The sequence below is a fragment of the Podarcis cretensis genome (genome assembly GCF_951804945.1).
Source record: "Podarcis cretensis genome assembly, chromosome: Z".
In the NCBI taxonomy this organism is placed as follows: Eukaryota; Metazoa; Chordata; class Lepidosauria; order Squamata; family Lacertidae; genus Podarcis; species Podarcis cretensis.
The window spans coordinates 43,286,635-43,430,813 of NC_137184.1; the positions used below are offsets into that span (position 1 = coordinate 43,286,635).

At 43.2% G+C, this 144,179-nt stretch overlaps 2 protein-coding genes and 1 long non-coding RNA gene across 6 annotated transcripts; 1 reads left to right on the forward strand and 2 right to left on the reverse strand.

Annotated features, from left to right (window-relative positions):
- Nucleotides 1-10,308: 10,308 nt before the first annotated feature.
- FMR1NB (FMR1 neighbor) lies at nt 10,309-28,029 on the reverse strand. The gene is made up of 7 exons (XM_079962951.1): nt 28,000-28,029; nt 27,475-27,523; nt 25,949-26,026; nt 23,051-23,164; nt 19,542-19,682; nt 13,485-13,578; nt 10,309-10,481 (listed from the first exon to the last, which is right to left on the reverse strand). Exons 3-7 carry the CDS (start codon nt 26,013-26,015, stop codon nt 10,328-10,330), a joined length of 570 nt encoding a protein of 189 aa, XP_079819077.1. The 5' UTR covers nt 26,016-26,026; nt 27,475-27,523; nt 28,000-28,029; the 3' UTR covers nt 10,309-10,327.
- A 4,980-nt stretch (nt 28,030-33,009) lies between these two features.
- FMR1 (fragile X messenger ribonucleoprotein 1) lies at nt 33,010-60,898 on the reverse strand. 4 transcript variants are annotated; one of them, XM_079962805.1, is made up of 16 exons: nt 60,279-60,898; nt 57,231-57,283; nt 53,348-53,441; nt 51,273-51,344; nt 50,472-50,620; nt 49,749-49,842; nt 49,538-49,654; nt 48,536-48,706; nt 48,334-48,412; nt 44,420-44,529; nt 41,785-41,847; nt 38,839-38,925; nt 37,934-38,129; nt 36,888-37,031; nt 35,881-35,963; nt 33,010-34,966 (listed from the first exon to the last, which is right to left on the reverse strand). In XM_079962805.1, exons 1-16 carry the CDS (start codon nt 60,327-60,329, stop codon nt 34,805-34,807), a joined length of 1,725 nt encoding a protein of 574 aa, XP_079818931.1. In that variant the 5' UTR covers nt 60,330-60,898; the 3' UTR covers nt 33,010-34,804. The 4 variants fall into 4 exon arrangements, with proteins under 4 accessions (XP_079818931.1, XP_079818930.1, XP_079818932.1 ...); XM_079962804.1 differs by having other exon boundaries at nt 36,888-37,067; nt 60,279-60,896; XM_079962807.1 differs by having other exon boundaries at nt 34,924-34,961; nt 36,888-37,067; nt 60,279-60,897.
- Nucleotides 60,899-64,697: 3,799 nt separating this feature from the next.
- LOC307207761 lies at nt 64,698-66,747 on the forward strand. The gene is made up of 2 exons (XR_013834827.1): nt 64,698-64,999; nt 66,653-66,747. It is a non-coding gene; the product is annotated as an uncharacterized lncRNA (long non-coding RNA).
- The last annotated feature ends 77,432 nt before the right edge of the window (nt 66,748-144,179 follow it).

Genomic DNA, 144,179 nt, shown 5'->3' on the forward strand with positions numbered 1-144,179 from the left:
GGGCATGATGAATGGAGCATCATATTTCTTTTATATGAAGAAAATATTATTCAAATTGACGTGCTTGTAAAGATTCTAGGTGCTACCTTGAAAGAGGCATTCTTCCTTCTCTCTCTCTCTCTCTCTCTCTTTCCCTCTCTCTCTCTCTCTCTCTCTCTCTCTCTCTCTCTCTCATTTAAAGGAATAACTCCAAAATGATGCCAGGTAGAATAAATGTATGCATAATCTAACAGGCAAATCATGCCGCTTGCTTTGGAAATACTGTTTTACTTCTGTGCAAATTTCATCAGCTGATAAATCAATCAATTGGCTACCAGGCCCACAATTTATTAAAATCTCTTTAACAGACTACTAATACCATAAAAACCCACATGCAAAGCAACTAGTTGTTAATGAGAATGCCACAACAAAACACTGGATGTGTATTCTTAGAAGATAGTGTATTTTGTTCCCCATCACAACGTCCCCAGGTTCTGTGGCTCCTATTAAAAAATACATAAATCTGCAAAACTCAGGGTCCCCCACCCCAGCTGATACCCCTCTCTTGCATATGGTGATGTCATTCTGGCTACAGAAGAATGTGTAGGATCCTCTGCTGGCTGGAGCCTATTGGGACTGGTGGGGCAGACAGCAGACAGCCCAAGAGTATGTGGAACCAGAGCCAACTAATTCTCTTCCCTGCTGAGTTCTGCAAGGGCAAGACTAAGGTCACATTCACACCATAAATTTAAAACACTTTAATGATGCCACTTTAAATAGCCATAGCTTCCCCCAAAGAATTGTGGGAGCTGTAGTTTGTTAAGAGGACCTGGAGTTGTTATTCCCCTCACAGAGCTGCAATTTACAGAGCAATTTAACAACCAATGTCTCTCGTGCTATTTCTCAAGAAAAAGAGGTGCCAGAACTTACCATGAACACCTCCCTTGCTCTCTTTAAATAAGCAAGGGAGCCCACCTGAGAGGTGCTGGAACTGAGTTCCTGTGAGTTCCTCCTGAAAAATAGCCCTGAATATCTCTCTTCCCAGGGACCTCTGGAAATTGTAGCTCTTGGAGGGGAATAGGGGACTCCTAACAACTCTCAGCACCCTTAACAAACAACAACTCCCATAATTCCTTGGGGGAATCCAAAGTGGCATTGTAGTGCTTTAAATGTATGGTGTGAATGTGGCCTAAGGAAGAGGAAGCTGACAGGCAGTGTGGCCTCCTGAGCCAGTTGTAAATAAGAAGCCAAGCAAGTGGGGGAGGCTGGCAGTGTTTTGTGGGGCAGTGCCCCATTTTCCCGACTGGACCAGCCACCGCTGATGGGATCTGTAATAAGAGTTGTGAAATGGTTTTGTTTCATCCTCTCATGTTTGGGCGGCAGAAAAATGAGAGGACATAAATTCCTTTGATGGTGTTTTTGTCTGGAGGGAGGTTTTTCCTTCATCTTCTCCCTGTTCTCAGTGGGAAAATCCTTTTCCTCGTCTCCCTCTCATTTTCTTTGCTCCATATGCTAGCTATTTCAAGGTAAGGCCTTGAAAAACAACAATCCACAGATTATGAGTTCTTCCAAAGTTCTTTCCTCTCCCCAACCCGCTTGCCATGCTGTTTTCCTTCTACATTCCTGCGGTGCCAACAGATGAAGCTGTAAGCCTGCTCATCTCCCTGCATCTAATCTTGATGTAGCTCAACAGCGGGGAAGGTGGGCAATTGGACGCTAGCAGTTGTTGGCAAAGAATGAACGCTGCAGCAGGATCGAATCTGGATGACACTCGACTTGCATAGAGAAAGCTGCCATTTCAGAAACTCGCCTCCTGGGCTAGGATTTTATTTTGCTTCAGTTGGAGAGAAAAGTGCTTGCTTTAAATGTCATTACTTCTTTGATACTTTTCCGTTTGGTCCTTATTCTTTTGCTTAAGAGTGTGTGTGTGTGTGTGTGTGTGTGTGTGTGTGTGTGTAAAATGATTAATCTACAGTGAACTACACAAATGTTGAATTTATAAGTGTCAGGGGGGTTAATAAACCTCTTCACATTTAGGGCAGATCTACACCATGCATTTAAAAGACATCCCATGCATATTTAAAGCAAATGACTTCCCCCAAAAGAAACTTGGGAACTGTAGTTTCCCCTTCACAGAACTAATGTGTGCTGAATGTGCTATAAATATATGGTGTGGATCTGCCCATGTTCCTTTTAGAGAGGTAGCCATATTTGCTTGAGGGTTCATGAAATAAAGAAGCAGTTTTTGGTCTATGTTTGGACACAATTGGAGGCCATTTTGAATCAAGATGGCAAACAGAATCTTTTAGACTTGGAATCACAGAACTGTGATTTTAACCCAATTTTAAAACTGTGCTGGCTTTAGCGGTTGTTTTAGAATTCCTGAGCAATGACCTGCAAATTTCATTAAGCTCTTATGAAGCTTCCTCTTCTCTTCCCAGGGCTGGCCCTACCATTAGGTAAAGTGACCTTAGGCAACAGATACTGGGACGCAGTCACCACTGAAGCTATGCCATCCATACTTGTCCTTAGTCTCTCTGGGTAGCCAATAGAGTAGAGGGCAATCCTCCTTGGCCTCTAGCCTGTTGGATGCAAGGATCACACCACTGTGTCTCCACAGCCACTGCGAAGCCCCCCCCCCCCACCTCCCAACTCCCAGGAGGTAACTGGAATCCTTGTCGCCTCAGCTGCACCCTCCCCTTTCTCCAGCTCAGCTGCTTCTCTCTCATGCACTATCTCTGTGGGATTGTCAGCCAATAAAATTGGAAGAGGATCATCTGTAGTTGTTTAAGGGCTTTCCCCAGACTTTGGCTGCTTGCCCTCCAGCACGACGACAGTGGCAGATTTCCAACAGTTCACACCTTCTGGCACCTTGCAAATGAATGGAAGTTCATTCCGCACTTGCAAGAAATCAATCCCTTGGTGTGGCAGCACCAGGGCCAACCCCACACGTTTTGGCACCTGAAGTGAACAAGAAAGTGTACCCCCTGCCAGGAAAGGGGTGAGTAAAGATCTGCAGTGGGAACAAGGGTGGAAGGAGATCAGCAGCGCCTCCTGTTTGCCAAGAAGCCACTGTAGAAACCAGCCTCCAAGGACCATGTTGCAGCTGTGGCTGTGGCAGTAGTGGGTAAAGCATTTTTTGGAGGCTGGATCTGCTGCCCCTGCATATCCTGCCACCTGAGGCGATTGCCACACCTCGCCTCCTGGTTGGGCCGGCCCTGGGCAGCACGCACTCTTTGGAGCTCCCTATTTATATTAGGCACGCACCTTTTCTTTGTCTCAGCAAGCCTACCCAGGCAAGCCACTTATGATTTAATAAGTACAACGATATTGAAATCACTGGTTTTATTTTATATTTTAAAGAGGGTTTTTGTTTTTTGAAGGGGATAACTTGGTTATATTGGTGTGTTTTAAATGAACAATTTAGATTGTCTTTTGTGCCAAAGCTGTGTCTGCCCTGTGGCTGTTCCCCCTCCCAACCACAAATACATATCACTACAACCAGGACTTTTTTCCAGCTAGAACTCAATGGAACTGAATTCCGGCACCTCTAAGGTGGGCGCCATTGCCATTACAAGAGAACAAGGGAGGCATTCATTGTGCATTCTGTCATGTCTTTTCCTAGAAAAATAGCAATGAGTACAACATATTTCATAGCTTGCATTTTACAGTAGGTTATTGCTATGATAAGAAAGAATGCTGCTGCAGGTATTTAAAAACAAGGACATAGTGATCATTCTGCAAAAAGAGACCTCACTGACTAATTGTGATACAATTCCTCTGAATGAAGTTGTGAAAGGCGAACAGCCAGATGACAGGCAAACACTATATCCACCTATGACTTATGACTTACATAGCTCTTTTTTAGCTGCTACTAATTGGGTAGTAGGCCCCATCCTTCATTTATCATGTTTGCTTTAGATTGTAAAACATTAGTTGGAATCATTCCTACTTCCTCAATTTCATGAAAGCACCAAGCTAGTTCAAAATGCTCAATTAACTTTCATACTGCAGTTACGAAACAGCTTAAGAATTCTCCCTTTTCAGATTCTTCAACAGGTCACAGTGCCATCCTTACGAACTTTCAGCTCTCCAGCTGGGGTGGAATAAGTTAAAGGTTTGATAAAGCCCTCTTACCAAGTCATAGTGAATAAGAGCAATGGAGAATTTGGACCCAGTTCACATTTAAAGCCAAATTTAATTAAATTTGCACCTTCTTAAACAATTTGAAAACCAAACCATAGCCATCTGTCAAAAATCGCACTTATTTGAATTTTGTAATGCAGTGGTTCAACCAACTAAAATGTGTATATTAGGGGAAAGTGTGCATAAAAATAAACATATTAGTGAAAATGGCATACAAAAATGCCATTATATCAGGGAAAGTTACTAGCAAAAATATATACATTATTCAAAACTGCATACAAAAATGTTTTTATTAGGAGGAATTCCCACTCAAATGCTTACAAAATGTCGTGATGATTTTTAAAAAAAGAAAATTTGCTAATTACTGCAGAAATGTGGAGAACTAAACTTTAGATTGGAAAAATGAGAAACGGAGGCAACAACAGCAACTGGCTGCGTTTTCCCCAACTGAAAATGATATATTCTTCCATCTCTATTAGTAAGCAAGCCCCCCCCCCCCCGTTAGTGAGCAATAAGAAAGTGGGATGCCCTTTTGTTTTCTTTGTTTTATTTCCATTAGAAGATAGGGGGCTGCCTTATACAGAATCAGACCACTGGTCCATCAAGTTCAATATTGTCCACACTGACTGGCAATGGCTGGGGATTGAACCCGGGATCTTCTGCAGGCAAACCTATTGAAGACAAGGTGCCCAGGTTAGTTATGTCCATCAATTTCAATGGGTCAACTCTTGACTACGGCGAACATTGGATGCAACAACCCCTTCACTCTGCCAGTGAGCTATGGTTCCCCAGTCCCTGCATAAGCAAAGAGATTGCTTGAGCCAGCAATGGACAGCACAACAAGAACATGGATGTGGGGCATTCTTGTGTTTCGCACAGCACACCTGCACCTGCACACCTCAAACAAAATATTTCTGCACTTTATGAACTTAGTTCTGCATCGTGTGCTCAACGTGGCTACCCAGGTGCCTGTGGAAAGCCTTCCAGCAGGGCCTGAGTGCAAGAGCACTGTCCCCTCCTGTGGTTTCCACCAGCAGGAACTCGCAAGACATTTTCGTCTTGCGAAGCAAGCCCATAGGGAAATTCGTTTTGCAAAGCACCTCCAAAACGGAAAACTCTTTCGTCTAGCGAGTTTTCCGTCTTGCGAGGGGCACCACTGTATTACTGCCCCTGGCTGTGGAAGGCAGAACATAGCCATTGTAGCCAGAGCTCTTTTCAAGCCATCCAAGTTGGTGGCCATCACTGCTTCCTTTGAGAGTGAGATTCATAGTTTAACTCTGCGGTGCGTCCTTTAATCCATTCTCTGTCCTTTAATCCACCCTGAATCTTCCAACATTCAGCTTCATTGGATTGTCTGTGGGTTCTAGTGTTATGAAAGAGGGAGACAAACTTTTAGCCACCCACTTTCTCCCTAACGTTATAAACTTCTGCCACTTCTTACTCACCTTCCCCCCTCCAAACTAAAAAGTCCCAAATGTTACAGCATCTAACCCTCCTGCCGCTGTAAACTAGACAGGTTTAATGGGGATTGATTTTTGCTTCACAGCAAATGCCTCCTCAACTGAAACAAAAAAAAGGGAACAGGTAGCAGATGATGGTGAGGGGACTTTTGCTAGAAAGAGCTGCTGTCTGTCAGAGTAGGAACTACAGTGGTGCCTCGCAAGACGAAATTAATCCATTCCGTGAGGCTCTTCGTATAGCGGTTTTTTCGTCTTGTGAAGCAAGCCCATTGACAGTTTAGCAGATTAGCGCTATTAGCGGTTTAGCGGCTTTTAGCGGATCAGCTGATAAGCGGCTTATCAGCGGATCAGCTGATAAGCGGCTTAGGGCTTAGGAAAAGGGGGGAGGGAAAAAAACCCCGCAGGAACTCGCAAGACATTTTCGTCTTGCGAAGCAAGCCCATAGGGAAATTCGTTTTGCGAAGCGCCTCCAAAACGGAAAACCCTTTCGTCTAGCGGGTTTTCCGTCTTGCGAGGCGTTCGTCTTGCGGGGCACCACTGTACTGTGTGAGGTGGTCAAATACTATGCCCTAATATAAGGCAGTTTCCTGTGTATTTCCCCCCCCCCCAATTGCATACAAAAAAAAGTGAAATGCATGTATAACATTTCCTCAGTTCATTACAAAATGAACTCTTGACCTAAAACGCAGCTTGCTGAAAGCTCTCCTATGGAGAGAGAGAGACACAGATACAAGAAACCAGACATAAGACAAGAATACTACACAGTTATTAAGTCAAAGAGTTATTCTTGAAGATGCTGCTGTACTAGTAATTGTGGGTCTTACATGCTAAAATTAGCAGTATTCATTGTGGTTGTAGGCCTCAAATTTATGAACTTGAGAAACATATTTAAATAGCAGAGAGCTGTCTTGCTAAATACAGCTGCAATCACAATAACACAGAAGACAACAACAAACCAAAAGCCTGCTCATTGATCTCAGGAACTATCATGGAAAACTTCAAGAAGAAGAGAATGTATGGCTCCAACCCTATCTACCAATTGATCTATTTAGACTCTTTCTTATGTATGTGCAAACCATAAATGGTTATATGCGACTACTTTCAACTCAGAGTAGTTGCACTGAAACTGATCTAAGTTGGTGATGTCCATTGATTCCAATGGGCCCAATCTAGGTATTACTAACATTGTTTATAACCCCTAGTACAGTGATAGCTGGTGCCTACTAGGGTGGAAGGCAGAAGAGGCAACAGTTGGGAGAGCCAGAAACAATGATAGGCAGATCTAACCAATTCTGATTTTGCCCCATTACCCTCCCTGTTGAGTTCTACGGAAGACACTACAATTAAAGAGGGGAGAGCAGGTAGCTGGTGCCAGCACCTGAACTGGATGAGGAGCAGCGTCCCATTTGCCCTACTGGACCACCCTCTACTGCCATAGTCTTTTATGGTTCTCTGCATTTGCTGTTGATATTTACATATCATGAAATACTGTTTTAAAAAATTCAAAACCTTTCCCTTATTCCTTGACTGTTTTAATTTGGGAGCTTGGTTGAGAAAACAAGGACCTTCTCTGACCTCATAGGGAGGGGTCTTGAAATGAAGTGGGTTCCCAAAAGATAAGAGCATTCCAGGAAATGTTCCATTCCACCAGGACATCATGGCCTTGCCCTTCACCATTGAGTATATGTCTTGGGGAAATGCCATAGCTCAGTGGCAGACCATCTGCCTTGCATGTGGAGGTTCCCAAGCTTACTTCCTTGCATCTCCAAGTAGAGCTGGGAGCAAAGCCTGCCCAAAACCCTGGAGAGCCACTGCCAGTCAGCGTAGGCAGTACTGAATTAGATGGTCTGATGCCCTAACACAGTATAAGGCAACTTCCTGTGTTCCTTTGTTCTCAAACCTGAAACCTCATATAGTTTTAAATCACACCAACCATTCTCATCTATCAACCATCTATCAACCTTTCTAGATGGGAAAGCAGGACAAACACACCCTGCACACAAACACACCTCACCCCTGAACTCCTCACTCTTTCTCCCACCATCCCACTCCATTCATAATCACACTATTTCTTGTCTCCACCCACCCGATCTTCATGCTGCAGCTCCCTTGTCTCTCCTCCTCTGCCGCTGTGGCTAGGCCTTGCCCATGGCCTTCTCATGGCCTTTTCTCCCTAGGTGCAGTGGTGTGTCCGCTTCTGGAAGTGTGCTTCTGGGTGTGCTGCACCCACTTCTGGGTGTGCTGCCGCAGAGGCCGTGGCAGCAGTGGTGGAGGCCATGGCGGAGGCAGAGGCAAGGCGGCAGAAACAGGACACTCCGGAATTCAAACAGAAGCATTTGCGGTTTCTGTGAATCCATGATGTCCCGCTCAGTTCGGGACAGTTGAGTGGTATGTTCTCACTATGGCACTGTAAAGAGGTCAGAAAGATGAAGCTCACACTCGGTTAGCTGGTTAACTACATAACCAGCATTGACTGAGCACTCTCCAGGGATTCAAGAAATGCCTCTTGGAATTCAGCAGGGTAGCTTTAAGGACATGTTTTAACTTTTCTGCTGTGTTAAACTGGACTCCATTATGCTCAACATTGGTGGGATAATGCCCCCTTATTTTTAGGGACTTTACATCATCTTCACTTAGTAGTGCACATATTATAATGCAGCCTAGGGACCACTTTAGCAGACAGGCAGTATAGAAATTCTCCAATAAAACCAACCAATAAAATATGCCCTACCTAAGCCACAAATCCAGGCCCATACTTCCATAGTTTCTTAGAATTGTAGAGTTCAAAGGGACCCCTGAGGGTCATCTATTCCAACCCCCTGCAGTGCAGGAATATGCAGCTGTCGCATACAAGGATCAAACCTGGAACCTTGGCATAATCATCACCATGCTCTAGCCATCTGAGCTATCCAAGGAATAATGCTATATAGTAGAGGCAATGAACATGGAGCCTCCCAGGCAGTGCCAGATTTATGTATAAGCTAAACAAGCTATAGCTTTGGGGCCCACTCTCTTGGGGTCCTCAAAAAAATTTAAAGGGGGGGAAAGTGGATGTACATTTCCAAAATATAAGTAAAAAAAAACTAATAAAAAAACCTACATACAGCAACAGTGTTTTGTGTTATGTAGGCTCCTATTTGTTATGTGCAAATGGCTTTCAATACGTATTAGGTCCATAAATTACCATATAGCATACATTCAACACAAAAAGCTGCGACAATTTGTTGTTGACAAAGGACAGCTGGACATATAAAGGGCCCCATTACCTTCAGTAGCTTAGGGCCTCATCAAACCTAAATCCGGCTCTGCTCCCAGGTGTTGTTCGACTACGGCTCCAAAAATGCTGGACCCTCGGCCACCCTGGCTGGGATTGATGGGAGTTTGAGTCCAGAAACATGTGCCCTTGCAAAACTGAGTAAGCATTGCCACCATACCCTCATCTTATACAGAGCCTTTATTACTGAGTGGTTTGAGTGGCTTTGCACCCTAGTATCTGCCTTCTTAGGAAGTGATAAACCATGCTAATTTTAAAAGAATGAAACAAAAACCAGTTCATGTTTCTAAGAAGCTTCTTCATTTTAAATGGGATCGTCACATGCATAGCAACTTCCAGAGGAAAAGGAAAAGCAATGGAAAATTGTTTGCTTATACCACCATCTTGTGGCTGCTTGTTTAAAAGACTGTCTAAGGCATTCTTGTAAAAGGTCCTCATCTCTGATTAAAGTACAAAACACCATCAGAAACACATGCACCTAGGTGACCAGTGTGGGAACAAGATGCTGGAGGCCTCATCCACTAAGGCTCTTCTTACGTTCTTGCTCCTGGGACACCTCAATGTCTGCTGTTGATCATAGGAAGCTGCCTTCAACTAAGTCAGACTATGCCTCCCATCCAATCCAATACTGCCTTCTCTGACTGGCAGTAATCTCTCTGGAATCTTTAGTAATCATCTTTTCCCATCTCCACTGAGATCTTTTGAACTGGCTTGAACTTGGGACCCTTCGGCATGCAGAGTCCATGCTCCCCTGGCCCCTGCTTTGCTCAACTAATACACGGCTTGACAACCAGCATTTGGGTAATTTGACTGTGGCCCTTGGCTGGGGCTGATGGGAGCTGTTTTAGGGGAGGACTGTTTAGAGGGAGCTGCCCTAAAATGGTGTGGGACCAGTTTATCCAAAGGACTGTCTTCTCTCATATGAACTTGCCCATTCACTGAGTCCATCATTACAGGCTTGGCTCCATATATCCTCTCCTATAGGTGGGAGGCTGGTAGTTACATTAAGGTTACCAGATTTTTTTCCATGAATCCGGGGACACTTTTCAACTTCAATGGATTTTGTCCAGGGACTGATTTGTAAATCCAGGAACTGTCCCTGGGAAACAGGGACGTCTGGTAACATTAAGTTACATGAGCAGGGCCTTTTCGACCATGACCCACTCTGGCCCCCAGAATTTGGTTAACTTTACTCCTGTTTCCTTTTAGTTTTCAAGACTCAAACTTATATTTTCTCTTGCACTTGTCCTCCTTGAGGGAGCCTGCCTAATTATTGTTTTGCTTTTTTCTTTACTTTTGGTGCTGGATTGTGTTATAATCTTTTTTAATTCTTTGCGTTATATGTGTGTGTGTGTGTGTGTTGTGATTTTATATAAGCTGCCATGAGCACTGAAAAAATGGAAAGGTTGAGGATATGAATACAAAACACACATACTGTACAAAAGTTGGTCAAATAGTGGTGAGTGGTTTATTTGCCCTTTTCCTTCTTGCTCATTTGTTTCTCAACATCATCTTGGACGGATGATGAAGAATGGCTATCACTGCTTTCATCACTCTCATCATCACTGTCTTCTTCAAAATCATCTCCTTTGGGGCCTCTTCGTAATGCATTAAAACATGGGCTGAAATGCCACCAAAAAAAAACTTCAATGAGAATATTGTGCATTTCCTGGCAGATTCCGGATACACTTAATAGTGGGAAGGGTAGTAAACCAGGGCTGCAGCTATACTGACCTGTTCAATGTTATTTCCCCATATCAGAACGATATTAGATATGTCATTCTAAAATGTCACTCTCTATTTAACATTTTTATCATGCCCCCCTCCCGCCCAGTCAAATGTAAGTAATACCCAGCCACACCATTTTCCAAAATGCTCTTTCTTTCCATGCTGCTGGTCACTGGTTGCTCTGCTACTCCCTCTGGGGGGACATGTGAGCAGTGTTTCACCAGTGTAGCAGCATAATTAAAAATTAAGCTATAAAAAGACAAGGTAATAACGCATTATTAACGTAAAAAGTAGGAAGTCATGTGTCCATTTATGTTATCAAAACCATTCCTTAACTCTTCCTTAACATTAAAAACCATGAGTATAGATCTGCCCCTGGTCTGATACCAGGTAAGACTATTTTCCAGTTTCAGCACTGACTGGCGATAACTGGACAGGGCTCAGGCAGGCATCTTTCCCTCCCCTTCCTATCTGATCTTTTAACAGGGTGATATCAGGGATCAAACCTGGGACGTTATGCATTCATGATAGCAAGTGAAGGGAAGGATCCCTGCCTGAGACCTGAGCTACTGTAGGTCAGAGTAGAAGCACTGAATTTAAGAACCAGTAATCTCACTCAAAAGGGACGCGGGCGGTGCTGTGGGTTAAACCACTGAGCCTAGGACTTGCCGATCAGAAGGTCGGTGGCTCGAATCCCCGCAACGGGGTGAGCTCCCTTTGCTCGGTCCCAGCTCCTGCCCACCTAGCAGTTCGAAAGCACGTCAAAGTGCAAGTAGATAAATAGGTACCTCTCTGGCGGGAAGGTAAACGGTGTTTCCGTGTGCTGCTCTGGTTCGCCAGAAGCAGCTTAGTCATGCTGGCCACATGACCCGGAAGCTGTACGCCAGCTCCCTAGGCCAGTAAAGTGAGATGAGTGCCACAACCCCAGAGTCAGCCACGACTGGACCTAATGGTCAGGGGTCCCTTTACCTTTTTAATCTCACTCAAAGCAAGAGAAATTCAGATGATTGCAACAGTTATAGGAAGGTGTGAGAGAGGGGTTTTGCTGCTTCCTTCCACCCTAGTCTATTTGCTCTGTCCATTTTTCTCCACCCCCAGCTCAGTTCCAGTAAACCAGGAGTGGGTAGCATGTGGACTTCCAGATGTTGTACATCAACACTCCCCATCAGCCCCAGTTAGCATGGCCAATGGTCAGGGATGCTGCAGTCCAACAGCCTCTGGAAGGCTACAAGTCCCTGAACGCTGCAGTATGCCCTATCCCCCTAAATCCTGTCCTTCATATACGAACAAGGAAGGCACGCCAATCCGTCATGTCCAATTTAGCTTTCAAAAGCCAAATGCAGCAGCAACAGGTGAGAAATTCTTTACTTGTGCAATGCACCTGCAGATGAAAGACCCACATACAGCTTTGGTAATTTCCCAGTATATGTTACACTCTTGCAGATGTGTTGAAAGAACTCACTGGAACCCTATGCCAAAAGAGGTGCCATCTTGAAACTAGAAAAGATAATTCTTCCTTACAGTTTTGCTTCTTTTGATGTATTCAAACATGTCAATGAGGGTGTGCTAGAAATTAAAATGGTTCAACATCTAGTTAATTATGGCCTTTTTTGCTTGCTTTCTTCTTCTTTTTTAAAAAGGCCTTTTTAAGCAACATCCAATAATATTCCTAGCAATAGCAACAGTCCATCCACTCCACACAGCCCTTCCTGGGCAAATCACTTCAGCATTGATATGAATCCCATCTCTCACACATTCATTTCCCAGGGCTTATCTTAGCAGACCATTCTTTGCTAATTCTAGTCTCTTGTTTGGAGATGTGCCAGTGGCTCTGCTTGGCTATCTGCAGTTTCAGCATTGGGTGCTGAGAGCAGAGGAAATTGTAAATGCAAAGATTCTATGCGGGAGGTCCATGTGTGGAAAATTTCAACAAATAACCATCTGGCGAGGGGAGAGGAATAATGCCTGAGTGTGTGTGGTTCCATATGCACAGGCAGGGCGATTTATTTTTTCATGGTAAATAATTTGATAGCTGAGCAACTTTGTGCTAAAAGTTTGTGTGGGAACATAGGGAAGCTACGTTACCCCAGATCAGACTGTCGGCCTGTCTAGTTCGGGATTGTCTGCCCTGGACAGTGGCCACACCCATACCATATGTTTAAAGCACATTCAGCAATCATATAAAGCAAATGGTTGCCCACTCCCCCCCCCAAAAAAAAAAATTCTGGAAATTGTATTTCGTTCAGGTTGCTAGGAATTGTAGCTCTGTGAGGAAATTCCACAGGGCAGGGCCTGCCACACTAAAGTGAAGGCCAATCTAATCTCAGGGGCATGGGGAACCTCCAGAAATGCTCCATCAGGAGGTCACAGTGATCAAGGTGGATCTTCTAGATATGGGGTGGAAATGTGTCCTCTCATCTCCTGCTTCCTGGTCCTTTTAAAGGAGATGTCAGAGACTGGACTTTTGGATGTGCTCTGCCGCTGAGTTAGAGTCCCTCCATCTTAGAGACACCAACTTGCAAGTGTGGTGGGGGGCCCAACATCCCACATGTGATGACATTATGTCAGGACATCACGCCAGCTTGGAGGAGCCAGGAATGTGGTGGCTTCAATGGTTGGTGGCTGCTGCTGCTGCTGCTACTGCCACCAGGAGAAGAAGGAGGATGACCCAGCCACTAAGGCCACATTGCCATTGTGTTCCTGGCTCCTCCAAACTGGCATGACCTTTTTTTTTTAACATGGGGGGGTGTCCCTCACAAGCAAATGTTGAGGGGATCCAAAAGGGTTTGGCCCCTAGGAGTCGGCGCCTCTGCTCCCTCCACTCCACTGCATTTTACTGTGAGAGTGCTGAAGTGCCCCATAATGCAGCTGTGCTTTTACACAGAAGTATCTCTTACCTCCTCTCCAGAATAAAACAGCAACATGGAAGACACGCAAGAAGGATCACTCCTCCTATCCCGGCACCAAGCATCCGCAGGATCTGTTGAGGGCCTGTTACAGTTCAATCAACATCAGCTTGGCTTGTAACTGTCCTACAACCTAGTAATGAGTCAGCTTTGCTTCATGGCCACATCTGCAATAAATAATCTCCAAAGCACGTGGATGTCTATAGTACACTAGGAGCTGTGCTCCTGTTTGCTCCACCACCACCCCTGCCATTTCCCCCACATTAACCCCCTGGAGCTTCCACTTCCCACCCCATGCAACTACTTAAGCTCAACCTGATTTCTGAAGCCACTTCCCTTTTCTACTCTGTTGCTCTGCTTTATACCCCTTTGTACATGCCTTCACTCCCATGCCTCCTTTCCCCTCCTTTTGTGCAACCCCTCTTGCACATAAACCACTCCATGGTAACGTCTTGCATCTCCTCCTCCTACATACTGCGACTACTACACACTTTGTTCACCTTCTACCCAAGTTATGAAGCATATCCTGCAAGTGTCCTGGGACACACATACCCCTTTTTTTAAATCACTACAGAATGGTGATGTTTTGGGTGCCATGATCTTTCCCAACTCCTTTCTTGTTGCAGTCAAGTCTCTGCAGCTAGAAAGCTAGCACAGGAGTAAGATAGAATCTCTACCTCTCTGTTTTGTTTTGTTTTTAATGTGGGTTAGATTTAAAACAAATATATGTTCCTTCACAGGCAGTCTGACATGGTAATGTCCACACTCCTGCCTCTGGACTTCTACCACTTCATTCCGCTGCCCCTGTATAGAGGATGTTAAGTTTTGTACTGCAGTTACATGTTTAGTGGGAAAAGTTTATTTTTGGGATGCAACTCTGAGTTCAAACTGCTCTGATGTAAACCAACACTCCTGTGCTATCACAGAAACATAGGAGAACCATTGTGGTGTAACAGCTAAAGTGCTCTTATTCCTATCAGCCCCCAAATGCCTGGCCTGGGGTCAAAACTGATGGGAGTTAGAGCTATTGGAGGGCAGCAGGCCAGGGGAAGCTGTGATAAGGCATTCATTTTAAATTGAGTGTTAGATAGGGAAGTGTTTTGGGGGGAGTATTCCCTATAGGATGGGAATGAACAATTACTTTACAGTTAATATCCCTTTAAAAAATTAGTTTTATTAGAGATTTTTTTGTGTTGCAACACAAGCAAACAAATAATTGGGTGAAAGTACATTCTATTGCACAGCATTCATGCAGGGTATCGTGTCAGCATCATGTGGGTAGGTCTTTTTTTATTAATATGTCCTTTTACGCCAGTATTTTTCATTATTACATTTTTTCAGAGGCGGTCAAGGTGGCATAGGAGCAAACTCCTAGGGGCCGTGGGTGCTCCAGCCCCTGCAATAAAATATTTCAGGGGCTGGTCCACTGGCGGAGGAAGAGGAGTGCGGGGGGAGTGCACTGCACCCGGCAGCGTGATCGCAGTAGGGAGCCATCGCAGCTGCCCGCCCCCCTGCACTGGGTGCCCTGCCCCTGCAGACGGTGTGCCACACCCCCAGGATGCGCACCACGCCCCTTCGGGCAGTGTGCCAGGCCCCCAGGACACATGCCATGCCTCTGTGGATGGTGCGCCATGTCCCCAGGATGGGCAGACCGCCCCTGGAGGTGACGTGCCCCACCCCGTGATGCATGCCAGCCCCGCCCCTGCCTGCTCTCCACCCCCTGGTGCTGGAGCATGAAGCTCTGCCCCTGGGCTGGTCTCCTGCAAAGTTGATGGGCATGGCCATTCAAATGGTGCGTTTGCACCGTGTCATGTGATCGATTATGCAGGGTGGTGCTTACCTGGGCCCCCACAATATTTTATTCAAGTTGGCAGCCCTGCAAGGTGGCATAAACACCCAGTTGGCCCTCATAACTACCCTGTGAGGTATGTTAGGGTACTAGGGTTAGGGTTAGGGTTTAGGGTTAGGGTCAGGGGTCAGGGGTCAGGGGTCAGGGGTCAGGGTTTAGGGTTTAGGGTTTAGGGTTAGGGTTTAGGGTTAGGGTCCGGGTTTAGGGTTAGGGTTTAGGGTTAGGGTTAGCGTCATGGTTTAGGGTTAGGTTTAGGGTTTAGTGTTTAGGGTTAGGGTTAAGGGTTAGGGTCCGGGTTTAGGGTTAGGGGTTAGGGCTAGGGTTTAGGGTTTAGGGTTTAGGGTTAGGGTTTAGGGTTTAGGGTTTAGGGTTTAGGGTTAGGGTTTAGGGTTAGGGTCAGGGTCAGGGTTTAGGTTAAGGGTTAAGGGTTAAGGGTTAAGGGTTAAGGGTTAAGGGTTAAGGGTTAAGGGTTAAGGGTTAAGGGTTAGGGTTAGGGTTAGGGTTAGGGTTAGGGTTAGGGTTAGAGCCTAGCAACATTTTGAGACCACCCAGTTGGGGAAGGTTGCCTTATCACAATATGAATTTGAACATTCTGGGGTGCACTCCTGGCTGAATCTTTGTCATTGGACACACAAGTGACTACAGTGGCTCTGACTGCCTATGGCTGTTAAGGAATATAGGAAGCTGCCTTTGTACTGAACTGGTCCATCTAGCTCAGTATTGTCTGCACTGACTGGCAGAGGCACTCCAGGGAATCTTTCCCAGCCTTACATGGATATCAAACCAGGGACATCCTGCATGCAAAGCAGATGTCCTACACTGAGCTGTAGCCCTTCCTGGCAGCTCTGGATTGGGCTTGTTTAACTGCAGAAGTCCAGGCATCTGTAACCTCCAGAATGTATCACAGCATTGCATTATTTGTGGGGCATTCATTAAAGTTGAGCTGGAGAAGGCTGCTGCCAGGTTGTTGAAGGAGGTACCTCTTTCACAGGGCAAAATATCTGTGCTGAAGGAGTTGCAGAGGCTGCAAATATGATACCGGGCCAAGTTTAAGGTCTTTCTGTGGAACAACTTGAAGACCAGGGTATCTCTGGGAATGCTTTACATTCTGCACCTCTGCTGAGATATTTCAATGCTGTTAGCATTGCCATATGCTCCTGAGGTTCATCTTATGATCACTTTTTATTCCAGCAGGCCTGTTAACAGTCAGATCTGATTTTATAGTTTTAAACTGGTTTTGTATATTTATTGCACTGTTGAGTTTGACGTATGCTACTTAGAGACAATTGTGCTTAAGTGGTATATAATTTGTCTGAGTAAAAATAAATTAAATAGAATAAAGCAAGAGCCTTCTCTTTGGAATGCAATTCCAATAAGCACCCACTGTTTAGACACCTGCTTAACATGCACCTGTTTACTCAGGCTTCCCTTGGGCGATCAAGCTATGTTGATGCATTAATCTGCTCTACTGATTTGCAACGAGTTTGGGACTTGCTTTATGAATGCAATTTTATTTCATACAAAGTATCAGAGTAGTTTGCAACAGTTATAAGTAAAACCGTACAATAAAAACCACATTAAAATTCTGAAATCAGAAATCAGCTAGCTATTATGGAGAGATGCAGCCTTAATTGCCCGCATAAGCCTATTGGAATAGGAAAGTTTTCAGCAGGCATTTAAAACTGGAAACCGAAGGTACCTGCTGAATCTCTGTTGGCAGACTATTCCATAATGCTGGACCAATGACACTCAGGGCTTAGGTCTTGTTGTTGACAAAAAAGCCTTGCCAACTTGGAGAAGCACCACCAACATGCCTGCAGATAATCTCAGTGATTGTCCTGGGATAGAAAGGTTCAGGTGTTCCCTAAGGTCCCTAAAATTTTCAGTGCTTTGTGAATTACCATGTATACTCGAGTATAAGCCAACCCGAATATAAGCCGAGGCACCCAATTTTACCAAAAAAAACCTGGGAAAACTTGAGTCAATAAGTTCACCACACCACAAACCTGGTGGTGGCAGCAGCGGCAAAGGAAGAACAAGCAGCCCAAAAGGGCTGCTTTCGGGCTGCTTGTTCCTTCTCCGCCACCGCCAACAGCGCCAAAGGCGGAGGAGGAGGAAGGAGCAGCCTGAAAGGACCCTCGCTTGAGTATAAGGCGAGGGGGGCTTTTTCAGCATAAAAAATGTGCTGAAAAAGTCAGCTTATCCTTGAGTATATACAGTAAAACTGTATATACTTGAATCTATTTTGGAAGCAGATGGACAGCCAGTGCAGATGCTTTAACAATGGGCTCACATGTTGGCCACATTCTTCCATCAGCAGTCTGGCTGTCACATTCTGCACCGACTGTAGCTCCCTAATCATGCCCAAAGGCAGCCCCACATAGTGTGCACTGCAGTAATCCAGCCTTGAGGTTACCAATGCCTGGACTTACGATGGTAAGGCTATCCCTGTACAGGACAGAGCTGTCATCCTTCCCCTTTTTTGTGGGAAATTCCCTTATTCCAGCGCTGCTTCCCACTGCTTCCCACTGCTATCACGGATTGTTAGATATCCCATAGACTGTCCCCGGGACAGGTGAGGCTGCTGATCTCTTATTTTCGAGGCTTCTGATCCCTTATTTTCAAATCTGAAAGTTGACAGCTATGGTACAGGAATGGCTGTATTGTTGATTTTATGCAGTTCACCGCCATAATATTTTTCCCCTATAATGTTGCTGGCATATAAACATTGCAAATAAGTAAAATAAAAATTCCTCCCTTTTAAGTTACAAAAGCAGTTTGTCATGTGGCATCAGAAGAAGAGAGGCTGCCTGTCTGAGAAAACAAACAAACTCAAAGACTCCAAACATGTGAAACTAGCTGCAGAGGGGTTTTTGTTGGCTCCCGATCTACATTTGTTGTAAATATAACTGTGGTGGAAATCCTGCTGGATCAGCCCTAAGGTCCACCTAGCCTGGCAGCCATCCTTCCAACAGGCCATCCAGAAGCCTCCAGGAGGACCACATGAAAGCAACAGGCCTTGCCTCCCACTGTTCTCAAAACTGGCAGGGGAAAATAGCAAACATGTTCAGTGAAGTGAAGAATCAGACGATTGAACAGGGCAATAAAATTGCCAATTACCCATTGCAGGAGGTAACCCAATAATTTGTGAGATGCTGGAGTCTAAGAGGCCTGTGAAGGGTTTGTGTTTTGTCAACAGATTGTTAGAATGCACACAGCGTGTGCTTTGTGGACTATAAGCACGTGTTGTTTATTGACATATGCTGCACACCCTGAAGCACTCAAGTACCAAAACCGCTCTACAAACAGACAAACTGGATGGAAAATAAACTCTACAGGAGAAGCACATTGAATTTTGAAGAACCATTTTAAGATGCACTCCAAGACACAATGGGAGCCACAATATCTGTGTGCACTGATGTAAAATGAAACAGATCACTACTCTGTGAAGTCAAAGGGTGCAGGACCTGTCGCCTTCTAGTTGTCGTTAGGGAAGATGGAATGAAGGAATTATAGCCCAGCAACAACTGAAGTGGTACAGCACAACCTGGTCTAGTCCAACACTGTTTGCTCTGACTAGTATGACTTATCAGACAGAAATATTTCCCAGATGGGCTGAGATTTTTACTTAGCTGACAAGGAGAGAGATATAACCTGGGACCTACAGTGTGAAAATCCTGTGTTCCGAGCTATGACCCCTCATGCTCATTTGAGAGCTTCCTGGTGCATTATGTAAGTCCTCAACCCAGACCTGCAAGCAGTGGGGGCTAGTCCATTAAGTAGGGCAAGTGGGGAACCGCCCCATGAAGCTGAGCTGTTCTCAGCCATCCCTCACCTGCCTGTCTCCTTGATTACAACCAATCCAGGGGCTGGCAATGCATTGTCATCTTCCTCCCCACGATTTTCAGTGTTATCCCTTGAATGGAGGAAGGTGGGGTGGGGGAATCAGAGCGAGCTGGCTCTGCCTGTCATTGGCTCCGACTTCACCTACTGCTGGCTTCTGCCCCAACTAATCCCAAGGGTCACCAGCAGCCACTACTGCTTACAAACCTGACCCTGTATCTATACTACTCTGCTGTGCCACCTGGGAAAAGCAGCAACAAGGTCTTGGCAGAAGGTGGCAGTGTAGGCATAAGAAACTATGTGTGTCCAGCTTTGCAGAACAAGTGAAAGAGCCCTGGAGGCAGAATGCCACTTACGGTCTTTGAGTGGAGTGTAGCAGTCCAACTGAACATGCTTTTTAGACGAGAAGCAGCACTTGTGTTCCAGACACAATGACTTGTTGCTCTTTTCTCCAGCTTGGCAAGGCACCACTGCCTGATTTGTTTTGGGTCGACACGCTTTGAGAAATGAAGCAGAAATGCAAGATTTCAGTTCCAAGCCCAGTTTAAACATGTACACACTGAGGCACGAGGCAAAGTTATTCCAGACCGCTGCTTCCATTTAGGGTGGCCATGTGTTCCACTTTAAAGAGAACAGTCCTTTAAGTCTCTTCAGTCCAAGTCTGGTTTAAAGAGAAAAGACCCTAATAAGAGAGAGCAAGAGGGTTCTTAGAGTCTCCCGTCAACAGTGAGTGACAACAGCTGGGCAGGTGACTGAGCAGGCATGAAGTTCACCTGGTCACCATCTTCCCCAACTACAGGGTATCCAAGAGCATTCTATACAGAGCAGACCTACTGAAATGAGTGGACCTAAATTAGTCATGTCCATTCATTTCAGTGGGTCCAACATTAGAATTACTATAGCTTGAATCCATGCAGGGCCGTCTTTAGCAGATGTGACACCGTGGTGCAAATATCTGCCCAGCGCCCCCAAATTACCATGGATAGTGTTGGGGTGGCCATAGCTGCTCACTGTCAGCCATCTGGGGGGGGGGAGCTCAACTCTCCCCCATGCTGCTGCAGAAGAGCGATCCCCGCAGAGGCTTGGGAGTGAAGTTGCGCCCCTCCCAAGCCTCCTCGGGAGGAGAATGATCCCCACAGAGGCTTGGGAGGCTAGCTGTGTGCCCACCAGCCATATGATTGGTGGGGCACAGCTTCCATCCTAAGCCTCTGCGGGGATCGTTCTCCTCCCGATGAGACTTGGGGGAGAAGCTGCACATCCGCCAGCCTTATGGTTGGTGGGGCGCAGATGGCAGGTGTGCAGGGAAAGGGGAGGTCACCAGCAAAGCCACACAGCTCCTCCACTTGCTGGGGTCCCCCTGAGAGGCCAGTGGCCTGGTGTGACGCACCACTAAGCCCTATGGGAAAGATGGCTCTGAATCCATGTTTGTATCTATATCAGGAGTGAAGAACCTTTCACACACACACACACCCCAGATGTTGCTGGACTACAACTCTGAGCAGCCTTGACTATGCTGGCTGGGACTAATGGGATATGTAGTTTAGCAACGTCCAGAGGGCCAGAGGTTTCTCAGCCCTGATCTATGCATACAAATTAGCTCAGTGTCCTCTTTCTATGAGACATGTTTCCTTTTTCCGGGGTGGGGGGGGAGGATATGCAAATTGCTGATATTATGTTTTATTGGAAATTTGCTGAGAGTTCCTTCTCACTTATGCATCAACTCCATGCAAGGGAGAACAGTAGCAGAAAAAAAGCACAGAAAGACTCACAGAGGGGTCAAGCATCAACGTGGTGGTTTTGAAAGTATGTTTTTGATTGAGCCCTTTGCTTTGGAGTATCTGAATAAGATTCAGGAGGGCCTTTTTCCTTTGAAGGTTGGAACAAACTGGGCAATCTCCACACACTAATGAGCTGATTATTTCCAAGTGCCACTTTGAAGTCTGCTTCTCCTTTTGGTGGAAACAGCAACACTACCGCCAAAAAGCAAAAGAGCCATGCAGCAAGATCTGTGCAAGGCCCTTCTTTCATTTATTTAAACAATTTATATACCACTTAACTACAATAGTCTCTAAGCGGCTTGCAAAGATACTTAATGGGGTTTTGCAATTGCTTCGTTTGTAAAAAGCAGCCCCTACAACGCACAGCAAACTGATTCTGAAATCCACTAGTGGGAGAAAAAGAGGGAACCGAAAGCAGGGTCGCCCTTCTTCTCCTTCAACTTCTTCAGCATCCAGCCACTGTAGCAAGTGTTGCTGACCTTTCGGGAGTCTGTGGGCACATTTGTAAGCAAAGAGAAATGGTCATGGGCACGACGCACATGCAGCTGCTCTCCTACCCAACCCCCAGCCGTTACTCACTTGAAATTGCCTCCTTGCCACAATTGAACTGAGGGCAGGTGAAAAGCATTCCATTGGCTAAAGAAGGATTGTTGCAAGATTCATTTTAGAGGGGGGATGGGGCCCTGTGGGCACCAGGGAAGTCTGCTGTGGACACCTGCAAGCACATGTGTAGCATGCTGGGGATTCATGCACCACAGCTCAGCAGGAGGAGGAGCAAGGCTTGCCTTTTGCTCCACTGGCCTGTTTGGCCCAACCCCTATGCTCTTGGAGTATGGCAAGAATGACCGCTCCTCGCTTAAAACGGGGGGCACCCTTTGCGTGGACGCGCGCAGCCCCTGGATCTGGAGCGGCTCCATCAGCATAGGCTTGGCTTTGCCTTCCCTCAGGTGGGATACCTGGAGGTCTCTGCCTACCTCAGTCAGTTGTCCAATCCCACCTGGGAGAAGCGTTGCCAAGGAGACCAGGCCAGGTAGGGGAGGGATTACCTGCCCACACAATAGAGGGAGGATCTTACCTGGGAATCCTCACTTGGCTCCAGAGCCAAGAATGGGAGAGAAAGGAAAACCCTGCTTTATTGGCCTGCCCAGCACTGGATTTATGGATTGTATACAAGTCCTACTCAGTGTAAAACCATCAAACATAAAGAGACTAAATCCTTTAATTTCAATGGGTATACTCTGAGCAGGACCACCACTGGATAACTATGTACATGCCCGTGAATATCCACAATGTATCTCTAAGTCCTTTTGGTTGTTCCACTACCCTCAGGTGGCGGCAGCCTAGGAAAGCTTATTCTCTGTGGCAGCCCTTAAGTTGTGGAATCCCCTCCCGCCAAAAGTGTGTCTGGATTCTTCACTTTGAATCTTTTAGTGAATGCTGAGGATGCCCCTTTTTTACCCTGACATTTGACACTTGAGATGTCTATTTTTAAAATGGTCCCCTCTTCTCTCTTTGCAAGTTGAAAACAAACTGTTTTTATATTGTGTTTTCAACTGTTGTAACATTCTCTGGGATCTTAGGGCGAAGGGTGGGTAACAAATAACAACAGCAGCTACTGCTGCCTTGACTTTTTTCTTTTCTGTCAATGCATTGTTGGGTTACTAGATACAGCACTATGCAAACATTTGATACCTACCATTAATTCTGCATTGGGAGCATCTCAACCCATCCAAAGAACTGCTCAAACTAGTCCTGTGCATCAGGAGGGCTTTGAGGGCTTCTCAAATAAGACGACCCTCATGGTCCCTTCCAACTCTACAATTCTATTATTCTAAGATGCTTACAAACCAGTATGGGTGATCCATGTGCAGCTGCAACATGAGAGGAAATGGAGGGTTGATTCCTTTGGACAACCCCTTTTTATTTCCTTTTCCAAACATGAAACGTGGCACTCTGCATAGAACAACACCCCTCAATATAGCTCAACAAAGAGACCTTTCACTGAAGGACCACAGTAACAAACATTTCTAATCCTCTCAAGGACTTGAAGAGGGGGCAATGAAAAATGATGCTACAAAAGCACTTACTCACTGGGTTGAAAAAGGTCACCAGCTGTTCAGATACGATCTGTACTTTCGTCCTTGGCTCAGGGGGAGCAACTTCAGTTTCATTTAAATCATCCATGGTCGGAAATGCAGAACCTGAAAAGCACACAACAAGTCAAACTCCTGCACGGCAACTCAAGGGGGAAACTCATTTAAGTACCATAATACAGTTTTCCCACTTAAACTCCCCCCCCCCGCCCCAATCAAAACACTTTCCCCCTCTCAGCCTCTGATCCCCTCTTCTTCAGATAACTGATGGACTGAGTACTATGCCCTCTGTCTTAGTGGTGGTTGGAGAATATCAGGTCAGTTCAAAATAAAATCTCACTCACCCATGCTTTGTAAGTATATGAAGGAGCCAATCTGGCACATACAGTGGTACCTTGGTTGTCAAACTTAATCCGTTCCGGGAGTCCGGGTTCGACTCCCAGAACTGTTTGAAAACCAAGGTGTGGCTTCCGATTGGCTGCAGGAGCTTCCTGCACTCAAGCGGAAGCTACATCAAATGTTCAGCTTCCAAGAAACGTCTGCAAACCAGAACACTACTTCTGCGTTTGTGGCATTCGGGAGCCGATTTGTTCGGGAGCCAAGCAGTTTGACAACCAAGGTACCACTGTATTGCCAAGTCCTGAATAGGTTAGCTGGGAACAATCAACCTGACCCACCTATGGCTTCCCAGATACTCAGTGCTCCACAAAGGTAGCACTGGTTTTGGGAGGGTAATTGCTGCTATCCCATGAAGATCAGAGACCATCTGGTGCACTCCTAGAGATGTGTGGAAGCTGATGGATTCCTGAATGCTGCAAGAGATTTTCCGGAAGGCAATTCTGCCAAGGTCCTAGTCTCCCTGTGGAATGTTGAGGCATGGCGGGCCATAGACACAACTGCACCCAAATGTCCTCTCTGGTGCTGCAGAAGTTAGGCAACCACCCGATTTACTGAGGAGTTCCAGGCAGCTGGAGACAATTGCAGTACAAGGCGTATAAGTTTTGCTCTGAAGGAGACTGTACACATGGAAGAGCACATAATCGTGCCTGTGTGGTGGTTAACATGGAGAAAACAGCCTACTTGGCAACCCATGTACCACTTAGAAAAGCTATTATGCAATGGAAGTGGCAATCATTTACCCTCATTAACCCAGTCTTGGAACCATCAGATGCCTACCATGGAAAACAACAACAACAACAACAACAACAACAACAATTTATTTATACCCCACCCTCCCCAGCCAAGACCAGGCTCGGGGTGGCTAACAACCAATAATAAAAACGAGTTGAATGAATACAACTTAAAAACAAGATTAAAATACAACATTAAAACAATTAAAATGCAACCTCATCACAGGAGGAGAAAGGAAAAAGAAAGAGGGGGAGGAAATCAAATTGATTCCAAGCCAAAGGCCAGGTGGAACAACTCTGTCTTACAGGCTCTGTGGAAAGAAATCAGATCCTGCAGGGCCCTGGTCTCATGAGACAGAGCATTCCACCAGGCCAGAGCCAGTGTTGAAAAGGCCCTGGATCTGGTTGCAGCTAATCTAACTTCCTTAGGGCCCAGGACCTCTAGGGTGTTGCTATTTATGGACCTTAAGGTCCTCCATGGGGCATACTGGGAGAGGCAGTCCTGTAGGTACAAGGGTCCTAGGCTGTAAAAGAAAATCTGCAAGGACAAAATTATCTGCTTCATATGGACTTGAGTGCTGCTCTTGCTGGCTGTTGAGGGCAAAGTGGTGTGTCTTCAGTGATGTAGCCAGCCCTGGGGAAAAAACCACCCTGGAGCCTGGACCCAGGCGGTGGTGCTTCCGCTCTTGGTTGAAACTGGTTATCTTGATATACTCCAGTTCAGGTTCAGGGCCAGTTTGGGCATAGAATCAGCCTTGATCACTCTGATGGGTGACATTCGGGTGAAAGACAGAAGCACCATCAACCTGTTGACTCCCCTAGATGATTCAGTGGGTTGAGATACCATAGACCACAGTGTATGTCTGCTCTCAGTGAGTTTGTTTTGTGGTGGCTTCACTACTACTTACAGGGTCTGTTCCATTGAAAAGTATTGACTGATGGTGCCTTGGACCCCTAGGAGTTGTTGGGTACCACAATTTTGTTTCCAACACTATTTAATATCTACATAAAGCTGCGGTGGAGGTCATTAGAAGCTTTCTGGCAAGATGTCACTCAGTTCCATTTCTATGTAACATCTCAAAACATCTCAAATCTCACTAAACTGGTGCCTGGGTGCATTTGTGAGCTGGATGACAGCAAATAATCCTGACTATTTGCAAAATTGCATTGGACTAATGGAAGCTAAAATCCAACAACTGCCAGAATGAAACATGCTGGCTACTTTTGAGCTAGCTCAGGACTTGCAGCAGCTGTCTACAACTTCAGACAAGTGCTAGGGCTCTCAAATCATTTCTCAGCTTAGGAAAGTTGGGGATTGTTAGCTGAAAATGACCCAGTAGGCCAACCTTTTAAGCCTAGTGGTCCTATTTAAGCACAAAGGCAATACGTTCCCTGGGCTATGGATTGAATTGATACCTACTGCATTCAAAGCATGTATACTTCACCACTGAGTGATGGCACTTTTCAAAGCAGTGATGGGAGTAGTAGGGAGAGGGAGAGGAAGAAATTGATTGGGGGATAAGAACTAATCCAGGCTACCAGTTTGCCCACATGCCATTTAGATCAACAGATACACACAACCAGAGTACAGATTGGATATGGTAAACTAGTGCCTAGCCATTCTGTTAACCCCCCCCCCCACACACACACAACACCCTGAATTTTAAAAGCTGGTGGCCTTATAAGTTTCCCCAAGCAATTTCTCTATTGTCAAACATTGCAAGCTACCTTATGTTTAAGAACTATTCTTTATAATACTCACTTGGGCCAACAGCATGATACAATACACACAAGCATTTTGCTAAAATCTGGGTCACAGAGATCATCATCAGTATTATTTCTGCAATGAAAAACAAATAATGTGAACTCCAGCAAGACTTCACCTGCTTATTGTGGGAAGAAGACTCAAAAGTCTTGTCTTACTTGGATTGCTTTTGCATGGGGCAACACAATCATTTTGCATGGGAACCCCAGATCAATTCCACATGTTAAAAAAACACTTTGTAGAATCACACTTGATATCAGGGACTGGTTGGGTGCAGAGGATTGGTGGGAGGAACTAGCTGGGAAACCCCCAGGGGAAGAAGGCTGAGAGCTCAGGGATTGGTGGTGGGATGATGGAGTGGTCAGAGGGAGAAGAGGGAGTAGACTGGGAAGAGGAGATGTCAGAAGCTGAAGAGGTAACAGGGTTTAGTGAGCTGGGAGAGTCTATGGCAGGGAGAAGTCCAGAATTAGAAACGGAAGTTAAAGTAGGAGAGGAGGGAGGCCAAAAAGCAGAGATGAGTCTGGCTGGTGAAGAGTCACAGGTGTTTCCCCTTCCTGCTGCAACAAGCTCCCCTCCCTCCTTGTACCATAGAACCAAGAGAGGCATGTAGAGTGTGGATAAGGTTAGCATCACACAGTTTCAGTCTTGGATTCCTTGGGGGAAATCCTGGAGAGGTGGGGAGTTAGGCAGCTGTGGGAAGGTGGGGACCTTCAGTCTCTGCAACTGCTCCATGGGGGGCAAGCCATACCAAAAAGGACTTGCTGTGCTCATTAGGCCTGGCACTCCTATGCAGATCCTGTTTTTGCTGATAAAGTGTTAACTCCACTTGCTTCGTGTGCTCACTCCAGGCACTTGCCAGCTCAGTCCAGCAAACCTCTCAACTCCATAAACTTCATTTCAGACCATGAAAGGGTCATTGGATGAAGGTGAGTTAGTGTGGCAGTTATGAGTTAAGACCAGGTTTGAGGAACCTGTGGCCCTCCAGTTGCTCTTGAACTCCCATCATTCATGACCATTTGCCATGGTGGCTTGGGGCTGGTGGGAACTTAAAATCGTAGAGTTGGAAGGGACCACAAGGGTCATCTAGTCCAACCATCTGCAATGCAACAACTGGAGCCCAGCAACACCTGGAGGGCCCCAGGCTCCACGTCCTTAGTTTAGACTTAGCTGGGGAAGATAACCAAGTTCACAGTGGGTGGCCTTGGCCCAATCTTCCTCTCTCAGGCATTGCGCTTAACGGGGGTTTTGAGAATGTATCGGGGTGCATCTAAGTACAGTGGTCTGAGCACAATGGAATAAGATAGGCAACAAAGGTGAATAATAAAAATCATGCTGCCACCTGATTGAAGAAACCTTAGCTGATTGAACTTTACTCAAGTAGCTAGATTGAATTTGCATAGATTCTCACCTAAGTAAAACAAGCAGACTCTCCCCATCCCACATAATTTTGTCTTTAAATAAATAACATGTCACAGCAGATACCCAGAATTCATTACCTCATGTGTCAGGATGGTGAACACTACCTGCAGGTGTTAGGGAGGTAGGTCTGATAATGCTCACCACCTGTAGTTTCTGAAAGTTTTTTTTTTTTTTTAAATGTTTAATCTGCTGCCCTAGTGGCCTCTCACTTCAACGTTGGTAATATTTTAATCAAATTAAATTGATGCATCAAATCAGCTCTGGGTTTAACCAGCAAAGCCTGATTGACTTTTAGCCAGAAATGGGACATTCCCAATGGTAGAAACCTTTAGTGCAGATCTTAACTTTCCAGAGAACAGTGCAAATCTTGCTTACTTTAAACCGGGGTGCAGGACCTTAATATTACTAAGCAAACTAAGGGCATCCTAATTCATACAAACTGCAGAGACATGGATGGAGAAGAAACAAATCATCTAACCTAATACAGGGTTATGATAAAACTGATAAATAAAACTCACAGTAAGGTTAAAGTAGATTCATTTAACCTTAGCTCCTGAGAGGTCTCCAGCCACCCTTTCTAGCTTTTAGAAAAGAATCAATTGTCCTATGGCTCAACTGAAGTTACATACATTTCTGTATTTTGAGGTCACTGCACACTTGTCAGCTTGCAGGCTCTTTAAGAAAATGGTTCAGTGTTGTAGCTATGGGGATTTCTATTATGACTTACACACTTGGTAATGACTTCCAGAGAGGTGGCTATTTTAACCAGTTTTGATATTTGAAAGATCATGATTTGTTATTGAATGAAATTATGCCACAAGTCTTTAAGGTCTCAAATGACTCTTAAAAGGTTACCAGATTTTTTTCAAAGAATCCGAAAGGAGAAAAAAAAGTTATTAAAAAAAGTTTTGGTTTTTGCTTTGTTTTTTAAAAAGAAGTAATATCTTCTCTTCGGTGGTTTCCTCTGTCACGTGGCCATCCACTGGGCCCCGGCCTGCTCTCTTGGAGCACTAGCCGCCATGGAGTAGGCTCGGGTCAGGCCTGGGCTCGGCCACGTGTCCTTGCCCTCCCAGGGCTCTCCTCCTTAGCAGTGGCAGCCGCAGCGGCGTAGCCAGGTCAGGGCTCTCCCCTTTTTTCTCCTTCCTCTTTCTCTCTCTTCCTTCTTCTCTCCTCCTTCTCCCTGTGTCAGCTCCAGGGTTTCCATGGCCCCAGAGCACTGCTGGGGTCAACCGGGTGGCTGGGTGCTCTTGCTCCTGGCTCAATTTTGGTCCGGGGGGGTGGTGGTTTCAATGTTTCCCCCAGTTGACGTGCCAGGCATCTCCAGTTCCACCTCAGCAGTGGTGGAGCAGCAGCAGTTTCAGCAGCCCAGAACCAGCCTGGTAGTGCAGTTGGCTCTGGATGGCTTCAGGACCTGCTCGGTGTAGTGGAGCCCACCATTTTGCCTCACCGGAACTTCCCATATGATGTGTCTTGTGTCATTGAACCAGTCACACAACATTCATTCCCTACTAATAAATTTACGACACTTAAAATATACCGTATTTTTCACCCTATAGGACGCACTTTTTCCCCTCCAAAAATGAAGGGGAAATGTGTGTGCATCCTATGGGGCGAATGCAGGCTTTCGCTGAAGCCTGGAGAGCAAGAGGGGTCGGTGCGCACCGACCCCTCTCGCTCTCCAGGCTTCAGGAAGCTTTCCGCAAGCCATGGGAGAGCTGCGTGACTTCGCGTAGCTCTCCCACAGTTTGCGGAGAGCTGCCTGCACCCCGACGCCTGGGGCGTGCTGAGCTCAGCACGCCCCAGGCTTTGGGCTTCACGCAGCTCTCCGCTAGCCGTGGGAGAGCTGCACGAAGTTGCGCAGCTCTCTCACGGCTTGCGGATAGCAGCCTGTTCTGGGGGCTGGGGTTGGGGGAAGCTCGGGCTTCCCCCGCCCCAGCCCCGCACCTGGGGGGAAAACAAGTTTTTTTCTTTATTTCCCCCCCCCCCAAAAAAAAATTAGGTGCGCCCTATGGGCCGGTGCGCCCTATGGGGCGAAAAATACGGTAAATCTGGGGACATTAAATGAAATCTGGGGACATTCCAGGGACGGATTTTGTCCGGGGACAGATTTGTAAATCCAGAGACTCTGCCCGAGAAACGAGGACATCAGGTAACCATATCTTAGGCATTTGTCATGTACCACCGTGACTTGGGATCAAGAAAATGTAACATTACATAGCCAGGGATATGAGAGAAATGAAACGGAACAAGCTCCTAGTGATCGCTAGCTAGGAAGGGGCAAAAAGTGCCTAAGGTTGTGTTACTTTCACTGGGAAAAAGTGGAATAACCTCTTACAGCCAAGAGCTTGAGAGCTTGAGAAGAACTCAAGGTGTTGAGTGGCTGAAGCTGCCACCCCCCCCCTCCCGCCATCCCAAGCTCAGAATCAGGAGTATTAACGTGACACTTTTGCTTATGTGTAATTTGGGGATATGTCCTTGGGTTGTGTCTCAATTTACCGTTCTTCCGCATCTGATTATCTGATTTCTGTTCAAGATTAGGATACCAGCTGTGTGATAGGCCTCTTGAAACAGCTCAAGGCTATAGGCTTCTGGCACAACTAATCCAACCCTATGTCCTCCAGATAATGCGTATATGCGTTGGCGGGTGTAAGGCCAAGGCTGCATTCAGCAGCCAGCAAATTGTAGCCTTCGATTTCAGAAGTGAGGACCTTTCTCCAGAAACTACAAACTAATCCAGAATGTGGCAGCTAGACTGGTGACTGGGAACGGCCACCGAGACCACATAACACTGGTCTTGAAAGATCTACATTGGCTCCCAGTATATTTCCGAGCACAGTTAAAAGTGTTGGTGGTGACCTTTAAAGCCCTAAACGGCCTCGGTCCAGTATACCTGAAGGAGCGTCTCCACCTCCATCGTTCAGCCTGTACACTGAGGTCCAGCGCTAAGGGCCTTCTGGCAGTCCCCTTGCCGCGAGAAGCCAAGTTACAGGGAACCAGGCAGAGGGCCTTCTCAGTAGTGGTACCCGCCCTGTGCAACACCCTCACACCAGATGTCAATGAGAAGAACCACCACCAGACTTTTAGAAGTCATCTGAAGGCAGCCCTGTTTAGGGAAGCTTTTAATGTTTAACAGACCACTGTATTTTAATACTTTGTTGGAAGCCGCCCAGAGTGGCTGGGGAAACCCAGCCACATGGGCAGGGTATAAATGATAAATTATTATTATTATTATTATTATTATTATTATTATTATTATTATTATTATCTGGAATTCTTGTGAATAGACACAAAACACAGGAAATAGAAACAAATCTGCAGGATCCTTGGTGCAACTTATGTTGTTGGGCCTTTTGCATACTTTTAACCCATTCAGCAATTTCGTTATATGAATAAAAAACAGGTCTACACATAACTGTTTATTGATTGGCTTTCTGCAGTCACAGCATGGCAACTGTGCAGGCCAACTACAGAAAGGTCTACAACTAGCAAATATAAAATGCTCTCCTACTTCTCCAGTCAGCTGTTTTATCTCCTACTCCTGACAAGTTTAGAGGCCAAAAAGATACAACTGTTGCTTCAGCAGAATGTGCTTATTAACAAAAGCGACCCAACTCTGAGCAGCCTTCTACCCTCCAAAGCCTTATGACAAATTGGTTTTCAAGTTCATTTGAAGTCACCTTCCATGTTGTGGAGGATGCTGTTTTGAATAATTTTCAAGAAGTTTCAAATATGGCATGGATGGGGGCCTGTTGTCCCAATTTATGTCATTACTTTTTTTTTTTTTTTAAGGAACCTAAAGACTTGCCAGCTTCTGATTTTGTGGAAAAGCAATTTTGCATCAAGAATATTAACCCTTTTGTAATGAAACTTTTTGCCAATTCACATAAACATGCTCTGCATATAATAAATTGTTGCTGTTGTAGTGGTGCTGGTAATATAAGAGGTCACAATGTGCCAGGACAGGAACCCTTGGCCTGCTTTCCGGTTGTCCTCTAATATTTTTTTTTGCAAAATGCATACCCTGCTAGAAAAGGTAGAGTGCCTAGACTTCATATAAATACAAAGTTTTTTTTTATTAAAAAAAACAGTGACCATGGACTTAAAATGATCTCTCCTTCATAGCTGCTATCTGCAGAGTGAATTGTGCTTCCCCAGCTCTTCCTAGTTTACATTCTGGTTTTTACAAAACCATCTGAGATTCCCATTTTTGGGAAGTGGAACATGCAACAGCCCTCTCCATATGGGCCTATAAATGATGGAGGTAATACTTAGCACTCTTCAATTGGTCAACATAATGAAGACAAGGTTAGGGAGAAAGCAAGTTTGGAGCTTGTTATAGCCTATATCATCTACAGTGATGATTATTTAGACAAAAAACTTTACAATAAATCACCCCTTTCAGAGAAACAAGAGTATTAATGAAATGCAGGAGCATCCATACTGAATTCAGGTGAACTGTCAGAAAGCTTAGGTTGATACCTTGTTGTGTTCTAGATGAAAATTCACAAGGAGCCTGAGCATTTTGTATCTTAGTCTCTCTCCCATGCCCAAGACAAGTGTTTTTAGGAATAAAGTCCTCTCTATTTTACAACAAATGAGCTAGTGTGGGGAATATTTGGCCTCCCAGATGTTGCTGAACTACAACTCCCATAAGCCCCAGCCAGCAATGGGCAAGTCAAGCCACATTTGAAAAAGCTAGTAAAAAGCTAGTGTCATGGGTCAATAGAAATAACTTACCCCTAAAAATGCCCAAGTTATTTGTCAAGGCCAATGCCAAAGACAGGCCCCTCCCTACTTAACTTCCAAGAAGACTTTGTAATACCAGCAGGCATTTCAAATTAAGGTTGATTTTATAGGTTGCAGTATATATTGTTTAAATAAAATAAATAATTTGGTCCAAGGAATGAAACTGGATCATTTTGTGAAAGACATTTACTAGTATCAGAAACAACCTTGTTTATGGAAACAAGTCAACATTTTCTCTTCATCCTTGATACAATAGTGTGAGAGTGAACAAATTTGGTTTTGTGTTTCAAGTTCTTGGGGAGGGCTATCTTATATTGTACTTGAATTTTGTGGTCATTCACAGATACCTTTCACTCTTTAAAAAAACTTTATTTTTCAAAATAATTGTAATTCATTAGACTGTATGTGAAGTTACCAATAAGGAAGTGAACCCAAACATCAGACATTTGCTGCACTTTCAACCTTTTGTAACACGCATGATTTTCAAAATGAGTTTTACATTTTGATTTTACAATTTTTTAAATTGTACGAATACTTATAAACAGTGGATTTTTTGACATGGAAAGGGATACACATCTAAAGCACAAAAATACTGCAAAAATGTCATTTGAAAATGTGATTAACCTATTACAGTTTTAGTAAGTCAAATCTAGTTAGCACCTTACTGAAGTCAGCCTTGAGTGTAAAATTAGTGCATATAATTGCTAAATATGTACTGTTCAACCAGTAATGGCACATTACCAGCCAAATCCTTGAAACTGAAAATGTTTCAGCTTTCACACATCTGGAGTAAACAATGTTTCCAATTTAACACAGAAATAAAATAGGTTCTTGCTTCTTTTTAAGTTGATTTTTTGAAAAGCAATCATTTATAAAGATTGCATCAACATCCATTAGCAGAGGAAGATCCAACTTTATTGAAACTGCTTGCATACAAAATATATTGCACTATAACCAAACAAATGTCAACATAAAATCCAATCTGTTGTAGCTAATATGTACAGAGAATATTGCCCAAGAGCAGTTACATTACAAGGTCATTCTACCTTGGTTAATTATCTACAGTATTTTAAACCAAACAGCTTACAGATGATGTGTGCAAGGTACCAATTTCAGTTTTTTTCAAATACTATACATTCCCCCAAAATAAATAACTAGAAATCAACATTTAAAGTTTGGCAATATTTAAGACTTTTTAATATTTGTTCAAGTTGTGTGCAGTTTGTTGCCATTTTTATATGCTTGCTTGTATGCAAGGGGGTGGATGGGCCGAGAAAAAGCAGCAGAGAAACAAAAATGCACAACATGCAGATACAAGGGCCAGGTTTGTACAATTCTGTACATAATCACCCAAACTCCTACTGGAGTAATTTAAGAAAAACAGAATAGCTTAAAATGGAAGTCCTATTACACTTTTTTTTTTTTTTGCAAGTACAATTTCATTCATGATCAGAAATAAAAAGCATCCCCCACCCCTATTATGGGCAACTAAACTTAATGCCAACTTCAGTAACATGTTTTGAATCTACTTGTACACGAGACCTTGTAAGACTGTTCTGTTTCCAAGGCTGTTGAACTACACTATCCCTGAATTTTTCTAAGTTTCACATATAGAAATCAACTTCCTTTCTCATCTGAGACAGATTCCAAATTTCAAACAAAAATGTAGGGGAACTAAAAAGAAAGCTATTCTTTAAAATTGGTCCTCTGGCCAACAGCAGGCACAAACTACTAGCTTATGAACAAGTTACAATTTGTTCCCTCAGTAACCATGAATTGTTTTAGTTTATCACAAATGGAAATAGGTTTTAAAAAACAAAACAAAAAACAAAACAAAAAACTTCTCTTGTCCTGTCTGAAAAGGAAACAAAAACAAAACACACCATCTCAGTAACACAATCTGCCATTATTTCAGTGCAAAATAAATTTTCTATTCTTAAAATTGCCTAACTGGATGTTTATGCAAGGAAAAAAATATGGAAAGCATGCATTCTTCTAATAAAGTACTAATTGTTGGAGAAGTTTTGCTACATATATTGTACATTTAGTGTTTCCAACTCAGCTTCCCTGATTTCTGCATCCAAATATAGTATTCCTACCTGCCAAGATATAAAAAAGGCACAGATCATACAACTTTTTGCTAATGAAAATGACAATTTAGTTACATTACACATATATCGAGAGGTTCACTAAAATACTGAAAAAGTGAACCAAAATGTGAACTGACACAGGACATAAAACAGAACCTTTTAATGTTTAAGGTGAGTAACTCCTAAAAGATTAAAAACAGAAGCCCAATCTGATTACTGCAAACACTATTTATTCTAAAAATTGAAATTTAGCAGTGATTTTGACCAATTCATTGAAATGGTACAACTGAACAGAAATACCTATGCACAGTTTCATTATTTTATAAACAAACAAATGGATTATTTCATCGTTTGAAGTGCAATATGTACTTAAAAGCAATTTTTTCCAGAAGTTCAAGGTATTTTTAATGCAAGTAAAACATCTTATTTTGAAAAAACTGCATACTGATGTTTAAAAAAGGCGAAAAGAACTTTTTATATTCATTTCATGCCCTGCGCCATCTTGCCTACTATTTGTCTTTGGCCTAATAAGTTTATCTAATGTGGAATAAGTTTTACTGAAACAGTTTAGGAAATATAACTTCTCAAACTATGCAGTTTAGGGTACTCCATTCACCAATGGTTGCTGACCATCCCCGCTGTCCGACTTCTCTTTCTTCTGGTTACGATCTTTACCCGTGCGCAACCGGCTACCTTCACTGGAGGTATTCTGTGATGTTTTAGTGTGGACACTCCTTTCATTATTGCAGTCAATTCTGATCTGAAACAAATTAGAGTTATATAAAGCATACCCCTTTGGTAATTTAAAAAGGAACATTTATCAAGACTCGTTGGAGAGCACTTTTCTAAGAAGTTCTCCCCCTTCTTCAAATAAAATATATTCTAGAAGTGTGCCGTTAAAAAGAAACCAAATTTATTTTTAATACTGTTCAGGCATTTAGGCTTGTACAAAGGTCAGAACTTTCTGCAACACTTGACTGTATGTATCATAGCTATTAGTCATTTTGCAGGACTGGTTTCCTAGGCAAACCCAACAAAACCTGGAATTTATCTTCCAAATAAGATGGAAGTTGATCTTCTACAGGTAAGCATTTAGTAGTTAAAGCTAAGCAGTGGTTTATTTTTGTATATTTTTAGAAACAGGATTTCTAATTTCAAAAAATGCATTTCAGAGCTTTTATTAAGTCAACTGTTCAAAAGTATTACTCTACTTGATCCTTTGGGAATGATGGAGATTAAAAACCTAAATAAAATTATTTTGGGTAGTACCAAATGGTGTCTGTTCACTGATGGACAGTAACCATCAGCGGAATTGGGGGAGGCGACAACAATTTTAGGGAATTCCCACCCCTCCTACACCAGCTCAAAGTGTTCATTTTACCCAGTCAGATTTAGGGGCACACAAGGGAATGAAGGAGGAATTGCTAAAAATTAGCCCTCCCCCTTGGGCTAATGAACATCTTCAGTCATTGGTAGTAATATACCATTACTGTGGCAACTTCCAATGACCACATGTAAAGTTGCAGAATTGCCAGGGGGGTGGGGACTCTTATGCAGACAGGGATAGGTGTGCATGGATGCATCACTCCATGACTATCAAGAGCAACTCCATTTATGCAGATGCTGATAAGTGCATAGGCAATAAATAAATAAATAAACAAACGATTTTTTTACCTGAAGTGACCCATCTGCTGTTCTCCCTTTAGTATCTCTTGAATTACGTTGACGGTTATCTGTTCGCAACTGTTCATCATTTCCTGCACATCAAAAATGGATTTTAGAAAAGTCTTCCCCGTTATTGTTGTTCTTTGGATCTTATCGTATTTTCTGAGTATAAGACAATATTTTGCTTTAAAAAATTAGTCAAAAATTGGGGGCTGTTTTATACACAAATGGTGAATGCACAGGGGTTTATGTTCAGTGCAGGCTTAGTGGTGGACTGGGCAAGCTTGTGATTGCTGAAGAAAAGCTCAACAACTTTGTCCAACCTGATCGCTGCTGTTTAAATATATGGTACTAAATATACCAGTGCTTTGATTAAAAAAAAAGAGTTGTCTTGATACATGGGGGGGGGGGGTGTCTTATGCATGGAAAAATACGGTACTTTTTAAATAGTAAACTGCACTGAGTATACTGGTAGGAAAGTGATATATAAATGTAAAAAAAGGAATGCTTTACATTTCTGGTGGAAATTAGATGTTCACACATTAAGATAGATAAAAATCATAAAACATTTTAGGGAAATGAGTCACAGAAAAACCTCTAATCAGTAGCTTAGGGTGGGACCTATAGCAAAAGTGGCTTGATAAGCCCCAAGCTGTACAACTTTAGGGACATATATTGTGTAGGAACAACACAGCTTGTTAATTGGGCAGATTTGGTGTCCTTCTTGTGAGTGGACAACAGTATTTAATGATATGATTTCTCCTCTGTATTCTCTCACTCCTTGCTTTCTGGAAATTCCAGTTGCTATTTTGCCTCTACCATTCCTCAGTTCGCATGGAATATGGTTTGGCCCGATTCAGTTTTAAACGGGGTTTTTTTGTTTTGTTACTGCTACAATGTTGTTCAGCAAATCTACTAGCTTCATTTCTTCATTTCAGACACACACCAGCTGTACAGGACGTGATCAAGAGCTCTAATAGCTCATCTGCCATGTAGTATCATAATCATTTACTCACCTTTGAAACCTCCCCGACCCCTTCCTCCTTGACCACGTGCACCTCCACCACGTCTTCGCCCATCTCCTCTACGAAGGTAGCTGTCACGCTCTTCTTCTGCTGGGGCTAATGACCAGTCAATAAGCTCATCTCTGTGATCAGACTCTGTTTCAGAAGCATTTGATGCTTCAGAATTAGCTCCTATCAAAGTTTAAAAAAACCAAAACATACCACAGTCTATTTTCACAATATTTTAGAAAAATCCAACCAACTGAATGACCCACCGGTTAAAACTAGCCTCTTTCTAAAATATTAGTTTCATATAGTTTCTGTAATATTTCTCAGCAAGGGGAATGTAAAAGTAAAGTTCTAGTCTAGATTAATTTAAGCAGCTTATCTGTTTCAGAAAAGGGATCTCAGCTCAATTCACTAGTGATAAGAATGAAGAGGAATTTATTATATGAGCTGCTGTTTAAAATTTGCTTTGACGTAGCTGCAATAAGAGTCCTGATTACATGTAGCATGTGTGAAGAAATTGTACAGAACGGCTTGTTAAGACTACTGCAAGTAGTGACAAGAACAATGTGTAGACTGACTTATATTCACAACAGTTTGTAGACACTGACCAATACAGTTCACATGACAATGTCAAAATTTCAGTAAAAATAAAATCTTTTCATGGTGTTTTTGTAATTTGTTATACAGCTCCCAGAAACAAATGAGAACCTCACTATCCAATTATGGATAATGGAAGAGGTAATTTTTCCTTCTGGATAAGAAATTAGGATCTTTGAACTCAATACATTACTTTCAACTTAAGGTACATTAGTACCTTAATAAAGCTAAATTTATAGATGTTCAATCTGTATAGTATTTCAGAATGGACATTAAGACATAACCAAATGAACCTGACAATGAACATAGTAGGTGTCACAACTATTATGTAGAAGTCACATTTATTTCCATATCTGCAACTCATTCACATTTTTAGACATACTCAACCACATAACAAATAAAGGCACATAACAAATCAGAGGGTACAAGTCTGAACAATCCAAGTTACCTACCTGAAGCATAGCCTGGTCCACGTCTCCCATGCCCTCTGTTTCTGTAGGGTCGGCTACCTCTTCCAAGGCCTGGGCCATCATCAGTCATGTATCCTTTTTCTTTATCTGTGCGGTTTGGTGGTGGTCTGGAAGTGGCCCCAATCTGTCGAAGCTGTTCATCTATTTGCAATCTCTCTAGACGCAGTTGATCCACTTCCTATAAATAGAGAAATAAGTTACAGGAAGTTGCTGCCATTTTAACCAATCTTATTAAGTGTCTTGGTCAGAGGTTTGGCTTCTTCCACAACTGGCTTAAGAAATATATGATAATGTCAGGATTGTTAAGAATTCTGTTTCCTACATAGCTATTTAACATCAGTATTTGAATCAGCTTAGAAACTCACAAACCATGGCCAACTCTCAAGAGACAGAGATCTACTTTCAGAATTAAAAACTGGCAGTGATATACCCCTGTTTTTCTGGGGTTCAGCTCAAAGTTGTGGAGCTTTTTTGGGGGAGGAGGAAAGCCCTGGTTTTTTTTTGGGGGGGGGGTCAGCTCGAATCTGTTGAGCTTTTATTAGGGGTTAAAAAAAGCTTTTTTGGGGGGAAAGGCTAGGGACAAAGGGGTAAAGTCACTCACAAAAAGATCACAAAAAGTCACTCACAAAAAGATCACTATGGATCAAAACAGCAGCAGAGAAAGCTCCAGAAAGCTCCATCTTCCCTCCCAGAGATCATACAGCTATGGAGGGGGGGCCGAGGGGGGCAGGAGACAGTTTGGGGGCACTAAGGAATTGGAGCCAGAGATCGACCACGATCTATCAAAACATTACAGGGATCTACCAGTAGATCACGATCGACCTGTTGGACATTGCTGTTCTAAGCTAACTTTTCTGCTCCCCACGAAGTATGCTCATTTTCCTTACCTTTAAATAGTTGAGGTGATAATCCAAAAGAACTGTGGCATTCGTAATGCTGTCCTTGGTTCCCACAAAGACAAAAGGAACCATTCCCTAGAAAGAAATTGGTGAGTCAGAGATCTTCAGGTGCAAAGCCATAGCAATTGCAATTTCTTTAGGAAAAGAATGAACATTCCTAGCTCTATCGATACTCATAACTTTCCAGATGGCATTTAAAATCTATGTGAATTTTGTTAAGCAACATAAAATACTACAAGCAAATAATAAAGTATCAGTCTCCAGGTGGTTTACATAAAGACTGTGGGTTCTTTCCGACTAAGTTCTACTCAGAGTAGATTCACTGAAATTAATGGACCTAAGTTAGTCATGTCCATTAATTTCAATGGGTCTTCTCTGAGTAGAACTTTGGATACAATTCTATAAAATTATATTTATTCATAATAAAGATAACTCACAACTTACATGAGGGTTACATCCTGGAGATGGTGCATATATACAAAAAACCACGTTTTGGAACTGCCCCTGGGGGAGCAACCTTATCTTCTGGAGCTGTTGCATTGAATAGGCCTACCCTCCAACCCGCAAGCAAGGAAGAGCTTAAAAGCTCTTTCTGAGCGGGGGAACTGCACAAAAAAAACCACTCTGCCTTTCGTGTATTTAATCTGTGTTATTTCTACTGTGCAAAGTTGAAATCTCACATGCAAGCAGTTGTGAGCTACCTGTATATCTCAATTAAAGCCAAGCAGTGTACAAAAGAAAAAGAAAAAAACAAGTCAGTTGAGGAAGGTGTAAGCCAACAAAGGTTTAAAGAATTCTTTGGCAGTCAGTACTATCTCTTCCTCATGAATTACTTGAGGAAGGGGATTCCAGAAAGTGGGTGCTATCACTGAAAAGGCCCACTTTTGCATTGTCCTAAAGTGACAACATGCTGGTCCTGAACTGACCAGTGGTGTTTCCTCAGAAGATCTTACAAATTAGCTTGATCTGTACTGTGGGAGGTGGTCTGCTAGATATCCTCATCCCAGGATAAAATCAACAAAACATTGAATTTGGCTCACAAGTAAGTAAGCAGATGCTGATCTCAATGCTGAGTATGCCATGAACGCATCTGAAGCTGCAACTTCTGAACCAGGCATAAGAGTAGCCCCATGTGCAGAGCACTGAAAGTGTCTAATCATGAGTTTATCATTGCGTGGACCATCATGGCAAGGGTATCCCTGTCCAGGAACCGTCAAAGTTAGCACACCAACTGAAATTGGTAATAAACGCTCCAAGACAAGGAGGCGAGCTGGGTTTCTAGAGGTAGCAATTGGTTGAGCAGCAGAGTCAAACTATGCACCAGCTCCTTTAGAGAGAGTAAATTTCCATCCAGAGCAGGTATACAACTCAATTGCTCGGCCTGGAAACTGCCCATCCACAGTGTCTACACGTTGTAAGAATTTAGTAGCTGTTTGGGTATCTTCAGCATACTGGTGACACCTTGACCCAAACCTCCAAATGAATGCACCCAACAGCTTCATATAGGTATTAAATAGCAATGGGAATGATGAAAGGGACCCAGGCAGAGTCGTCCAGCACAAGGTGGGAGAGAACCTGTACAGGAATAAAACAATCCAAAAACAGTGTTCCCAACTCTTAGATGCAAACCAGATGAGATGAGCATGGGCAGAGAGCATATAGCAAGCTGCATACATCTTGTGTACATCTTCAGGCACGAGTAACTGTAACAGATTCCATAAAAATGGACAGGATGATACGCTGAACACTTCAGAAACTTCACATGGAGGCAGGCAATAATCTCCTCAGATTGCCTTGCAGAATTTCAACAGTGGGCTCCTGAGGTTGACAGGACACCCATAGCAGCCCCAATCAATTTCTCTGACCAAACACCAGGTACAACTCTCATCGCCCAGGAAAGAAGAGAGGGGGTTTCATGTTCTGGCGATTCCCTCACTGCAAGATGTGAGGTTACAGGGAACCAGGCAGAGGGGCCTTCTCAGTAGTGGTGCCCTCCATGTGGAACATCCTCCCATCAGATGTCAAGGAAATAAACAACTATTTTACTTTTAGAAGACATCTGAACTCAACCCTGTTTAGTGGAGTTTTTAATATTTTATGTTTTATCAGGTTTTTAATATTCTGATGGGTGCTGCGCCAGAGTGGCTGGGGAAACCCAGCCAAATGGCTGGGGTAGAAATAATAAATTATTATATTAATATTATGTTGAACATAATTACCCTTGTGGACAATGACTTCCCTTCAGACCATCTAATTTGGATTGGTGATGCACTGAGTACCTAGGTGGGCAAACCTGGGTCAGATAGATTTTAACCAGCTGATTCATTCAGGTCCTGGTAATATGTGGCAGGTCTGTTCCCTTATCCAGAATCAGATCTGAGATTTTGTTAAGTACTGGCCTGGTGTTCATCAACAGGACCAGCCGATCAGAGGGCACAATAGTCCTAGGGGAGTGGTTACCCCACTTAAATGACACATTACATTTTGTAAAGTTAGGGAGCAAAGTCCATAAGGATTTGCAGGCTTCCCAAGAGGAAAAAGACAGTTCAGTGACACCTTTAATTCCCCTACGCCTCCAAGGGTATAGGCATGAATTTATATATATATATATATATATATATATATATATATATATATATATATATATACATACACACACACACACACACACACACCCTGCCCATCTCACTGAGTGTTAAAAATAGAGAATGGGCAAGAGATTGGGAGCAGATTGCCAGTAGAAATCTGGGTCCCCCACCTCTCCAACAGTATCCTCTCCCCAGCAAACCATGCCTTCCCCTTCCATTGTTACATGTTAAATGTACATTTATCTGTTAAAAGATGATCCTTCAGTTATCACTTACGTTAAGTGTTAAATCAACTTGCAAAAGAAGAGGGGAAAAACGAGGGGAGGGGAGGTTCAATGTTACTTACCTGCCAAGTTTTGAGTTCAGGTTTTTGCTTTCTCCCTGCCACAGTTGATGACACAACTAACGCCTGCAGTGTAAGGAATGCAAGTATTAGTGATGTCATTAAATACATAGGAGTTAATACAGAACCTTCAACTCAAAACTTGACAGGATATAAACACTGCAACCCACCTTTTAAAGAAGCATTTGAAAACTGCAAATAGGTATATGCCTAATTTACAGTATACATTGGTAGAACCTTAAATGTGCAAGTATCTCTCTGCAGTAGTTACTTTCTGCTTTTTGAGACATGGTCACCATACAAGCACTTTATAGTTCCAGAGAAATTATGCAACGGGCCAATGCAACAGATTTGTGTTTTAAATATTTATTAATACATGTGTTTGATAAAAAACCCAAAGGGAAGTGACAAATATGCTACTGGAACTAACTGTACATTAAAAATAATTACAATTGTACAAAACTGTACAATTGTACAAAACTGTACAAAAAAAATCACAATACAATTTTTTTGGCTAAATACCACCACCTAACTTTGGACTCTATTAAAGTTCTGAGCCCATAAGATACAGCAGGATATAAAGACCATCACCAAAACCTAAGCTGTGAGATATACTTAAATTCTGAAATGGAAATACAACTCTCGATGTTCCCATACATGAATCTGTTGCTCTTTCAGAACCTAAAAAAAGGAAGTCTGTATTATGACCCTTTAAGATGCCTGGGTTCTAAGCCAGTCTCTTTCACAGTTCTCCATTTCATACCCCCCCCCCCAGTCAACTAATTTTTTATGTCCACTGAGCAATCCTCATTATACCTTTGAAAACCTTGGGATTCACACAAGTCTAATGATATTGACTTGTATGTGCATGGTGACATTTTACTACACAAGAATTTATACATGGGAAATGGTTTGTTATTAATGTACAGGACAGGGTGGATAAAAATAAATGATTTTTTAATTTTAAAAAAAATCGTATTTTTTGTATTTAAATAGGATTTCTTTGATTTAAATCAGATTTTTAAATATAAAATGCTTCTGGAGTAAAAATCTTTCTAAGTATAGTCTTCTATTTAGATTACATTATAGTCCAAAGGCTATGCATCAGGAAATGAGGATTTGTTTTAAGTTTTTCATGTGTGCTAAAACTAAGTTGTTGTTTATTAAACAAAAACATTTAACCACACCAGTTAACAAACATGGATACATATGCTACAATGTTATTGCTTTAGTTAAATAAATTGCTTAAATTGTTATTAAGGAAATGATAATTTTTCTCCTTCCAATAAAGTACAGCAGAAAAGTTGTCCAAATATAAACAGTTTACTTATTAAACCTCACAATAATTTCATAATTATCTGCTTATGTATTTCTAATAGTATAACCAAATCAGTAATTTTTGATATAACTGTAAAAACTACTCTGAAAATTTATTATTCCAAAAATGAAACCTTCCTCTGGTTGTAAATATTAAGATTATACCAGCAAGAATGAGTCTTTCTGTATAAAAAAAATAAAAATGATTTAAATCAATTTGATTAAATCAATTTGATTTAAATCAAATCCACCCTGGTACGAATTATCCAAACATAATAAAGGAAAACCTTCAGTTTTCAACAATATCAAGCTAATGTTATCAGATAAGCTACTCCGGGGACTTGCATCCTGGTTTAAATTTCACCTCTGCCATGGACCTGCTGTGTATTCATGGGGAAAGTTCCCCTCTCTCCTAATTCAAGGTCTTAATTTCTAAAATGGAAATAGTGACCTATTTCACCAGGCTAAAAATAAGGATAACTAATGGCACTTTTAGGGACGTGGGTGGCGCTGTGGGTAAAACCTCAACGCCTAGGACTTGCCGATCGTCAGGTCGGCAGTTCGAATCCCCGCGGTGGGGGTGCGCTCCCGTTGCTCGGTCCCAGCGCCTGCCAACCTAGCAGTTCGAAAGCACCCCCGGGTGCAAGTAGATAAATAGGGACCGCTTACTAGCGGGAAGGTAAATGCCGTTTCTGTGTGCAGCGCTGGCTCGCCAGATGCAGCTTGTCACGCTGGCCACGTGACCCGGAAGTGTCTTTGGACAGCGCTGGCCCCCGGCCTCTTAAGCGAGATGGGCGCACAACTCCAGAGTCCGACACGACTGGCCCGTACGGCCAGGGGTACCTTTCCCTTTCCCTTTAATGGCACTTTTAAGTACAGTCATACCTCGGGTTGAAGTAGCTTCAGGTTAAGCATTTTCGGGTTGCGCTCCATGGCGACCCGGAAGTAGCGGAGCGCGTTACTTCCGGGTTTCTCCGTTTGTGCATGCGAAGACACTCAAAATGATGTCACGTGCATGCGTGGAAGCGGCGAATTGCGACCCATGCATGCACAGCTTGTATTTGCTTCAGGATGTGAACAGGACTCTGGAACGGATCCTGTTCACATCCAGAGGTACCACTGTACAATGAAATATTATTCTTAAAACAGAGATTTATTTAAACAGATCAATCATAATTAGGCAGGGTTGTTAACTTAGAACCTATATGCATAAGTTTTATAATAGAAATGGACAGTGCTTAGGAAATTGCATCTGTCCCCCCACCCTCACTAAATATGAAACAGCATATAAACCAAGTCCACTTTATTTCACTTCACATACCTCTTCCTGTGGAATATTTTTATCATTTTCAGCCTCAATTCTCACTCTTACAACACCTGATTTATCCACGATCTCTTGAATGAGTTTTCCATTTTTTCCTATAACTTTTCCTATTATAAAAACATACACAACAGGGAGAATTTAGGGTTTTGATCAGACAAATAGAAATATTAGCACAGAATATATTTCAGCAACTATCTGAAAGTTTCAACCATGTGTTGCTACAGTAAGTTTGCATACCAACCACTCCCTTCCATGGGGCTTGTAAGTGAATTTGGTTGAGTGCACATAGAAGCTTCCCTGTGAGATTGAAAACCATGCACACACACATGCTCCATCTCCATTGATTATCGTATTTACGGTTTTCTCCTAGCCTATGGCTTAAAAAATTGGACTCATTCAACAAAAAAACAACAACCACATTATCACAAAACAGCAATGTACATTCATCTTAATCCAAATCAGGTGCTCTAGATGTTATAGATCATGATTAGCATAATGAAAAATTTAAAAAACCACAATTTTATAAACAGTAACTTCAATCGCATATCCCCATTTTTAATCAGTTTATCTCCTTAAAATGCAAGTATGCTACCTGGTTACTGTAACGAGTCTTCATACAACCTATAACTTGCAGTTATTTGATCCTCATGCACTGCAGGATTATACCTACTTAAACGCAAGAGGCAGATTTCTGTTTGACTCTAAACTTCTAAACTTATAAGAATATAAAAATAGGATAATTAAGACTACATCTCTCCGTAACAGTTGGCAGAGGGTCTTGGATTTTTGGGTGTGTTTTATTAGATATAGTCATTATTGTAAACTGCTTTGTTATTTCTATGATATATTTTTATAAACAAAATAAACTTATAACATTTATAAATAAACTAATTATTATTATTTTTTTAAATAATGTTTATTATCATTTCTAAAAGGTACAAATAACAAAAATACATACATAAAAAGGAAAAAAAGAAAAAAAGAAAAAAAAAGAAAAGAAAAAAAAGAAAAAGAGATTCCACCTTTTAAATCCCATTTTCAATAGCTTCTTTTCTGGACTTCCCCACGCCTCCCCTTCTTGTATTCCATTTCCCATATTTGTTCAGCAAGTTTTTACCTTAATATCATCACTTATTTTAGCCATTATTTCAATGTTGTATTTACTTTAGTCTAATCAATAACACTTAAACTATATACCTTATTCATATATACGAAAGATAAGAGAACAGAAAAAATCAAAAACAAAATAAAAATACTTTTCCTAAGGTTGTCCCTGGTTCCCATCCACGAATTCCCCATTTTATTACTAATGAATGACATAAAAAAAGAAAAGAGGATTTTTACACTACATAGTGAAAATCAGGCCCCCTTCGGGCTCCCAAGCCCTCCTTTTCCATCCCCGGTTTCCACCCCAAACCTAAATCCGTAAGTCTATCTTTTTAGCCCGGTGCCCTTACGTCCGAGGCTCTCAAGTCCCCTTCAGTCCCTCTCAGCTGGCTTCTTTGGAAATCTTTTATGTTAAATACCCAAACTCGAAAAAGTACTTTCTCAATACTGTCAGTGATTTTTTCAACCAAGTCAGGTTGTTTAAATGTGAAGCTCCGTCTTTGTTTCTTAAGTTCATACATCCCAGCTAGTCCAACTTTCACTCTGGTTGGGTTTGAAATCATCTTGATAAGTCCTCGGCTCTCATTTGTCTTCTGTATCACTTCGGCCGTCCCTTGTTTAACAAGTGTCTTTTCCTCCTCTTCTTTCTTTAGTTTCATTTCTTGTCCAGCTGCCCGTGTTTTGAGTATCAGGCCCTTTTCCATCTCAGTAGCTATATTTTCTGTAGGTTTCGACTTTGAAGGGCTTGTAGACCAAACATGACCTTGCTCATACGTCTCTTGCAGCTTTCTCATGAGAACGACCAGCTCTTGCAGCTCTACTCATATTTCCTGATGTATTTCCATCTTGTAGTGTCCGTGAATCCCCTCTAGAGGGATTCTTGTTACTTAGTATTCCTTTCACTTCTGACCCAAAAGTCAATGTTGTTTGTATCAATCTTCCTTTGCTTTAAGTTACTTTATATCAAAATAACCGGCTAAAGTTAAAACTTTCAGTTCTTTCCAAACTTTGACAGCTAATCTGACAGCTGTCAAAGGCTTCCTGTAAGTCCACCACAGGCTCTTTCACGAGTTACTCCCGGTCTCTAGAAAAGTGGTACTTAATCAAAACATATAAGCTCTTGCCCTCCAGCACGATAACTTGATCTTTTAAAGTCCGTGGAATTAATATCTTTTATCCAATCACCAAAGATAACCGACGACTCTTCTCACAACCTTAGTTGGCAGATCCTTGCTGTTAGACTGTTTACAATGGGGGTGAGGCGGACTTCCTCTTTTCACCTCCCCCCGCTCGTACCAGATCCGTAAACGAAATAATTTAAAAAGTTCGGTTCCATATTACTCACGGGTTGTTGTTCTTAAATTTAAGTCCGAATTTTAGACGGAAGAAGTCAGCGCTGTCCGGCAAATGGCTTGCGGCTTCACTCAGCGGGGGAAGCAGAGGACTCACAGCACCATGCCGCTCCCCGGCACCCGTTCCGTAGCCTTTAAAAAGGCTCCTTCGCGGGTCGGGAGGGCGCTAACGGTGCCTGCCGAGTCACCACGTCCCCGGGCATTCGCGCCCGTGGTTTTAAAGGGTCTCCGTGTCGCCGGCACGGCAAGACCCAGCCCCCGTTGAGCAGATTCCCTCCGGAGCTCGGAGGGAATCCGCCATTAGCCGATCGCACTAACCCGGAAGTCCCCCTATAAATAAACTAATTAATTATGAAACTGAAATCAAATTGAAATATGTTAACACTTATTTCAAATAAACAAAGTGGTTCTTCCAGCTTTTGGGGTGCAGAATGTTAAGTAAGCAAGTGCTGATTCAGTGGACAAAATAATGTCTGTCAATGAGGAAAAGTAAATATTATGCTTTTTAGTTAGCAAGTCAAGTATTCATAATTTGAGAACTGAAATGCTCAGATAGTGGAAAGGCACAAAAGAGGAGCAAAAAGTTATCCATATGGGCTTCCTAGATATTTGTAATATGCAGGATAGCATCTCCTGGCTCTAGTGCATGTGATCAATTGCTAGACACTGGATCCAGTAAGAGACACAATTAATAGATAAAATATATCACTTGTTCTATTACTTAAAATGCCTATTCCAAAAGCCAGGTAAATGCCCTCAGTGTTAATACAGAAAAGCATCTTTTAACTCAAAGCTGTCTAATGCATGGTTTCGAGAAGCTATGTGTGGACTTTTTATGGTGTGTATTGTTAGGATGTTAAACCACAACACATGTATCACAACTGAAGCTTAAAGAATAGCATAGCCATGTTTCAAATAGTCTTCTGATCTTTCCAAGGAAAAGAGCACTGACTTAGCTTTTGAACCAACAGTGAACTTTTCATGAACTTTTTCTTTTTCTGAAAATGCCACAATTAATTGGTAGTTGATGTAATCATGAGCTCATATATGTTCACATTCACTTGCTTTGATATAGACTAATTGGCTAGCTTTGATGTTATCCTTATCTGTGGGGTTTGGCTGCTGGGCTCTGAGAACGGAAATGGGAAGCTATCTGTGAGATTTGGGTATTTGCCATCTATGCCCTCATTCGGTCAGGTGAAGTGATGGGAAATCAGGTCAAAGTGGTGTATGTTGCTTTGTATCTAGAGTGTGTGCGGTTTCTGTAAAGTCTAGGAAACCTGACAAGCTCATAAGCATGCACTTTTCTTTAATAAAGCACTAGAACTTTGGCATTTTTGAAAACGTTATGGCATTTTTGACATCCTTCTTTGGTATAGCAGCACTCAACTACTCCCTGCTTTGAGCCTTAGATTCCGAACAGCTTCAAAATCATAGTTCAAATCAACATACCTACTAAGTTTCTAGGGACTTGGATGACATCTTCAGCAAATTCAAGGTAACTTCTTGCCCTCTTTACTGCATCTTGATCCTATAGGAAATACAAATAAAATGGATGTTAAAGGGCTGCAGTGTCTTAGAATCAGAGCTGTGTTTGTATGTGTAAGTGAGAGTGAGAGTGAGAAAGAGAAAGAGAGAAACAGATGCAACTCACCTCTCCATAAATATGGAATGTACAAGTGTCTTCATCAAGATCTATAGCTGTCACACCTGGTACTTTCCTGGCTTGTTGAATATTAGCACCATGAGTGCCAATGGCCAGACCCATTAGATCTTCACGTACAATGAATTGTTCATGAAATCGTGAAGCAAGCTGCCTTGAACTCTGTGAAAAGATGCATTCTTGGTTAGAAATGAAACTTTAGAGGAGTGCAAAATCAGCAAAGTTCCTCATGCTCTCTTTGAGACACCTTAAAAAGTACCAAATACAATCAGTTAAGCTAGCAAAGCAATTATGTGTGGAAAATCTGTTAGCATTTTAAAGTACCGTAGATTCCGGCATATAAGACGACTTTTTAACCCTGGAAAAGAGGTTTAAAAGTTGGGGGTCGTCTTATACGCCGGGTATGGCTGCCGTGGGCGGCGGGCTCCACTCCGGTGTGGAGCGGAGCGCACTGCACACTGCTGCTGCGACGGCAGCTTCCAAAACAGCAGTGAGCTCCTTGCCAGGAGGAAGCCGCTCAGCAAAGCCGGCTTAGCATTGCTGGGTGGCTTCCTTTCGGCACGGAGCCCACCACCCACTGCCGCTGCCCAGCGAAGCTGCCGAAGCGTATAAGACGACCCCCTCAAATTGGCGCCTAATACACTGGAATCTACGGTATTCACCATTCCAAAAGTTCAGCTAGGTTCAAATTATATGGTCTCAATAGTTACTGGTAGGCAAGCCTGTAAAATGGAAACTACAGTGGACTATTTCAAGAGCTACTGCTGGCAATGAATTAAATATCGAAGTGTTATCTACCTCTTTGGGACAGTAGGCCAACACAGTCATACTTCTGCTTACATATCCCTCTGGATATGTAAGCTTCAGGTTGCGAACACAGCAAACCCGGAAGTGTATACCTCCTGAAAACTCTCCACAGAGGTATCAGTAGAGCATATACAACTTTAGTGGAGTTTCAGTGCAGTTTTTTTCAAATACAAACAGATACAGTACCTCTAATTGTTTGCTTGCTTCTTCGTTTCTCATAATCAATGATAACTTGGTGCGAAGACTTCGGAAGTGCATATCAATGAGCATATTTGCGCGTTTTGTTGTTACCTCATCAATAGACTAAATAATTTGGGGACAGGAGGAAAAGAGATCTTTGATCAGTATCACATCCAATGTAAAACAGTTTGAATACATTAAAAGCAGAAACACATACCAAAATTATAAGCTGATGGGCTTCAGAATCATATGTGACTGAGAATGCCCCAACTGCCTTCTTGAAGTCCTTGTGTGCGGATTCTTTAGCACACCTAAAACACAAAGTACTTAAAAAATTCAGAATGTTCATTTAATGGAACCATCATATCGTAAAGCAATCACAGGATTGCATGAAGAACAGTATAACCTAGTATGCTCTGCACCATAGTGTGAGGTAAGAGAAGAGCTGCCCAAGAGCTCCACTGTGTTTCTCAGCTGACCTGCCCTTATCACAACAATGCCAATATAACAATGAAATGCCACAGTCTAGGAAAAAGACCTGAGTCATGTATGATATTTAAGTGACTAAAAGTGAAATAATTCACAAGCCTCCAACGGTAGTTAAATTTATACTTACACATTTTCATTTGGTTTCAACTAGTTAGGTTATCTGCCCCATACATGTACAGGCAATTAAATAGTGACAGGTGAGATTTGGGATCCTAATCATTCATATTCATGTATATATTGCAATAAATACAATATTTTAATTAAATGTTATGTTGCTGTACACAATGCCTTTCAGGGCTTTCAGAACTATCTAAACTGCAATGTATTTGTAAACATCTTTGTAAAAGTCAAGCATTTGTTGTTATTGGAGTAGAACAAAAACTATAATGAGATGGTATTACAAACTTTAAAAAATGAATTAAAACTCTTTATAAAAGATCTTTATACTCACATTTGCCTTAAATCTTCTGGTACATCAAGTCTGATTTTATGAAACGTATCCTTTGTTGCAGGTTGGTTGGGATTCACAGATCGTAGACGCTCAATTGTGACAATTTCATTGTAGGTAGCATCACAGGCTGCATATTCTATTACATAAAACTAATTCAAAAGAACAAAATTGTCTAAGAGAATGTTTAACTGAGAAGTGATGTGTGCTACAACTGTACTTCGAAGGGGTCTCACTACGTCTGGGAGAAACTACATTTTTTTGCTTTAACATATATTTAAGGTAAAAGGTAAAGGACCCCTGGATGGTTAAGCCCTGCCAAATTTGACTTCGGGGTACAGCACTCATCCCCACTTTCAGGCTAAGAGTCTGCGTTTTTCCACAGACAGCTTTCCTGGGTCGCGTGGCCAGCATGACTAAACTGCTTCTGGAGCAACGCAACACCGTGATGACTGCCAGAGCGCACAGAAACACCATTTACCTTCCTGCCGCAGTGGTACCCATTTATCTACTCACAATGGTATGCTTTCAAACTGCAAGGTTGGAAGGAGCTGGGAAAAAGCAATGGGAGCTCACTCTGTCACACAGATTTGAATTGCCAACCTTATGATCGGCAAGTCCAAGACGCTTGGTGGTTTAGACCACAGCGCCATCTGCGTCCCTTAGACACATATTTAAACTTGGGTTCTAGGAGGAAATTTCCAATAAATTGGAAATACTTGAAAAGAGACCCACAAGAACTTGAAATCCAAAAGCTACACTTAACATGTCAATGCCAGAATATTAAATTATATATATTCCTACCTCACCCTTTATCATTCTCACTTTAGCCAGCCACCAGCAACATGGTTCCTTTTCATTAGCCCTGGAATAAACCTAAACAAAATCACAGTGTAGAATATCATATTATTATGCAGTAGACACAGTCACAGAATATGACTCCTAATCTCAGGGTCATGGGTTCAAGTCTCACATTGAGCAAATGATTCCTGCACTGCAGCGGTTGAACTAGATGACCCTCTTGGACCCTTCCAACTCTACAATTCTATGATCTAGTGGAAAAACAGGACACCACACTAATAATGCTCCCCACTATACTGGAAATTAGTAGTTGAAAAGAGATTATTATTCATATCCCCCTACATACCACTGAGTTGCAGCACCATAACCATTCTGCTAGATTAAATGTACATGGTCTAGCCATATTCAAAGCCATCCTGCACCTCATCTGGGCGTGATCTGGAAGCTAGTTTTTTCAAGGCGAGTGTGGTGGGGAAAGAATCTGTAATGGATATTTTCTACTCTCTTTCAATAGCAAGTTTTCTATTTCTAAAAAATACAGTTTCAAAAAAAGAAAACTGAATGCATTAAGAGTCAGTTTGGGCAGTTTCACAGTTATACCTTGGTTCTTCATACATGTTCAATGAATGCATGGAAGTGGAACTGGATTGTAGCATCAGGCTTTGCATCAGCCAGTGTGAGAAAGTTGAGAATGGCTCTGAGCAGGTTCTGTACAACTATATGCATATACAGTTTGTACCAGGCAATCCAGTTGTGCATGGTGTAAACAGCTGAATGCTGTGCAAATTATGGGACAGCACCAGTGGGCACAATCTTACCCTCAACAAATTCATTAAACATATGGGGAAAATATGTAATTGCTGAAAGTCTGTAACCAAGTACCCAGAAGTAAGCCTGTTGTTACTCAGCTGGACTAACTCCTAAGGAGACATGTAGAGGATTGTGCAGTTAAGAATTTCCAAGTAAAGCTTTTAAACAAGCACTGCAGTTCAAATGATTTTGGGTTATTGGAAAAGGTCTGAAATATTTGTAGATCAAGTAAAACAGTGCATGCTTTTAGTTTAATAAAAACCAGGCAAATAAGCACACTATCAGTTAGAACTATATCAATTGGGGTCAATGAAAAATTTTCAATCCTCAATTTTTTTCTGGAAAACCCGCAGCATTGCTTCAAATCCTATGCATGCAAGCTGCTTGACGATTAGAGCCCAGGGCTAGAGACTGAGTAACAGGTTGCTGTATGTTCCAAGTTGAGATGCAAAAGAATCTCTGCTGGACATGAACTAATTGCCCAACATAGGGTTTGTGCTGAAGTGCAAGTCAGCAGCAGCCTGGGCATCAGGCTGGGTTAAGACAGATCTCTATGAGAAGCTCTCGATGCATGTAGCATGTGGGATTGAGGCTACAATTAAGGAGAGACATGCAACAGTAAATTATCTCTGATGGGTATAGAAAAGATAGTTTATAGTTCTGTTTCCACTGAATTAGTTGTGGAAAATAATCAGATTTATTCTGTTAATATTTCTATTTCTACTTTTTCTACTTACTTATTTCTAGATTACCTCAAACTGGCAAGCTATCTTTCTTTAAATTAAACCCAGAATGATGAAAGTATGGCACTTTGGGGTTCTTTTGAAGACCTAGCCAGCAGAATTGCATTTTTTGCTAAAAATGATCTCCTTGACACTTCTGGAGTCTGCATGTAATATTATTCATCCTGCATACACCATCAACTCTCAACTAGTAATAATGTAAGATTCTCAATGTGAAAATCTAAGTGTAAACAGAAAAATGTTCTATTTTGACTGCATGCACACCTGTACCTTTGTGTCCACACACTAACATCTACTGTTTTCCTGGATTCTTATGCCTGTACGGTTTGTTTTGGTTTAGATCTTTTGTGTGATTGTTTCTTTCAAATGGATTTTTAATGGGTGTGAATTGCTTCTGATGCACACTGCTTGAAAAAGTAGCCTAAAGAAGTTTTAACACAGACTACAATTATGTTCCTCTAAAAAACCTACAACTTTATCTATGTTCTCCCCTGACCTAAAAACTTCAATTAAAACAGTTATTACCTCAACTTCATCACTCTCACTTATATCTTTATTGTAACCCACAGGTGGAGGAAACCTGACATCATGGAAAGGAATCTGTCTCTCTGGCTGCCAACTGAAATACAAAATAAAAGCAAAGGCTATTAAATAGTAACTGAAGCAGGTGAAGCAGAAAGTACACAACATCAATAAAGAACAGTGGCCAGTGATTACTTACCTGGACCCTAACCCTGTGAGCTTGAATAATCTGAACAAATTCAAAATTATTAGGAGTCTGCAATGAGCTGATTATATAAGCTAACTAACTTGGAAAGAGTGTTAAATGAAAGAGATGGATTTTTATCTTTGTAATTCTGAAATATTAAAAAATAGCCTTTTAAAAGTGTAACCAAAAGCTGTTTTACTCATTGCCGCAGATAAATTTCTTTTGACTTATTTGACAAAGTTTAAGGCAAACCAGCACGATGGAAGGCCTATGGACTAACTGTAACTTATTTCCTGACAGCTTGTAGTCCCCCACCAAGAATGTAAAACACTAATTTTCTAATCTTTGTTTAATGCACTCAGTAATATCAAAAATAGAATAATGGTTGCATCATTTTGACTGCACAGCTTCTCCTTCATCTAAATTTTGAGATTAGTAAAAATATCATGCTACGGGTTGCTGAGAAAAAAAGTGAAGTACTGTAATAAGGTTGTTGAAAAGTCGTTACAGTGGTGGAACAAAAAACATGTCTGAAAAAAGTTTAATGAGGGATCCTACATGGTGCAGATTGGCAGGCAAAGATATCAGCAAGTTTATTTCTCATCAGTCTCTGATAAGAGCTGGAAAAACCTTTGAAACAGAGGCAGAGGAAGAACTTCTAGACACATGCTTTTCTATTTGCATTATGCCTAATGTTATAGAATGTTTTGAAGGCTCGTGCACAAATGTGTATATTGGAGGTGCACAACTCAATTATTATTATTAATTTGAGTTGTGCACCTCCAATTTAAAATGCCCCAAACTGTATAAATGCTCTCTCCAATCCTCACTTTCATTACATAGGAGTAATAGTCATAGCACAACAGCTTCTTGAACTAACTCCAAAGGAGGAGGAATCAACCTTAGAACAGTATATTGACAGTTGAAGCAATATTTTAAGTCAACACAAAATCACAAACCCTAACAAAAGACATAAAAAAGGGGGGGGGGGAGACAGGTTTCATAATATTTATATTTTCCATTATTAATCACAGTGACCTAACCCTTAGCCAAAAAAAATTTCCTGATTTAGGTGCTCATAAGACTTTCAGATTTGCATTGTTACACGAAACGAAGTGTTAGACTGTTAAACAGTTAACCTCTCATTTTAAGAGATATCGCAGAGAAGCATTGCAGCATATCATCAAAAGTAATGTGAGTTGGCAGCAAAAGATGAGTGCCATGAGTGAAATGCATCACATGAACATTTCACGGATTTCAATAAAGCACACTTGGGTTAGGGTTTATCACTTTGTCATACAAGAGGTCAAGACAGAACATTTTCACAGGTCTCATTTGTAAGTCACAGTAAACCAGAATTAACGGTTTACCCTGACTGCTTCTTTCTGGTATATTTGTCCCCTACATGCAAGTGCATGGAGAAAGGAAAACACAATCCCTGGCTTAACATTAAGGTCTGAACCATGGATTGTGACTTGTTTCCTACATAGCCTGGCAGGGAAGAGACAATCAGCCAAGAAAGGAATGTTCATGAAAAACCATAAACTATGGCTTCCTGAGTTCAGGTATGCAACTTCGTATCTTGGAGCAAGAAAGAAATGCAGAAGGTTAGCATTTGAAGGTAGCTTTCAAAGGAGCAACTGAACCTGCAATTGATATTATTTTCTTAAGATTAAGACTACTTAATCATAAAACTATCTAAGCAGTGTAAACAATAATATTTATACATGTAATTCGTTCACCAAAGACAACTGGATTAGTGTGTTAATCATTCAAGAAAACAAATTTTAGTGTTCAATAATGTTAAATACTGAAATGGATTAATCTTTATCAGACATGCTGTTTGTTTTAATTCATCTCCTTATATAAAACTTCTCAACAATTCTTCAGGTTATAAACTATTCTACAGCATTAGGGAAACGTCTCCCCCACATGGAAAAAATATCCCCGTGCCAACCTACATAGTCATCTCTATGCACAGAACTCTTCAGCTATGGGTATAAAGGGGAGGAGTTATTTAAGTGTACAGCAACTCATTTTTTCCCATGTGCTTAATGGTGAGGATATACTTGTGAGAAATAATAGCATGCATTTGCCCCGAACATTTGACCAAGTGCCTTCGAGTTCCAAAGAAAATGCCAGCAATGGCAGGCAACCGCTTCTGGAAGTACCGTATTTTTCGCTCTATAACACGCACCTGACCATAACACGCACATCGTTTTTAGAGGAGGAAAACAAAGGGAAAAACATTCTGAATGAAACAGTGGATGTATCATTTTTGGGCTTCATGCTGTGGCCACAGACATGTGATCTGATGGTGAATTTGGGGTGACCCAATGCAAAAATCCTGAGAATTCCTGTGGATCCATGCTTTGTAACCACGTTTTTGCACCATTGCAGCCCCAGGCAACAGTGGGTGCGTGATTTTTTTGGTGCAGGCTGTAGCCATGGACATGCTATGTGATTTGATGGTGAATTTGGGGTGACCCAATGCAAAGATCCTGAGAATTCCTGTGGATCCATGCTTTGTAACCACGTTTTTGCACCATTGCAGCCCCAAGCAACAGTGGGTGCGTGATTTGGGGGGGGGGGGCAGGCTGTAGCCATGGACATGCTATGTGATCTGATGGTGAATTTGGGGTGACCCAATGCAAAGGTCCTGAGGATCCATGTGGATCTATGCTTTGTAACCACATTTTAAGTGGGGAGCGAAGGAAAAACAAAGAAGGGACATGAGAGGGGTGTGCAGAGAAGCAGCTGGCTAAGAATGCAGGAGAGGGATTTAACGGAGGGAGGAAAGAAAGGCAAAAGTTTCCCCCCACCCAAGCCAGCCATCTCTCTCTCTCCCCCTCTCCCCCAGCAGTACCGGAGCACAGAGACAACACTTTCCCCTCTGCTTGCCTGGAGGGGAGGGGCTTTCCCTGCTCTTTGTTCCGTTTGAGCAAACACAGCAACGAAACATAGGAGGGTGGGCAGTAAGACCCTGAGGCAGAATGGAGGAAAGCAGCCGCTTCCTCTTTTCAAGTTTCCCTTCTAGGAGACCCGCGATTTGATTTTTGCCTGCTTTTTCGGCTCCAGGGACCACACATTCGCTCTATAACACGCACAGACATTTCCCCTTCCTTTTTAGGAGAAAAAATCTGTGTGTTATAGAGGGAAAAATACGGTAGTTGCAAGCAGTGTTAGAAACTGAGATATAAAAGCTAGGAGCTAAATAGACCTTAAACCTAGGTTATGGGTGCAAGAATAGAATGTCTAGGCGTGCTTTTTAATAACAAGAATACAAAGCTGAAAAAGAATGAATTGCAGCTGAAATATTATTTTCATTTTTCACATGGTCTAGTCCTTCCCCTGCCCACCCACCCCTAATATGCTTAAGAAGGTTTCTTCTCCAGTCTTCAGAGAGTAGCTGGAAGTGAGGAGGCAGAAAAAGGTCCTCCTTTCCTTCCACTCTGCAGTTTTAATCGGAAATATTTGGCTCAGAGCTCAGAAACTGCTCATGCTAATAAAATTCCGTCGAACAATGCACCTAGAACAATGGGAGTTTCGAAAACTGGTTGCAAGGCTGCAAGAGAAATATCAAAATATTAACTTATTTAAGTTTATCCACTACCTCAATGCCACTACATTTCTGGATTATATAAAATTCATAAGTGCATCTCCTAAAACTATTCAAGTCAGTACCAGGACCATACGTACTTATTTTCAAATGCAACCGTTATTGAATCTTCATGCACATCCTTCACAAAAGCCTGCAAAAGAGAAGTGAGAATTTACAGGTATTACTATTAAGATATCATTTATATACAAATTATTCTTAATGGTATAATATGGAAACTCTGAATCCTTATTCTAAATGCAACAAACTGGCACAATATAGCAGTTGGTTGGCTATGCTAAGAATTTATGCACGTTACATGCATGGAAGAGAAAAATGACAAATGCAAAAGGGTACCAAAATATATGTACGGCATGCATAATGTTATTACTAATATGTTACAGCAAAAAGTTTGTTTAAAGTTAGTATTTAAAGTTGCAGGATTACTATCCAGTCACCCCAGAACAACTTTACTCAAATGTTTAGAAAGTATGGTATCACACACACAGTGAATAAGTAGTTGCCACTATTTGAGCACTAGCATTGCACGATTAGGCTCAGAGGGGACAAATGTAACTTCTGAATTTTAATCTGGAATCTTTTCACAAGTCCACCGATTCAGAAAAAGCACAGCGGTCCTGAAATAGAAAACTTTTAAGAACCACTGCATGCTTCCATAGTATTATAGGCAGATGCTTTTATTTAGTTCTATTTAAGTAACTTGCTGATTGTAGCTGGATTCAAATTAATTTAACTGTACATATTGCAGCTGAAGAGCAGCATTAATATACCTGTACATTTAGAAAGTAAAAACACACCTATTTCAACGGAATGAAAGAAATAGTATCAGAAACCGCCACTAATAACTACCAGTGGTCTTGTTTGGACACTACTATCTTGATACATTGAAATTAACTGCCTTGTTTGGAAATAACAAATAGGTAACTTTTGCAGAAACCAATTCCCAAGTTCATTCTTGCTTCTTTTGCATCATTTAGACAGAAAATTCCACCTGAACTACTGGTTAGGTCTGGCCCGTTTGATCGGTTTTATAGTCTTAAACCATGTGGTCATTTAAGAGGCTAAGTATTAACTCTTTTGGTCAAAGTTGCTGCAAAAAGAACAGAGAGAAGAAATAATGCCCAAATATCTACTAGTGTTAAGCATTAAGAGCTACCTTCTAGTGTTTATATAAAAAGTGAAAGTTAACAGTGATAAACTATTTTAAACACAAATGTCTTCTAAGAATCTAGGCAGATCCTAGCTGCTCAAGTTAGGATTTTTAGTTCATTTTTTGTACCAACCGCAATGCCTAGAGGACTAAGGTATGCTCTAGGTATTGTTCTTAGGAAAACTAAGGTTCAGAAGTTGATACCACTGAATCCTTTGGAAATTACAGATACTTGAATTAAATCCACAATAAATGATACTTCATGTTCAGAATGTTGCCATTAACCAATTTCTCCACTATCAAATGGAATATGTCTAATACTCTAATATGCTAGCAGATGAATCACAATAATTGTGATTTTGATTTCAATAGGGCTGAAACAGGGCAGAGGATGCCTGAATAATTTGGTTGAGGATATTTTGTGAAAGGAAAAATAAAAAGAACCTTCAGCCAACTGATACAAATGTATTAACAGTTTGAAGTTAACTATTAATTTGTTGCAGAAGCCAACCTAAGACCAATGCAAGTTTGAACCACAGGTGCAAGTATTAGTCGAAATATACACAAAAGCTTAAACCAAGAACAAACTTAGTTGGTTTCTAAGGTGCTAATGGACAATTTTTTAATATATTTCAACTGCGTCAGACCAACACGGCTACCTACCTGAAGTAAGGAATAGTGTTAGTTAACACTATGCAAAAAGGCGCTCATGAGGATTCAATTTTAAAGAACTTTTACAAATTTTTGGTGCACTTGGAGCAACGAAGACTGGGCATCTCATCATGTATGGCCACACTCTTTCAACTTCACCTACTAGAATCCCCTCATCCAAGTTAAATGTCTCCTGCAACTCTTCCTCAAAACCTACACTTTCCCCCACTCATTTCTATATTTAACCGGGTCCCCAAATACACCTTTAAGGCTTCTGGGATGCATGCCTCAATCACCCAGGGAAAGAAACCAAGGCATCACTAGCCTCCTACCCTCTCAACTCCTTAACCCCCTTCATCAAAACTAGGTATCCCCAACTCAGCTGGGTTAACTACTGCCCAACTCAGACACCTACCCTTTACCAAAACGACCCCATGAGCATACGCATATAATATACAGACACCCAAAATGAACTGCATATACCACCAATATTGGCCATTTGGAAGCAGGTGGGATGTTTTTCATGCATTTCTTTTTTCCATATTAGTTATCCTATCTATGTCAGGCAGGTGGGTGTGTCGTCTGTCTGTCTGCAGTTTTGGCTTGCCGTGCGCTGAATAAAGCAACTAAAAAGTACAATTGACAACAAAAACCACCGACAAAGTGCGCGCACACACCCTCCCCGCCGCCTGCGAGGCGGTAAAAGATTCCAGTTGCTGGAAGCCCCAAGGAGGGAGCCCCGTTCTCTTGCTCGGGGTCTTTGCCTCTTCCCATTTGGGGCGCCTCTGCCCGGCTCGCGGCAGGACCGAGCTGCGGGAGAAGGAGCGGTTGAGTCCGATGCACGTTTTTAAATCATGCTTTAAATTCGTACGCCCACCTTCCCTTTGCAGACCGCGGGGCGGCTCGCAGCGCAAAAAGGCGGTGTACAAACTTAAGGAACAGTAATGCAAGGTGGAAACACATAATAATAAAAATAATAATTAAAACACAGACACAAAGCAAACCATTAATTCCCCCCCCCCCAAGGCAACAGGACACCAGTCTGCCCAAAGCCTGAGGGAAGAGGAACGCGCAAGGTGGACGCGCCCCAACTCACCCTAACCAACTCGTATCCCCGCCGCCAAACTGAGAGGGGCCAGGGATCCCCCCCCCTCAAAAAAAAAGCCCGCAGCCCTTCAGCCACAGGGGGCTGTTGCCCATCGCCAAAGGGTGCCGGAGGTCCCTACCTGCAACCCCGGAGCCCCTTTCGCGAGGCGGGCGCCTGCCCCCCCCCCCTTCCTATTAAACCTCCGCTTCCCGGCCAGGCCGTCCCTCCGCCGCCCGTTACCTTGTAGAAGGCCCCGTTGGAGCCGCGCACCTCCACCACCAGCTCCTCCATGTCTGCTGCCGGGCAGGAGGCTGGGCTGGCGGCGCTGGAAGGCCCTCCTCGGCTGAGGCAGCCGGCGGCGCCGCGGCCGCCTGCTCCTCCTTTCTTGTGGCCTCCGGGCTCCGTGTCCCTGGCGGGCGCGTGGAGCAAGAGGCGGCGGCGGCTTAGGCCGGCGAGCGGCGGCTGCTGCTGCTGCTGCTCCTCCTTCGCCTCCTCCTCGACGCGGCTCGCCACCACCACCGTCGCCGCCGCCGCCGCCGTTGTCGTGGTGCTGGGGGCTGGGGCTGCCGAGAGTCGCCGCCGCCGCCGCCGCCGCCGCCCGGAAATGAAAGCGAAACGGTCGCTGAGGGGAGGACGCCTCCGAGGAGACTGAAGCCGGAGCTGCTGCTGCTGCTGCTGAGGCGGCTGAGGAGAATGAGGCGGGGAGCGGGGGAGGGGCGCCGCCGCGGGCCGCCCGCTTCGAATGTAAACATTAAAAACCTGGCGCCGTCACGTGACGCGGCGGGGCCCCAAGTAGGCGGCGGCGGGAGAGGCAGCAGTAGTTAGTGCGTGCGGCGGAGGCGGAGGGGGGGGTAGGGGGCGGCGGCAGCAGCAGGGGAGAGGGGGTTTAAAAGGCCTCGCGACTGCGCCTGCGCGGAGGCAGAGCGCGCGCGCTCGCGCGCTCTCGAGTACGGGGCTAACCTCGCGCGCCCTCTCGCGAGACCTCCTCCGAACGCCGAGAGGCTGAGCTCCCTCACGCGCCGGCCAACGGCAGCGGGGCGGGTGGGCGGGGCGGATGGAGCGCGATCTCGCGCAACAAAGCGAGAAGAACATGGCGGGTCAAGAGAGGCTGAGACCAAGCGGGGGCGCGCTCGCGCTCGCGCGCGTGTCGTGAGCGCGGAACGGCTGCTTAGCGACGCCGACGCCTCCTCCGCCAATCCCGCCTTTTCATAATGTAGAGTTATAAAGAGTGACGGCAGCGCCGCCCAATGAAATGTTAGGGAGAGAAAGCTGCCCCCCCTCAAATCGTGGAAAGTCGGCGCCGAACGTGAGGGCGCTCCTAGGTTTCAAAAAGCGCGTGGGACCGTTAATGGCGGGCTGAGGGAGGAAATGTGAGGCGAGGGTTTTTGTTGTTGGACTCTTTCTTTTAACAGTGGGATAATAGAAGGAAGGGAATGCATTTTGTTTTCAGAGGAAGAAAAGTGCCAGAATATATAACTGAAATAAGCACGCAGTCAAAACCATATATGAGGCTTTGGTTTTGTACTGTGTGTGTGTGTGTTGTTTCCAAGTGTGACATTCACAAATACACAAAAAGAGCCTGTAGCCCATGGACATGCTATGTGATCTGATGGTGAATTTGGGGTGACCCCCATCCTATCCCCACAGGGACCTACCAGTCATGCTTGTGGAGAGCCCACAAAGCAGGACCCAGGCGCAAGAGCCCTGGCTTCCAGCACCGGTTGCCATTGTGGCTAGTAGCCGTTGGCAGTCTTATGCCAATGTTAACCATCCGTGAATTTGACAGATCCTCTTTGAAAGCCATCCTAGTTCGTGGCCATCACCGCCACAGGTTAACTGTGTGCTGTGGGAAGAAGAACATCCATTGGGACATCCTCTCCTGAGTCCTCCAATGTGTCATAAGAGAAGCCATGATCAGAGAGGGGAGTTAATAAATGAACCTCTCAGTGTTACGTATTTCTATGCTAACAAAAGAATGTATCTTTTTGCTTGTATCTTGCACATCTGTATGGATGTATCGCTGTAATGCCACTAAAGAATGTAGCTGAGGAATGCAACTGTTGACTTATCAAATGTATCACCTTTTTATATCTTTCTAAAAAGTGTTTTCTTACACTAGAAAATGTAACTAGAATAGAAAAATGTAACTGGAAGAATGTAGCCAAAAGATTTTATATTCTGTCTGACTCTCCATTGCCGAATACTTGATCTGTCAATATTCTGCCCTTCACAAACTGTCAAAATACCTTCAAGGACCACAGCGCCACCTACTGGGTCTACAAATGACATCATGAATACACACAAAATGCAACATAAAATCAGTTTAATTAATAAAAGTATGCAGAGCGGAACTCCACACCAGCACTGATAATCATGCAGAAACAGGATTTCACACCAACACTGATAACACTGGTCAACAACAAATTTGTTGTCTGCGTTTTTTCAGTTGATTTAGGACGAATCTAATGCACTGAATCCAAAAATCACATTGGTTTTGCTCAATCAGGTTAAGTTTTTGAGCTATGGCCACATTTTATGTTTTTGTTCACATGTACGCTTGTGTGGAACATTTTAGAAGAAGTTGGTGGGGGTAAAATGCCATGTCACATAATTGTTTTGATTGGAAATGATTATTTTAATGACAAGAAGTATTCAGGTCTGATAGTTCTGGGTGATTATGTCGAAAAGGGATCAGTTTGAAGTCATAAAACCTCGAAATCTTCCATAAATTAGTGCGGCAAAGCATAAAGTTATTTTGGTATTAAACCTGGTGACCAGGATAAAGCTTGAGTGCCACACATGGTGTGCAAGGCATGCACCGAGACTCTACGTGGGTGGACCAATGGCAAGAGGAGTCTGAACTTTGGAATTCCCATGGTTTGGAGGGAGCCAACAAACCATGTCACTGACTGCTACTTCTGCACTGTTGATGTGACTGGGATCAACAGAAAGAACCGGAGCAGCCTCAAGTATCCTGATCTTCAACCAGCATGTCGTCCTGTAGCTCATTGTGATGAAATTCCAGTGCCTATCTTCGGAGAACTTCCTGACATTAGTGACAAAGATGCCTCCCGTGTTGAAGGACATGAAGAAGAAGTGGTTCTTGAAGATGATGCTCCACATCCATTTTCCCAAATGGAGTTGAATGATCTAGTTCGCAACCTCAGCTTATCAAAGGACTCTGCCGAACTGTTGGCATCCAGATTGAAGGAAAAAAACCTCCTCTCTGACAGTGGTCGAATCAGCTTCTTCCGCAACAGGCATCAAGAGTACCTCTGTTTTTTCTCAGAAGAGAAGGACTTGGTGTACTGTGCAGATATTGTGTAGCTTCTGCTCAAGCTTGGAGTGCCACAGTACGAACCCAAAGATTGGAGACTGTTCATTGACAGCAGCAAGCAATCACTGAAATGTGTTCTGCTACACAACGGCAACCAGTTTGCCTCTATACCTCTGGCTCACTGGACTACACTGAAGGAGAACTATGAAGTGGTGAAGTATGTGCTGGAGAAAATTGGTTATGATCAGCATAAGTGGTTTATTTGTGTTGACCTGAAGATGGTTAACTTTTTGTTGGGACAACAGTCTGGCTTCACCAAGTACCCATGTTTTCTGTGCATGTGGGATAGTAGGGACCGTGCTCAGCATTACACAAAGAAGGACTGGCCTGTGCAGGAGGAATTGGTGCCTTGCAAAGAAAGGAACATCATCAACGACCCTCTGGTGGACAGAGACAGAATACTCTTCCCATCGCTGCACATCAAGCTCAGCTTAATCAAGCAGTTCACCAAGGCTCTGGACAAGGATGGTGACTGCTTCACTTACTTGTGCCAGGCTTTTCCAGGATTGACCATGGAGAAGTTGAAAGCTGGCATCTTTGATGGTCCTCAGATTCGTCAGCTCATCAGAGATCCAGAGTTCGGAAACTCAATGAACGAAGTGGAACTGGAAGCGTGGAAGGCATTTGTTCTGGTAGTGAAGAACTTTCTTGGCAACAATAAGGCCAGAAACTACGCAGAACTTGTCAACAACATGCTGCTTTCAGAAACCTGGGCTGCAACATGAGCGTCAAGATGCACTACCTATTTTCACATATGGACCAGTTTCCTGAGAACCTGGGTTCAATGAGTGACAAGCAGGGGGAGAGATTCCATCAGGACATGAAAGAGATGGAGACCAGGTATCAGGGTCACTGGGACGCAGTCATGATGGCTGACTACTGTTGGACTCTGAAGAGAGACCTCCCTGCCGCTGAGCATTCCAGGAGTTCCAAGAAACGGAAGTTCAAGCCCTGAAGTTTGAAAAATGGTGAAGCAACATGCAATTTACGTGTACTTACCTTTATCAATGCTCACCATTCAGTTTACAGTAATCGATGTTTCTATCAGGTAATCAATATATGTTGTTGGAAAAACATTTTTTTTCTCTTAAAAACATATTTAGGATGATATGTGTTGACAAAAATCAGCTGATAATGCCACAAGAATGTAATCAATTTTGTCACAAGATCTGATTTTTTTCAAATCAACATAGCACAAAAACCTGACCTGATGGAGAGAAACGGATGCCATTTCGTGATTCAGCAGTGCAAAAATACCCTAAATCAATTGTAGAAATCTAGACAACATTCAAAAAGTAAAAAATTGTTGCCCAGTGTAACCGTTTCCCACATATCCAGCCATTTAATCTGCATACCGATCACCCCAAAAACTCTGGAATTCCTTCTTGAAAATGAAGCAAAAACAGATCTGTTAGTCTAGATCCGCTGAAGAGGAAAAACCATTCAACACCTTTTGTTCCCAACCTCAAAGTGGACAACATCTGCATTAACACCACCCAAGATCTTACAACATCCCACTTACCTTATGTTATTCCTCTCTTCACGCCATTTCTGTCATTTTTCTGTACATTGATCTGTATGGAAATGAAAAGGTATTTAAGTAAAGGCAGTTCCTTTGTTCAAGGTTCTCTTTTTAATATATATAATCTTTTATTAGATTTCCACAATAAAAAGATTATAAAACAATAAATAGGAAAAAACACAAGAAAAAAAAACAAAAACCACAAAAATACAAAAAATACAAAGTGCAAACACTTAACATAGAAAAGAAAAGAAAGAAAAAAGAAAGAAAAAGAACACTCTTTTCAAATTCATATCCTTCATAGCCTTATTTTCTTGACTTCCACCCGCCCTCCTTTCTTGTATTCCACTTCAAATTTAATTTAGCAAATTCATTTATATTAATTTTATCCTTTAAAAGTTCCTTCAGATATTATATTATTCAAATTTTCATCCAATATCTATCCCTTCTTTCATATTTTTTATTTATCTTAATCACTTGAACCTCTTCTTTTCATTTCAGTGTCTTCAACATTCAAAAATTTTGCAATGTTTTTGTAAGTAGTTTTTAAACTTCTTCCAATCTTCTTCCACCTGCTCTTCTCCTTGATCTCGTATTCTGCCAGTCATTTCTGCCATTTCCATGTAGTCCATTACTTGCATCTGCCATTCTTCCAAGGTGGGTAGATCTTGTGTCTTCCAATGCTTTGCAACAAGAATTCTTGCTGCTGCTGTGGCATACAAAAAGAAAGTTCTATCCTTCTTTGGCACCAATTGGCCGACCATGCCCAGGAGAAAGGCCTCTGGTTTCTTCAAGAAAGTATATTTAAATACCTTTTTAATTTCATTATAAATCATCTCCCAGAAAGCCTTAATCCTTGGGCATGTCCATCAAAGGTGGAAGAATGTACCTTCAGTTTCTTTACATTTCCAGCATTTATTATCGGGCAAATGGTAAATTTTAGCAAGCTTGACTGGGGTCATGTACCACCTATACATCATTTTCATCATATTCTCCCTTAAGGCATTACATGCCGTAAATTTAATTCTGGTGGTCCATAACTGTTCCCAGTCAGCAAACATAATGTTATGTCCAACATCTTGTGCCCATTTAATCATAGTAGATTTCACTGTCTCATCCACAGTATTCCATTTCAACAGCAGATTGTACATTCTTGATAATATCTTAGCATTGGGTTCTAGCAATTCAGTTTCTAGTTTTGATTTTTCCACCTGGAAGCCAATCTTTTTATCTAAATTATAGGCCTCTCTTACTTGAAAGTAATGTAGCCAATCCCACACCTTATCTTTGAGTTTTTTATAACTCTGCAATTTCAGTTTATCACCCTCCTGCTCCAAAATTTCCCAATACCTTGGCCAGTTAGTCTCCATGTTAAGTCTTTTCATGGCCTTTGCCTCCATTGGCGATAACCACCTTGGGGTTTTGTTCTCCAACACATCTTTATATTTAATCCAGACATTAAATAATGCTTTTCTGACAATATGGTTTTTAAATTCCTTATGTACCTTAACCTTACCATACCACAAATACGCATGCCATCCAAACACATTATCATACCCTTCCAAATCTAGAATGTCCGTGTTTTCAAGAAGTAGCCATTCCTTCAGCCAGCAAAAAGCTGCTGCTTCATAATATAACTTAAGGTCCGGCAGGGCAAATCCCCCTCTATCTTTCGCATCCGTAAGTATCTTAAATTTAATTCTGGGCTTTTTGCCCTGCCAGACAAATTTAGAAATGTTCCTTTCTTTGTTCAAGGTTCTCACTCTGTCCTTCTGTTACGTGTGTAGGAACCCTGTTGCAACAGTCTTCTGTTCTTTGAAAATAAAGATCAAACTTTGCTTTTTCACCAATCCTGGTGTGGTCTCTGCCATTTCCCAACTGGTATGGAGCCTCCACAACTGTGCTCCTTACGAAGGTCTGGTCCTCCTTACGAGGCTAGGACCCCCTTGGGGAAGCAATAATATTTATTTCATTTTTGGCAAGCCAGCCAGGAGAATCGGTTTTACTGGGATTTTGGGGTGTCAAGGACTAAGAGCCCAAGCGCACACAGCCTCTTGCAGGGGGGGGGGGCTTATCTTTCCCTGGCAGACCTTGAATCCCGGCTCTAACTGGGTTCCTCAGCGGGACCAACCAAGAAAAAGCAGCGGTGATCTAGCCAGCTGTTTTTTTGGGGGGTTCTTTCTGGTTTTTCTCTCCTCAGCATTCCTGTCTTCAAAATCGGAAGCTCCCTGAGGGAAGAGGGACAGCACACTTGCAAAGTGAGTATAAGTAGGAAACACGGGTAGTGGGTTCTGTAAACCACAGCAACCAAAATTCTTTAACTCTTCCTTTCTTTCCTTCAAAATCTAAACTTTCTCTCCTCCCCCCCTTTTCCATCACCTAATTTTCACCACAGACCTGAATCAATTGGAGTTGCCCAGAGGAGGATCTTGTGTGTCTCTTCCCCTTTAATTCTATTTGCCCACCTAGTCTCTCGGAGGGTGTCCTGAAAAGGTCGCACACTTACTTCTGAACCAAACTATAATTCCAAAATTATAACTCCCAGGCACAGGCACACCTCTGCCATGGCGATCTTTGTTAGAGATGACCTATGAGCCAGAGAACGCAAGGATGTCTGATTCATTTCCTTTCTGTTGTTCCTGTGCAAGCGTCCAGTAGGGAACTCTGAGTTTAGATTGTAAGAGGCAGGAGCTTGCTGTGGGCTCCCCGGCTGATTTAATGACTGGGGGGGGGGGGTTGAGCTCATTGACCGCACTGTTAGCTTGGTAGCCAGGAAGGCCAACAACTGTGCCAGCCTAGTAAGTCAAGGCGAGACAAACGGTGGTGTGTCACAGTACTAATCCTCAGAGTGTCCACACTGAGTCTACTGTGGGATATTTATTGTGTTTCCTGGAAAAGAGGGGATAAAACCCCAACTGTGGTATAAAAGTAAAAGCCAGCGCTATGTATGGTGAACTAACAAAACCGCTGGTACAAATGACAAATAAAGATGAACCAGAACCCCTTAGATGGAATAAAGAGTGCCGCACAAACTTTGAGACCATAAAAGGTGAACTGAGATCAGTGCCTGCTCTGGGACTCTCTGACTACCTCCTCCCCTTTTCCCTGTTTGTCCATGAACAGAGAGGGGTAGCTTCAGGTGTTCTAACCCAAACCTTCCGGGGATGAGAGAGACCAGTTGCCTACTATATTATCCAGCTAGAAAGCGTTGTAAAGGGGACAGTAGGCTGTCTGAGAGCAATAGCAGCAGCAGCCGAATTGGTGGAGAGAGCTCTAGAAATCGTACAGAACCAAGAACTCATCCTAAATGTCCCCCATTCGGTAGCCACCTTGCTAAATTTACACGGCTGCCAACATTTCAGCAATGTTAGCCAATACGAAGCTGCCCTGCTGACCCCCTCAAATGTCCGTATCAAAAGGGTTAATACCCTCAATCCCTCTACCCTTCTTCCACTTCCTGAAGACGGCAACCCCCATCATGACTGTACCCAAGCCGTCAGATTGGCTGAAAACCCCTGGGAGGACTTAGACTACCTTCCTTTAAAGGACCTTGATCTCGCCATATTCACAGATGGGAGTTCAAAAACAAATTTAGGAGTATGCAAAACAGGATATTCTGTAGTCACCCACAAGCATGTGTTGGAAGCAGCACCCATAAATTCCAGGTACAGGGCACAAGCGGCTGAATTAATCACCCTAATAAGAGCATGTGAACTGAGTGAGGGGAAACACATTAATATATATACAGACTCCAAATACTGTTTTGGTTTGGTCCATGCCACTGGGATATTATGGAAACAAAGGGGATTTCTGACAGCCGCAGGAACCCAGATCTCTCATGCCCCTCTTGTGAAATGACTCATGGATGCAATACACCTCCCTAAAGCCATTTCCGTAATTCATTGCAAGACTCACACTAATGGAACTGATTTTATTTCTGTCGGAAACCACCTTGCCGACTCAGCGGCTCAACAAACCGCAGTTTCCCTGCAGCCCAGAATGAATTTCAAGCTATCGTAGCTCCTTCAGACATTGATTTCACACAAATGTATAACACTGCCCAGGGTGAAAAAATTAAAAAATGGCAGGACCTGTGGGGGCACAAAAATGGCCTGGTTAGGACCCTTCCTGACGACCGCCTCATAATGCCAAAAGCATGGGTTCCCAAACATTTATGTGTTCTACACCAATGCACACATTGGGGGGCAAATAGGCTGGCTGATAGCCTTCTCAGACACTGGTATGCCCCAGGCGCTCACCAATATGCCAAAGCTGTTTCAAAGAACTGTACTATTTGCGCCAGCTACAATTCAAAAAGGGAACCCTGAAAACCCCCTGGCTCCAGACCATGGGCTTTCCTTCCCTTTGTGAGTCTACAGTTGGACTTTGCAGAACTGCCTAAATGTTTGGGTTACAAACATATACTTGTCATCACAGATCAGCTGACTTTTTGGCCGGAGGCGTACCCTTATAAACATGCAACTGCACAAACTGTGGCACTCTCCTAATGCAAGAAATTATCCCAAGGTATGGGGTGCGTAGACGCTTGGATAGCGATCTTGGTTCTCATTTTACTGCAGAAGTAATACAGGCTGTGGCAAGGGCATTCAGTATCAAATGGCAACTGCACATGCCATATCATCCCCTGTCCTCAGGACAAACTGAACGTATGAATGGACTAAAAAAATAAATAAATTGGGGAAAATATGTGCAGCAACAGGACTCAAGTGTATTAATGCCCTTCCCCTTGTGTTACACAACATCAGGAATCAGCCAAGGGGATCCTTGAAACTTTCCCCTTATGAACTTTTGTTTGGGGGCCCATCCCCTACTCACACTACCCAACTCCCAATTTTTGAACTTGATGTGGGAGAGAATGAGCTAACTACTTATGTCACACAGCTGCAGAGGCATCTCAAAGAATTGCACCAGTATGCCGAGGCGAGGCAGGTCAAAATGTTCCTCTGGATGTAGATGCCCATGCTTTTCAACCGGGAAATTGGGTCCTTGTCAAGTCCGTCAGGAAGGACACCCTTGAACTGTCATGGGAGGGTCCCTTTCAGGTTCTTCTTATGATACCCACTGCAATTAAGGTGTCAGAAAGGAATGTGTGGCTCCATTATACTTTCTGCAAGATGTCCAATCCTCCGACTTCCCTTGACACAAACCCTGACCCACCATCGGATATGACTGCAACCGACAATGAAAACCTCCCTAATGATGACAGCAGGGGGTAATCGTAGTCCACTAGCAACTGGAGAGGGACCTGGGAAGAGTCCTGAAGTAAAGTGGCTTTTGAGGATACTTATCGATCCTACCCAGAAGACCCCGACCACCCTCCCATCAGAATGCAGTTCCGGAAGGAGAAAAAACCCCACTCCGACTCAGGATAACCCCCCCTCCCTCTTGTCGCCCCCTCCCTTTTGTGTTGTCTGTCTTTTTCTTTTTCAGGTAAATCGTCATGCATTCCTTGAGAGCTGCCTGCCTGGCATCCCTGCATCGAATCTCTGTCCTAGTTCCAGTTGCCACCCGTATTCCACCAGGGCTCCAGTGTGGGGACACTCCTATTGAACACTTCTACCTTGACCGGGATCTTGCTGACACCAAGGACCTCAACACCCTCGGAGATTTCCACTTCTGTCTGCCAGGCACCAGGACTCTACTCCCCCATGCTTTCCGACCACAACTGAAGAACACCCAAGCCTGGGAACTAACTGTCAGAACTGCCTCTTATGCCATCTTGGGATGAGCCTTCTACACCCTCGAGGACTCATGGAACCACCTGATCTGTCATAATGGAACTTACATCCAAACCCAATGGGGAAAAGTTATCAGACAATATGAACCATCCAAAATCGGAAGGGACTCTGGGAAAGTTACACAGATTCCATGTACCATGAACACTGGACTTATGGATTTTATTGCAGTGACCTGACAACTACCTCCATTATTCAAGGTATCTGTGTCCGGAGATTCTATTGTGTATGGGATTTGTGCACAAACCCTGACTGGGTGGGAAAGGCATACCTCAAGGGCTGGTTACATCCCATGGGTGGAGGGAAGGTTTTGGAATGGGATCCAGAGGGGCTGCAGCGGTGTGGAGGTATAGCAAATGATTTTAAACTCCTCAAATCTCAGGATCCTCTCCACCCCATAGAAACAGCCCCGAGACATGTCAAACTCCCAGAGATAACCCCTCTGCCCCAGTCCCACAGACTATCAGCATGGCAAGGAAATGCGTAAGTACAACTTCTACAGAAGGTTGTGCAAACCACCAACCTTTCTCAGTGCTGGATTTGTGCCCACACTCTGTCACAAATTGAAGAAGGGGTGCCTTTCATAAGCACACCCTTCACGTTAGATCAATACAGATCCACTTACCTTTTACAGTGCAATCTTACTTTCCTGAAACCCAGTGCCCAAAAAATCTACCTGAGTGGTCGGACTATTGGACCTGTGTGCAAGGAGTTCTCGGGAACTGGAGACCACATAGGATCCAGCACCTGTACTGTCACCATTCGCACCGACGCCAAGGGACTCGCCACAATGGTTCACAACCACTTTCACACCCACTCATTCCCTCATCTCTGCCTTGACTGCAGTACTGACTCCCTTCACACAAGAACCACCCTTGCCAGATCTCATAAATGCCTTCTGCACAGGACACATAGAAAACCCCCCGGGAGGCTTGTTTTGGGTCTGTGGGCAGGGAGGCTATACGTGGATTAGAATTCACATGCAGGGGTCCTGTTTCCTCGGTCACATTCATTCAGGGTTTCGAGTAACCCTATCACCACCAGATGGCTGCTTGGGAAACACCCACAACACGGCCACGACCTAAACCAAATGGGGAGACGTGGCTTCAAGCCCTCCTCCCAGCTTATGGAGCTTTCTCAAATCATTTAGACCTCCTCAGACTCACCGATGTCCTTTTACAATTTATGAAGGGCTCGGAAGCTACCCCCCATTCCGTCCTTACTGAGCTCACAAAGGTGCGTCAGATGACGATTCAAAATCATCTTTCTCTAGACTATTTATTATTGTCTCAAGGAGGCGTATGCAAATTAATAGGGACCATGTGTTGTTCTTCCGTATCAGATCAGAACCTTAACATTACCGGACACCTCGATTCCATAGACACCCTAGCTGATTCCCTTCAAAAGATCCCTCAAGAAGGTCTTTCTGACTGGGATCCTTGGTCATGGCTGCCTCAAACCTCTTGGCTACGCAAATTAGCAAGAGGCATTCTATCTATATTTGCTTTCCTAATCATCTCCTTTATCTTCTTGTGCTGCTGTACACAATGTTTTCCAACCCTTATGACAGTCCTCCGCACACCCACTCACAGCACTCCCATTCTTGCACCCTTACAAACTGCCCATACACTACCTGAGGTTATACCCATGTATCAACTGGGTGAGGGAGAATATGTGTCCATGAATGTGAGGCAATAATTTTACCCCCTCAAAAAAATTAAGCCCCAGAGAGGGGAATTGTCATAAGAGAAGCCATGATCAGAGAGGGGAGTTAATAAATGAACCTCTCAGTGTTACGTATTTCTATGCTAACAAAAGAATGTATTGTTTTACTTGTATCTTGCACATCTGTATGGATGTATCGCTGTAATGCCACTAAAGAATGTAGCTGAGGAATGCAACTGTTGACTTATCAAATGTATCGCCTTTTTGTATCTTTCTAAAAAGTGTTTTCTTACACTAGAAGATGTAACTAGAATAGAAAAATGTAACTGGAAGAATGTAGTCAAAAGATTTTGGGCTAAAGACATAGGGCATACTATACCAATAGAGGACTGGGGGAGATTATGGAAAGAGGGAGTAAACTTTACTGCCTTCAGTGCATTAAAGGAAAATATAATGAAAATGATGTTCAGATAGTATATAACACCGGTGAAACTAGCCAAAATATACAAAACAAATAATAAATGTTGGAAATGTAAAGAAAAGGAGGGCACGCTTTACCATATGTGGTGGGAATGTAAAAAAGTGAAAGACTTCTGGGAAATGATGTATAATGAGATTTTTAAAATGTTGAAATATACATTTCCAAAAACCCCCAGAAGCTCTTTACTTGGTATGGTAGGTACAGAAATTCATAAGAATAATACAAAATTGTTTTTATATGTGACCACTGCAGCAAGAATACTATTCACCCAACGGTGGAAGCAGGAGGAAATGCCAACAAAGGAAGAGTGGCAAACAAATTTGATGGACTCTGCCGAGCTGGTGGGACTAACAGGGAAAATTCAGAACCAGCAGGACCAGATTTTCCTGAAGGACTGGAAGAGATTTGTGTTGTATCTGAAAGACAATTGTAATTATCTGACATTGCTTGTAGGGTTACAGGAAGTTTTGTAAGGAGGACTTTACAAATTATTGTGAAAATAATTAAAAATAGTAGAAGTAATATTTGATTTATAGTAATAAGTATAGTAACAAAATGCAAAATCAGAAAGGAATTTAGAAAACTGCTAGAAGGGATTGAAGGAAGTCTTAGGCCGTGATAGCCAAAGATTTGTTATGTTGTTTTTGAGTTGTTATGTTGGAAAATATGTGCAAAAACTAATAAAAATTATATTTTAAAAAACACATAGAATAAGAGAGCAAGAAGAACATATGTTTAAAGAAGATTGGAAAATGTTTATTGAATATATGGGGGAAATTGTGTACACTTGAAAACGCTGGCAGCATTAAGATAAACTCAACAGTGTATTTTTTTCTTCTTTTTTATTTTTTTAAAAATAATATTTATTCAACTTTTAAAGATTACAAAGAGAAAAAAAGAAAAAAGAGAAAAGAGAAAAATAAAAAAGACAGAAAAAATACAAGCATTTTTTTAAAAAAAAACCACAGATCAAACCTTTACATAACTTTCTTTCCTTTGCTTATTTCCTTGACCTCCTCACACCTCCCTTTTTTGTATTCTAGTTCAGTTAGATATTTCAGCAAATCCTTTCCAGCTTTGTTTTTATCCTATTAATTTATCTTAATATACTGTAATTTTACATTCTCGTCTTTCACCAATTAACAAATCCATTTTTACCTAATCCTTTAAATCATTTCTGCTAAAACCACATTACTTCATTCCAACATCCTTCTAACATTCCTTAATTTTGCAATGTTTCTGTAGATAAACTTTAAATTTTTTCCAATCTTCTTCCACCGACTCTTCACCTTGGTCTCAGATTCTGCCAGTCATTTCCACCGGTTCCATATAGTCCATCACTTTCATCTGCCATTAAATTCAACAGTGTAAATAACTAAACTGAATGGTTTAGTTTATGTAAAATATGCAGGGATTTATGGTATGCAAAATGAACCATGGAAAGAGAAGAAGGGAAGTCACTGATACTTTAAGGATGTTTAAATGAGTATTCAAAATTGTAAAACAGAACATTTAATAATTACACGCACACACACACGTATATGGACCATGGTGGACTGATAGCCGCCCACATCATAGTTCCTGTTCCCTCCCCTTCCCCTTCCCAAGAGGAGCAAAGCACCACTGGAACAAAGAGAATTGATTAAATGGCTGATTTTTAGTGAATTTATTAAGTTTCCCCATAGGCTAACATTGTGGCAATATTGGACAATATTGTTGATTGATACTTTCCCTTACCGTAGTTTACTTAAGGCTTGTGGCCTCCATTACCACCTCCACAGGGAGTCAAATAGCTGAGGTTTGCAGAGATTTTAGCTCAGATTTTGCAGATGCCATGCTTTGCAGAGCCTGTTAATAATAATTTTCACCTGTAGACTCCACTGTTGTGTAAAGTGGATCTTCTCTGTGATTGGCTAGCTATGAATGAAGGAATGAAGATGTTCCTGATAAGGCAGTTGAGTTCTAATGAAGTAAAATGGGGTCAAGTGAGATCCCTTGCCTGAAATGGTGCTGGAGTCCCAATTCTGACTGTTTTATGGCAGGGAAAATGTATGTATGGCATGTATTCTTGTTTAAACTGTGCAGCGTAGCCCTTGCTGAGTGCCATGGCCACTGTCAGGCTGTGTGGACCTGCACTCAGGTTGGGCTGCTGCTATCTGTGAGCACAAAATTAATGCAGCCCCCCTCCACCCATAACACTGGGCAGCTCCTATTTATACTGGCTCAGTTTCCCTTTCACTGAGCACCCCTCTTAAGCAGGTCCACATCGCATTGGATTCCAGAATTTACCACCCATGCTTTTCTCTATTCCAAATACAGAAAAGGTGCAAATAGGTTTTCTCCTTGCACATCGCTGAAGAAGGATATCCAACACCACAATGTGGTTCAGTCTTGGATATGGCAGCCATTTTGTGTTTTGACATGCCCTTACTGGGATTTATCTAAATTCCGAAAGGCAGTGATTTCTTTCCCAATCTGGGTTCATCACAGATGGTGCTGTTTCCAATCCTTGATATTTAAATAGGTAATTTCAGTGGAAAGAAAATGTCAAAAAATGATGCAGTAAATGGCATCAGTATTTACATAATGTTTGTGGACTAAACAATGATAAGCAAACACCACTTGTATTTGCTGGCATGATTGTACCTCTTAACATCTAACAAACATGCAGGAATTTCCACTCCTGTTTTCACATCCAACAGAATTATTCAAGATTCCTGGGTGCATTATACACATGGATGTGAATGGTTAGGAATAAACTGAGAACCATATAGAAGAGATGCTTCCATATAGAACCATATAGAAGAGATGGATTGATCTATGTAGCAGAAGAAAATGATGTTTTCCTTACAGTAAAGGCAAAAGTAAAGGGACCCCTGACCATTAGGTCCAGTCGTGGCCGACTCCGGGGTTGCGGCACTCATCTCACTTTATTGGCTGAGGGAGCCAGCGTACAGCTTCCGGGTCATGTGGCCAGCATGACTAAGCCGCTTCTGGCAAACCAGAGCAGTGCACAGAAATGCCGTTTACCTTCCCGCCGGAGCGGTACCTATTTATCTACTTGCACTTTGATGTGCTTTCGAACTACTAGGTTGGCAGGAGCAGGGACCGAGCAATGGGAGCTCACCCCGTCACGGGGATTCAAACTGCCAACCTTCCAATCAGCAAGCCCTAGGCTCTGTGGTTTAACCCACAGTGCCACCCACATCCCTTATGGTATCCTTATGGTAGGGACAGCCAAAGTGGTTCCTTCTAGATATTGTTCAGCTACAACTCCCATGGTTTCTGACCATTAACCATGCTGGTTGGAGCTGTAGTCCCAGAACATGTGGAGGGCACTATGTTTGCAACCCTTCTGTACAGTGCAGGCAGTAGAGTGACATCATTCCATGTCGACATTGTGCTCTTGCCTCACACATGGCGGACTCTCCCTCTTTCTAGCAGATATCAAAAAGGCAAGTAGGGTCTGCAACAAATCTGCTCCATGTGGAGCACACCTATTATGCTGGCAGGCATGAAGTACAGAATATTCCTCTCACACCTAGTTTTCTGTTCTTCCTCTTCCACCCAGCACTCTGTTGCCACTGATAATTAACTACCATCATTGGGCTATTTGGGAAGGGCTGGGAGCTCATTATGTTTTAACTAGATTTTTTGGTACTTCTGCAATACCTCTTGTGCATGGGTAGTGCCATTTGGTCTGCAAAACCACCAGCACTCATGCTTGAACATAAAAAATGGGACCACCTCTGTGCCATGCTACAGCATTAGCTGAGATTTGCCACAAGATGGCACCCCATGACAAGCTGTCTCTTTAACACATTCTCGTTGGTACGAACATTATTAAAATGAAAAATGGAAAGATGAGTCAATATAAATTTGGCTTCAGAATGCTAATATTTCTCCATATCCTTTTATTATAGTCTAAAATAGCTAACGCAATTTTCAGTAATTTAGAATGATCTCCATAACGAATAGCTGCTGATTATAGTTGAGAGAAAATAATTGAATGGATCTCTAATTCTACCCCCCACCCCATAGCATCTCTGGGGTTCTCCCTGAGTAACACATGCAAATCAACTGTGTCTCGGGGCTTTTATAAGGTACACTTCAGCTCCTAATAAGAAAAGTGGAACCCAGAGCCTAAGAAGGAGAACTGAATACACCTGTTCTGAGCTGCAGCCAGCCTAGAGCAGGTGTATTTAGAATCATAAAACTGTAGGGACCCTGAGGTTCATCTAGTCCAACCCCTTCAGTACAAGAATATGCTGCTATCTCAGATGGGGATCAAACCTGTGACCTTGGTATTGTCAGCACCATGCTTTGATCAGCTGAGCCTATCCATGTGATATTTTGCATTTGCAGGTGGAAAGGAAGGTTTCAGGGAGAGGAAATGGGGTGGGGCGGGGAAGGACCTTCCCCTCCCAACTAACAACTTCCTTCTGACCTCTTACAGTGCTAAAGGGCACAAGTTTGGGGTTGTCTGCCAGCCTCTAAGGCTGAGTTTTTTATTGTTAAGAGCTGGGATGTGGAAGAAGTGACTATGTGGAGAGGAGTTCCTTAAACTCATGGTACACATCCCTTAACAATAATGCTAACCTTCAGTGTACTATAATATATTCTCTCTCACCAGATCTTCCATTCCCACCTCCCAAGCCAACACTGTCAGTGTTCCATTGCTCTCAGTCACAGACCACATTCACATCATTAGAGCATGACGATACCACTTCCAACATTCATAGCTTTCCCCAAGTAATTAAGGGAGCTGTCATCTGTTAAGGGCTTTTTGAGTGGTCATGAGACCCCTGTTCTCCCCATGGGTACGATTCCTAGAATTTTCTTCAAAGATGGATCAATTCCTTAACCACTCTAGGAATTGTAACTCATTAGGGGAATAATGGTCTCCTAACAATTCTCTGCACCTGTAACAAACTACAGCTTCCAGATATCTTTGTGGGAATGTTGGCTGCCATTTATTTGGTTTGACAATACACCAATCCGCCATGGCCTGTCTTTCCATACAGGGGAAGTCCCTAACTCACCAAAGGTTTGAGACTCATCAACTATCCTCACCTGCTTTAGCCAGTCAGTCGAAGCCATTCCCGGCATGTGGCAGCTGTCACATGCTGACAGCTTCTAGGATCCACAGGTGAGAGCTGAGTGAAGGGTGGGGACCAAAGGTGGACAACCTATTATGCAACATGCCCCCCGGCAGAGGTACTACCTATCCTCTAACACTCCATATACTCCACCTACAGTCTTCCAAAGCATCTCTTTAAGGACTCCCACCTGAGCACAGCTGTTGCTACCAGAGCTCTGTACTCAGCATAGCTGCATCTTCAGGTGCTCTCCTCTGTCTAAGGGATTAAAAAGGAAGTCCTTACACAGTTTTTCATTTAAACTTAAGAGGGCCCTTCCTGCAGCAGGAAGATTGTAGGCAGCCATCCTTTATTGAATCTGTAGCGCACAGGCAGAGTTGGAATGGCTGGAGAATCAATCGCAGAGCATCACTTGATTAGGAACCACATCACCTGGAAGTAGGAAGAGCATTAGCAAGGTCAGGAGGTCTTGCTGACATCAAACATGGTGAAAGGTATTGACAGAGTGTGGGTGAGGAAAACAGAAGAGTGAACAAGAAGCACTTAAGGGAAATGAAATCACTTACCACTGAAGGCAAGAAACTGTGGTGTAAGACTTCTAGTAAAGAGACAGCTCAATTTAACTGCCTTGTCAACAATAGTGACATAGCATGAGGCTGGAAGCCCTGGGTCCAAATCACATGCCCTCCACAGATTTGCTAATGAAAATTCATTAGAAGGTGGGGTGTGGCTTGCTGGAAATCCTAATGAAGGCTTAAAATTAAGTCTCCTGCTAATAAATGCTCTCCAGTGCTTAAAGCTGTCTTCAGAAAGATAATGCTGTGAGGTTTTAGGGGACCTAATAGCAAAATTGGAAAGTACGATCTGAGGACTGAAATTGACATGGGCTGCTCTGAGCTATCAGAAGAGGCCTTTGACACTGACATGGCGCAAGGAGGTTCTAGTACTCTAGCTGATGAGATGGGGGGATCTGATGAATACGTGGATAAAATCCAAACAGCCTTGGCATCAGACTTGTCAGCAGCATTGCAGCCTTTGGAGACTAAATGTAAAGTACTGTCAGGGCAACTTATAGATATATCTAATACTGCAAAGGAAGCGCTGAACTTGGGCCTTGTCATTGAAGTCCAGGAAGTTCCTTGATGAGTTCCTGGAGTACCACCCTCTAGGAAATGTGAAACCACCAGCTGGCTTGGGCTTAAGAGTGGGGAGGTCAGGTGTAGAGGACCAGGCTTGTTAGGAGCTGACCTTCAAGTCAGGCAGCAACTCTCCCGCCACCCATCAATTTGCACACACAATTGAATCAAATGCTAAGGTGCTGGGCAGCCTGGTCCAGATCAGCTCATCCATTATCTCCTTTTTCAGTCTAAGTGGTACTGAGCCATCAGCGCTACATCATTCCACCCCATGTCTTGGGTCAACAAACAGAAATTGGTGGTGTAGATCACTACTGGATCCCTCCCTTGTCTCAGTCTCTGCAGCCAGTGTATGCTGGACTCTGGGATTCTTGGAACATCTTGTTTATGTCTATGATGAAAGCATAATAATTTAGCAGGTGGGCATGCTGAACAATGAGAATGGGGACCACTCAGTCCCTCGCCTCCCCTTCCAGCAGACTACAAACACAACCTGAGACTTCTCCTGCATGGAAGTTACCACCACCTTTCCATCTTCAAACCCCTCCTGGGCACAGATTTGACTGCCTCACGCCTTGCCTGAAAGCCTCTTCCTATGCTTCCAATAGGTCCTGTGCCTCCACCTCCATATCTGACTGCTCTAAGCTTTCCTTTTTCTTCTGCCTTTGCTCCTGCTTCTTGGGTGGTGCAAAATCCCATAAATTGCTGCCTCCCTCTCTTGGGTCAGTCTCCAGCCCCTTTGCCTCTGCCACACACCTATCAGAGCCATTCCAGTCCCCTGACACCCCCTAACTTACATCTATTTATTTAGTGTACTTTAAAAATTGGCCCATAGCCTATGTTCTCTAGGTAGTGCACATGTACTGAGCATGGCTTGAAAGTAAAGTGGTTTCTAAGCTGTGTGCCTGAAAAGTCAAGGGCTAGGTGGTCCATAGAGCCTGATTATTCCAAAGCTTCCATTTGGAACATAAAGCAGTAAACAAACAACAACAAAACATTGATGCAAGCATACTTTTGTAAATTGGCGTTGCTGGCCATCCCTGACATCATGGTTGACATGATTCTACCAATGTTGATTTGCATTCTGAAACTCCCTGGAGATCCCCTGACCTGCCATCTTGCTGCTGTTGTTCAATCTCTCCACAGAGCCCCAATCATTATGGACACTGGGAAATCCAGTGCAAACCTCCAGATTTCTATGCAAGCAGTAATAGTGGTCTAGTTCCAGAACAGCAGAAAGTGCATTTACCAGTTCAAGATTTTTAAGCTATCATTGCTGTTTTTAGCATAGCAGTATCTGTGCATCACGTACTGGTCTATATAGGTTACCTGCAGCTGACAAGCGGACTATGGTGATTTAGAATGCCAATCTCCACCTACAACAACCATGCCTGCAAACAGATGTGTAGGTTTTGAATTGTGGAAGATACTCATGCATTTCTGAACTATTTACATGCCATGCTGCCACCTTTTTTTAAAGGGCCGGAAGACTCTTTTTTCCATGCTACACCAGGGGGCTGTGGTAGTAAGGGATATGGTCATGAATATCTCTTAAGCCATGCTGCAGATTATATGACTCATAAAATCAGCTTATTCCAGTAAATGGTGGTTTTGGCTTCTAAACCAAAGGCTGTAGTAGCAATAACAAGGCAGATAATTGAGTATTGCATCATCTGCAGCAAATGTAATAAAATAACTACCAGAGGAGATGTGTCTGGAATGATCGTATTAAACATCATATTTGAGATTAGAAAGAATAACATCTTGTCTCCCGTGGTAAAAATATACTAATAAAGATGGCAGTAACATTAATGGCAGACATCTGTCTTTATTGCCAAGGTAGAAACTTGTAAAAAGAAACAAAATCAGCATGAATTTCTCTTTAGAGCTTAAGCTCATGCCCATTTTTCTCAATAAGAGTCTCAGTTCCAATGCCCCCACCCCCCCGTACTCTACTGAATTGATATTTATTGGATTATTGGCTTGGCTTGAAGCAGTGTATGCCAGAAGTGTGTGTGGGGCTACGCTTGGATCTGGTCCAAAGGCTACAGCTTTGTGCAAAATGCTGCAGCTAGACTGCTGATAGGGACAGACAATTAGCATCATAGAATTGTAGAGGATTCTAGTCCAACCCTCTGCAAGGCAGGAATATGCAGCTGCCCCATAAGAGGATCAAGCCTGCAACCTTGACATTATCAGCACTATGCTGTAACCAACTGAGCTATCCATGCATTGCCAGCTCATAACTCCAGTGCTCGAAAACCTGCACAGGTTGCCTACATGCTACTAGGCCAGGTTCAAGGTTCTTGTATTAATTTACAAGGCTCTCCATAATATGGTTCCAGGATACCCCAAGAAGCATCTAATCACTTATAGGCCTCCCAGATCACTAGGGTCTTTGGGGGAGTCTCTGTTAGTGGTCACATGCATGGCTCATATCAGAGCCTCCAAGTGTCTCTATTTTCCAGGGACAGTCCTGGATCTACAGAAGCCATCCCAGTTTCTGATTTGATCCCACAATGCCCCGCTGTTCCTTAGGACGTCCCTATTTTCATCAGAGAAACATTGGAGGGGGTGGAGTTAGGCAACCCCGAGCCAAGGAGATAAGTAACTATAAAACCTTTAGAAGACATCTGAAGGCAGCCCTGTATAGGGAAGCTTAATGTTCAGTGTTTTATTATGTTTTAATATATGTTAGAAGCTGCCCAGAGTGGCTGGGGCAACCCAGTCAGATGGGCGGGGTAAAAATATAACTAATAATAATAATAATAATAATAATAATAATAGAATACAATGTTCCTATTTTGTATGAGCAAAGTCAAATACAAAAATGTGTATATTTTAGTAAACACTAAAATGCTGGTGAATTTTCACAAGGAGTTTAAACAAACAAACACAAACCAAATCCCAAGCTGATGTGGAAATGTGGATAAATGAACTTAAGATCAGAGAAATAAGAAACAGAGATATCCAAAGAACCACCCATTCCTGTTTGTAGAACACAAATATTGAATGTAGAAGCCGAAAATGGCATGCAACTTTGTATAATGTACATGTCATTGCAAGTAATTTTACCACAATGCAATACAGTTTTGTATGTTTTCACAGAAATAACCATCTTTAGGCACACTTTAATACATGCATTTTTGTAGCTGTTATTTGGTTGGAGAAATGCTTTGTGAAATTTGGAGACGTGCAGACTTTGAAGTATGGTCGTGCTATGGTTTTGGTGCTGTTTTGGAAAATTTGAATTAAACAGGCTCACCTTTAAAAACAAACTAAAAAGAATTTCTCCCCCATCCTGCCATAGTCTCCTGCTGCCCAGTCACGGCAGACTTCAGTAGCAGGAGAGGCCAGCCAACCAACCAAGTCTCAAAGGGATACCTGCCTGGAGCAGAGTCCGTACACAAGGTTTAGTCCTAAGGTCAGGAGTATCTCAGGTCATGTAGTCAGACGGCCCAGGGGTCAAGAAAACAAAGGGTCCAAGATCACAAGAAGCAAGAAACAGCAAGGTGAGCAGGTGAAGCTGACTCCTGGCCCATGACGCATCTCTACCTATGAATTATGGCTCTTCCCATCACCCTCCAATAATCAAGAAACGCATGCTCTGTGAACTCACATATGTCTGCTTCATTCATAGCTTAGGTGTTTAACACTGGGCTTGAAAATGGCTATGCAAGGCCATTTATATACAACTATTTTGAATGAATCAGCACTGAAACTTCACAATGTTTCCACTGCAGCACTAAGGGAATCACTGGTGGAGAACTAGCTGGGTATCTGAACTTTGCCTAAATTAATGTTCTGTGTTTTTTAATAGTTTAGTAGTACAGTACCATTCCCAAAATAACTTTGCTTGCACAATAAATCTAATAAGCTGCCCTGAGTGGGTGGAGCAATACAGTTAGATGGGCAGGGTATAAACAATGAAAGTAGTGTTGTTGTTATTTTGTTACATATTGTTTATTTCATTATTTTATTCAGTCATTCATTTATTGCATCATTTATTAAATTTATACTCTGCCCTTCCTCTCTAAGAAACCTAGGGCATCAAACCCAAAAGTATTAAAATTTCAAACATTTAAGAACAATTGCAAACATGTTTAAAAATCAATTAAAACTATAAACTACCCTCACCACTAACAATTCAAATTCACTCAGGCACTTTCAGAGTTCTAGCTGTTGCAAAAAGAAAGTGCATAAAGAGATTGAATGTTAAAATTACCAGACCTAAATAATTATCCTTGTATCCAATATCTTGCTACTGGGTCCACCCGTCCTCTCCTTCCAGCAAAATCTGTTATCATTTCTTCACTGAGCCATAAGGGGGTGCTGTCTCACTTTATATTAAGCCTTGTGATTATTTTCTTCATCAAAGAGGCTTACAACAAGGATAGATAATCTCCTTTCCCTTATTTCCTATAGGAGCTGCTGTGTCCATTCCGCTTTCCTTCTCACACACTTCTTTTTCTGAAACAAAACTTTCTCTTTGTGTTTAATTTCAAGCAAGCAAACCTTATACTGCCCACACATGGAAACTGTGTTTGAGACAGACACCTGAAGATTGCTATGACAACGGTATACAATGCTGAACCGGAAAAAGCTACTAGCTATGGCTGGAGGCAGCAGTGCTTTTGAATACGAGTTGCTGGAAACTGTTGAAAGAACAGTGCCTTTGTGCTCAAGTCCTGCTTGTGGGTTTCCCAGAGGCATCTGGGCGGCCACTTTGAGAAAAGGATTCTGGAATACAGGGTCCATTGGTTGCTCCAGCAGGGCTCTTCTTAAGTTCTTAGGGCAAACTCCTACATTCCTGTGTCTAGATACTCAGATTGTAGCTCCACCTTTCATTTTCCCAAATGCTTGGAGCATCCCCGTCAACTCTTTTACGTAAGGACCCAAAGCTAAGAAATGCCAACGCTCCAACTTTTTGTGAAGATCTCCTGTGAGAGACGGCAATAGCTCTGGGACGATAACAGAAGTTGCCAGAGTTTGCCATTTGGGGAAGAACGAATGCACATTGTAAATCAAATCTCCAGTTCCTGGAGGTTATTTCTGAAACTGTGCTTGCTTCTGCCCAGCCTATGGCAACTGCCCTTGGTCAGCACCTAAGAGGTGATGCCAGCAAAAAAAGAAAAGAAAAAAAAGGGGGGGACCTCTGGTTGAAAAACTTATTTCTCTTCCCTTCCCTGGCTTTTCTTTTTCACAAAAAGGCAAACTTCTGTGGTTTGTTCACAAGGCAACCTGTGAACCAGCTGCAATGTGCCCAGAGGCTCCCTGGTGACTTGCAGCCTGTCTCTCACAATACTACAGCCCTGCAGCGACTGCTTTCTGACTTGCTAGCTAACTGACAGCACCAGGTTTCTTCTAGGATGAGAGGGGAACAGAGGAATTAACCATGGGGGGGTGGGAATTGCTGGGGAATTCATTTAGAATATTTATTAATCACTCTTCCTCCAAAAAGGAGATCAGGGCAAAAGCGGGTGTAGCAACAAATGCAAGTTTTCGGGTTCCAGGGGCACATTTCAGCCATATTATGTAGGGGTATAAAAAGACATCGCTTTTCTTTCCTCTCTGTGTTCATCACATGCAGCATGTTTCCCTTCCGCTGCAGTTCACCCTCTGCCTCCAAAACACTACATTATTTTTCTTGCTGTTTGCTGTTGCAATATTACACAACGTACTTATTCAGCTCCATTCATTTAAATGCGAAGGAAACACAATGCAAATGGGTGGGTGGGTGTGGAATGTATTCAAGCCTGTAACATATAACAACAGCAAATACCAACCATATCTGCTGATTCCCATTCCAGAGTCCAGACATGGAGCTGTTATGCCGTAGCTTAGTGGTAGACCATCTGCCTTGCATGCTGACAGCCCTGGGACTCAACCCTTGGCTGGGAGAGACTCATAGTCTGTAACTTTGGGGAATGGCTACCAGTCAGAATAAACAACACTCAGATAGGTAAAAAATCTGACTCAGTATAAGGCAGCTTCCTCTGTTCCAGTGGGACAAATAAGTGAGCATGGTCATTTCTGCATTTGTTGGAATACTCTGACATCCATACTCTCAAGGAAGGTGTAGAGAAGGGCTGCTGGTGGGTTTTACCTGGGGAAATGGTCACCTTCCATTATTGCCCCTGTCTGTCATTATGATATGATCTTTCTACCTGCTTTTTTTTTTAAGGACGCTATGGAAAGCGAAGAAATGGAGCAGTACATTGTAAAACCTGATCAGCAGAAAACTGCAATCTTGCCCCACCATTTCCTCCTTTCTCTCCCCTCTATTATGCTTCAGAAATGGGAGAAAAGATGGCGTCGTCGTTAGTAGTAGCGTTGACTTGAGCTCCGTAGCAGTTGATGCTGTTTTTATTATTTTTATTAGTTTTTCATTAGCTTCTTATCAGTTTTTATTAGCTTTTACCAGCCTCTGTATTATCTTTGCTAGTTGGCAGCTATCAATTCACAAAGTGTAGGTCAAGGGCCTGAGTTACAGAAAGTCTGGAAAGCGCCAGAGAAGGCCCTAATTAGCTCCGGTTCAGCAGGAGTGGAGATTAGACGCCCTTTGTGGGTAGATGCCGAGCTTCCTGATTTACAGCAGAAGCATGGCATCAAAGCTTCATCAAAAACTGCAGTGGCCCTGCATGGGATAAAGAGAGGTCGTCTTGGCCCGGTATTTTGTCACCCCTGAACGAGGAAGAAAACAAGGAGCGGCTGAAATTGAAGAAATTTGGAAACTTCTCTTTGCCATATCTTGAAACAACCTGTTTCACCAGTATCGGAATTATTTGAAATAAAAGGTCTTTCTTCCGGGATGGAATTCATCACATGTTTGTGAGGGAATGCCGACAGAGCCTGAACCCCCGACGGAGCTAATGAACCGAGGTGAGACTTTCCAACTTGACCTTTACAAGATAAACAATGGTGACGACCAGGAGTGGCTGTAGAACATCAGGCTTTCATTGGAGTGATCTAAGACCTCTCTCTAAAAGAGCTACCCTAAAGGGAGCACAAACAAAAAGCACTCAGCCCTTTAAGAATAGGGGTAAAGTTAAGCCGAGTGAGAATCAGCAGGAAACTGAAACTTCTCCCTCCTGCACCGAAGGGCCGGCTGTGCAGAGAGAGGATTGTGTAGAAGAATGCCACAACAAAGGGCTAATAAAGCCCAAAGTAAATTCAAACATAATCGGTATAGTCAGCGAAGTACTCCCAAAACAGAGACTTAAATCCCAAACTTCTCCTGAACCATCCCAAGTCCGAGAAGTGGAGGAACTAATGTTAAAACAAATTGCAGAGATGTCTTTGGGAAACCCTAAAACATCAAGAGATCCCTGCTTCCAACTTGAGACAAATGATGATGAGGATTTATCAGTTATTAAATGGCTTGTGTTTTTAACTGAGGATATTGAAAATATAAAATCTTATCTTGCCACATGTACAAAAGTCCTCACTATAATGATGGACACCTGCAAAACTCTCTGTAGGGAACCCAGTGGGGTGAGTGTAGAATTGGAAAATAATAACAACTTCCTTCCTCCCCCCTGTAAAAACAGATCACCAAGGAAGGCCAAGAGATCTTGTAGGGCTACTGCCTTGAAAAGGAGGCCCATAAGGGTAAAAAAGAGCAGTGCGCTACAAAAAAATGGATTTTAAAAAGCTCTTTAATCTTCTCAAGAGTACCACAATAACTGAGACCAATGGGAACACTGAGAAACTTCTAACCAGGAAACTTTCTAAGCAAGAACGTTCTATAAACCCTTGTCTTGATGCTGCGATGGAATCTGACAAAGCTTCAGAAATGCGGGGATTGAAAGTGGGGAGGTGTCCTGATGCAAACAAACAGAAACACTGTTGCCCCAGCCCCCTGGCTTGTGCTTCAGATGTCCTTTTGCATGCAGTTCCAAAATGTATAAATATTCCCACCCAACCACCCCCCCTTTTTTTTTGTATGTTGCATGCCAGAGTATCTCAGTGGGTAACAGGCCCTTTTTTCAGAAACTGACATTTACTGCAGAAGCAGTTCTCCCGGGAATTTTGTTGGAATTTTGTTTTTGTTTTTCCAAATGGAGACAATTCCCAAAGTTTCCTTTTGTTCAGTTAGACCTTTTGAAGTCAAAGTGCAGCCCCCCCCCCTTTTAGTTTAGAGAAAAGGCAAGTAAGATAGTGGTTTATAAAATTATGAACAGCATGGATAGAGAAAAGGTTTTCTCCATCTCTTAGAACAGTAGGACACCCAACGAACCTGATGTTGAGAGATTCAGGACAGAGAGAAGTCCTCCTTAAACCAGGGAACTCTCTTCCACAGGAGGCAACGATGACCACCAGCTAAGACAGTTGTAAAAGAGGGTTTGACAAATTCATGGAAATAAATCTATCAATGGCTGCTAATCATGATGGAGGCTATGTTCTGCCTCCACAGACCATGGAGGCAATGTTCCACCTCCACCATCATGTCTGGATGCTAGTTGCTGGGAAATTCAGGTGGAGAGTGTACTGTTGCCCTAAGGTCTTGCTTGCAGGATTCCCAGAGACAAGATGCTGGACCAGATAGGGCATTGGCCTGGTACAGCGGGACCTTCTTCAGTTCTTCAGTAACCTGGCAAATAATTGAAATAATGCTTGCTCCACATAGCCATACTTCTTATTATGTCATGTAAACATACCCAGGCACTCGCCATCCTAGCAGATGCCTAGGCCTGTCAAGTAGCATTTGATGGACTGGATGATAAGTTTGACCAGCAGTGCCATGTTGCTCATCGAAATGAAGGACATGTCAAACACAATTCCCTTCTCTCAGCAGATAGTGTCATTCTTTGCCCGCCATCTGGCATGGGAATAATACATGTCAAAGGCAGCGGGTTTCCCGTTTCACTCGGAACATCTGTTTGCAGATCACCAGTTAGATGAGCAAGCCAAAAATGAAGCACTCTTGCAGTGTATTGAGACAGCTGGCCAGGAAGAGACAGATACATAATTTAGAATAGCTGTGGATGGTAGTGGGCTAGAGCTTCCACCAGGTTTTGCCTGGAGTGAAATTCAAGGCAGCTTTGGAAGATCTGAACAATTCTGGAGGGTAAGGAACCTGTCCACTTGGGTAGTCCTCAGAGGCTTCTTAGGAACTGTTAAGATCCTGCACTTATTGTTGTTGACAATACTGAAATTGGGTGGGTCTGATGGGAGAGATGGGAGCAGGGGGGGGGTTTCTCTCACACACACTTCGCTTAACATCCAGCCTGTTCAAATGTTCTGGAGCATTTAAAAGCTTGTTCACAGGTATTACCTTACGGAGGGTTTTGGAACACAGTTGTATACCTCTAGTCTGCTTCCTGGCAAATAGAAGGGGAAGAAATGGAGGTAGTGAGAGATTTTACTTTCTTGGGCTCAATGATCACTGCAGATGGTGACAGCAGCCACGAAATTAAAAGACGCCTACTTCTTGGGAGAAGGGCAATGACAGGCCTAGACAGCATCTTGAGAAGTAGAGACATCACCTTGCCAACAAAGCTTCGTATAGTTAAAGCTATGGTTTTCCCAGTAGTGATGTATGGAAGTGAGAGCTGGACCATAAAGAAGGCTGATCGCCGAAGAATTGATGCTTTTGAATTATGGTGCTGGAGGAGACTCTTGAGAGTCCCATGGACTGCAAGAAGATCAAACCTCTCCATACTGAAGGAAATCAACCCTGAGTGCTTACTGGAAGGACAGATTGTGAAGCTGAGGCTCCAGTACTTTGGCCACCTCATGAGAAGAGAAGACTCCCTGGAGAAGACCCTGATGTTGGGAAAGATGGAGGGCACAAGGAGAAGGGGGCGACAGAGGATGAGATGGTTGGATAGTGTTTTCGAGGTTACCAGCATGAGTTTAACCAAACTGCGGGAGGCAGTGGAGGACAGAGGTGCCTGGCGTTCTCTGGTCCATGGGGTCACGAAGAGTCGGACACGACTAAACGACTAAACAACAACAACAACAACAAGTCTGCCTTAGAGAAGGTCTCCATAAGGAATGAGGGAAATCTCCATAAACACGTGATTTTTTTTTGGGGGGGGGATGATTCATTCATCACCAAGCTAGTGGAAAATAGCATACATGCGTGCGTATGCACACACGCACACATGCGCACACACACAGAAGTGGCTCTTCTCTCATCCAGTAGCCACTACAGGGGGTTCTGCAGAACCATCTTGCCCTGGGAGGGGAAGGGAGAAGAGACAGTAGCATTTCTTAAACAAACAAGTTGTCTCTTCCATTCTATAGCTGCGCTATACTGAGTCAGACCATTGGTCTGCCTAACTCAGGACTCAACTGCAAATAAAACTTTTAAAATGTGTTGTAAAGTGCAATGTGTAAATGTGACACTGGATGGCGACAGTAAGCTATGCAAAATTCAATGTACAGTGGTACCTCAGGTAACAAACACTTCGGGTTACAGACTACGCTAACCTGAAAGTAGTGCCTCAGGCTGAGAACTTTGCCCCAGGATGAGAATGGAAATCGCGCACTGGCGGCACGGCGGCAGCAGGAGGCACCATTAGCGAAAGCACACCTCAGTTTAAGAGTGGTTTTGGGTTAAGAACGGACCTCTGGAATGAATTAAGTTCGTAACCCAAGGTACCACTGTATTTTTCAAAACTTTTTTTAAAAAAGCATTTTCATAGGGTTTTTTTAAAATACAGTGGTACCTCGGGTTAAGAACTTAATTCGTTCTGGAGGTCTGTTCTTAACCTGAAACTGTTCTTAACCTGAAGCACCACTTTAGCTAATGGGGCCTCCTGCTGCTGTTGCGCCGCCGGAGCACAATTTCTGTTCTCATCCTGAAGCAAAGTTCTTAACCCGAGGTACTATTTTTGGGTTAGCAGAGTCTGTAACCTGAAGCGTATGTAACCTGAAGCATATGTAACCTGAGGTACCACTGTATGTGTGTAGATTCCACCTCTGGGAATCTTCTGCACACAGGGCAGTTGCTCCACCACTGAGCTATGGCTCTTTCAGTGACTCAAGTGACAATCTATAATGTAGCCACTGGTGGGCATTTTAACTTGGGGGGGGGGTATTCTTCAGGCCTGGCTTGCTTGCTGTAATGCGGTGACCATTCCAGGATATAATGAATGCCTGTGGTTTTTTAGGTTTTCTTTTTGTGTTGTACTTGCTAGAAGGCACACCTGCTCCTTTTCTGGAGCAGGTTCAAAAGGTGGATTTTCCCAAAGGGGAGTTTTCAGGTTTGACATTATGTCAGGTGGATTTATGTTGCCATGCAGTCATATCTTTTTTACAGGTACATCAAGAGAGGCTTGATGGGCACTTTTGATAAACCCAAAGAAAACAAATAAATGATGGGATGTGGGGGCAGAATAGGCCAGCATCTATTTGAATTATTAATCGGCTGTTGAGATACGGTGTGTATATATATATATAGAGAGAGAGAGAGAGAGAGAGAGAGAGCGTGCTCCAGTGTTCTTTTCCTCTGTGTCCTCGCATAAAACAAAAGTTGAAAACCAACTTCAGGTGTGCTCTGGATCTGCTCTGGGATTTTATGTTTATTTTCCTGAGTGTGCACGAAGTGATGGACATGAGGCAGGAGTTAATAATGCAGGCGAGCTACGCACAGGTGAGCTGCATGCAAGCTGCCGGCTAGCCCTGTGGAGCCTCCTTTTATTGACACAAACTGACGCAAACCAGGCAGATACATTTTGGGCTGTGACCTTTACACGTCTTCCGGTCCCGAGATAGTGGGGTGGTACAAAGTTATTTTGGCACCTGTTTCCACCGCGTCATTTTCCCCTTGCACAGTGTATGACGAAGGAGACAAAAGGTCTCAAAGACAAAGGTTACAGACAAGGCACCGCAGACTACTGAGACCGCAAAAGGTTAGACAGAGGTTATGATGTTCAGACAGCTGTGGCTTGTCTGTGAGGTGGGGTGTGCCCCGCACCCCAAGGTCACACATGCAGGCAGACTGTGGCTGCCTGCGGGTGGGGAGTGTGCTCCCTCCGGACCCCACTGCCCACTCCACGATCATCCCTACATGTGCAGAATGTCAGGAGGTTTGTGATAAAATCTGGATGCAATGAGAAAGAACAATACTGGTAACTATGGGTATTGCATTGAGACAGGTCCACTTGAGAATTTCAGTTCTTCCTGTTTCTCTCTCTCTCTCTCTCTCTTTTTGCAATCTTAATGCCTCATGAAAATTCACGAGCATTTTAAAATGCAATTTTATCTTAATATTCATATTTTTGTATGCCTCCTTTTTTTTTACAAAGAAAATTTCCCAAATATAATGCATTTTAATGTATTATTTTCTCTCATATATGTAGTTTTGTGCACATTTTGCCCTAATATATGCTGCATGAATTTGAACCCATTGCTTGGCTGGTGCACTGCAAAAAGTGGAAAGAACACATAGACATCCCATGAAGCTGAATGCTGGAAGATTCAGGACAGATAAAAAAATAAATATTCATGCAGCGCATAGATAAACTATGGAACTCTTTCCTACAGGAGACAGTGATGGCCACCAAGCTAAATGGCTTTAGAAGAGGATTAGACGAATTCTTGGAGGAGAGGGCTGACAATGGCTACTAGCTGTGCTGGCTATTCTCTGCCACCAGAGTGGGAGGCAGCAATGCTTTGAACACCAGTTGCTGGAAATCATGGGAGGGCAAAGTTCTCTTGTGCTTGAATCCTGCTTGCATGTTTTCTGCAGGCATCTGGTTAGCCACTGTGAGAACAAGGAGCTGGACTAGATGGGAAGTTGGCCTAACCTATCAACTTCATGTTATGTTCCTATGGCATCCTTGTGTTGTCTGTTAGCACCCAGGGCACGTGCACCCAGGGTGGAGGCGGGGGCATGGTGTGGAGGGTGAACAAAACCTGCCATGCCAGCACAGCATCTCCGCTGATGCCGGGCAGGCATGGGGCATGGAGGGTTCATAGGGCCATGTTGTGCTGCTTGCCTGCCTGTGCAGAGGGGAGCCTGGCCAACTAATGCAGCCCTTGGTGGGTGAACCTCCCTGGCGCTGGCCATGTAGCCATAAAGTGAGGGGGGGCAGGCAAGGCAGGATGGGGATCCCTGCATAGGGGCACCTCATTTGTGCCCCCTGAAAATTGTGCCCCTGGGATTAGGATCCCCACCCACACCCACACTAGCCACTGGAGCCACCGCATCCTAAGCTGTTCACCCTGGTGGAATTTGCCATTGGACTGCCATCTTAGTTCAAAAAGCTTGCTCAGCTCCATTGCTGCTCTAGATATCTTCCCCCTCCATCTTTGGATTACAGGGGCACCAGCTAGTTTTCTTTGCCAATGTTCTGAGACATAATTCAACCATAAATGCTTTTTTGGGAACTGCTATTCCGTGCAGAACCAAGTTAAAAATGGGGAGGAAACGTTGATGTCAAATTGTTCGGTTTTAATACCACCAGACCTTTTACGTGTTAAATATAGAATTTAGAGATACTGTTGACAAAGGGCTGGATGTACCTGGCACAATTAGCTTTAAAATTGCCTTTCATTTGTTTCTTTTTATATGGCCTTTTCTGGATTATTGATCACAAGTAGAGATTGCAGAAAAAGAAATATTTTTGAATATTACATTATTTTAAGATGCTGTATTGGGTTCTTTAATGCCTCATTTTCCTCCGGCCTCTGATTTATTATTTTTTGAGGTGTCTGTAAATGACCCTTTCACAAAATGTAGTGCCTGGCCCAGATTTGAGAACGGCCCAACTCCAGCGCTTCATCTTCACAGAGAATGATAGTTTAAATATGGAGTGGAAGAATGTGCTTGCTTTACTATAATGTTATTTGACAGAAGAAAGTATCTGTACTGTTTTTTGTTTTGTTTTGAAGGAGCAGTCAGCAAAGATTTATTCACAACAATGCAATTTCACAAGATATCAACAAAATATTTGGAACTCATTGCAGATTCTTCTTTAAAAAAAAATGAAAAAGGACCACTTTGTTTCTTTTTTAAGTATATTTTATTGAAAGTTTTCAGTGAGGAAACTAAGCAAAAGAAAACAAAAACAAACAAAAAATACTTGAAATTGTGATACGATATATGGGTGTATAAGTAACACAAATATTCCAACAAATGTAATATTATTAGCAAGTCATCATACTTTTTATAAATTGATTCCAAATATCATTACATATTCGTTTGTATGCTGCAAGAGTGGTCATGTCTTCTGTGTACGTGACAGCCCTCTTGGCCACAGCCTGGTCCGGGAGTGCACACAGGTGTCCAGCAACTCACCTCCAGTGGAGCTGTGGGCACGCTATGCATCAGCAGAGTAACAGCAAGAAGCGAGGCTGTGGAGGCGTTAGCATCGCGAAAGCTTCCTTTATTTACAAATCAAAACAACAAACATGGCTAGTGTGAGCAGCAGCTTCACACGTCTGCTCTGTCCGAAAGCAACGAACAAAGAGAAAAAAATACAAAAGGACATAGGACGGAAGTACAGTGCCTAGTTCCATTCCCAACACAAAGGAATGTAAACAGTGGATCATGAGATCCGACAGCAATGGAGAATGAAAATACTAACATTCTGTCCATTATTTGAAGGGAGCCATGGTATTATCTTAATCAATATAAGTCTTTTGAAAGAATGGTGTAGAGATTCCATCTATGTTGACACGTTGTCAAACCCCTTATAGTTGGTATATAGATTAAAATAATAATATCATCTGACAATTTTATTTTTTCCAGTCATAGTGGTATTTACGTATTCTAGGACTTTCCTCAAAAAAAAATTAAGTGTAGGATATTGCATAAACATGTTTCAAAGAAGAATTTTCCTTATTAAATCTCCAGGAGCATGTTGTCATAGATAGCCCCTTTCTATACAAATGTAATGGAGTCAAAAAAATTCTAAATAATATTTTTGTTGTATAAAACATAGTTTATAATCTAATGACACATTTGTTACAGAAGCTAAAACCTAGTCGCACTGCTTAGGTAAAATAGGACCCTCCAATTCTTTATTCCATAGCTACATTCAGATGTCATGATAAACCATGTATTATGGTGATGGAATTGTGGAAATGAACCTACTGAACCTAGCTTCATGTACTGTTCCTCCCGCTCCAGGGCAGGTGAGAGCGAAGTTTGGAAGCTCTCAGTTCTGTTTTTGATTAACCATAGCTTTCTGTGCTGTCCAAAACTGACAAAATGGTGATTGAATTTAAGTTTGGGTTTTTAAAGAAAGAAAGAAACAAGAAGTCACCTTCAAGCCACAGTTTACAAAGTTGATGTGTTTTCAGCAAACCACAATTAAGACCAATCTCAGTTTACTGCTTGGATAGAATACTAAGTTCTTAGGGATGGAGGAGAAATTTTATTCAGTATGCACTTAAAGCCAAATGATCAAATTTGCACTTTCTGAACCTCAGAAACAAACTGAAGCACAGCCTTCGAAATTCACACTTATCCGAATTTTGTGACGCAGTTCTCCACCCAAACAATGTTTAGGAAAAAAATGCACATTTCAGGGGAAAGTCTGCATAAAAATGAAGATATTATTGAAAACAGCATACAATAATGCATTGTATGAGGAGAAACGGCTTTCAAAAATGTGGACATTTGCAAAACTGGACATAAAATGTGTTTATTAGGAATATCAATTGCATGGAAACTACAGAATGTGGGGAGGGTGTTCTTGTGCTCAGATCCTGCTTCCACTGGGGCATCTGGTTGGCCACTGTGAGAACAGGATGCCAGACCACATAGGCCATTGTTCTGATCCAGCAGGCTCTTCTTATGTTCTGATGTTCTTGAGGTGGTCAGCCAGAAGCCTATGTGAAGGCTAAAAATAGTACCTGTGTACAACAGAACTCTTCCAACTTGCGATTCTCAGCAACTGGAATTCAGCAGCATACTGCCTCTCACAAAACACACACAAACACAGAGAAAGTATCAAAAGGAAACTTATATATTATAGCCAGGGGACTCACCAAAGACCTAACTTTCATGCTATGAGAAAACAATTCAAAGATATAGTCACCCAAAATATCTGAAGGCCCAATTCACTTAATGTTTTCTTCGCTAGCAAATTGCAAATGGAAGCACACAGTTTTGACAACTCTTTGTATTAAAGTGCGTTTGTGAAAGTCGTATGCCGGGGTAAGATTTAATCCCAAGACTTCAAAAGATGTCAGCAGTAATAAAGGCAGTATGCAGTATTGGGGAAGGAACTGGGGATCTGGTCTTTCTGCCCTTTTCCGCCTGTGACATGAATCTTTAATGAAAACCACATCATTTTAAACAGTGACAGCATAAATTCTTAATTGCTTTTGGAATGTCATTGAGAAAATGACAACAAAACCCTCATCTTGTCCCAGGAGTACGTATGAAGTACTGTTAACAATTATTTTAAACACTCAGCAATTAGGAGAAATAGTTAAATGACGTCCTTCTGTTTAAAGTTTTAAATAATTGAAAAGTAAAGGCAGATTCAACATTGGGTCCAGGCCACACAATCGAGGCAGATTTACACTGCGATCCAAACTCAACAGCCACTAGGATGAGAAAGTTTGGAACACCAGCTAAAGGGCAGATTTTGTTTACAACAGTTTATATTTTACATTTCCTTGTGTATCACTATTCAGTTCCTTTTCTTCTTCCTCTTGCAAGAGCTGCTCACCTGTCTTTTACAGTTAAGAGTTCACCTTGTAGCTGACAAATACACAGGGCTCTTCGAATGCTGCTCCAAAAATATTCTGCCGCCTCCCCCCCCCCCCCGACCTCCAGATATTGTTCTGTGTGTTCACTACTGGAGCAGGGGAAATCATGAAAAATGTTCAGCAATATCCTAATTTACTGTGTCCTGTCCTGGAAGATGGAGCAAGCTTGTTTTCTCCTGCTCTGGAGGGTAGGACTCGAACCAATGGATTTAAGTTACAGGAAAGGAGATTCCGATGAACAGGAAAACCTTTCTGACAGTAAGTGCTGTTCAACAGTAGAAGAGTTAAACAGTAGAACAGAGTCCTTTGGGTGGTGGTGGACTCTCCATCATTGGAGGCTTTTAAGCAGAGGTTGGAAGGCCATCTGTCATGGATGCTTTAATTGAGATTCCTGCATGGATGCATGAGGATTTGAGTCTTGGTCTGCCTGGTCCTAGTCCAACACTCTAACCACTGCATCAGGATGGCTCAGTTGGTTAGAGTGTGGTGCTGATAATGCCAAGGTTGCAGGTTCGATCCCTGTATGGGACATCTGCGTATTCCTGCATTGCAGGGGGCTGGACTAGATGATCCTCAGGGTCCCTTCCAATTCTATGATTCTATGACCCTGGCTGCCCAAAGCAGCATGGCCAATAGAATGACAACAACAACGAAGAAGCAGAAGCAGAAGCAGAAGAAGCAGCAGAAGCAGCAGAAGAGGAGGAGGAATAATAATAATAATAATAATAATAATAAGAAGAAGAAGAAGAAGAAGAAGAAGAAGAATTTATTATTTATATCCTGCCCATCTGGCTGGGTTGCCCCCAGCCAATCTGAATAACATCTGCTCTACTGTCTCCATGGCTCAGACAAGAGGCACTGCAGTGGTACCTCAGATTACAAACACTTCAGGTTACAGACTCCGCTAACCCAGAAATAGTACCTCGGGTTAAGAACTTTGCTTCAGGATGAGAACAGAAATTGTGCTCTGGCGGCGTGGCAGCAGCAGGAGGCCCCCATTAGCTAAAGTGGTACCTCAGGTTAAGAACAGTTTCAGGTTAAGAATGGATCTCCAGAATGAATTAAGTTCTTAACCTGAGGCACCACTGTACAACAGAAACTACATGGTATAACTGCTATGTTTTTGGTTTTTTTTATATCACAATTTTGAAACCAGAGTTGGGGGGGGGGAGTACTATCAGAATTTTCCCAGTGAGGTCAAGGCCAATTGTAATTGTAATTGCAGCTGTAGCATCTTAGAACTGAGGTTATGTAGTCCACAGAGTCCTTTGGCACTCCCTTCTTATTACCCAACAATGCACAATGCTCCACAATGCATGTAACAATACAAAGCTCTAGAGCAGGGGTGCTGAAACTCTGGTTTAGGGCACCAAATGCTGAGCTCTGGGCCTCTGTTATCTGGCCATCAGGACTCTCCTGTCACTGGCTTTCCTCCGTGCCTTCCTTAAGGGCTTTTGCCTGGCTGGAATGCTTCCATGCACTGTGCTAACACCTCTTGCTTGCCTGGATGGAGGGTGAAGATGTGCCTTTCATGTGCATAGAAACTTCTAATACTGGCATGGCTCATTCGTAGCTCACTGTACAAAGGAAAGATTCATATCTGTTGCTTGGTCCAGTTTTGCCTCTGGCCATGCCCACTGCTGGAAGGTTGCACATGAAGCAATGAGGCAAAGCCCTCAGATTGAAGAAGACCCCCCCCCCACTCTAATGGTCTCTGGATGTAACCCTGGTACTCCATGAACTAGACTGCGCCTTTCTCAGGAGTGCCAGAAGTGCCCTGACATATATATATTTATGATTTTCTACCATTAAAGACCTATTTGCATGACATTTTCAATGTGTATCTGAGCCAAACTGTTACTTGTTACAGTTTCTGGACTCAAATGCATGCCAGCCAGGCTCCTAGTTGTTATGAATCAGTGCCTCTCCCTTGATTGCTGTTGGCAAGTTATCCCGTTATATTTTTAGAGTATAAAGTGAGTGGAGAAGCCAGCTATTCAGGATTAGTTTCTTGAGGCGATGCTGTACTTAATATTCTCATTCGACAGCAAGGTTCTTTTGGCCATAACAATCACAGATTTATAGGTAATAAAAAACCTGCAATCTGCTTTAATATGCTCGCATCAAAGCTTGGCTGGTTGCCTTCCACTTGCAAGAGGATGACGTAAGAGATTGTTCCTTCTGTCCCTTTTGAAAATTATAACTGCATTGCTCCACTCCCCCTCTTGCTAGCTAAAGTGTTAAGGCAGCTTAGAGGCTTTCATTAACTAACACTTATGTTCATTAGCACAGACATGCTCACATACAATCCAAAATGTCACTTTTAAAGTGGTGGATAGGGAGAGCTTCAGACTCTGAGCAATGGTTCAGTTTTAGAAGAGACCAATCATTGGGGACAGAGCCTTTTGGTTCCACCCATCCCCAGCCTCCTCTCATGCGTGTTTGCTTGCTTAATAACCAACACACATCACTGGAAGGAGAAAAATCACTGAAAAATGGAACCATGGTGTCAGAAATGCATATAGTGCTCCATTGTACTATCAAATTTTAATGGGCTCATTCACAGTAAATTGACAGTCCCAAGGCCAGAGAGTTAATATTGTTGCGTGCCACCCCAGTCTCCAAGTAGTGTGAGATATCAGGGGTTCCAGGGTTCATGTTTTCTTTTGGGAATGAGGCACAGTGGTGACTGTGGTTTCTTTATATATATACTGTATACTACCTATGAGGGGATTCACAGTATTAACACCATAAAGGGTCTTGTTTCTCCCACAGCCGCAGCTATTAGTTGAGGGAGAGCAGGAAGGCCCTCACACATTTGCCATCTCCCAGAATCCCCCTTAATCCCCCTTAATGGCTCATCACCCAGGCCATCACCACACAGGAAACTAGTTTGGCTTGATTAGATTTTATCACTTGCTGGATCCAGGGATTAGAGGGGTCTGGCACCTCAAAGCTCACATCACTATGCAGATAATTCTCCTCTGCCTCTTTAATAAGAACTAAAGGGGATAAGCACAAACTGAAAAAAATTAACACCAGATAATTAACTAGTAAACTCGTATATGACGCCATTGTTAAAACATCTGCATTGGCTGCCCATCTGCTACTTAGCCAGGTCCAAGTCTTTGTATTAATGTACAAGGCTCTGAACAACTTAGTCCCAGGATATGTTAGGGACCACCTGAACCCTTATGTCCCAGGGCAATCACTGAGATAATTGGTAGGAATTTCACTGGTGGCAGGGGCAACCCAGTCAAATGGGCAGGGATTCTTTCCTAATCCCACTCCTTTTGGGGGTACTCCCAGCTACCCCTCCATGTTCTCTTGTTTAAAGAGCTTGGTATCAATTTTGCATTGACATTTCTTGTAAAATAATTGTTTTGCATTGTTACAAAACACATATAAAAGTTGTTGCATAATGAAATTACAGTCATTATATTTTTTTAAAAAGGCCTTAAACAAGTAACTTGCTCCCAGCCTGCCATGACAAATCTCAGGCAACCCATATAGCTCTATTAGCATAGTACAGTCATTCCTCTTGTCTTGAAGAAGTTATCTTGACCATCATATTTCATTTTTCACTCTGCAGGTTCTCTCAGAAGGTCATTCCATAAGTGTCTGTGAGTGGGAGGAGGATTCTTTGAATGTTCTTTGTTTTTTTATGTCTTGAACAAAGCAATACCAGTTGTTTACAAACTTGTCAGAGTTTTTCTTTCTGTTATTTGATTTACAATACTGCATTTGCTTTTGTTTTAAATTAAAGCTGCAAAAAATTTGTAGATTTCCATTTTTGGCTGCTACATAGGCAAACTGACAGGTGTACATTATTTCACAGAAACAGTTGCACATGTGTAGAGACAACCTTGTATCAAAATCAGAAGATGTGAGGAGACATCTGTCAGCAGAAACATGAAGAGGGCCATAGCTCCCACACTAGTAGCACCAAAGAGTCCTGAAGGGACATCCAACTCCCAATAGACTGTGATCTACTCACAGTATAAAAAATACTGGCAGTGATCTACCCATTGTCATAAAAAGACTGGCAGTGGTCTACCCAAAGTTGCTGAGGTTTTTTTTAGGAAGCCAAAGTTGTGGAGCTTGAGTTTTTTTTAGGAAGCCAAAGTTGGTTGGTTGGTTGGTTTTGTGGTTTTTTTGTTTTTGCTTTTTTGTAAGGAGATTGCTGTGGGGCCAGAGTTCAACCAGGATCTACCAGGAACACCCTGCAATCTACCTGTTGGACATGCCTGGAATAAATGATAGAATTCCCATCACATAGTACAAAAATGTCCCAGATCTTCTAAGTCTTCGGAAATCTTTATATTATGAGATATCTTTTCTGTGAGCCCCAGGCTCCATGCACCATATACCACAAATATACTTGCAGGCTCTGCAAAGTCTCCCATTTCTTCACTATGAACATCTTAGCTAAGTTTGTTGTTTCCTACTTGTGTGTGCTTTTCGCTTATCTTCATCTCTCTCTCTCTCTCTCTCTCTCTCTCTCTCTCTCTCTGCATGTGCCAGAGAGCAGTTCTCTGCCTGTGTGCCACGCAAGAGAGAGTTGACCCTAATGACCTTATTTGCAGAAGGCAGGACAGAAGTTGAGAAGGGATGGGTGGGGAAACTGAAGGAAAATGTGAAAAAAGAAAGAAAAGATGACTACTGGAGATCTGACATAAAGGTGCCCGGTTGGCTGCTTTAAGTCCTGTCGAGCTAATTAAATGCAGCATCTCTAGAAATGAAGAGCTGGAAAGGGACTAAGCAGTCAGTTGCGATCACTGCATGTGTCACTAAGGATTAGGACTCTGCCCTTTGCTCAGAGGCAATGGAAGAAGAAAATATTGTTCTTGTGAGATGCTAACTGGGAGAAGGGGCACAGAAAAGGCATCTATCGAGCTACATGGCAAGAGATGAAGTGTGTGATTTTCATAATGGCCCTTGAAAGAAAATAGTTAGGGGGGTGGTATCTGGATTGGGTATGTGTGTGGAAGTTGGTCTGAATGACCTTTCAAGAATTCCTCTACCTTCAAGCCCTGTGACTGAGATGGCTAAAGAGAGAGTGAAAGAGATAGGTTTTCACCCAGTGAAATAGATGGCTAAAGAGGTCAAGCATTTATGAGATGCTTAGCCTGGCAAATTCCCTTTTGTTGTACAGGTGGTGGTTGTTGTTGTTGTTGTTAGAGCAAATGCTTGGAGGTCCTTCTGGAAGAGAGTTTTCCTCCCTGCCCCCAACTGGAAGTGATGTCACTGAGGTGCCTGCCATGTGGGAAAAAATGATGGACAGCCAGAACCAAGTCTGAAAAAATACACAGTGCAATGACATGGGGGGGGGGCCCCCTAGAACTCTGACTGGGAGTGATATTTGTTGACATTAATCCTACACTCAGTCTGTCTATATTTGCAAAGAAAGTCATATATTGCAAAAACACAAGAAATCTCCAGTGTCCTCATTTCAAGGAAGCCAACTCAGAGTATATGCAGGAAATCTGGAAACCTCTCACTGCTCAGAGATTGTAGTGCAGATCATTACATATGCAGTGGAAGAACTGCCCTGCTGGATCAGGATAAGGGTGCACCCATTCTGTCTCCAGCTGGGGCCATGAAAATCTCTTGAAGAATCTTACACGTAAGCAGTTTCTCCCTTTGGTTAGAACTGGGGACAAGCTGGATTTCCCCTTAGCCCTCAAGCCAGTTTCAAACCTGTCTTGAACCTAGACAACCACTGACAAATCTGAAATCTCTGGTAGGATCATGATCAATGCATACATAATAGGAAGAATCATTGGGTTGTCTCTAAACTTATTATAAGTAGTCACCTTTATTCAAAATAACTATAGCTCTATCTTTAGCAGCAGGTTTTAAAACAATATTGTAATTACGCCTAACTGTTCCAGCACCAATCTTTTTCTCAAAGTGCAATTATAATAAACCCTTTTGTGTTTTTCCCCTGCTTCAGAGATGTCTTTTAACACCATCTTTTTGAAAGCATGAAAATTAAGAGTTTTGAATGACTGGACTGAGGACTAACTGGGACATATTTGAAAAATACTTAGTGGTTGAAACAGCTCTATAAGTAGTTGTTCCAGAGTATTATTGTCCATTTCCCTTTCTGTATAATTGTGCATTTTACTTTTTAATGTTTCTTTTTTAGTGCTTTACAAACATATTTGTGGGTCTTATTGCAGATGGTGGTGGGTACATAGGGAATCTTATTCCATATTGTACCAAATCCTAAAAGTAAAGAATGCTTGATAAATGTTGCTGAACCAGAACTCCCATCAAACTTTGCAAACAGGGCCAATAGCCAGGGATGATGGGAAGTGAAGTTCAGTAACACCTGGATGGCCAAAGTTTCCCTGCAGCTGGTTTACTGCGATATTGTCAAAAGTTGTTATGTGATATATGTATCTCTCTCCCCTCCTCCCCACCACCACTTCTTGCAAGAAAAATTATCCCAAGAGCATGCCCTCCAACATTGATGAAAACAGGAACATCCTATTCAATAATAATAGTTGTTATTGTTATTGTTGTTTTATTTATAACCTGCCTATCTGGCTGGGTTGCCCCAGCCACTCTGGATGGCTTCCAACATATATAAAAAAATAATAAAATATTAAACATAAAAAACCTTCCCTATACAGGGCTTCAGATGTTTTCTAAAGGCTGTATATGTACTTATCTCCTTAGCTCGAGGGCTGCACAACTCCATACCCTCCAACACTTCTTAGATGAAAATGTGGATGTCCTAAGGAAAAGTGGGGCATTCCAGGATTCATTCGGAAACTGGGATGGATTCTGTAAATCCGGGACTATCCCTGGAAAACAGGAAAACTTGGGGGGTCAGCAAGAGAGAGGGAGGATGAGGAAGATCAGCATGACCCAAACCATCAGCTACAGAACAAACAGCAGCAGCAAGTCTATTTTCTCCTTCCCTCCTAGCAAGAACACTGCTCCAGCTGTCAGATCAAGTTGTGTGGTGACTGCGGTGTCAAGGAGAAGGATGTTTGGTCAGAGGTTCAACAGTTATAGGCACATTGTCCTTCCCACTTCCTGTCAGGAAGAGCTCCATGGCAAAGGGAAGATGAGGGCATGATGGCCTCCTCCTGTTGTTTATCGGCTGTTGTGCATTTTGAGGTTTCTTCACGTTTTCTTTTGCAGTCTTTGTTTTGCTACTGCTGAGCTTTAAAATGAATTATGCAAATTGGAGCTTAATTGGAACTTTTAGCTATTTGCATAGTTGCATAATTTGTTTTATAGGGCGCATGTGCGTGCATGTAGAAGAGGGAATTTTGTATTTTTGAGGGAGTGGGCAAGGAAAGTGTAATGTTGGGGATGAAGAATGGAGAACCATGTTTTATAGCATCAACCCTAACAGTGGAGAGTAGCTTTAGGGCTCTATTATCTTGGCTGTGAGTCCTGGAAGACCTGTTCCCTCCCTGGCATGACTTTTCCACCTGGCTTGGGAAGGTGGGGCCCTGACTGACTTCAGCTACAAAAGCTGAGGCTGCTGAACAGACTCTTGGGTTGGGGAATTGTTTAGGGGTTTGTGGTTGGAGGTTATTATTGCTGTTACTGATATTATTTTTTGTATATTTCTTTTTAGATCTTACAATGATTTGATGGGGAAATCATTCACTTTGGTTGGGTACCTTTTGATGTGTTTTACTTATTGTTTATTACTATTTCGTTATGTTTGTAATCATGGAAATTGTTTTCATATTGTGAGCTACCTTGAGCATAGTTTTAACTATGGAAAGGCACCATCCAAATAAAAGGAGGTATGTTTTTATCAGGCCTGACATACCAAGAGTCTTCCAGAAAATTAAGGAGACCTCAGTGGAACTTGCCTCTCTACTCATGAGGCAAGGATTTGGGGGCCCCAGGTACCTTCTCAGTGACTCTTGCTAGAATGAGAGGGTGGAATGACATGGGTGGAAGACTTCTGTGATAGATTGAAAACATTGAAAAAGTAAATTAGGAATCTGCTCTTTAAAACAACAACAGTACAGGACTTAAAGGACTTTAAGTAGCACATTTTCCCCTTGCAGCTTTATCATTTCTAAAACAGCTATATCTCCAAGTTGTGGGGGGAAATCAATGGAACTTTCTTTCAAGAGAGGAAAGGGGCAATTTGTTGCCATAGCAAAGGCTTTTTCAAGGTAACTATTTTGCTTCATGACAGTACAAAGTCCTAAATGTCAAGTGTTCCTTGTTAAGGGAAGGATTGTGGCATTGCCGCATAACGCATCAGCCCATGTGCAGTGTTTTCCAGATGCTGGGTGTCTTGTTATTGAATGGATCTTCACCCTTGTGTTTGTGAGACGGTTTTGCAAGCCAAAGAATACTTTTTGTTGCCACTGTGTTTCTAGGACTGCTGTCCTTACCACACTTACTAGAGAATGGGGAATATTGCACTAGTTTTCCTGATTGAAATGCTACTGCTTCTGTATCATTTTCCAATGTTCCTTCCACGTTACAGTACCTGTTTTGGAACTGCGGCATTTTTACTGATATACCAGTATGCTGCCCTAAATTTCATTCACACCAGTGGGTGTGATGTGACACAACAACAACAAGCATCGTTGGACATTGTCACTACTTTGCCATCCTTTCCACATGTGTGCTTCTGTTACCTCATGATTCTGCCATGAAAACAGCAGAAAACAACTGTATGGCACCCCAAATTTCATCATTTTACTCTGGTGATTTTCTAGGTTAAGGAGGCTATGAATTGATTTTTTTTTATTAAATGGAATTAAAGCATTAAGCATGCACTATATTCCATTTGTTTTCCAGAAGTAGCTTTTACATTGTGTGAAAGCACAAATATAATGAGGAAACGAACAGTTAGGAAAAAAACAGGGAATTGAAATTAACTGTAGTGTGAAGGCAGCCTATGACCCATTAAATTCTGATGGATTTACTTCCAAGTAAACCTGTGTAGACTTGTGCTGTAAAAGCACACTCCCACAACATGGAGCTTTGGCCAACAACTCCCATCACTTCTGACAACTGGGCAAGTTGAGGTTCATATTTCCACTCAATGCCGTCAACAAAGCAAGTTCAGCATCCTGTTTCACACAATGGCCAGCACTATTTCTCTGTGAAGCCCACAAGCAGGTCATGAGCACAATATCCTTCTCCCATTGCTGTCTTCCAGCAGCTGATACCCTGAAGCAAACTGTCTCTGATCCATGCTGGATAGGCTGGTGGAAGTTGTAGTCCACAAAATATGGAGGCTACCCCAAATTTATCATGGCCATCCAATGAAGCTGAATGTTGGAAGAAGTGACTTCTTGACACAGTGCATAGTTAAATTATTTAATTCATGCCCCCCAGGAGGCAGTACAGTGGTACCTCGGGTTACAGACGCTTCAGGTTACGATTTTTCGGGTTGTGTACCGCGCTGAACCCGGAAATATCGGAACGGGTTACTTCCGGGTTTCGGTGCTCACACATGCGCAGAAGCACTAAATCGTGCTTTGCGCATGCACAGAAGTGCCGAATCATGACCCACGTGTGCGCACACGCAACACTGCGGGCTGTGAACGCTGGGGGTTGCGAACATGCCTCCCGCACGGATCACGTTCGTAACCCGAGGTTCCACTGTAATTGCTACCAATCTGCAAGGCTTTAATGGAGGATTGGATAAATTCATGGAGGACACTATCATGATAGCTATGTTCAGCCCCAAAGTTAGAGGCAGTAATGCTTCTGAATACCAGTTGTGAGAAACCACAGGAAGGGAGTGTGTTTTGGTTCTTGTTTGCTAGTTTCCTGCAGACATCTGCTTGGCCACTGTGAGAACAGGATGCTGGACAAGATGGGTTATTATACTGATACAGCAGACTCCTCTTATGTTCTTATGAATAGGAAAAGGCAGACATTCTGCCTGTCTAGCCGTGGTGTCCCCCCCCGGTCATAATCTGGGTAGAGAATGGTTCTGTAAATGTTATAGCCCTAATTGGAATGCCTTTTGAAATCTTCTTCTAAAAGCCATTAGCTCTGTTCTTCAGGATATGACCACAGACTGCTTTGTCTCCTACATTTTGCTGTCTCCTTTTAACAATGCAGCCAACTTCATTAATGCAACGAGGTTAGTGCATGATATTTGAAAACCCTCCTCCTTAATTGTCATTAATTGCAGAACTTTATATGCAAATACTTCTCCCAGAAGTGTTTGCAATCATTGGTGTCCTATTTAGGAAGTAGGTCAGCGACTCTTATTATGCCGCAAGAGTTGATTTATTTCCTAGATATTTTCATTTATGAAAAGCGTTTTGGAGAAAAGTGACTTTGATTATTGAAACATGACCTGCAGACAGATCACTTCAGCACTGTGGTACACTGTCCCTCTTCTGCTTCGAAGAACATCACATTTGCATTCCCCAAATTAATGCTTTTGTCAACCTTAGAACTGCGAATCCCAATGGATTTCATTAACAAGTTTCCTAGCCTCGTACAGCTCTGCATCTCAGCAGACACATAGAAACTGCCACCTGAAAATAAATGCTCACTGAAGAGGGGTGGGGGAAGCTCTCAAAATATTGATTAAAGGTATGCTGAATGTCTACAGAATATTGACCTAATGTGCAGGGTAAATTGAATATGGAGGCTGTCAGTTTTGTTCATGTGGCTGCCCCCTGTGGTGAGTTATTGGAACTGTAGCTCCATGGCAGTGAAATATTCTCAGGCTCTGAACTTGGCCCACTCATTCAGGCTAGCCATTGGGGTTTCTGTTGGAACTGGGCCTTTGACTTGGTGAGAAAGGTGTTACTGGTTCCACTTCATTTATTGGCTCTGCCTCAGCTCTCGGTTCTGAGCTCCTGGAAATTTTTTTTTAAGCCTCAAATTCCTATGGCTCAACATGGATACCATGACAGCTAGATGGTGCTGGAATGGAAAACTTCACTTTGCCTCCTGAGAGGAAGTCAGTGGTTCGTTTTTCCAAATCTATTAGAATTATTCAGTTATCCCTGCAAAACCCTACTCCTAGCCACATCCACAGCATATTTTTGAAGCACTATTAAACCACCATTAAACAGTCATGACTTCCCCCAAGGAATTATGGGAGATGTAGTTTGTTAAGGGTGCTGAAAGTTCTTAAGAGGAACTTTCCTATTCCATGTAGTGAACTACCGCTGTGAAGAGGAATCCAATATCCCATGTCTGGGCAAGGTACTGGAGCACTTGCTGGCATCTCAGCTCCAGGGGTTCTTGGAGGAGATGGTTTATCTAGGTCCATTTCAATCTGGTTTCAGGCCTGGTTATGGAACAGAGAAAGCTTTGGTTGTCTTAGTGGATGACTTACACCAGGAACTGGACAGGGGGAGTGCGTCCCTGCTGATTTTGCTAAACCTCTTGGGGGCTTTCAGTACCATTGATCATGTGGTATCTTTCTGGACCGCCTTGATAGGATGGGACTTGGAGACACTGTTTTACAGTGGCTCTGTTACTTCCTCGAGGGGCAAACCTAGAAGGTGATTCTGGGGAACTCCTGTTCTATGCCATGGTTCTGCTCTGTTCCCCATGGCATTCAACTTTTACATGAAACAGCTGGGAGAGTTTATCTGGAGTTTTGGGGTCACTGACATGCTGATGACACCCAGCTCTGTTTCTCCTTTCCACCGAAATCCAAGGAAGCTGTCTTGGTTTTAAACAGTGGCTTGTCATCAGTAATGGACTGGATGAGGGTGAATAAATTGAAACTTAATCCAGATAAGACATAGGTGATCTTAGTCAGCAGACAGAACAGGAAAACAGGGATTCCACAATGTGCTGTATGGGGTAATACTTCCCATAAAGGCATATGGATGTCCAAGTTTCTGCAGTGGCATTTGCAGAGTTAAAGCTAGTGAGCTAGCTGCAGCCATTCCTTGAGATGCCTGATTTGGCCACAGTGACACCAACTTAGTTATACCCTGTTTGGATTACTGTAACATGCTCTATGCGGGGCTGTCTTTGGAATGTGCTCAGAAACTTCAATCGACTCAAAGAGCTGCAGCGAGATTGCTGACTAGGTCTGGTTATAGGGAGCAGACAACTCCCTTGTTTCAACAGCTCTACTGGTCTTCTCGGTACTGGTCTGTTTCTGGGCACAATTCCAAGTTATCACCTATAAAGCCATACATGGCTTAGGTCCAAGTTTTCTGAAATTATATATTCCCTCATACAAACCTGCCCAGGTTTTGAGATCTTTGGAGTAGGCTGCTCACAGACAACTCTGGAACTCCCTCCCTAGAGAAGCTAGACTGACTCCCATCTTATCCTTCATCCAGCAGATGAAGACTTTCTTCTTCCAACAGGCTTTGCGGAACTCACTGCTTTTAAAGAAAGGGCTTTTAATACCATGCTGTTTTATGGCAATTGGGTGCGCTCCCGCTGCTCGGTCCCAGCGCCTGCCAACCTAGCAGTTCGAAAGCACCTCCGGGTGTAAGTAGATAAATAGGGACCGCTTACCAGCGGGAAGGTAAACGGCGTTTCCGTGTGCGGCTCTGGCTCGCCAGAGCAGCGATGTCACGCTGGCCATGTGACCCGGAAGTTTCTCCGGACAGCGCTGGCCCCTGGCCTCTTAAGTGAGATGGGCGCACAACCCCAGAGTCTGTCAAGACTGGCCCGTACGGGCAGGGGTACCTTTACCTTTTTATATGCGTATCATTTTGTTCTATCCTGAGACCTGCAGGTATAGGGCAGTTTACAAATTTAATAAATAGTAGTAGTTAAACCGCTCTGGGAATTGTAGTTTTAAATGTATGGTGTAAATGTGACCCTTCTCAGAGTAGACTATTGTAGAAATCAATGGACATGGCTACCTCAGACCCATTAATTTCAATAGGTCTACTCTGGGTACAACTTCATTTCATATAACCCAATATTTTTCAGTTTGGTTAATGAGAAGGGCCTTTGTTTTACTTCCTTTTAAAAAAAGTCTGCCCAAGGCACAGCCAGACCTTTCCTAAGCAATGCATGGCAATGCATCTCTTCCCCTGCCCCATAACTTGGACTTTCATGGCTCAGGACAGCCTGGTTTCTAAAGATGAAGATTTTGTGAGTAATAATAACCACCACGCTTTAATTCTTCCTATGGGGGAATCTTAAAATTAAAAGCTGACCAGGCCCAGCAGTGAGAGATGTCGAAAACAGTGGCTACTGTGGAGCCTGAATGCACTGAGATGGTGGGTGGGAATGTTGCAAAAGAAGTTGAGGATAACAAATCTCTGCAAAACATAGAAGAGATGAGGTCCAATGTTCAGTCAGTCAATATGCAAGTACAAGAATGGAGATTATGTGTCCCCCTACTTGCCTGTGGGAAACGGAGAGAGCAAGAGAGAAAGGGGGGGGGGGTGGCGGGAGAGAGAGAGATGCATGAATGACTGGAAGCAAAGTCTCCTAAGTGACACAGAAGTTGAGTGTATATGGCAAGGCCCTTGCCCAGATGCCAGGCAGCATCAGGCCACTGGCAGAAGTGGTGTGGCAGGCTGACAGGAGCAGTTCACATGTAGGCAGGTTCTTCCAGGGGAAAGCCCTGAGGGGGCATTGGCTTTGTCCATGAACTCCTGTAATAGAACAGCCAGCTGGAACTAAGTCTGCCCAGATGATACGCGGGGCACAGATAAGCGCTCTCCTGTGCATGGGTTGGAAGAGGACTGTCACCTGTATTCTCTCCTGGATGCAGCCCTCATGTCCCTTCCACACTCTTAGCCTAGCAGAGCTGACACCAGTTTTGGTGAAAGGAAAGCTTTGTTTCTTACGTTTCATTCCACCTTTCCTCCAAAGTGTTCAGACCAGCATATATTGGTCTCCCTTATCCTGGTTAAAAACAACAACCCCTGTGAGGTAACCCTAGGTCACACAGTGGCTTTTCTAGGTGTGTGGGGATTTGAAAACGGCTCTATCTAATCCCATTCTGATTCTCTTACTGCTTGAAATATACTCAGAGTCGCAAAGTGATTTCATGCTCTTTATTCAGCTCATAGTGGTGAGGAGGAATGAATGTCCCCTCAAAGTATCTGCTTTATATACATTATTTACACAATGGGCTGCACATGATTGGCTAATTCCGGAATTCTACTGTAAGCCAATCAGGTTGTGGATTCACTTCAATCTGGAGCATGACTGGGTGGTTCCTGCCAACCAATCATACTGCTGCATTGTTCTAGGACCAATCAGACTGCTGCATTCTGAATTCTATTGTTCTAGGACCAATCAGACTGCTGCCTTTTGGATCCTATTGTTCTAGGACCAATCAGACTGCTGCAGTTTGGATCCTATTTGACTCAGTACATAACACTGCTGCATTGATTTCCAGAAGACCTAAGCATCTTACACCAATTCTGACTTCACTACGCTGGCTACCTTTTAGTTCGTAGGCTCAATTCAGTTGGTTTTGACTTATACAGCCATGTATGGCTTGAGACCCGAGGACCTCTCTCCACACAAAGCAGCCCAGACCTTGCCATGTCCATCAGAGATCCTTTTCCATGTCCTTCACCCAAGGGATGATCAGAAGGTGAGTGTGGCTTGGACAAAATAGCCTTGTGGGTTAAAAATGGTTAAGACCCCTATTCGCAGAGCTACAGTTCCCAGAAAGAAAATCTAAGGAGCCTACCCAACAAAAATCCAGACTGGAGTCCCAAAGATGGTTGGATGGCACCTTGCACACCTCCTTCTGGCAACTTCTGCAGCCAAGCTAGTGCCAAATGTTTTGCTCTGCTTTTTCTCTGGACCACATCAGCAAGGCTGAGTGGGGGGTCTTGTCGTCTGGGCATGCTCAGGCTTGTGCCCCAGGGAGGTCTCTTCGGTTCTGCTAATGTAGTCATTTGACTTCACCCCTGGAGGCACACTCCAATGTCTCTCAAATCAGAAGGATGTCCGCAGTGAGAATCTCCAGCATGGTTTAACAATCAATCCCTTTCCCCAGGGAACTCTTGAGTATTGAAGCTCTGTGAGGGGAATTTCACACCACTTAACTGTGATAGAGAATGGCTAGAGCTCAGTGGTAAAGCTTCTACATTGTAGGCAGAAGGTCCCAGGTTCAATCTGCCACATCTCCAGGTAGGGCTGGGAATGTTCGTTTCTGAAAAACACTGGAGAGCCACTGCCAGCAGGCAGTACAAAAGTAGATGGACCAACGGTCTGACTCAATATAAGCCAGCTTCCTATGTTCAGTTGTTCACCTCAGCAATGTCTGGGAGAGCAAAACGGACCTGTTCACTGTTTTTTGTGAAGCAACAACAAGGGAAATAAAAACCTTCCTTTTGCCCAAAGCCTAAGTGGTCATGAACACCTTGCAACAAGAGTCATTTGGCTTTTAGGAATATGTACAAGAAAAAGGGGGCTTTTGTACTGAAGCAACCACATTAGTGATGATTCCAACCACCCAGTGGGAGCTGCAATGGTGTTGGTCACAAGAAAGCTATGACAGGGTAGATACACATCCTGCATGACCAAAGATTAACATATACCCTTCTCCTTTCGGGCATATTGATTTTGCTCTCGTATATCATTCATTGCAATCACTTTGCTGCAAGTGCGCAATAAAATTAGACAAGTGGGAAGGGGGACTGCCAGTTATAGATGGCTGGAGAGGCCTTTATGATAAACGCCCCAAATTTGGCACTTGGGGAGTAGGACAGCAAGGTCATCTCCTGCCCTGGGAGTGTTTAAAAAACCACTCATAGATTGAATACACCCTGCCCCCTGGAAAATGTTTGGGTTTATGTCATATAAACCTTTTTCATTAACTGCAGAAAGCTGAATCTTGTCTACCAACTATTTCAATCAGGAAGTGGTGTGCTGTGAATTGCAATTTATTAAGCCCCAAGGGGTGGAAGGTCAAAGTAATGTTCTCCTTTTGTAACACAGCACAGCCGATGAATAATTATTCCATAATCTGAACTACCTGGATTACTCTGGGCATCATTAGGCTCTAGCTGAGTACACCAACACAAGGTTAGCATGGCTTGCCATGGCTTTGTTGTCATTCACACCTCCACATTATCAAATCCCCCTCCCCCATAAATACATTCCAATCTTCCACACCAAATGTTTGTTATCCTTAATGAAAAGAATAAAATATCGTTTAAGAAATGTTAGAGTTACTCCTAAGTCAATTCTGCAACTGGCCAACTTCCAAGAGCCTTTGCTTTTGGTGTGGAAAAATGCCAACTCACTTTGACAAATGATAAGCAACCACTGTCTGGAATGTTGAACAATCATTGCAAACTCAAAGCTTCCTTTTGGGGATCGGCCACCAATAAAAATCTTTCTGTGCATCTCCCTTTAGCTTGCAAAAGTTTTGCTGTAAGAGGTGTGAAAGTTCTCAGGTACATTTTTGCTAACCTTTTTATTGAATAGACATTTCCCAACTTTCTTTGCAGATTAAATTTGGAGACAGCTTAGATATATAGGGTAGTGCTTTTATTCTAGAAAAAAAAAAGGGTACTGGTATTCACCATGAAGTTGTTACAGTAAGTGCCACACCAGGGCTGTTCTTCTAGAAAAAGGGTGCAAGAGCTGCATCCCCTTAAGTACTCCCCCCCCAAAGCACTGGGGTAGGACTGCAGCTCAGGAAACCTGCTTTGCATCCCAGGTTGAATCCCCACATCTGCGGGTGGGGCTGGGAAAGGCTAGAGACCTACTGCCAGTCAGTGCAGATAATATGTATCTAGATAGCCCAATAATCTGACTTTATGTTTCCTGTATAAAACCCATTAGAAACATGTTTAATACTTTTAGTTCCCATGCATATTTTGTTTAAAGACATTCTTTCAAAAGTGCATCCAAAAGATTCATTTTAGGCACAATTTGATAGTAACTCTACTTTTCCAGTGAAAAAAAAAGTGGGCATAGTCACTCTGTCTCTGTAAACCTATTCTGGATGTTAATGGCCTTTAGGCTGACATTAAACCCTTGTTGGTATTCTTTGCACACTTGATTTGGCTGCTTCCGCATGAATGCCCAAAAATTGAAAGTTGGTGTCCTGGAACTTTGGAGACTTCAGACTTCTTGCACGCTATGGTCTCTCCACAAATCTATCGCCTGATGAATAATACTCTTAAGCTGGAAATAATAGTTTCAAAACATGATTGATTTTACAATGGATTTCTGAGTGAGTGGAAGATTTACTTGAAAAATGATGGCACCAAATGTTTTCATGAAACATTATTTCATCTGCCATCATAAGTTAATTAAAGAAATATATATATATATATATTTGCAAGGCTTTAGTGGTGACTTTTTTCCGGCTGAGCCCCCCCCCCCCCTTTATGTGGTCATCACTCACCTGCCCTATTTTTAAACAGAAAAATGGAGCGGCTTTGTTAGAGCTATTGTGTTGGAGGATGTGCTTGATCCACAGAGAGAGTGACTTTGCGCTCAATGCTTGCACTGGTTGCTTAATCTTCCTTTCATTTTAAAACAGAGGTGCATGAGAAGATGAATAAAGCTGTCATTGAAGAGTAGGAGACCTGTCAGTAATATCCATACACTTTTCAGCTTGCAAGATGAAGTTCCTTTAAAGAGCATCTCAAACTTCCTGCCATCGCCAGAGACACTGAGGATAACTCACGATACAGCCAGGTTGGTTGATATAGAAGCAGATCTTGGGGTAGTTGTTCCCTTGTTCAAGTGCACTGCTGTCAGCTGATGGGAGATGGAGCTGGGTGTGCAAGAAATATCACCAGGTGTGGTGTTGGCACCCATAATGGCCACTTACCATTTTTGAGGGTGAGTGGCAATTGTGTCCCGATGTGGCGTTTCGTTCCCTCTTGGACACAATGCGCCATCTTTGTTTGCCGGCCGCCTCCTTTGGCTGCCATGGAGGCCCATGGGTTCCTGCCAAAACCCGTTAATTCAAATGGGCCAATCTATGGAGGCTCTGGGGTGGGGGGCGGGGCATGGCAAGCAGACCTGGGGGAGGCAGTCTTCCCTCAGGTCTGCCCACCATCAATTTAACTCAGCCACCCTCCCCCCCCCCGAGTGCAGCACCCAGTCACCCAGGGGTGTCACCCACCCTTCCCACCCCTTCATTAATAGCTGATTACTGCTCTGTTTCTTTTCAGCTAGCCAGGTTTTGCTGTGGTCTTTTGACGGTTGCCACATTCAGAGCCAGGAAGGAATCTCCCCGGCTCTGCAGGTTTCTCACAACTTTGGAGGTTTAGGCCCTGGGTGGAATCCTATAATCTTCCATCCCATTGGGGTGGCAGTGAAGTGGTGATTCACCCACCCCCGGTTCTTCACAGCGGCGGTAACAGTACCATTAGAGGGCTTTGGAGGGAAGTCTCTGACCAAAGAGCCTGTTGCGTAGGGATAGAGGGCCACAGAGCTTCCCTCAGCGTTTGGGGGCCCATCTGCATAAGCCTGTGTTTTGTGATGGATCCACCCCCAAATAGACCCTGTTGTATCTCAGACCCCCTCCAGTTGTGTGTGTGTGTGTGTGTGTGTGAGAGAGAGAGAGAGAGAGACTACTTCCTCCATCTGAAATCAATAAACTACTACTTCCTCCATCTGAAATCAATAAAGTTGTGGCCATTTCAAATCCCAGATAGTTGTCGTGTCCATTCATTCATCTCTAGCTGTCTGGCACACTGGGCAGGGGACTCTGCTACTGGGCATGCAATACTTGGGCACCTTCTGGAGCCAATGCATCCCAGAATGGGTATCAGTCCTCCCAACATTCCCGCCTCCTGCCTCCCATGGCACTGCTAGTGCTGCTGCATCTGCCAGACCTGCCTATCACCCTCCAGTGAGTTTATGGGATGAGGCTGATATTCCTTGAAAGAGAGCCAATCTTGCAACAATTGAATCTTAAAGCATTCACAAGCTGTGTAAGCTGATCAGGTTTTGTGCGACTGCTAGCAATATTTAGCAGTATAGATTTTTGCAGCAGGGGGGGGGGGGAAGAACCTAATGCCTTATTTTTGAATCAGGCCATTATAATATGCTACTTTGCTCATTGTGAGATCTGTTATGCTGCTGAAATATGCATGCCTATTTATATAGCTCTCTTCCCTACTGCCTGACCTGATTGTTTGTGTGGTGCTAAATGGTACTATGAGATGTACAAAGAAAACGGAGGTCATTCTGAACTGCACAAGTTTTATTAGTCTTATCTCTCATCCTCAATTCCTCATACATTAACACCAAGTTTTAATTTGTTTGTCATACAGAAGATGAAGCAATGCTGACACCTTTTCCTTGGAGGTCAAGCTCCAAGACTTAAAGCAAATTATACAGAAAAGTGAACTATACAAACTATACAGGCATGTGACACTTGTCAGCATAAACCAAGACAATAAACAAAACCTAGTGGGGGCCAACAATGTGGGTTTTTGTCAAAAGAAGAGTGGCAGATGAAATTGATGGATTATGCCAAGTTGGCGAAATTAAGTGGGAAAATTCTGAACCAGCAAGACCAGACTTTCCTGAAGGACTAGAAGAAATTTACGATATATTTGAAAGATAATTGTAATCAATTGACATCACTTGTAGGGTTACAATAAGTTTTGTAAGGAGAACTATATGAATTATTGCAAAAGAGGACTAAGAAGGAGTTTATGTAGGATTTGGATTTTACAGCAATAACTATTAAAATAAAATGCAAAATTAGAAAGGAAGATAGAAAACCATCAGTCGAGGTTGATGGAAATCCTAGCTGTGATAGCCAAAGGTCTGTTATGTTGTTTAAAATGGGATGTTATGCTTGAAAAAACATGCTAAAAAACAAAAAAAAATTAAACAAAAGGCAATGTGGGTTGTTGAATGAGTAAACTTTGAAAGAAGTCAAACAAGAAAGGAGGAGGGGCACACCTCTGTCACACCTCCTATCCCACTTTCTTTGGGCTTTTTTCAAGAACACGTGAGTGAGTCATCAGATTCATGACAATCGCAGTTTATCATATAAATGTAGAGTCTCTTTTCATGGAGATCAAAGAAAGATAAAAGCTGCAAGGCAAGACACAAATTATAATACCCCTGGGGGCATGCAAATCAATATTTGATGGTGGGCAATGATTAGCAGCAGCAGTACTGCAAATAGCAATACTGTATACATTATGCAAGCAGCGTTCACAGTGCTATTAGGAGAATCAGAAACAATGTCAGTATCATCACAAACTCAAAGCTTGGGCTGAGGTGACATGGGCTTTATGAAATGTGAGCCACAATGGACCAAGTTTGCATAAGTACATGGGTAAAAAACAAACAAACAGGTACAGAATAGCAAACCTCATCCCTAGAGCCAAGGATCTGTTCAGTTCTGATTGGTGCAGGGCAGACACCATGTTAGATTTCGTATTCACTGCCAGTAGCAACCCCTGCTACAGATGTTCCCAGCATTGCATTATAGGAAACTTAACATTTCACCTGTCCTGCACCAATTGGGCCAAGCTGTTAAATCAGGAAATGACAATGAGAATTTGCTCTAGTTTAGACAATCTACAACTGTGTCAGTTCCTCCATCCTCTCTTCCCAAGCACTCCATTGTATTACCGTATGTTTCCCACTCAGTTTTCAGTCTTGCCTCCCCAACCCACTCATGGGCACTAAGCATATTCAGTCTTCAGTAAGCTGTTATGGGGAGTGCTGTAAATCATGGGGTTTGTACTTCTACAGACAGTGGGGTTCCCCTGAGTCTGCTGATAACTTTATCTTGTGCAGTTGCTGCTGTTTTGACTATAGCAGCACACTTCCCCTGGCTGCGTTACACACGTTTTATTCTAGAATCAATAGAAACTAAGTACTTGTTTTTTTTCTACATGCTCTTTTCATTTATTTATTTTTTGCTGCTGAAAAGTGCTTCTTTAGAAATTGGTTTCGCCTTTCTCCTGGGCATGGTCGGCCAATTGGTGCCAAAGAAAGACAGAACATTTTTTATGTATGCAACAACAGCAGCAAGAATACTCATCGCAAAGCATTGGAAGACACAAGACTTACCCACCCTGGAAGAATGGCGGATGCAAGTAATAGACTTTATGGAGATGGCCGAAATGACTGGCAGAATCCAAGAACTGGGAGAAGAGTCAGTGGAAGAGGATTGGAAGAAGTTCAAAGACTACTTGCAGAAACACTGTAAAATTTATGAATGTTAAAATGATATTGGATATAAGAATAATATGGCATTAGTGACAAAGTTAGAAAGAGTATGCAAAAATGAATCAAAAAAGGGTGAAAGACTAGAGTTATATTATGTCAAATTTAAATAATATGGTATAAGTAATAAACTAAAAAGAGAAGAAAGATTGGAGACATAATAGGTTGAATTATATAATTAACAATGAGATTTGAAAGAGGGTAAGGACTTGCTGAATTTGATTGGGCAAATGGGAACACAAAAAAGTCCCAATAGGCTCCAGCCAGCAGAGGATCCTACACATTCTTCTGTAGCCAGAATGACATCACCATATGCAAGAGAGGGGTATCAGCTGGGGTGGGGGACCCTGAGTTTTGCAGATTTATGTATTTTTTAATAGGAGCCACAGAACCTGGGGACGTTGTGATGGGGAACAAAATACACTATCTTCTAAGAATACACATCCAGTGTTTTGTTGTGGCATTCTCATTAACAACTAGTTGCTTTGCATGTGGGTTTTTATGGTATTAGTAGTCTGTTAAACCCTTTGTGGATCACTGCCTTGCCGTGGCGAAGGGGCTTGAAGAACTCAGAGAAGCTATGAACTATGCCGAGCAGGGCACCCAAGATGAACAGGTCATAGTGGAGAGTTTTGACCAAACGTGATCCACCTGGAGGAGGAAACGGCAAGCCACTCCAGTATCCCTGCCAAGAAAACTCCATGGACAAAGACAACAGGCATATAAAAGTTATGACGCTGGAAGATGAGCCCCTCAGGTCGGAAGGCGTCCAACATGCTACTGGGGAAGAGCGGAAGGCAAGTACAAGTAGATCCAGAGCTGATGAAGCGGCTGGGCCAAAGCCGAAAGGACGCTCAGTTGCGGATATGCCTGGAAGCGAAAGGAAAGTCCAATGCTGTAAAGAAAAATATTGCATAGGAACCTGGAATGTAAGAACCATGAACATGGGTAAGTTGGAGGTGGTCAAAAATGAGATGGCAAGAATGACCGCTCCCCACTTAAAACGGGGGGCGCCTTTTGCGTGGACGCGTGCAGCCCTGGATCTGGAGTGGCCCCATCAGCATAGGCTTTGCCTTCCCTCAGGTGGGATACCTGGAGGTCCCCGCCTACCCCAGTGAGTTGTCCAATCCCACCTGGGGGAAGCGTTGCCAGGGAAACCAGGCCAGGTAAGGGGAGGGATTACCTGCCCACACAATAGAGGGTGGATCTTACTTGTTAATCCTCACTTGGCTCCAGAGCTTCTCCCACCCTACCCACCCTCAGTTAATGTCTTCTTTTGCAGGTTAACTTTTCTTCATAGGTTTTGCAGGTTAACCTCTCCACAGGTATGCGGGCGCTGCTACGATAAGGTCGCTGTTAAAGGGCCGGAAAGGAGTTTCCCTGCATTGGCAGGTTTCGCCTTTCCTGTAGCAAAACGTCACAACTTTGGCAGTATCAGGCCTTGGGCGGAATCCTTTAGTCCATCTTCCTCTTTGCGGCGGCGATACCAGGGTTCCCCGTTAAAGGGGTTTTTGAAGGGAGGCTTTGGCCGTACGCCGAAAGGTCGTCATTGCTCTCCCCTGCGGCGGCGTAACGGGGGCGGCTATCTCTGCTTGAACATATGTTCTCCAGAGCCGGCCCATCCCCCCCACACACACTGGATAACCCTGATGCTCCCTAGGTCCCCGGCTGGGGACTAGGGAGGGAGAACGCCCAATGCCTGAGCCAAGGTCTACCCACATTTGAAATTTAATAAAGTTGTGGCCAATTTAATCCCATAGCACGTTGTCTAGAGTCGTTATTCCACATGACGGGGGGGACCACTCGGGATCTGGGGACTCCGCCTGTCCACGCAATAAATATTGACATCCTGGGCATCAGTGAACTAAAATGGACGGGAATGGGTGAATTCAGTTCGAATGACCATCATATCTACTACTGTGGGCAAGAAACCCATAAAAGAAATGGAGTGGCCCTCATAGTCAACAAAAGAGTGGCGAAAGCTGTACTGGGATGCAATCTCAAAAATGATAGAATGATCTCGATACGAATCCAAGGCAGACCTTTTAACATCACAGTAATCCAAGTTTATGCACCAACTACTGGTGCTGAAGAAACTGAAATTGACCAATTCTATGAAGACTTACAACACCTTATAGAAGTGACACCAAAGAAGGATGTTCTTCTCATTATAGGGGATTGGAATGCTAAAGTAGGGAGTCAAGAGATAAAAGGAACAACTGGCAAGTTTGGCCTTGGAGATCAAAACGAAGCAGGGCAAAGGCTAATAGAGTTCTGTCAAGAGAACAAGCTGGTCATCACAAACACGCTTTTCCAACAACATAAGAGACGACTCTACACATGGACATCACCAGATGGGCAGCATCGAAATCAGATTGATTATATTCTCTGCAGCCAAAGATGGAGAAGCTCTATACAGTCAGCAAAAACAAGACCTGGAGCTGACTGTGGCTCAGATCATCAGCTTCTTATAGCAAAATTCAAGCTTAAACTGAAGAAAGTAGGAAAAACCACTGGGCCGGTAAGATACAATCTAAGTCAAATCCCTTATGAATACACAGTGGAAGTGAGGAACAGGTTTAAGGATTTAGATTTGGTGGACAGAGTGCCTGAAGAACTATGGATGGAGGCTCGTAACATTATACAGGAGGCAGCAATGAAAACCATCCCAATGAAAAGGAAATGCAAGAAAGCAAAGTGGCTGTCCAATGAGGCCTTACAAATAGCGGGGGAGAGAAGGCAAGCAAAATGCAAGGGAGATCGTGAAACATACAGGAAATTGAATGCAGATTTCCAAAGAATAGCAAGGAGAGACAAGAAGACCTTCTTAAACAAGCAATGCAAAGAAATAGAGGAAAGCAATAGAATGGGAAGAACCAGAGATCTGTTCAAGAAAATTGGAGATATGAAAGGAACATTTCGTACAAAGATTTCCATAATAAAGGACAAAAGTGGAAAGGACCTAACAGAAGCAGAAGACATCAAGAAGAGGTGGCAAGAATACACAGAGGAATTATACCAGAAAGAAACGGATGTCTCATATACCCCAGGTAGTGTGGTTGCTGACCTTGAGCCAGACATCCTGGAGAGTGAAGTCAAATGGGCCTTAGAAAGCACTGCACAATAGCAATCGCTTCAACCACATTAAAACTTGGTTAGATTTACCTCTGCCCTCATCCACCTTTAAACAAATGTGACCCATGGAAATACATAGATTAGAATAAATCACAGACACTTAGCTTTGTAAATAAGTTAAGATTTTACTCAGAGTTCCAGAAATTACAGCAAATATGTCTCCATCCATTGGCAGCAAAATTGTGATGAAAAAGGGTTCCAAATGACTTAAAAATATAATAACATTATTTCCTAACAAAAGAATCACACAATCTTTACATGAGACAAGATTCATGCTGTAAAAATTTCAATTTAAAGAGTCTTTTCAATCACAGGTAGCATTTCCTGAGCTGGGAGCCAAAGCCACATGGCTCCTTGTTCCACAAAGCAGCAGAGAGAGAAAGAGAGTGAAGAAGCAAAGACTGCTGGGAGTGTGTTAAGCTACACCCACTGGGAACTTGAACTCAGGGCTCAGGTTAACCCTTTCATGCATGCAAGTGTGAGTTAGGAACTGTATATTATAGCACTTCCTTCTAGGGCAGGGTTTCACAAAATCGGGTCTCCAGTTGTTTTTGGACTACAACTCCCATCATCCCTAGCTAGCAGGGCCAGTGGTCAGGGGTGATGGAAATTGTAGTCCAACAACAGCTGGAGACCCAAGTTTGGGAAACCCTAATCTAGGGTATGTGCAGGGAGGAATAGTTGTGGATAATATAATCAATGGGAAGGTTTTAAAATGCTTAACAAGTAACCACACCCACTCTTGGGGATGGCAGTATCTAGATTCAATCTATATTGCAAACAACATGTTGAGGGTGAGCATGAATGATTCCAGACTGAGAAAAACTACATTTTTGTTCTACAGGTGGCTTGGTGTATACCCAGCTCCCAAAGATAGGAAATAGAATATAAGATATGATTATCAGGATGTAAATATTTTCTTAACACTTTTTAATCTTTTCTCTCTTTCTAGCCAGTAATGGTGTGCAGTGATGAACATTCTTTAATAAGTTGAACACAAAGTTTTCCGACAGTTTTGCTGGGTGGAAATTTAGAATTGTATCTTGAGGCCCGTTTTCATTTTCAAAAGCGATGTGCGTTAACTTTCCCCACTGCACCCGACTGACAGCTCCTTTCACCGTAAGGCAAATGAAGATTATTGTTTCCAAATATGGGTGGAGATGCTCCTTAAGGAGTTTCACTTTTGCGTCTGTCCGGAGGCTTAAGAGAGTTTTTCAGAATAGAAGAGCTTTTAAGCCCATAAGCCTAATTGACATGTTATGTAGCTTTAATACGTTTGAATGCTGGGAGCGTGTAACTAAATTTGGAATATACTTTGACTGCTAATCAGCATCAAGAAAGGTTATCCAGTCATGCTCTGGGTAAAGTTCAAGGCTGCAAGGACTTTTAGTTACTCGGGTCCTTTCAGCAGAACCATACGGATCAGAGTCTTAACTTGTCATTAACATGTTTACAGCAATGGTTGTATACATACTTTGTATACCCTAGGGCTATCAGCATGATTGCTCACGACATGTCATTAATTTGCTGTCTAATTTAGAGACCTCTGACTTCAGACCTGGAAGGCTTTCACAATTATCTAAGCTTCATTAAAACTGCCATGAAAAAGGCCCATTGTCCATCTGGCACCTTCCACTCTTTCTATTGTTGCATGCCACTCCAGTCTCTGAATGGTGTGAGATTCCAGGGGTTACCCAGGGTTTGCGTTTCCTTTGGAAATGAGGCACAGCAGAGACTGTGGTATCTTTATGATATATATAGTTTATTTACACATACATACAACCCAGGCTATGATGGAAGGGTTCAAAGCATTAACGTGCCAAAAGGTTCTTACTTCTCCCATAGCTGTAGCCTTGGGTCCAAGCAGACTCCAGCCATACTTCCGACACTCTGCAGCTTGCTTTGTTTAATAGACTGCAACTATTTTCCTCTAGCCCACATCATCTACAACTGCAATTCTAAACTTTACACTTTGTTTTTGTCTCTGCCAACTATCTCAAGACTCAGGGTAGGGGCTCCATCCATTTACCAGCTGGCACAGATTCTTTGCTTTGCTGATAGCCCATCTCCCTGTCTTTGTTCTCTGTTAATGGCCCATCTCTCAAGTGATCTGCTGATTGTGAGAAACTTGCTTGGTCTGTCTTTTAACACTTTGACAAATCCAGTGTCTGGCAGACAATTTTAACACTTCAAGCATTGATTAAATTCTAACACCCATCAGACCCAGAAATTTAGGGGAACCTGGCACTGACAAACCCTGTCACCCCCAATTTATAATGTTTGTTTGTGTGTGTGTGTGTGTGTGTGTGTAGGTCTACACACGCAAAGCTAATTCATGCAAAAAAGGCTTGGGCTGGCCTTGGCTGCAAAATATGACCATAGGAAGCACAATTTAATTTTCCAGTATAATGGTGGCTAAGAGAGTGATGCTGATGAATTGGAAGAATAGAAATATGATTCCCCTTAATCAATGGCTTGACAGCATGACAATATTATCAACATATGAATGGATCATGTATAGATGCAGACTTTCTTTCGATAATATAATGACATTTGGAATGACCTTATACAGAATACATGAGGTTATTGATAAAAAAAAATGCATTTGGATAATAAGACGATACACATTTGTATACTAATGTCTGGAAGTGTAACTGAGTATTTTTCTTTTTCTTTTCATCCATGTTCCCCCCCCCCTTTCACCACTTTTTAATAAATGAAATTCTTCTAATAAAATATCTATTAAAAAATTTCTAGAATGTACGTGAGAGAGACAGCAATGTGTTCATCATTCTCATTATTGTGAGTATCTATCATGAATAATGACAGGACACTACCGATGAACATGTGTCTGTTCAAAGAAGGAGATAATATTGAGTAGAACTACCATACATCCAGACACTACCAGAATTACTGGAATTGATGTCCAGGGGGAAGCTCAACAATTTTTTGGGTTTCCTAATAAAAGCTGTTCTGGTTTTTACTTTTTGAAATATAGCAACCCTATTGTGGTCACGAAGAGTCAGACACGACTAAACGACTAAACAACAACAATGTTGAGTGGCGTACAGACACATTACAGATGGGGAAGTTGGGTAGGGATGAGTTTCCTTGGAAACAGTATCTCATAGGAAAATGGGAAGTAGCCTCATTATACTGAGGTGAAATCTACACACGTTAAAAAAAAGTGCTGTGAAAATGCTTAAACTTTTAAAAATAATATATTGAATTTGCCATTAGCTCACCATTGCCACCTAGTGCCACATTTATATAATGCACTTAAAATGTTTTATTTGCAGCTGTCTAGCTGAGTCTTGAGTCAGACCACTGAACCATCTAGCTTCTAAAGTATGCTGTGCAATGGGGAACACAAGCCATGTGAGCTTCCTGCTTCCCCCATGCTCAAGCATACCTGGCTTTGTTTTTTGCTGGTTTCACTCAGCAATCCAAGAATACCATTCAGAAGGTTGTTCCACCTGGTCAGCAAGACCTTTAAAAAAAAGCTTTGCTTTGCTTTGGAGAATAAGACTTTAAACCTCTTTGAGGCTGAGGTTTTTGCGCTCTCCGTTCTCTATCCACACTGAATGAACTGTAACAATTTAATAAAATATTTACAGTCTATGGTAAATACACTATATATAATTTATTTTGCATTATAAAAACTCCTTCAGTCATCTCTAAAAATGCATGAATTGTATAGTTACATAAATATTCCAAATGACAAATGTATAAATATTTTAAAAGTCGATATAAATGTTTAAAGCAGGGAGGACAGTGGGCCAAGGAGTCCTCATTTCTATCTGCAGAGCTGCCGACAGATATAGAGCAGGGCCATAGCTCAGAGGTACAGCATTTGTCTTGCGTATAGAAGGTCACAGGTTCAATCCCTACCATTTCCAGGTAAGGCCGGGAAAGACCCCTGTCTGAAATCCTTGGGAGCCATTGCCAGTTTGTGCAGACAGTATTGAGCTAGATGGACTAATGTTGTGACTCAGGATAAGGGGGGGGGGTGAGGGGAGATTGGAACTGATTCTGGGAAGATTGGTATTTCTATGTTGGTTTCCAATACTTACACTGAAGAAGATAGTTCAAAAGTGAGGCACAGAGTTGTCTTGCAACTGCATTTTAAGTTGCTGTTTTCTCACATTTATCACATTTGTATAACTTTGATTTTATTGAGCCATCCCGTATGTATTCAGCTCAGAGCAGATTGATTTGTCTCCTGGTTATCAGACCACTATAGAGCAAGAAATTGTCAAGGGGAATTTCCACAGACATGTAACAAAAGACAAAGGAAGTAAAACATATATAGACACAAATGTTATTATGTAAAGTACAATTCTGAGTTTCCTTGGATAGGCACAGTACTCTCGTGTTAGCACCAGAGTCCAGCAGTGACCAAGACACCAAGACAGTGTCTCACTGACTAAGAAGCCAAGCTGCATTCCTGGCTCTGAGCCTGGTGGTCAGGGGAAGCTCTGAGCCAGATCTCATAGCAGCAGGGCCCATAGCTTTTGGGCTGAGGAACTGAGGGTCTCTCACAATACCTCACCAGTCTGAGGGCAGAGGGCGCACACTAGGTGGGAATAATAGAATCATAGAATTGTGGAGTTGGCTGGGACCCTGAGGGTCATGTAGTCCAACCCCTGCAATGCTAGAGTCTCAACTAAAGCATCCATGACAGATGGCCATCCAGCCTCTGCTTTAAAACCTCCAGTGAAGGAGAGTATACAAACTATGACCTTCTACCATCAAACAGCTCTTACTGTTGGAAAGTTCTTCCTGATGTTTAGTCAGAATTCCTTTCTTGTAACTTGGATCCATTGCTTTGGGTCCTAGCCTCCAGTGCTAGAGAAAACAAGGCTTGGGCCAGCCCTGATTACAAAATATGACCATAAGAAGCAAAATTTAATTTCTTCCATGTGACAACCCCTTAGATATTTGAAGTCTCTCAGTCTCTGCTTTCCCAGACGAAACACACCCAACTTCTTCAACCATTTCTCACGGGGCTTAGTTTCCTTTAGCATCTTGAATGCTCTCCTCTGTGCACGTAGCAGCATGAAATAACTTCAGATGAACATTAGACATGCCAAATGATTGGAGTCTTTGTCTGAGCCCCTGAAGCAGTGATAGGGAATCTGTGGCTCTCCAGATGTTCAGCCCAGCCAACCAGCCTGGCCAGTGTTCAGGGTTGTAGTCCAGAGGGCCATAGGGTTACTAAAGTGCTGCTGCCATAACAGAGTTGACAAGACTGGATTGGGTGGGCAAATATTCAGACACAGTATAAAGCAGTTTCTTTAGCTTTTATTTGCATGCAAGTATAGTGGCCGCTTGGGTTGCGAACATGATCTGTGTGGGAGGCACGTTCGCAACCCGCAGTGTTCGCAACCCGCAGAGCCACGTCTGCACATGCACGGATTGTGATTCAGTGCTTCTGTGCATGCGCAAAGTGTGATTTAGCGCTTCTGCACATGTGTGACCGCTGAAACCCAGAAGTAACCTGTTCTGGTACTTCCAGGTTTTGGCGCATCCTTAACCCGAAAAAATACAACCTGAAGCGTCTGTACCCCAAGGTATGACTGGATGGTAACTGTCAGTGGTCCTTTACCTTTACCTTAGGTTCTCTTTGCACTTTCATGTGGTACATGTCTAGATGCATCCCTATCACATCTAAGTCACCGCCCTACTCAAGAGTTGATTGCCATGAGCTTCTGATTGGCTAAAGCTGTGCACGTAAGAGTTTGGATTGAAGCATTCTGTGTCGTGATAGCATCAGCATGGTGCTTCACTGAAGGATAAAATGCTTCTTTAGCCCTCTCTGTTCCTCTTGTTGCATTTTTGTTCTTATCTTGCACTTATTAGGGTCCTCCCCAAACCGTTGTACTTCCTGCTAAGTGTTTGAGAAAGCAATGCAGTCATCAATCACTGCAGGGAGTGAGGGAAGCATCGTTGCCAAGTGTGTGCAGGAGGGAAAGGCTCTGTAAGACTCCTTGTAGAATTGCTGTACATCAGAAAAAGAAAAAAAGAAAATCCTTCCCTAACAGAAAAAGCTGAGCTAAATGACCCCAGAGGTGATTTCTAGCTTTCTCTGCTACCAATCAATTCCTTTTTTTCTTTTTGTTTCTTGGAGAGCTATCAATAAATGACCTTCGTTGCAAAATGAAAAGCAGACAGAGGGACCAGGAGAGCTGCCCACAGTCAGGTCTACCCACCTGGATCATTTTGTAAAAGGGAAAAAAAATGCCCCATCCAATAAATGTCATTGCCCTGGTGCTGGAAAACATTTCACACTTGCAAAAGCAGCTCCTCCAAACAACTCAATTTACCCTACGGGGTGCTAAAGCTTAGGAAATATAAATTGTAAAGGAGAAAACCCCAGGCTTGCTTTCATAAAAGAATGCATACTGTAGAATTTATGAATGCTACCTGCAGAACAGAGCTAGCTCTGACTGCTATGTATTATTGATTTATTATTAATATCCTTCAGATCTAAGCCCAAATCCTTCCCCCACACACATACACAATTTTCTTGCCACATCTGTGAAACGGGGGGTGCAGTCTGGTGGCATGTCCCATTACCTCTAGGCAAACCCTGCGAGGACCATCTGGAAAAAATGCTGGCACTGGACTCTGTGGAGCCCTACTTTAAAGGTTTGGTTTTAAGCTTTTGCACAGTCCTAAGGCAGAGTGCAGCCAGGGACTGCAGAGTGCAGCAGATGGACAGGAAGGCCAAGGATAAAGCAATGAGGTTTCTTAGCATCTTCTTGTGGGCTTCCCACAGGCATCTGACTGCATGCCGTGAGAATGGGATGTCAGACTACAAAGGGCCCTTGGCCTGATCCAGCAGACCTTTCTAATGTTCTTAATATGGAACATCCCTTCCAGTTAGTGGTAGTGACTCTTCTACTGGGAGCCTCTTGCTGCTGGACAGAGCCAGAGTGAAGGAAAATTATTGAGTAAATAGGCAGCTATCTTCTCTTTAAAAGACATCTGAAGGCAGCCCTGTTTAGGGAAGTTTTAAATATTTAATGCTGCATTGTTTTTAACACTCAATTGGAAGCCGCCCAGAGTGGTGGGGAAACTCAGCCAGATGGGTGGGGTATAAATAATAAATTATTATTATTATTATTATTATTATTATTATTATTGAGTGACAAAAAATCTCCCCAGGCAAAGGCTGCATACAAATTCAAAGGACATTTAGTTCACATGACATCCCAAAAGATGCCTGGGAATTGTAGTTTGTTAAGGGCACTGGGAATTGTAGCTCTGTGAGGGGTTCCCGGCATTCTTTGAGGAAAGCAATATGCTTTTAATATGTGGTATGTATGTGGTAGGGACGCAGGTGGCGCTGTGGGTTAAAGCCTCAGCGCCTAGGGCTTGCCGATCGAAAGGTCGGCGGTTCGAATCCCTGCGGCGGGGTGCGCTCCCGCTGCTCGGTCCCAGCGCCTGCCAACCTAGCAGTTCGAAAGCACCTCCGGGTGCAAGTAGATAAATAGGGACCGCTTACCAGCGGGAAGGTGAACGGCGTTTCCGTGTGCGGCTCTGGCTCGCCAGAGCAGCGATGTCACGCTGGCCACGTGACCCGGAAGTGTCTCCGGACAGCGCTGGCCCCTGGCCTCTTAAGTGAGATGGGCGCACAACCCCAGAGTCTGTCAAGACTGGCCTGTACGGGCAGGGGTACCTTTACCTTTACCTTTATGTATGCAGCCAAAGTCTCAGACTAAGCAAGAAGCCTTTTATATACAGTACCATCCTGTTGAGCACAGACCATGTGGATGGGTGAAGTCCCTTCAGCACTAGATATAAACTCTGTTTTCTGCCCCACCATGTATCTCTGTTCTCAACTCTGGTTATGGAAATAAAACCTCATCATTCCTCATATAGACCCAGATTTAGACGAACACAAGAAGTGGGGCTGATTTATAAAGCTTTGTGCTTCTTAATAAACTTGTCAACTCATCAGGAAAAAAGAGAGGGAAAGCAATATATTTTAGGTGAACAATCTGAGCAGCTTGAGCAGTCAATAGTTAGATAGAGTTATAATGAACCATAGGTTGAGTTATGTTTGCAGTGGATATTTGGAATAGTTTTGAATAATGATCAAGCTCAAAAAACACGAGTCTGATTAATGTCTGTGGGCAGGTGTAATTTGTTTAGTCTTGGTCTATAAATTCCATATTTGTAGTAGATTGGGGGGTGGCTTCTTCTTCTAGCCACTGTAATCACCTGGATAAGACGGAAGAGATTTGGGTTTGACATGTTGACCCATGCAGCATCTGTGGGAAACTTTGAACTTATCCCTCCCCCCCCTTATTACCCTGTATTACATGATATTCTAGTCCTCGAGGTTTTGGAGCCCCTCCCACTTTCTGGCCTTAAAAATGTTTCCCCACCCCATTTTAGACAATGCACAGGAGATGCCCCCCAATGTAGCCCACCCTTGACATCTTCCCTTGTGGGGTTCAAGACAGGAATTCCTATGCAAAAGGAAATGCATTTGTAGTGATGATTTTCATGAAATAAGAAAGAATAAACAATTTGCCCCCACCCCAAGTGCAGAAATATGGGTAGCACTTGAAAATGTTATTTTGCTGAGTGCCATTAAACATAAGTGGGAATTTCAATGCTGGGTGTAAATTATTATTATTATTTGCCCAGGTGTGCTGACGCTCGTTTATGAGATCTAGCAATTTAGCACTCTGTAGCATTTTATCACTTAAGCTCTGAATGGTATAATAAAACAACAACAACCACATGCCTTTCCCCATCAAAACCTCTAGGTATTCATTGCCCTGTTATTGGAGCAAGGTCTCGTGTGACTAATTGCAGTGCAGTGGGATGGCTGGTCCCTGAAACTGGTTTAGTCATGAGAGCAGCCCTTTGCCAACTGGGATGAAGATGGAAAAAAATCAGAGTTAGCCATGGATGAACCCATTCTTCCAAATATGCAGGTGCCATTCCTCCCAAATGTCAGCAAAGTATTACATTTGCAAAATAAGATAGCAGCAAAAATGGCTTCTGATATGGAAAGGACATTTGAGTACTTACTGTGGAAGTGTGTTTTTTGGGGTGTGTGTGAATGAGGCATCTATTCATGAATGTGTTATGTTTGCCTTTTGCCCAGGAGAGCCAAGGGACCGCCAGATCAGCTTTTGTAAGCTATTTCCTTCTTGCTGATCATTCCACAGTTTCCATTCGTGGCCAGGCCACTAGACAAAGATCTTAGGAAATCTTTTTACCAAGGGCTTAAGGGTGAAAGGACACAGAAAAGTGTAAAAGTAAAAATGATAACACTTGCAGGTAGGGATGTTGGGAGAATTCAGATGAAAACAGAAATAGTAACAGCAATTGCCAATGTTTCCTTATTTGCACCATATCCAGGATGAAAATCAATCTAGTGAAGATGATCAGTATTCACTGTTGTCATCCCCCTGCCTCAGGCCACAAATGATGCATAATTGATTGTGTTTCCTTTCATTTGCATTGCATTTCCTTTGCATTGAAATGAATGGAGTGGGATAACATGCTGTCAAGGTAAATTCCACAATTAATTAATTAATAATTAATAATTAATTAATTGAGTTACATAATTTTGCCACAGTGGGCATCGAGATGCAGTGAAATAGAAACAGTACTGCATGAGATGAATACAGGGTGAAGTGGAAGATGATGCCTTCTTGCATTCCTGATTGGGGATAATGTTGCTGTTGTATCAAAAGGCTGTCCCTGATTTTTGGTTGTCTGTCATCACAGATACTGTATATGTTCATGTGTGAAAAAGAAGAAGAGTTTGGATTTGATATCCCGCTTTATCACTACCCTAAGGAGTCTCAAAACCGCTAACATTCTCTTTTCCCTTCCTCCCCCACAACAAATACTCTGTGAGGTGAGTGGGGCTGAGAGACTTTGGAGAAGTGTGACTAGCCCAAGGTCACCCAGCAGCTGCATGTGGAGGACCAGGGAATCGAACCCGGTTCGCCAGATTACGAGTCTACCGCTCTTAACCACTACACCACACTTGCTCGCATAGTAACCAAAGTAAGTCCACCAAAAGTAACAAAAGCAACCAAACCCTTTGCATATAATGTAATATGGAATGGTCCTGGCTACCAGGATTGGTTTCATTGGGCACCTGTTGAGGCCCACACACTAGCAGGGGTCCCACTGCCAATCCCTAGAGAAGTGATGGGGAACCCATGTACTGTTGCACTGCAATTCCCATCAGCTGCAGTCAGCATCACACAATTGTTAGGGATTCTTTGAGTTGTAGCATAGCAGCATTTGGAAGGCTACAGGCTGCCTAGTCATGCCTACTGGGTCCTGCTGCCCGCATCCCAGTATATACAAATTTGTGCTTTGCTCATTAATCATGGTGGGTGAATAGAATTTCTATGTTCAGAGACAGTGTACAGTGGTACCTCAGGTTAAGTACTTAATTCGTTCCGGAGGTCTGTACTTAACCTGAAACTGTTCTTAACCTGAAGCACCACTTTAGCTAATGGGGCCTCCTGCTGCTGCCGTGCCGCTGGAGCACGATTTCTGTTCTCATCCTGAAGCAAAGTTCTTAACCTGAAGCACTATTTCTATTTCTGGGTTAGCGGAGTCTGTAACCTGAAGCGTATGTAACCTGAAGCATATGTAACCCGAGGTACCACTGTACTTCTAAAGACCACTGGGCAGCATAAGAACCTGTCAAGATCCAAACTGACAGCCAGGCAATATTTCACCCTTTCTAGTCCAGGACCAGGAAAGATCATTGGATAATTGGGACCCATAGCTAGTTATCAGAGTTAAGGCAATTTATTTGGTCTCTGTGTGCATTGTAGAGGCTCAGAGAAAACTACCTCTAGCTGAGAGAAACAAAAAGCAGAGTCTTTTCTATAGTGGTACCAATACATACTTTATGACCAGAAGGAGAAATCCCAATCAGCCCCAGACACCAAGACCAATGGCCAAAGACATATCTGCTCTAGAGCCTCCTGGCTCTCCTCCTCCTCCTCCTTGGTGCCTTTGTCTCTCTCTGAACATGCTAGCAGTGACAGGAGGGAAAAGATTATAGCAGCATCTTCTGCTTACCTTGCACTCTCCCTTTGGGTGAATCTGGGAATTGGGTCCAGAAGAACACATTGAAGACATTGTGTCCTATCCCATCCACCTCCAAAACAACATGCAGAGCTAGTTGATCCTTCACCGTAATGACTCAACCAGCAATTTCATATTGACACATGCAGATCCTCACTACAATTCTTAAGTGATGAACACACATGTATGAACTGGCCTGCTGTAAGGTCTTTATGTAGGAGAAATAGCTCCCAGATTTGGCTTCACTGCTCCTGGTGAGAAATAGCTAACGTTTGCCGAGTTCAGCCTCAGAAATGACATTTCTGACTTCTGTCCTTTGGGTCACTGGAGCTGCCACTGTTGGTTGTTGTTCCTTCAACATTATTCTTCCTTTCTCCCCCCGCCCCCGCCAAGAGCTTATGTACATTCTGTTTCAAGCGGAACTGAAATCAAAGTCACACACCGTGACTCAGGCAAGATGAGAAACACACACACTTTGGTCCTTTCATGAGATTACGTGCAGGAAAGAAGAGAGTAAAGATTGCTAGGTACAGTGCACTTAGCTTAATGGAGGATCCTTTGGGTGAATGTGTGTCATGTGCATTGACTGGGGGATAATGCACATGACACACACATTTCAATTCTGCCCACTCTGAAAGGGACTTTTGATGCACTGGTGCTAGAGTTGCACAGGAATGCCTTTGTTGTTTAGTCATTTAGTCGTGTCCGACTCTTCGTGACCGCATGGACCAGAGCACACCAGGCACTCCTGTCTTCCACTGCTTCCCTCAGTTTGGTCAAACTCATCCTGGTAGCTTCGAGAACACTATCCAACCATCTCATCCTCTGTCGTCCCCTTTTCCTTGTGCCCTCAATCTTTCTCAAAATCAGAGTCTTCTCTTCTCATGAGGTGGTCAAAGTACTGGACCCTCAGCTTCAGGATCTGTCCTTCCAGTGAGCACTCAGGGCTGATTTCCTTCAGAATGGATAGGCTTGATCTTCTTGCAGTCCATGGGACTCTCAAGAGTCTCCTCCAGCATCATAATTCAAAAGCATAAATTCTTCGGCGATCAGCCTTCTTTATGGTCCAGCTCTCACTTCCATACATCGCAACTGGGAAATGCCAGCAGTGCAGGAATGCCTAGCATGGTGCAAAAGGCTTGCTGCTGGTGGCTGCTATATTTCACACAATGTCAGTAGTAGCAAATGCCCAGTAAATGCTCCAAAGGCACAAAATGAAGTTCTAATGATGAAACTAAGCAGGTTCTGGCCCTCTAAGGGGCCCAGATGAAAGATTTCTCTGAGTAAATCATATATAAGTTGCTGTGAGCTCTCTGAAGGAAGGTTGCTGTGTAAGTGTAATAAATAACAGCTAAGTGTAATAATGGTAGGCTGCTTTTCTTTCCACAAGCAATACCTTGCACATCACTATGGTGCCCATGCATTCCATGGCACTAATGAGGTCTTTCTCTAGCACCCATGGAGCTTTGAGCCCCCACATCACTCATTTCCCTCTTGGTCATAAGAACGTTACCTTTTCCTTCCTTGCAAAGTACATACAGCTGAAGGAGGAAGTTGGAAGAGTAACACTCTTTCTCACGTCCTCTTTTGCTTCCTCCTGCCAGGAATGATGGGAGTTGTAGTTCACCAACATGGCGAGGACCACAGGGTCTCCAATCCTTATCTAAGCAATGCTGCGCTAGGTGGACTATCTACACTAACGACACATGAGTATCTTATCTGTTCTGAATCTTCCAACATTCAGCTTCCTTGGATGTCCACAAGTTCTACTATAATGACAGAGGAAGGAAAACCTCTCTATCCACTTTCTCCATGCCAAGCATAATTTCATAAATTTCTATTCTGTCACCTCTTACTCACATTTTCTCTAAATTAAAAAGACCCAAATGCTGCAACTTTTCATTTATGGAGGCTCACTCCATCCTCGTAATCATTTGGTTGTAGAGCACTATGAATTTCACATGTATAACCTTCACCCTTCAGCCCCCTTCTCAGTTAGTTACCATGAAGTCAGTCCATGAATCTGATTTGAGAAACAGCACAATTCATTTTTTAAAAAACGTGATCATGCTTCTAAAATGGTAGCTGTGGAGTGATTGCCACAGATAACTTGAAATGTCCCCTCTGCATTATTCAACAGTCACCATTCCACGCAGCAGATGACATGACACTTGATGCAGAATGAGCTATCTTTATCCTCACGTTCCCCTTGAATTCACATGCCAAATCCTTTCCACGGTCCCAAGCAGTATCCAGTGACTATCACTGACTTGCTGCCGTTCCAATCACCCATCAAGTCCTTGATGTGATTCTCCTTCAATAACAATGGAAAGTATTGGATGGCACCTTTACCTTACATTTTTATGTGTTGTGAGAAAGTTTGGTTTTATATATACTACTATTAGGCCTGGCTCAAACTGGCATCCTAAACAGGGCCTCTCTATGGTAAGAAGCCTCTGGGTGATTGTTGCAGCTATTGGTTCAGACAACTTCTATGGCTGCTGCTAAAGAAGTCATTCCGTTCCATCACTTGGGCTGCACCACCTCCAAATAGATTTTTAAAACATGCAAGTGCAGCAACTTCCATATCTGCCATTGTTGCTGGGAAGAAGTGAGGTAGTAGTGGAAGATGAGAGAGGAGGTAGGCAGGCAGGGGTCTGTGCTGCCAAAGGATTAGAAGGGAGCCTCTTTGCAGACAGCAATAGCATTTGCCAAACTAGATAGCCAGAGACTTCCCACCAGACAGAGGCTATGTTTACATACCTTCCAAATGCCCCTATTTTCCAGGGATAGTCCCGGAATTATGAAAGCTGTCCAAGCTTCTGATTTGATCCTGGAATGTGTCTATTTCCCCCACCATTGCCAGCACCACCAAGCTTGGGGAGGAGAATGAGCTGGTGCTTGTCCTGAGAGAAAGGCAATAGTGGCTGTGAGAAAGCATCCTGTTGCCTCTCCATGGCCTCTCCATGGCGGCCACTGCCGGCTTCTATTGAGTAGCCCATAGCAGCGTCTGGAGAGCATGTGAGGAAGGAAGAGCATGCTGCCAATGACAAGCCCTGCATGATGTGCAGGCTCTGAGGTGCAGGCAGAGGGCAGGACAACTCTGGGCAGGAAGAAAGAGGAAGTGAAGCGCAAGGGGCCTTGATTTTCTTTTTTTTAATTTAGAATTTTGCATCCACATCTTATATTGCTCCTTTCTAAAATTTATTTATTGATGTGTGTTTTTCTTTTTGTGAATCTACCAAAGAATAAAATGAAATCAGGATTAAGGTGTTATCTCAGGACGGTGGAGGGTGTGTATGCTGTGTCCTGTCGGTTTGGTAGTGGTAGCACTTGCCTTTTTCTGATAGGAAATGCTCTCTGGCTCTCTGTAGGGTCAACAAAAAATGGGGGCTCGAGAAGGTTCAGTTGAGGGAGAAATGTCCTTATTTTCATCTGAGGAATGTTGGAGGGTATGTTTTTAGGACTATTTGCTGTGTCACATTGAGGGGGTTTTTTTATTTAAAAAACCTGCTTATTTTAAATATTTATTTATTTTTCGTATTTAGAGGCTGCTTTTTCATCTCCCCCTACCGCAAAGAACGAAAGAAATCAGAGGAGCAGAAAATCATACAAGATATAAAGCAATAAAACTCTGCTAACATTAGAAAAATCCACAACTAACAGCATAAAAATACGATAGATCAGAGCAGGCTAATCAGATTCACCAGGACTGGGCCAGCTATACATATTTCCAACATGCACATGGCTGCCAGTTAGAAATTTATTATTAGTAGCCAAATCCTAGCTGAACTGAGTATATTACCTATGGTGAAGTGCTTGCTGCTGTACCATAGTTGTTTCCATGAGGCTTCCAGTAACAGATGACCAACCCTGCCAAAGTCCCCACTTCTGAAAAGAGAGTGAAGTCTAAGAAGCCCTGTCCTCTATTGGGTCTGGTCACCCTAGGAAAAAAGTGGGAGAGGCTATGGGTCTCTAGCATAACACTTCCATTTGCATCTGTTCAGTGGAGCATTAGATCAGACTGTAAATCTACACAATTTAAATTACTCTCACAGAAGTAACCCCCCTTCTCAAAAGCCCCTCCAATACGTGAGCTCATTAACTTCCAGATTTGGAGTTATCAACAGCAAGCTAGTTCACTAAGATATCAGTGTGGGAGTAGGTTCATTACTCTGTAGCATTTTTTTTTTTTTAAATGTTGGCAAATCAGGTCCTCCCTTAAAAAGGGCACATGTTGCGGTGAGACCCGGCGACCAAACCCTGTGTTGTGGGTGGGGATGATTGGTTAGCCACAACGCCCACTTGGTAGGTCTCTTGATGCTGGGTTTAATCTGGCCAATGGGATGCAGTCCAAATGGATCAAGGGATCTATTTATGCCCATGCACGTGACCCAGAGCTTCCTCTTTCGGCCCATGCATTCAGAACACCCGCCCACCTCTCCCTACTTTTAGGGCATTTTGCGCTTGACCTTGCTATGCCGTTGTGTGTCATCTGTCGTTGGGACAGGGGCACGGCAGGAATTTCCCCCACTTGGCTGATTGGCTGTTGCCATTTGGGTTTCGCCTGCCACATAGCAAATCGTCACAACTTGTAAGGTTGCGGATAGGCACTGGTTCAGATGATAGGGATGGGAGAACGCTGTCACCATCTCTATGTGAAGGGTATTCCGTTAAAGGAATCCAGGGACTTGATGGTTTGGTTAACCCATGAGAGGGGGTTGTGTCTGTGCCTGAGTCCAGGGGGGTATTTGGGTGGCGGAGATAGCCCATTCCCGGATTTCTGCTTATCCAGGTGTTCACCCTAGGCTGACCTATGCTGGTGCCCTGGGTAAGCGCTACCTGCAACAGTGCAGGGAGCTAGTCGAACCACAGCCTATGCAACCACTCACTTGCTGTAATCAATAAAGTTGTGGCCTAAATTCTGCCAAAAACCAAACCAAAATTTGAGTCTTGTCTGAATTTATTTAAGGGGAAGGTTAAAAGGTCTGAACACGCAAACAAAATAACAAGTTAAGAAGGCAATTCTTAACAATTTAAGAAGAGGTCTGCTGTATCAGGTCAAAGGCCCATCTAGTCCATCTTCCTGTTCCTGTTTTCTCATTGGTCAATCAGATGTCCCAATGAGAAGTTTGCAAGCAGGATGTGAGTGCTTGAGATTCCTAGTACGGTAACTGGTATTCAGAAACACACTGCCTTTGACTGGAGGCACAGCAAAGCGATCATGGCTCCTAGCCATTGATTAACTTACCCCTCTTGACTTTGTCTAATCTTCAAGTCATTCAAGTTGGTAGCCATCACCACTTCTTGTGGGAATAAGCACTCTTCTCTGTCTGCTCTGAATCTTCTATCATTCAACTTCATTGGATGGCTCTGAGTTCTAGTAGTATGAGAGAGAGATCTATTCATTTTCTCCATGCCATGCATAATCCTAGGCACCTCTGTTATGTCCCTCACTTACATGCCTTTAAAAACAAAATCAAAACTAAAAAATATTGCAACCTTCCTCATAGGGAAGTTATGAGAAATATCCCTCCCTCCTTTCCTGTCCCAGCATAACTAGGACTATGACCTGGGAGACCAGAGTTCAAATCTACACTTGGCCATGAAGCTCACTGGGTGACAATGGGCCGGTCACTCGCTCTCAGGCTAATCTACCTCACAGGGTTGTTGTGAGGATTAAAGGAGGTGGAGAACTTTGGAGAAAAAAGTGGGCTATGAATGCAATGAATGAACAAATGAACAAATGAACAAATGAATGAATGTGTTGAGAACAGATGCTCAAGTTTTTCCAGTTACAGTCTTTGGAGAAGATGGTTTGGCTGCAATCCAAATTCATTACTTCAAAAGGTGACCTTGGAAATCCAAATTGCATCAAGGGTGACCTGAGCCCTGTAGGCTACCTTCAGTTTTGCACTGAGGTTCCTGATTGCTCATTTTGGAAGAGAAAATATTGAGCATTCTCCTGGGTACAAAAGGAGCCTCTTGCTGTTTGTTTGTTGCTTTGCTCCTTCCTTCTCTGTGCTGGCCTTGATATTTCTCACTTCCTTAACAACGTACCAAAGTGATGGGAAGAGTTTTGCACAGTTTCCTATGAAACTGCAAGAGCTGCTGTGCTACAGCTGAGTGGGTGGTCTGCCTCAATCAAGTAATTTGTCTCCAACAGTGACTAGGTCTATTTTGTCTCAGAAGCTTTTATCAGTTCAGAGCTACTGTGTTTTCTGGTGGTTTGGGTACTCCCCTCTCCCCTTTCACACATACATTCCCAGTTAAAATTAAAACTGTTCTTCTCTCACACACCTGGAAATTGCAGGTAAACAGGTAGAATTATTGGGAAAGGTTTTTTTTTTTTGGGGGGGGGGAGGTAATGAGGCCATCCTGAGTTGAGACAGGGCAAAGGAGTTTGTTTGTTCTACCTAGATTCTGTTTAAAGGAAAACGTATGCTGATTTTGTACTAGCTGGCTAATTATCCCATGTCTCCAGCAGGTGGAAATATTGCCCCAGCTTTTCCAAATACACTTTGGATTCTTATTGTTGGTTTTTGTGCAAATGGCCCTCAAGCAGAACTATGTTTCTACAGCTGCTATTTCAGGGTGGCTAAAGGGTCAGGGCATTGCTAAGCCCTGCTCTACTTCCTCCAAAAACCAGAATATTTAACTGAGGCTGAGTTGAAACACCCTAAATCCCTCCAGCCCCCTCTGGAGAGGGTTTATTATTGATTATTTTATATGAGGTGTGTGTGTGTACGCACTTGTGAACAGGGGTGAAATGCCCAACCATTTCCCCAGCATTCCCAGCAACAACGGTGGTTTCTAACACTGCCCAAAACATTTTCTGTCTCTCTTTAAATGCTTGAGTGAGCAGTGCACGTTTAATATGACAAGCATATTGAATCTCATAAGCAGTTAGTTAGGTAAAATTATGTGGTGAAATCATTTATTATTACTTATTATTGTTACCATATTTAGAACATTTGTAACTCTCTCTTCAGCCCAATAAGGTCCCAGGGCAGCTCACATATACCGTATTTTTCGTCCCATAGGACACTCCGTCCCATAGGACGCACCTAGTTTTTTTGGGGGGAAATAATGGAATTCCCCCCCTTTATTTCCCCCCCAAAACCTGGTTGGGGAAACCGAACCAGGTCGAGGAACAGCGGGATGGCGGCGCTGCGCCTCCCTGCTGTCCCCCGAGCTTGTGGGGCTGGCCGATGTCTGCCCGGCGCGCGGGGCGCTCTGCTTCAGCACGCCCTGCCCACCCGGTGGCAGGCTGCTATCCGCAGTGTGGGGAGCCCTGTGGGGAGCCCTGCAGGGAACTCCTGCAGGGCTCCCCACACTGCGGATGTTTGCCCGGCGCGAGGGGCGCTCTGCTTCAGGGTGCCTGTCGCGCCAGTTGGCAGGCTGCTATCCGCAGTGTGGGGAGCCCTGCGGGGAACTCCTGCAGGGCTCCCCACGCTGCGGATGTCTGCCCGGCATGAGGGGCGCTCTGCTTCAGGGCGCCCTTCACGCCGGGTGGCAGGTTGCTGTGGATGTGTTCCCGAAGTGCCAGGCGCTCTGCTTTCAGCGTGCCCAGTGCTCCGGGAAGCAGGCTGCTATTCACAGCCTAGACAGCCCTGCGGGAGTTCCTGCAGGGCTGCCTAGGCTGCGGATGTCTCCCTGAAGCCTGGAGAGCGAGAGGGGTCGGTGTGCACGGACCCCTCTCGCTCTCCAAGCTTCAGCGAAAGCCTGCATTCGCCCCATAGGATGCACCCAGATTTCCCCTTCATTTTTGGAGGGGAAAAAGTGAGTCCTATAGGGCGAAAAATACGGTAATCAAAACAAGATAGGCCCTACCTTCAGGCTGACAATCTAAGAAAACATGACACACAAGCAAAAATAGATGGGGAGGGAAAAACAAAAGCAAAAGAATGTTTCTAAACATTCGTCCCTTTAATGACCAGTTAAGAGGCAGGAGGTGCTTGATACAGCTAGACTCTCACACCAGGGCTGATGGAGTGAGCTTTGCTTTCCAGCTCTCAATGCCACAAAACCACAAAGCCCAACCAGAGTGAGGACAATGTTTTTTCTTATTGGTGCCAGGGCCACAAATATGCAGCAGAGGAGCAAGCAAGTGATGTGTGTATGTGAGGGGGAGGCTTTTATGAAACTTCCCACACACCAAGCCTAGGGCTGGCAAAGCTGCATTCGGTACCAAAGGTATTGACTGCACAATCCAGTTCCCAGCAGGGAACTTTCTGCGGTGATCAGTTGCATGATTTGAGTCACCCAAGGGCAACTCAGTCACTCAGACTGTCCAGCTGTGCCTCTGCCAGCCCCATACCTGATGGAGATGTGTCAGAGAATTCTGATGAAAACAAAAATAGGAGAAGAAGTTGCTGATGTTTGCTAATTTATCCCATGTCTGGAGGGAAATCAGTTGTGGGAGTACCAACAGGTATTCTTCGTTGTTGTTGTCATCTTCGTTATTGCTGCTGCTACTGCTGTTGTCAGTCCACAAACGATATGTAATTAATTGAATCCCCTACCAGTTTGCATTGTGTTTCCTTTGCACAGAAATGCAAAGGGTGGAAAAACATACTAACAACCCAACTTACCATAACTAATGTAATTTTGTCCAAGAAGACAGCAAGACAAATAACATCACTTTTGGTGGAAGATGAACTGCAGCAGGATGGAAATGGTGCTACATGCATAGGGTGGAGCTAAGATGGACAGGGTGGAGCTTAACCTAAAATCACATATGGCACCAGGTGTGCAGCAGGTGTTCCTGGGGTTGGGGGAAATGGCCTCATGGTTCCGATCTGGAACCATGCTGGGGATGTGATTTGTCCCATGGGATGGAGGTTTCCCATCCCTGCATTCAGATAATGCATCTGTTGAACCCCCACCCCCTCAAACTGGTTGATAGCAATGCTGCTTAATGTCTTGGACTAAATCCCCCTTTTATTAAATCAATTGGCATCTCAATGAGATTTGTATTTCCAACGAAAAAAGCATGGTGTGGGAGAAGGGTGGAAGTACTATTTCAAGATTAGTGGCCAAGTGCAGATAGCAAACACTAATCAAGCTGGAAGCTTGCAGAAAAAGTTAATTTGTTGAATAAATTATATGAAATTGAATGCTTCCATTAGAAATGGGGAAAAGAAGTACTCAATTTGTTAAGCAAATTACTTGCTGCAAATAACCGATTTGGCTCTGCTCCTGATGAATTGATCTAGTGGTGCTGAGTATTATGCGGACTTCACTTAATAATATTTTTTAAAAAGATGAAGTGGAGAAAAGTTAAGCAATATAAGCTTTAGCCCTGGAACCCACCAGCCTCTTTGACTTTGTATAAGACAAGTGAAAGCCAGCATAACATAGTCAATTAGAGTAGCATTCTCCAACATGGCATCCTCCAGATGTTGCTGGACTACAGTTCCCATCATCCCTCACAATTGGCAATGCTGGCTGGGGCTGATGGGAGTTGGGATTCTAAGAACTTGCTGAATGCAAAGTTACACATTGTATGAACTTAAAAGAAAACCACGACTCGTCGGTGTCTGACCCCAACTAGATGGAATAATTATCCATCAATCAATATTCAATTTTGGAGATGCAGAGCTGTAAATACAAACATCTTTCATATAATTACTAAATCATTTTGGGAGTGCATTTTAACAGAAATAAATAGCATCCTTGGTCAAGACCTTCCATTGATCCTGTTGTAGCAATATTTGGATATCTCCAAAGTATAATTCCGGAGGAAGATCAAGAAATGGCAGCCTATTTATTAACAGCAGAAAAAACTGAAAACTGAAAATAAATTCCTGGCTCTCTAGAATTTGCGAAGTGTCATTTATGACTAAAAGTATAAACCTATTTAGAGTGAGAGAAGGAGGTAAATAGAAGACAACTTTATTAAGGCTCTGCACTCTTTGGATTGAAACAGCTATTGGCCAGTTGCCAATACTCCTTTTTAGGGGAAGGTGGTGGAGAAGGCTGTAGTGAGGCAGCTGCAAACATTCTTGGAAGACACTGATTATTTAGATGGGAGAGTGTGACCATGCTTCTTCTTGATCTCTCATCATCATTTGATACCATCAACCTCGGTGCCCTCCTGGACCAACTTTTGGGAATGGGAACTGGGGCACTGTATTAGAGTGGTTCCAATTCTACCTTCGGACTGAGTCCAGAGAGTACCTTTCAGCCACCTGGTGGCTACATTATGGGTTGCTATTTAATATCTCGACTGCTGTTGAATGTCTACATGAATCCATTGGAATCAGTCTTTAGGTGTTTCTGTTCTGACAGCGGCCAACTGGATGTTTGAGTGAGGCCCACAAGCAGGACCTGAGTGCAACATCCCCGCTCCCCACTTGTCATTCCAAGCAATTGTTATTCAGAGGCATACTGCCTCCAATAGTGAAGTTGGAACATAGCCACCATTTACACATCTTGATCAGATGCTTCATTTGTTTCTCTCTGATCATAGTAAGTGCCTTGCATATTATCCCAAGCTGGCTTTGCAAAGAGATGTATAAAAGAAGCAGAAAATGAAAGGGGGGAAAGCAAAGCATGGTGTTCAAATGTAAAATTGATGTAAATACCCCTCAGATATCTCAAGACAGTAGGAAGGGGGGGGGGAGAGCTGTTTGGGCAAAACACCGTAAGATCTTTTGTAAAACAAATTGATGATAATTTATGGATTTCATGGAAAGAGAAAAACCTTAGGGGCTCTTATGAATAACTATAAGTGTGTGGTGTGTCTATGCAGAAACTGTTTTCCTCACCATCAGTATTGAGATGAAAGCTTAGCAGATCTCCCTGATGCCTTTGCCAATCACTTTGCACTAAAAAAAGTAGATCCAAATCTACTTGTGCTTCTTAATGCTGCAAAATCCATGCTGGAAAAGTAAAACAAATAGTCATCTTTGCATTTGCCTCCGATTACTGATGTTTCCTTTCTCCAGGGAGACCAAATTTCTGTTTCATAATGCCCTCCCTCCAACTTTGAAGCACTTCTATTAAATTACGGTCAAAAGGGAAAAGACCTAGTGTCAGCTATATATATATGTGTGTGTTGAATCAGTAGATAGACTGGTCTACTAGGCCTTAAACTTACATGGGGGAAAGATGTGTGCAGAGACATAAAAGGTAAAAGGTAAAGGGACCCCTGACCATTAAGTCCAGTCGTGACCAACTCTGGGGTTGTGGCGCTCATCTTGCTTTACTGGCCGAGGGAGCTGGCGTACAGCTTCCGGGTCATGTGGCCAGCATGACTAAGCCACTTCTGGCGAACCAGAGCAGCACACGGAAACGCTGTTTACCTTCCCACTGGAGTAGTACCTATTTATCTACTTGCACTTTGACATGCTTTCGAACTGCTAGGTGGGCAGGAGCTGGGACTGAGCAACGGGAGCTCACCCTGTCATGGGGATTCAAACCACCGACCTTCTGATCGGCAAGTCTTAGGCTCTGTGGTTTAACCCACAACGCCACCCGCGTCCCAGGGCTGTGCAGAGACATAAATGATTCTAAATGCTATGCACTATGGTGATCTGAACCATACCAGCTGATGTGAGGGAGTGTTCTATGAAGCTCCTACCCTAACACCCCATTCTCCCTGCTGGATCAGGCCAAAGATATATGGAGAGTGTATGAAGCAGGAGTAGCCAATGTGATACCTTCCAGTTGTTGTTACAACTCCCATCATCCTTGACCACCAGCCATGCTGACTGAAGCTGATGCAAGTTGTACCACAGCAACATCTGGAGGGCATGACATTGGCTACCCTTGCTTCATCTCAAGGCACAGGCAGAACACTTTCTTTGTAAGTTGACCATATGGAGAAATGTTCAGATGCTGACCTTCAATGTACAGGCTGGTGTGTATGGTTGGGTATATGGTTGGCAGTGTGCTCACGCAGCTGGTGTCTGAAGCCAAGTGCTCATGGCAGAACCTACAATCTATATGTATCCTGTAGTTCCTTGAGGAAGACTTCTATTTACTGTGTTTCCCCTCAAACCAGCATCCATCCACTTTGAAGGTATACAGTGGTACCTTGGGTTAAGTACTTAATTCATTCCGGAGGTCCGTTCTTAACCTGAAACTGTTCTTAACCTGAAGCACCACTTTAGCTAATGGGGCCTCCGGCTGCTGCCGCGCCGCCAGAGCACAATTTCTGTTCTCATTCTGAAGCAAAGTTCTTAACCCGAGGTACTATTTCTGGGTTAGCAGAGTCTATAACCTGAAGCGTATGTAACCTGAAGCGTATGTAACCCGAGGTACCACTGTACACTGAAGTTAAGCTGTGATACGTACATTTGAGACCGCGAAATGGAACAGGCATTTCTTCCTCAAGTCACAGCAATTGAAAAGTTGATCAGTTTTTAAAATGTAAAATAATTGGATCAAAATCTTAGCACAATCCCCTAAATGAAAGTTGGGGGGGGGTATCTCTGTTACAAATTATCCAGATTTTCTCTATTGGATTAAACAGTTATCAAGAGGCTTCTTAAACAAGGTGAAATTTGTCATTTTTCTGGACTACAACCAAGAAGATCTAATTAGTAAGAGAAGTTTTACCCTGTAGGCTTCAAAATTAGTCTTTAGGTCAGAGAAGATGCTAATGGGAGAATATGGTTCATACGTTTACTTCAGGGGGAGAAGAGTGTGTCTTCCCCCTCCCACAAAAAGAGGTCATTGGTTAGAATATTATCATGCAGATGCTCCCAAGCCTTTTCGCAAAATGTACTGAATATTTAACAAATTTGCATTTCACATTCTTCCTCAGTCTCCATTGATTCATTAAATGAGAGAAGGTGGGAGCCCAAGAGAAATGTTTGCATGAAGGTTGAATTGAAGATAAGTATTGGCAATCTTTCGCCATCTCTCCCCACAACCCTGACAACTCAAGGATGTTCTCCCAGCTCATTCTGGTTTCAGACATAGTTTACGGAAGATGGAGAATTCCGGCGAGCATGAGATTTTGCATGCAGAAGGACCCAGATTCAATCACTGATATCTCCAGTTAGGGCTATGAAAGAATCAAGTCTGAAACCCTTGGAGAGCTGCTGCCAATCAGTATAGACAACTGAGGAAGGAAAAGGGAGAGAATGATGGCAAAGTTTGAGGCCAGGATGAAAGAGGAATGAAAGCAAAAGCAAACATGGGAAA

Bases quoted from the DNA above. Each gene is read 5' to 3' on its own strand.
- FMR1 (XM_079962804.1), bottom strand. From the start codon at position 60,329: ATGGAGGAGCTGGTGGTGGAGGTGCGCGGCTCCAACGGGGCCTTCTAC. The intron at 49,843-50,471 runs GTGAGTATAAAG...TTTGTGTTTTAG, and splicing joins CCAGAAGATTTAAGGCAAAT to GTGTGCTAAAGAATCCGCAC. The intron at 34,967-35,880 runs GTAAAAAAATCG...AATTTGTTTCAG, and splicing joins CAGCAGATGGGTCACTTCAG to ATCAGAATTGACTGCAATAA.
- FMR1NB (XM_079962951.1), bottom strand. From the start codon at position 26,015: ATGATGATCTCTGTGACCCAGATTTTAGCAAAATGCTTGTGTGTATTG. The intron at 19,683-23,050 runs GTAAGTGCTTTT...CATTTCTCAAAG, and splicing joins GACCTTTTTCAACCCAGTGA to CGTGTCGACCCAAAACAAAT. The intron at 10,482-13,484 runs GTAAGAGATACT...GTGGCATTTCAG, and splicing joins TGTTTTATTCTGGAGAGGAG to CCCATGTTTTAATGCATTAC.